Below are 144,179 nucleotides of genomic sequence, written 5' to 3'. Positions count from 1 at the left end.
GTGGCAGGAAGGTACACTTAAACCCTGTGAGACCCTTAATGATGTCATCCAGACCAGAGCAGCCCCAAACAGGCAATCGCCGTGAAAGGGCAGATCGATGAGAGATTTCTTGGAGGCTTGGTCTGCAGACCAATTCTTAAGCCACAGCACACACCTACTCACTACATCTGAAAGGGAGAGCTTGAACAGAATGGGAGCCGCATCCAAAGATGCATCACCATCACAATTGAACTGCAGCCCTTGGATCAATTGGTCCGCCAGATTAACGTAAGCAGAAGAAACCTGCTCCAATGCCGAACCTGCCATAGTAAAGGCTATGCTGCGCGCAACAGACTCTGCTTTCCTATCGACCAGGTCTTTAAAGGATGCGGATTCCTCTACTGGGACCATGGTTGCTTTATTCAACCCGGAAACAGAAGGGTCTACCACCGGTGGACCGGTCCACTTTTTTTAAAAGTGATTCCTCAAAAGCGTAACGTACAGCAAAACATTTGGGGGACCATAAAGGATTGCTTTGGTTGCCCCCACTCCTTATAGACAAATTTGTCAAACTAGGGAAGATAAGGAAATACCTTAGCTGTACGATGTATCTTGTGTGTACCAAAAGGGTCAGCCATGTTTGTGGCCACATCATCCATTTTTGAAGTCCCACGCACTGCAGGAACAAGTGCATCCATCAGCGTTTTCTCATGCGCTGCTGTTACAGTGGAGGAGTCATCCTCACTATCGGCTAGATCAGGGAGAGTGGTATCAAGTTCCACTGGACAGGCCACGTTCACAGTGGCACCAGACTCAAGGCGGAGGACACTTCCTGCTAGGCCTTTGCCCACACGCCACCTCCACCCGGGATACCAAGGACTGTAGGACCGCCATCAGTACACTAATGGGGTGCTGGGTTTCTGAGGAACCTGACACCTCCATGAGAGGGTCAGTGGGGGAGATGTGATCCTGAGACTCAATAAGGTAAAGGGAGACCCTGCAGCAACAAAAATGTTTTGGCACCGCCATGGACCCCCCACACTCAGGACAATAGACCCTTGCTAGCAGAGAGAGGGACCCTCAAGTTCTCCCCACTACCAGCCGGAGGAGCGCCATATGTTCAAACCGTCATGTGTGGACAAATAGTCCACTATATCTGGGAGAGGAGGAAGAGGAGGGCCCGGAAGCCCAGACACAGTGGCTCTGCTTGCCTCGAGCATCATGCCAGACCAACATAAAATGGCCGCTGTGACGTCACAGACTACAAAAACATTGTCACCAGTCGGAGACCGAACTAAGGGAAAATGGCTCCCCCGGAGACAAAAACCACAACACCATGCGCCCCTGAGTCTCCCTGGGGGAAAAAAACGAGCAGCCGAGAAGCCAGCAGCAGGGGACAGCCAAACACAGCTGCGCTCTCTGCACTGGGACTACACCCTCCAATGGTCCCAGACCAAGGTACTACACCCCACACCCATGACCCCCCCAGTTAGCATCTACAGAGAGGGGGTGAATAAGGGGGGACCACAGCTTAAATTAGAGATCTAGGATGGGAGGAGGAAAACCTATAGGCAGGTCCGACCATCCCTGGAGGTTACTCACGTCCACCCCACCCCGCACAAAGGAGGAGGGTGGGACTGTACTTACCACTCCATGGATGCAGGTGTCGCTCCAGATAGAACCCCTCGCCCCCAAAGTGGGGGGCTGTCAGCTATGGGGGTGCTGCTACTCGGACCAGAGCCCAGTCGTATGCGAAAATGCAAGCCGTTTTTACTCGTGGACCAGCCTCTGTCCGTGTTGCGGTCGACCTAGCGCGTAGATTCGGTCTGCACGCACTCGCTGGTCAGACTGGGAGGACCACTGAATCTAGCTTATCCAGCCCGTCACCAAGCCTGGCAGTTGTTTGAAGATCTCCCAGGAAAAAAGGCAAAAAGCTGCATGGAAGGAGAAAAAAATTGCTAGGATCAAAATATCCCAACAGGGAGCCTTGGTCCTTACTCCTGACTAGGCAGAAAAAAACTGAATGGCTATAGTCGGGAGGGGGTTATATACCAGCTGAGGACGGCCCATTTTTTTGTTCTGCCTAGTCCTACTCCTGCAGAGGGCAATATAACCCTATAGTCAAAATTAATAGAGCACTGTGTCCATCGATGAACTAAAGAGTAATCCAGTTAAGAATATTTATCTTGCCTTAGCCAATGCCTGTAAGGGAGCATCCAGAAAGTGGCTGGGGAGGTGATAAATGTTTGGGAGGCCTGAGCAGAGGGGTGTTTTCCTCTTCAAGGAGGTTTACAGTGCTCCTGCGGCTATTTCCTTTTGGAGGGAACCAGCGTAGAGTAGAATTGCAGTTTGGCCCTCAGTAGCTGCTGGGCTGAGGACATGGAAAAGAGTTGCTAAGGAAATTTTACCTCCCTTACAGAAAAGCATGGAGTGGCCAAGGGATACTGAATGGAGGGGGACTGCTCTTATATGGTTCTAGCTATATTGGCATTCCCTATTACCTTCAGCAAAAGCTATTTAGAGAAGATATGTGAGAAGTTGTCCTATTATCTACTTCTATTTTTTTTTTGGAGTATCCCTGAATATCTCTCCTGTTTCAAGTTATGCCGCTTACACATGATCGGACTTTTCGTGTGTGGGCTCCAGCGGACTTTTCCTTCCCAAAAGTCCGGCGGACTTAGAAAGAAGTCTTAACTCAGCAGTCCGGCGGACAATCCACCCGTCTATCTGCTAGTCCGCCGGACTTTTGAAATAAACGGACTTGCCCACACACGGAGTAAAGTCCGTTCATTTTGAACGTGGCTCCAGGTAGATGGGATGGGACTAGCGAAGGAAGTCAATGTTGCTGCCTCCATCGGCGAGATTGACATCTCGCGAACCCCGTCACCTGGTATGGATTTAAAGGTGAAACCCTATGCCAAAAAAAACGGCGTGAGGAAAAGGGCCTCTTCCTGACAACCCTGGCCATTGGTTGTCAGGGTTTGCCGGCGGGGGGCTTATCGGATTTCGGGAGATAATAAGGTGGCCCCCAGATTCCGGCCCCCCACCCTATGTTAATGAGTATGGGGTACGATGTACCCCTACCCATTCACCTGGGAGAAAAAAGTGTTAATAAAAAACACACAACACAGGTTTTTAAAGTACTTTATTAGACAGCTCCGGGGGTCTTCTTCCGACTTCAGGGGTCTTCTCACCGGGCTGCTCTTTTGCTAGTGGAGGAGCCCAGCTTTATTCTTCGTTGTCGCCCCTGCCCGGGGGTCTTCTTTCGACTTCGGGGGTCTTGTCCTGCTCTTCGATTCTTCTTGCCGGGCCTCCGCTAGCTTCTTAAAGCTCTTTTACTAGCATTGGCCCGGTCTTGTCGCTGTCGCCTTCTTCTTTCTTCTTCCTTCCGATGTTGACACAACGCTCTCTCCGGCCATAATGGCAGGGATGCATTGTGCGGCGACTTATATAGGCATAAGGGGCGGGGTTACGGGTGATGTCACGTGTGACCCCGCCCCCTTATGTCAGTCCCAGCATCCTCCGGGACTGTAAAATCATAAGGGGAGGGGCCACGTGACATCACCCTGTGACCCCGCCCCTTATGCCTATATAAGTCACTGCACAATGCCTCCCTGCCATTACGGCTCCCGGATTCCGATAAGTCCCCCGCCGGTAAACCCCGACAACCAATGGCCAGGGTTGTCGGGAAGAGGCCCTTGCCCTCATCAACATAGGACAAGGTGCTTTGGGATTCCCCTTCCCCAAAGTACCCCACCACGTTAAGGGCACGTGGCCTGGTACGGCTCAGGAGGGGGGGGCACTCGCTCGTCCCCATCCGATTTCCTGACTGGCCGGGCTGCGTGCTCGGATAAGGGTCTGGTATGGACTGTGGGGGGACCTTCACACCGTTTTTTCGGCGTAGGGATTCCCCTATAAATCCATACCAGGTGACGAGGCTCGCGAGGTGTCAATCTCGCCGATGGAGGCAGCGACATTGACTTCCTTCGCTAGTCCCGTCTACCTGGAGCCATAGCCATAGACTGAGTATAGCCTCAAATACAAAATATACATAATACATATAACAGTACCATCATCCCAATTGATAATTGTCAAGAATTGGGAATTCTAAGGGTATCGGGGCAGTTGCTGAGGCTGCTCCCTTGATATCCACGCCCAAAAATGTTTGTTAAGGGGACTATTGCGGTACTAAATAAATAATTCATAGAAGACTTTGTTATAAAAAATTACAAATAATTTAATAAGGGCAAAAAAATTAAATCCATCAAAACTTCCATATTGCAATATGGAAGTTTTGATGGATTTAATTTTTTTGCCCTTATTAAATTATTTGTAATTTTTTATAACAAAGTCTCCTACCTGGAGCCATGTTCAAAATGAACGGACTTTACTCCGTGTGTGTGCAAGTCCGTTCATTTCAAAAGTCCAGCGGATTGTCCGCCGGACCAAGTCCACCAGAAAAGTCCGGTCGTGTGTGGGCAAGTCCGCTCGTTCGGAAAGTCTGGCGGACCTCCGCTGCAAAGTCCGGCGGATTGTCTGATGATGTGTATGCGGCATTATTCAGCAATAAATCCCAAAATGACATCTCTTATACTGAGCCTGTATAGCATGGAATGGTGCTTGTGACTGACAGCCTCTGTACTACCACCAAGAGAGAACCTTTCTTACCAAGCAACTCCTTCACGGGTAATCGCTACACATGTAAGTGCATGGTTTTGTATCAATAAAACCCTTACTGCAGTCAGCACTATGTATATGTTTTCCTTTGTATTTGGAGCATTTTCTGACAAGTTTTTGAAGGTGTCCTCAACTTACATCCACCAGTGGAAATAGTCTGATCCCGGCTTTAAATAGTTATGTGCTACTGACCTTTTTATTGTAAGGTCTTATTAAAAAAGTGAGAGAGTGACCAGGAAGGTGTGGTGAAGGTTTTCTCATCATTTATTATGAAGTGGAAAGTGGGTGGAAGATCACAACAGTGTTTAGATGGACAATTGTGTTGTAATCACACTTAATGTGTCACAATCATTGTTAAATTGCAGTTTATAACCAGATATGCGCTATTGCACTTTATTGTTGGATATTATTAGCACTTTATGTGTGTATATACTGTATATGTCATATAGTTTAACGTTGATTAATTTGTTTTACTAATGTGGTACACTAATCACTTTAGTGCAGCATTTATTCTATAAGGGACTTGTAGTTTACTCATTCACAGATCCCTGTGAATAAATAATGCAGCTATGTGGGCAGAGCCCCGCACAGCTAGGCCGATTTTATAGTTAATCTCCTTTTAGAAACTTTTTCAAATATTGAGGTACAATAGGACAATGTCCATGACAGACCAAAAGGTCTGTCATGGACAAACTTATGCATATCTGTATATATATATATATATATATATATATATATATATATATATGTTGTACACATTAAAGCCAGTAAGACACACAATATGTTGGTCAAAGCACATAGAAGAAAAGGGAAAGGCAGAATCCTTGTTGCCATTGCAAAAACAAACAAAATGCACACTGGATACGGTAATATAAACTAGATAGACAGAAAACAATAGTGTTCCCAGGTATAATATAGAGGAGGTAGGGTCTAATGTGCCCAGTAGTCAAACCACCTCTACGCCCAGGATCATGTCCCTACACGGTGGGCCCAAAACCAAGGGACAACCTTTGGAGAAAATAATATTGAGAAAAAAAAGAGAGAAAGAAGGAAAAGGGGAGAGAGGGGAAAATAAGGGGGGGGGGGGAGAAAAAGGAGGGGAGAGGGTAAAAAGGATCAAAGAAGGGCAACAAAAAGGCACGTCCTCAGAACAGGATCCTGGAAGTACACACTTAAACCATAGTAGAAATAAAGGAAGCAAAATTAGAATACTGGGATTAAGTCAAGACCGTCCACACAAGGCTGTGATATTCGGATTTGTCCTCATCCTTGGCAATCATGCTTTCTAGATCTTCAGTGTTGTTCATTTCACAAGCCCAGGTCACCCAGAGGAAGTGTCTAATCAGACTTTTCTTTGTAAGATCCAGAGGCATAGAGAGTACCATGATTTGGGGCCGATTCCGGTACTTATCATACAGGCATAGCACTTTACCCAAAAAATGCACAGACAAGTGCCCCATATATGGAGCATTGCGCAAGGAGCCTGCAAACAATGCCAGCATATAACGGAGACGGAAGGGTCAATTATATGAAGAATTGTAGGACAGCGATACCATAGAGAGAGAATAATTGTGTTCTTGAGCATAGGAAGAGACAGAATTTTTGTATTATAATGCAAATATTTTGTCCCACTCCAGTTCATCTGCCGGTATACCCAGTTTCTGTTCCCCCATGGAAAAATGTGGGGATCAGATTAGGTAGGATTCCCACAACAAAATTTGATATATCTGAGTACATCCGAGTGGATGATCTGGTGTACCAGACCTGGAGAGTGATGACTCAAAATCTGTGGGTAATCTCGTCATCGGGTCAAAGGAGGGGTACTGTCTGAGTTAATGCGGCAACTGTTTATATTCAAGTCATGCCCTTTGCAGATTGTTAGCTAGAAAAAATCTGGGAGAGAGATAGTAAATGCCCCACACTTAATGTGTAACATAATCATGGATTATCGCTCTTCTAGCAAGAGAAGAATTTAGCAGTAGTGAACATTGGTGCGAAGGAGGCATTGCCAAACAGAGGGGTCAGAGGGCTTGGCCTTGAAGACAGCATCCGCTTACCCAAGTAATCCTGGATACGTAATGTGGCATTAACAAGTGTAGACAAGAGGTCCTTCAAGGGCCTATGAGTGGGGTCTGTGCAAAGTAAAGAAATAAGGTCTGGGGAGATCAGCTTCAAAGTGAGTCCATAATTTAGTTTACCTTTTTTTTTTTCTTTTTAAATTAATTTCTCTTTATTAAATTTTTTAATAAAAATTTACAATGACTTTAACAATTCACAAAGACTGTGATCTCATACATGTATAATAAAGGCAAATCCATATACAACACTCAAGTTACCACAGGCTTGCCTACATACCGTATTTTTCGGACTATAAGGCGCACGTAAAAGCCTAAATTTTCTCCCAAAAACGACCGTGCGCCTTATAGTCCGGTGCGCCTTATATATGACCTGTTGACATCGCTGGAGTTCTTTGTTAACAGTATCTGTCATCTTGACGTAAACCTTCGGACTATAAGGCGCACGTAAAAGCCTAAATTTTCTCACAAAATCGACCGTGCGCCTTATAGTCCGATGCGCCTTATATATATATGGAAATATCCGGTCGTTGCTAGTGCGCCTTATAATCCGGTGCGCCTTATAGTCTGATGCGCCTTATATATATGGAAATATCCATTTTATCAGCCGGTCGTTGCTAGTGCGCCTTATAATCCGGTGCGCCTTATAGTCCGAAAAATACGGTAAATATCCTCCAACCCCCCACCCAACCCACGCTGCTAGCCCCAGCCACCTCAATCATGGTTGGCTGGTTGGAAGATGGTGGACGCCGTTGGAGTCAAGGGAGAGGAAGAGGGTGGTGCACCCAGAGGGCAGTCCACCGAGGGGGGTGCAAGAGAAAAAGGCCCCCCTACCCCCCCACGACCGCAGACCAGACTGACGGATACTAAATCTATCCCTCGGCAATCCCACTCAGGGGGTAACCCATATCACTCAACCAGGGGTCCCAAAGCGCCCTCAATTTCTTTAAGTTATTTTGTCTTATAAACATCGCTCATTCACACCAAATTATGGAGTTAATTGCGTTTGCCCATGATTCTAGTACAGGGGGGTTTTTATTTTGCCAGTTTATTGCTATTAGCCGCCTAGCTTGGTACAGGCACCTTAATATAGACGTCCTTGTTAGGGAGGGAATTCTACCCTCCTCTAAAATCCCCAGTAAGCAGATCTTGGCTTCTGGTTTCAAAGTAGTCTTAAAGGTCCTGTTAATTCTGTGTACAATTTCTATCCAGTACCTGTACAGTTTTGGGCTCTTCCACACCGTGTGGAGAAGGTCGCTGGGTGCCCCATATCTGGGGCAATCGTCCCTGGGTTTCCTACCCATTTTCCACATTTTTTGGGGGGTATAGTATGCCCTTTGTATAAGAAACAAATGGGACATTCGCTGTGATGGAGATATAGATACCAGACTCCCCTGATCAAGTGTCTCATCCCATTGCTTCTGAGTTATCGGCCCTACATCCCCCACCCATCCCCGCCTGCTCTTATCAGGTCCCCCCCCCCCTTCAGGATTTTGTCCCTGAGTTTTATATATAGCCTAGAAATCTGGCCTTTTACTTGCCTTCGGGTCAATAAGTCCCTGGAGGAAGGGAGTTTCAGTCCTTTTGATAACTAGTGACCCGTACTGTGCTTGAATTCCATGCCTCAATTGCAGATATTTGTAAAACGTCTTATTAGAAATATTAAATTCCTGCCTAAGGTCTTCAAAGGATTTTATAAGATTCCCTTCATATAATTGCACTAGTCTACTAATCCCCTGCCTCTCCCATTCCAAAGATCTATCTATGCTAATTAGTTCAGCCAGGTTTCCATTGTACCATAAAGGGGTATAATCGGTCACTCCCACATATCCCATAAGTTGCTTTACTATCCGCCACACCTTCCTCGCTAGTACATTGGTAGGGCACCTATGGGCAAACGAGTTGGCTTCCAAAACTTCAACCAATGATTTATGCAGTGCATTGTCAGTCATTAGTTTATGATTTGGGCACCCTCCACTTTGGAGCCCAGCCCCAGCTAAGTGCTGGAGTTGGGCTGACAAAAAATATGATCTCGGGTGTGGTATCGCCATTCCTTCCTCTCCCGACGGGGAGCTGGAGTGTCTGTAGCCTAATCCGAGCTTGCCCCTTCTTCCAAATTAGATCACGAAATAGCGATTCCAATTTCTTGAACCACTTCTGATTGATCCAAATTGGAGAATTGTGCAAGATATATAAAATTTGTGGCTGCCAGATCATTTTAATTAAGTTGCAGCGCCCCGCAACGGAGAGAGGGAGACAACACCAATTGTTAACCTTCTGTTTCAGTTTCATCAGCAGTGGTACTAAATTCTCCTTGACATACTGATTTACTTCTCCAGTGATCCAGACACCCAGGTACTTCAGCTTAGACACCACCTCTAGACACATAATTATAGGCGGTAATAAATCCCCGGGTTTGGTCAACGGCAGGAGGGCTGATTTGTTCCAGTTGATTACTAGGCCCAATTGTTGCCCAAAATCCCCCATCTTCTGCACTACATTATTCAAGGTAGAGTTCATGTCCCCAATGAAGAACAGATCATCATCCGCAAACAAGGCAATTTTATCTTCCCCAATCCACGGAATCCCTGAATGTCCGGACACGATCTCGTCAGGACAGCCAGGGGTTCCATAGCCAGTACGAACAGGAGGGGGGACAGCGGACATCCCTGTCTCGTCCCCCTCTCCAACTGGAACGCTTCAGAGAATACAGTTCCCATCTTAATTTTTGCCCTAGGTCTATTATATAATAGCTTTACCCACTGAATGAATAAAGGGCCGAAACCAAAACGCTCCAACACTCCCCATAGATAACCCCATTCCAGGCTATCAAAGGCCTTAGTGGCATTTAGAGCTAATATAGCTCCAGGTCCATCATTGTCCCTGGGTGTTTGTATATTAAGAAAGTCTCTCCTAATATTAGTGCTGGTTGACCTGCCCGGGATGAACCCAGACTGGTCGGGGTGTATTAGTTTATGGATACAATTATTTAGACGGGTCGCTAGGGCCTTAGCTAGTATTTTTACATCGGAGCATAACAAAGATATTGGTCGATATGATGAAACTTCCTGATGGTCCTTCCCCTCCTTGAGTATTAAAGTGATATTTGCCTCCAGCATGGAAGTGGGGAGTTCACCCACTTCCAATGCATGGTTTAGCGTTTCCAGGAGTTCCGGCAACAGCACTTCGCCATAACGTTTATAAATTTCTATTGGTAGCCCGTCTGGGCCTGGGGATTTATAGTTGGGCATTTCAGCCACTGAATTTTTTAACTCTTCCAGCGTTAGTGGTAATTCAAGACTCATTTTATCATGTTCTGACAGAGTTGGAATTGCTGTTTGATATAAAAAATCAATAGGATAGCCCTGAGTAGCTGATTTATATAAATTTTTATAATAGTCACCGAGTACCTTCATAATCGCAGAGGGACTGGAGACAAGATCACCATTCAACGTTTTAATCGCTTGTATCGCTGTAGAGGAGCTGTTAGTTTGGACCAAAAGGGAGAGGGCACGACCCACCCTCTCTCCTTCGCCAAAATAATATTGGCGTTGGAATATGCGTCTATTCTCTGCCTTCTTCAAAAGTGCCATTTTATATACCTGTTGGCTATCCAGCCATACCTTCTGCCTATCTAGCGATGGATCCTCTATATACGCTCTCTCTGCCTAAGTAACATAATTTCTTATTATACTCTCCTGATCTCGGGTTTCCCTCTTGATTGTAGCAATTTTCTGTATTAATATACCTCTAATATAGGCTTTTAAGGAGTCCCAAACTATTCCAGATGCCGCTGAGCCCCTATTATTTTGGAGGAATTCCCTAATCCTATCCACTAGGTAACTAGATCTACCAATCAGTTCCAGCCAGCCAGGGTTTACCCTCCACTCCCCAGGGCCCATTCTATCTCCCATGCTCACAGTGATAGATAAGGGGGAATGATCTGAAATTCCCCTTACACCATACTCTATATCCTGTACCAGCCCCGATGCCTCCTTGTTCCCAAGGACCATATCTATTCTTGATAGAGTGTGATGAGTATTAGAGAAGCAGGAATACTGCTTCTCCTGGGGGTGTCGCATTCGCCAAAGGTCACTCAGACCTATTTCTGATAAGAACCCCTGCAATTGACCTATTCTATTCCCATCCGGACAAGGGAATCTATCCAAACTCCTATCTAGTGATCCATTAAAATCCCCTAATATTACCCACGGGACACCTAGTTTATCCAGGCTAAACGCAAATAATTTATACATAACCTCCAGCTTGAAAGGGGGAGGTATGTAGATATTAGCTAGGATGTAGTGCTGCCTACCAATCAAGCAGTACAGGAAGACAAACCTACCTTCCTCATCAATAGAGGACTCCTTACAAAGAAAATCCGTTCCCCTCCTTACTAAGACACTCACTCCCCTGGAGTAAGAAGAGTGGAAGGAATGGTAATATGCCTGAAATTTCCGATTGTTTAGCAGCGAAGGTGTGTTTGGAGTTAGATGCATCTCCTGAAGAAAAAGCAGGCCAGGTCCCCTTCCCTCTGTTTCTAACATGACCGCCGCTCTCTTGTTTGGATCTCCCAAACCCCTCACGTTCCATGAGATAATACTCACTCTACTCATTGATGTCAATAATTATTAGATCAAAAATGATAAAGGGCTGGAGAAAGGGGTCAACCCCCCCTCCCCCCCCCACATCCACCATTCCCCCAATACATACAGCGCGTGTTCGAAGACCCACCCATCCCCACCCCTCAAAACATCAGTGAGAATATACTGTTTCACGCTATACAAATACCATTGCTTTATACTTCTCATCCCCTAAATCATGTACGTGTGCTAGTCTAGTTACTCTATTATTCAATTCACCCCAATATAGTGAAAAAAATAAATAAAAAATAAAAAAAGGGGGGGGGTATTCCCCCCCCCCCCCCCATTTGTAGTAAAATTTGTGCTATATAGGTTCACACCTAGCATAACCCCCACCCTCCCAATAAATATCACATTAGTGTCCCATTAATTACATAACACTCCATATCTAAACTGTAATTCAGTTTGTGCATACAATGTGCTAAATAGTTTTTCTTCGTGCAAATCTCATATTGACAATACATGTTACAAGTTAACCACTTCCCGACCGCCGCACGACGATGTACGTCGACAGAATGGCACGGGCAGGCATAAGGGCTTACATGTACGTCCTTGCCTGCCCGCGGGTCGGGGGCCCGATCGGCCCCCGCCCGGTGCCTTGCGGCGGTCGGTATTCGTTCGGGAGCGATCCCGGACGAGGGGACGGCCATTCATTCATGGCCACCCCCTCGCGATCGCTCCCGACGAATGAAAATGCTCCGTGACATCACTTCCTCTCCTGTAATGTAAACACAGGAGAGGAAGTGATGTAATCTCTCCTCCGTGTCGGTATTTTTCGTTCCGACACCGAGGAGAGAGGATCGGTGAGTTGCACCAACACGACACTACACAGTAGAACATGCCAGGCACACTCACCCCCCCCCGATCACCCCCCCAATTACCCCTGCCCCCCAGTCACAGTGACACCAATGTCATTTTTTTAAATTTTTTTTTGCATTGGTGTCATTTGTGACTGTAATAACTGTTAGGGCAGTTAGGGTTAGCCCCCTTTAGTTCTAATGTACCCCCCTAACCCCCCAATAAAGGTTTAACCCCGTGATCACCCCCCGTCGCCAGTGTCACTAAGGCTGGGTTCACATTGCAGCGGTTTATGAGAACGGATGTGATTCGCACCGCACTGCAGTGCAAATCACATCCGATCTCTGTGCGATTCGAGTTCAGCCATACAGATAGTATGGCTGAATTCGCATCGCACCCGCCGCAAATTCGCACGGGACCCTTTTTTTGGCCCGCAGCAGAATCGGATCGCATGGGTGTTCACACCATGCGATCCGAGTTTGCAGATCGCACTGCGATATGCGAACTGATCTGGCGGTGTCATTAACATTTCACTGACACTCCCAGCAGTTCGCATAGGGCAGTGTGAACTGCCGCCGGGAGGCATGCGATGCGGGAACCCGCCGCGGATTCGTGGCGTTCCCGCATCGCTCCAGTGTGAACCCAGCCTAATAAGCGATCGTTTTTCTGATCGCTGTATTAGTGTCACAGGTGATGCTAGTTAGGCAGGTAGGTATTTAGGTTCGCCGCAGCTTTTTATAGCGCCAGGGACCCCCATATACTACCGCATAAAGCCCCCTGATTGCCCCCTAGTTAACCCTTTCACCAGTGATCACCATATAACTGTTACAGGTGACGCTGGTTGGTTAGTTATTTTTTTATAGTTTCAGGGCACCCGCCATTTATTACCTAATAAAGGTTTAACCCCCTGATCACCCGGCGGGTGTCATTTGTGACTGTAATAACTGTTAGGGTTAGCCCCCTTTAGTTCTAAGGTACCCCCCTAACCCCCCCAATAAAGGTTTAACCCCGTGATCACCCCCCGTCGCCAGTGTCACTAAGGCTGGGTTCACATTGCAGCGGTTTATGAGAACGGATGTGATTCGCACCGCACTGCAGTGCAAATCACATCCGATCTCTGTGCGATTCGAGTTCAGCCATACAGATAGTATGGCTGAATTCGTGTCGCACCCGCCGCAAACTCGCACGGGACCCTTTTTTTGGTCCGCAGCAGAATCGGATCGCATGGGTGTTCACACCATGCGATCCGAGTTTGCAGATCGCACTGCGATATGCGAACTGATCTGGGGGTGTCATTAACATTTCACTGACACTCCCAGCAGTTCGCATAGGGCAGTGTGAACTGCCGCCGGGAGGCATGCGATGCGGGAACCCGCCGCGGATTCGTGGCGTTCCCGCATCGCTCCAGTGTGAACCCAGCCTAATAAGCGATCGTTTTTCTGATCGCTGTATTAGTGTCACAGGTGACGCTAGTTAGGCAGGTAGGTATTTAGGTTCGCCGCAGCTTTTTATAGCGCCAGGGACCCCCATATACTACCGCATAAAGCCCCCTAGTTAACCCTTTCACCAGTGATCACCATATAACTGTTACAGGTGACGCTGGTTGGTTAGTTATTTTTTTTATAGTTTCAGGGCACCCGCCATTTATTACCTAGTCTCACTAGTGTACCCCTAAATTTAGGGGTGTCTACTTTCCAAAATGGGGTCATTTGGGGGGGGGGTTTGTGCCATCTTGGCATTTTATGGCCTTCAAAACTGTAACGCCCTTAGAAAGCCTGAAGGCGGTGCTTGGTTTTCGGGGCCCCGTACGCGGCTAGGCTCCCAAAAAGTCCCACATATGTGGTATCCCCGTACTCAGGAGAAGCAGCAGAATTTATTTTGGGGTGTCATTTCACATATGCCCATGGCATGCGTGAGCAATATATCATTTAGTGACAACTTTGTGAAAAAAAAAAAAAAAAAAAAGTTTGTAATTTTCCCGCAACTTGTGGCAAAATATAAAATATTCCATGGACTCAACATGCCTCTCAGCAAATAGCTTGGGGTGTCTACTTTCTAAAATGGGGTCATTTGTGGGGGTTTTGTGCCATCTTGGCATTTTATGGCCTTCAAAACTGTAATAGGTAGTGAGAAGTGAAATCAAAAATTTACGCCCTTAGAAAGCCTGAAGGCGGTGCTTGGTTTTCGGGGCCCCGTACGCGGCTAGGCTCCCAAAAAGTCCCACATATGTGGTATCCCCGTACTCAGGAGAAGCAGCAGAATTTATTTTGGGGTGTCATTTCACATATGCCCATAGCATGTGTGAGCAATATATCATTTAGTGACAACTTTGTGTAAAAAAAAAAAAAAAAATTTTTTTTTGTCATTATTCAATCGCTTGAGGCAACAAAATAAAATATTCAATGGGCTCAACATGCCACTTATCAATTTCCTTAGGGTGTCTACTTTCCAAAATGGGGTCATTTGGGGGGGTTTTGTACTGCCCTGCCATTTTAGCACCTCAAGAAATGAGATAGGCAGTCGTAAACTAAAAGCTGCGTAAATTCCAGAAAACGTACCTTAGGTTGTAGATGTGACAACTTTTGCGCAAACCAATAAATATACAATTATTGACTTTTTTTTTACCAAAGACATGTGGCTGAATACATTTTGGCCTAAATGTATGACTAAAATTGAGTTTATTGGATTTTTCTAATAACAAAAAGTAGAAAATATCATTTTTTTTCAAAATTTTCGGTCTTTTTACGTTTATATCGCAAAAAATAAAAATCGCAGAGGCAATCAAATACCATCAAAAGAAAGCTCTATTTGTGGGAAGAAAAGGACGCAAATTTTGTTTGGGTACAACATTGCATGACCGCGCAATTACCAGTTAAAGCAGCGCAGTGCCAAATTGTAAAAAGACCTCTGGTCATTTACCAGCAAAATGGTCCGGTCTGAAAGTGGTTAATATCCCATTAATTACATAGCACTCCATATCTAAACTATAATTCTATTTGTGCATACAATGTTGTTAATTAATGATTGATTTCTTCTTCGTGCAGGTCTCCTGTTAATTCAACATGTTAACAAAAAAAAAGGGGAGGGGGGGAGAGGAATCTTTAGTTGTTTAAACATAATAGCCCTGGGCAATACTACAGGTCTCCTTTATGTTCCTCCAACCACCTTTTAACCTCATTTGGGGTGCTAAAAAAGAGGGTTGAGCCCAAGGCGGTCATTCGTAGTCGGGCAGGGTATAACAATGCATAAGCTATGTTGTGTTCTTGGAGAATACGCTTAATGGGGATAAATTCAGTTCTCTGCTTCTGCAAGTCTGGTGAAAAATCCGGGTAAAATGACACTCTAGTCCCCTTGTAGAAGATGTCCCTTAGTTCTCTGACCCTTCGCATCAGGATAACTCGGTCATTGTAATTCACAAGTTTCAATATCAATGGCCTAGTGCGTCCCTCTAGTGGCCCAAGTCTAGATGGCACTCTTTGGGCCCTTTCTATAGCGAAGAGTGCTGTAAAAGAGTCATCCCCAAAAGTTCTCTAAACCAGTTTTCCAAGAAGACTATAGGGTTAGGGCCCTCACTCCCCTCTGGCAATCCAATCAGACGCACATTGTTCCTACGATTTCTGTTCTCCATTTCGTCTAATTTTGATGTCTGCATAGAGATCTGCTTCTGTAGCCCAGTTATTTTTTGCTGCAGTGGGAGGAGCTCGTCCTCAACTGTGCTTAGTCTTTCCTCAAGTACAGTGGTTCTTTCCACGGTATTGCTCAGCAATTGGCCCATGGAATGTAATTCGGTTTTAATGCTACTTAGCTGGTTATCTAAGCCAAGGATAGAATCTTTGCATTCATTAACTGCTAGCAGTATGTCTCGCAGCGTGGGTTCACCTTCCCCTGTCATTGGGCGTATTGCTGGTTCTGTTGTATTTTATATTACCGTGCCCTCTGCTAGCACCAGATTATTCACCTTACTTCCGATAGGTGAGGCAGCGGGGTTTGATGCTAGTTGACTTGTACTTCTCCTATCCAAAGTTGCCCCTTGTGGCCTTGTTTGCCCAGCTGTCTGATGGTTTCCTCTCCTAATTGGTGAGGTTGCATGAGCAAAGCGTTCAAGTTTTGCGGCTGCTGCCGCAGAAGCCTGACTTGCTTTTTCTTTGCCTGCTCTGTTTTTTTGGTTCCCATCGCTGTACAACATATCCTCCGTAGCCCTTTTACTAAGCATGGTCTTCACCTAGGGTCGACTTAGCTGATAATATGACAGTAATGCGGCGATAATATAACAGTAGTAGGCAGGGCCCTCTCACCCCTCCGCGTTCTAAGTAATTTCAATGCGGTGCGGTACAGCTAGTACAGCATTCTTGATCCAAATGCCTAACAGTCCTTGCTTACCCTCACCGGGATCAGTGTAATTATAGTACAAAGCTGTGCAGTTTATGTTATGCAGTGCCTTTGGTCTCTTAGTCCCTTAGTCCACAGTTCAACAATCAAGCCGAATGATTACAGTTCCTCCAGTCAAAAAAATAGAGAAGTGGAGGGGGGTGTCAGCTACACATAAATCTGCTTGTTGCTAGCAGTCGTGTTAATAGATCTTATCACTTGCATTCCTTCCTCCTCACTCCCCCCTGCTCTCCCCGTGTTACCACTTAGCCCAGGCCGTTGCCATAGGCTACTAAGAAGCTCCACTTTCACTGATTCGTCTTCCAAGATCGAGCCAACTGAGAGCCAAGTCCTCCGTTCTGCTTGCAGCATTCAAAAAGCCCTCCACTGCACTGTACCGCGTGTGTGGTCTCGCGATAGCCCGGACCGGTGGCATAACTTCCCTCGGCTTCCTTCGAGTGCGCCGCTCGCTCTGCTCTGCTCCACGGGAACACTACAAGGGGATCTCGCGATAGTTCGACCACACGCGAGATCTCCCTCGGCCGGCTTCAGTCACACAGGCGCTGCTTCTCCCAGGCCACTTCCGCAGGCTTGGTAAGGGAGGAGGTAGGGCGGTCACGGTATAGGTTGCATACTATTAAAGCATTGCATCCAGGCTTCCATCGGGGGAACGAGGGGAGATAAGGACAGGGCGCCCAGCATCTCCACTCTCACTCTCTCATGCAAATTTTTAGTTGACCTCTAACTAAAGATGTCATCTGGGAATATAGGGCAATCTGAGGTAAGGCAACCCCTCTCCAACCTTAGGCAGGGAGAGAATGGATTGTCTAATCCTGGGGGTTTATTTTATTATGCCATACAAAAAAACGGACAGCTTTATTGACAGACAGAAAAACCCAGAAGAGAGGGGGTAATGGGATAGACTGAAAAGTTTATAAAAGTTTCATTAAAATATCCATTTGCACAGCATTCATCTGGCCAAACTACAAAATGTGTGGCAGGCATGAATGGTATATAGTAAAGGGGTATAATTAAGATTTGCCAGAGTAGATAATGCCATCAGGATATGTATGCTGAGATATTTAATGGCCCTCGTTTGGCCAGGCAGATTTTAAATGAGACGGTGGCTGTGGGGGAGAAGAACCCCCTGTCAAAAGTGTAGTGACTTGGCGGTGAGGAGGGCAGGTGCTGGCACATTTATATCCTAAATACAGGTGTAACATGTTCCTTAACATGAATCTATCCTTTTAACAAGGTTGTATGCAGAAAGAGAAAAAATATGTATAAAGGCAGGGAGAAAAATAACTGAGTGAAAGCAAGACAAAGAGCCAGACTTGGCTTAGGGCAATGACTCTATCTCAGGTGTCAATTTATGTATTTTGGAAAAAAAAAAAACTCCTGTATACCCGATAAAATATTAACTTTAAATATTACTCATTCATGTAATAAATTATCTGCCAGTTTAGCAGTCCCCCAGGTAATTTCCAGCAGTGTAACTCTTGGCCTCTGAGTAGCTGTAATCAGAATCATCTCATCTTCAGAACACCTGCAGAGAGGTTCTCATGCGTACAGCTTAGCGTCTTTTCTAAACTGGACAAGTTCAGTCTGGCGTCTGTTGTTAACAAACATGATCAACCATGTTTCCCTTGAAGAAATATCATCTGCCTCAATAACCATGTTCAATAACACAAATGCTTATTTGAATCCTTTACATCAATCAGCAATAATTTCTGTCAATACCAGATCAAGTAACCGAGTATATTCATCTAAGGATGTCTCTGTGCAAAAATTGTTATTGGCACTCCTAAAATAACCCTTCTCAAAGCTCAAATGTAACATAACTACTGTTAAGGATGGAGTTGTTACAACAGAACTTATCTGCTATACTTACCTCTGATTTTACGATGCAACACCAATGCCTGGTTTTCTTTCATATTCTTTGACTTCAGCCATCTTGATTGGTCAGTCCAGGGAGATATAAATCTCACACCTACGCAGAGTTAATTCCTCTGAGCATCAAGATAGAGTGTACAATACTAAGAAGATTGCTGGCAGGCAGAAAAAGGAGCTCTTTATTCTAGAAGAGGCAAGTATATTTCTTCTACAATAAAATACTTTATCTAAAATACTAAATTCTGAAACATACTGATAATTTACTTGGGAGTAGAAATAGAGCTAGCCCTGTCAAATACATTGAAAAGAATTTAACTCCCGTTATCGTAGCATTCAAAACATAAAACTGCAGTTTGGACAGGACTCCTGTTACTCTCCTCTGAAGAATCAATTTATGTAAAATGGATTTTCTCCTAAAATTTCTGTACATAATATTCTCTAACTTCCCTGTTTATATCCCTAAAGGCAGGTTTAGTTTCCAAGAACTTAACTCATTGATATCTTAATTTTTCCAGCAGCCCAAGGCTCCCAGATTCTCCTTATCAACTTTAGAGCCCCCTTTCATCCAAGAGGGCCTAGCATTGCCCGACCTACAGAGATATTACTATTCCTCCCAGCTGGTGTACATACTGTACATTGGTGGTTATTTCTCCAACGAAATAATGAAGCCAGTCATGGAGGCTGCTGTGTTCTCTTCATGTGAAAAACACGTATTTTCTAATGATATCCGTAGACATACATACTCTACATTTATGTAACATATTATAATACATAATATATTAACAGTGTCTCGTACAGATATCTTCAAGTGCTCCCACATACCACCCAAATCAACTCTCCTAATAAATTCTAGTTGGTATAACCCAGAACTAGTACACTTCCTAAATGTTCCCAGTGGCCTTCAATTTTCCTTACTTAAAAAGGAACTATTGATGGCTGATACTTTGTATTTGAGGCCCCATTCACACCAAGTAGATTGGAATAGCGGGCAGAATCATTCTTAATGGCACCCCAAACACAGTGTGATTTTAACACACACTTAAAAATTGCACAAAGCTGATCGCCTAAAAAGGTGCACAAGCTTCTTTTGCGTAACACGTATATGGCAGCCCATTCAAATGAACAGGCTGCCCTATGCGTGACACATGGAAACAAGTGAAAATCACGCTAACAAAAATCACGTACGGGAACGTGCATTCCTTCTACACAAGATGTGAAAAGGGCCTTAGAGATCTTTACTTTAGGAATACAACAGAGGCCCAGTTAGGGTTACAAAATATTTTCGAGGAATTCATTATAGAAGCAGATACTACTTCAACCTCAGCATATGCAACTCATTTCCAAATGAAATGATACCATTATACAGAAAAAAGCCCTGTAACGCACCCTATATTGAGGAACAATGAAGTAAAGCTATCACTGACAGAGCAGGGTTGGGAAGAATTCTCTAATTCCAGTTTTTGCACAGTCATATCTGTCCCAGATATTAACCACTTCAGCCCCGGAAGGATTTGCCCCCTTCCTGACCAGGCCATCTTTTGGGATACGGTACTGCATCACTTTAACTCACAATTGCGTAGCCGTGCGACGTCGTACCCAAACAAAGTTTATGTCCTTTTTTATTTTTTGTGCTATAAACAAAAAAGAGCATATTTTGTACTTTTTGCTATGCTGGAATAGCGTCTTAAAGAGACAACGTATACTTATGGTGGTTTTCGCAGCCGTGCCAACTCGGCTAGCGGTTAAACAAAGAATCGTGCTAGTATCAAAAATGGAAAAAAAAAAATAGTATTTTTGTACTCACCGTAAAATCCTTTTCTCTGAAGTTCATTGACGGACACAGCTCCATTAATCTTGACTGTAGGGTTATTACACCACCTTCAGGAAAGGACTAGCCAGAACATGTAATACATGTGAAAAACAACAGAACTGTACAGTTCCGCCCAGGGGGCGGCCCCTCTGGCAATAACCCCTCAGCTTGCTTCCTGCAGCTCAGTACGTCAACAAGCAGTATAATGTATAATGTAAAATAATAGGAGGGGAGGGTGCTGTGTCCGTCAATGAACTTCTGAGAAAGTATTTTACAGTGAGTACAAAAACTGGAGTTAGTACTTACCGGTAACTCCTTTTCCGGTGGTCTTCCAGGACAGCCCTTGAGAGATGGAGCTCCTCCCATCGACACAGGAAACACATTGCCACAGTTCAAAAGGCGGTCCCTCAGGTTCCTGGTCAGTCATTCACCAAGAACCAAAGGATGGAACTGCAAAACATATAAACCATAACAGGTAATAACATTAGTACATCACTATAATCAAATAAAGGGTGGGATCGTGCTGTCCTGGAAGACCACCGGAAAAGGAGTTACCGGTAAGTACTCACTCCAGTTTTCCCAAGTGTTCTTCCAGGACAGCCCTTGAGAGGATCCCCAAGTACTTACCAGATTAGGGGGGGGACCACGGCCTGGAGGACTTTCCTCCCAAAGGCCTGATCCTGACTAGACATTAGGTCCAGTCGGTAATGCCTTGTAAAGGTGGAAAAGCTTGACCATGTGGCTGCTTTACATACCTGCTCCGGGGTGGCACCAGCTCTTTCTGCCCAGGATGCAGACAATGCTCTTGTGGAGTGAGCTTTCACACCCTCAGGAGGATCTCTATTCAAGGCCTTATACCCCTCTGCTATAGCTAGCCTAATCCATCTAGCTATGGTTACTTTTGAAGCTTTTTGCCCCCTACGCTGCCCAGAAAAAAGGACAAAAAGGGAGTCAGAGATTCTGAATGGATTTGTTACTTTTAGATATTCTAGAATACACCTCCTCACATTCAATAAATGAAAACGTTCTTCTTTCTCATTTGCTGCATTTTGACAAAATGAGGAGAGGACAATATCTTGTGACCTATGGAAGCTAGATGCTACCTTTGGTAAGAACCCAGGGTCTGTCTTTAGAATGACTGTCTTCTAGGATCTGTAAAAAAAAAGCGGTTCCCTGATGGAAAGGGCTTGGATTTCACTGACCCTACGGGCTGAAGTGATTGCCACCAGGAGTACTGTCTTAAATGTAATAAGCCTTAGGGAGGCCTCTGAGATAGGTTCAAAGGGTGACCCCAAGAAAGCTTTTAGCACAACTGCTAAATCCCAGGATGGGACTCTGTTGACTCTGACCGGCTTACATCTAGCAACTGCCTTACAGAACCTAGCGACAAAAGGATTTTCCTGTAAGCGTTCATCTAGGTATACTTAAGGCAGCTATCTGTACCTTAATAGTACTTAGAGTTAACCCTTTGTTTATCCCTTCCTGTAAAAACTGTAGAATATTAGCCGTATTCATGTTTATCTCCTTACGGCTATTCAGCCAGCTATTACATTTTCTCCAGACTTTTTTGTAAATAGCCCTCGTGACTGGTTTGCGACTCTGTAGTAAGGTCGCAATTACCTCATCTGTCAGGCCCTTACTCCTTAAAATTTCTTCCTCAGTAACCATGCTGAAAGCTTCAGCGTGGCCACCTGCGGATGATAAAGAGGTCCCTGTGACAGGAGGTCCCGTCTGCAGGGAAGCCTTAGAGGAGGACAGTCTGTCAATTGTAGTAACGTTGTGAACCAAGGTCTCCTGGGCCAGAACGGTGCTACTAGGATCAAACAGGTTTTCTCTGTGAGGAATCTTGCTAGGACCCTCTGAATGAGATGAAGAGGGGGAAATGCATACGCCAGACTGAAAGTCCACGGAGTCTGCAAGGCATCTACAGCCAGGGGCTGATCTCCTGGGAAAAAAGGTCCACTACTGGTTTTCCCCAGTGAGTTGTTATAAGATTAAATACCTCTGGGTGCTAGGACCATTCTTGGTTCGAAACTCTTTGTCGACTCAAGAAGTCCGCCGTGCTGTTCAGCTCCCCTTTCAGGTGTACAGCAGAAATGGATTCCAGATTGGCTTCTGCCCACTGGAAAATGCGTCTGGCTACCAACATCAAATGAGGACTTCTGGTATCTCCTTGTTTTTTTATATATGCTACAGCTGTCATGTTGTCTGAATGGACTTGTAGATGGTGACCCTGTATTGTGGGCTGAAAAGCTAAAATAGCTCTCGGGATTGCTGTTAGCTCCTTCCAATTGGAGGAGAAACATTTCTCTTCCGGGGTCCGCTTGTCCTGGACCCAGCTCGAGCCGAGGTGGGCTCCCCAGCCCCAGCTGCTTGCATCCGTTGTCAGTGTTTAAGTGATAGGAAGGACCCAATGAACCCCTTTGTTTAGGTTCTCCCTGTCCTTCCACCACTAGAGGGAGCGTTTTATTTTTGAGGGGATCGATACCTCCTCCTCCAGATCTCTGCCCTTTAATTGTTCCAACAGAAATCCCTGAAGGTTTCTTTGGTGGAACCTGGCCCATTGTACGGCTGGAATGGCTGCCGTCCTAAGACCTAAGACAGACATTACTTCCCTCACCGTACATTTGGGACTGCATTGAAGAAAAGATGTTCTCTGCCACAGATTCAAAATCTTTTCTTCCGGCAGTACAATTTTCTGATCTACAGACTTGATCCAGTAACCTAAATACAGGATCTCCTGTGTTGGGGTTGTCTTGGATTTCTCCTGACTGACAATCCACCCTAATCGACTCCAACTCAACTCCAGATCCTGAGAAAGACGACTCTCCGAGTGTGCTGTTAGAAGCAGGTCGTCTAGATAGGGAATAATCGAGACCGACTGAAGCCTCAATGGAACTAGTGCCTCTCCGAGAAAGAACCTTGGTAAAGATCCTCGGGGGGGGGGGGGGATGATAGACTGAAGGGGAGCGCTCTGCACTGTAAGTGGTAAACTTTTGTGTCTATCTGCACTGCCATCCGAAGGAATTTTTGGCATTCTTCCCTTATTGGGATATGCAAATAAGCATCCCTTAGATCCAGGGTAGCCATAAATATCTTTCTGGAGGAGATTTTTTTATGGAATAAATGGACTCCATCCGAAATCTCTTGTAACGGATGGAGCGATTCAGTGGTCAGAGGTTCATAATTAGTCTGAACCTCCCTGACGGCTTTTTTACCACAAAAATGTGCGAGTAAAAACCGTCCCCTTGTTCCTGAATAGGGACTGGTGTCAATACTTCTTGATCCACCATTTCCCCTATCAGTAAAGGTAAGGCCCTGGCCTTTTCCGAGTGACTTGGGAGTTCTGTCACCAAAAACTTTGAGGGAGGGCTGCTGTGGAATTCCAGCGCGTGACCCCTTTTTATAATATTTAAGACAAACTCGTTCGAGGTTGTCTCTCCCCACTGTGGAAGAAATTTGCTTAATCTTCCTCCCACAGGAACCCTGACGTCACTGGGGTTTGGGGTCCTGATTGAGGCGGTTAAAAAGTATGCCCCCTTTCCCCTTATGTCCCGACCAATGCTTTTTGGGGGTTGAACTCTTCTCCGATTTAGAGGGTTCCTTAGAGGGACGAAAAAATGTTCTTTAAAAACTTTTCTTTTTTGCGGGAAAGGTTTTCTGTTTATCCGCCGTCCTAAGGCGGAATTTAACTCAAGCCCGAAAACCAAGTCTCCTGTAAAAGGGACGCTGTACAGGCGGGTTTTAGACGCCGTGTCTCCCCCCCAAGTTTTCATCCATACTGACCTCCTTGCTGCCACTGAAAGTGCTGCAGACTTAGCCGTAAACTTTACAGAGTCTGTGGAGGTGTCAGAGATGAAACTAGTGGCCTTGAAAAGTATAGGGAAGGTTTTCAAAAGCTCCCCCCTAGGAGTGCCTGCTTTTAGATGTTCCTGCAGTTGTGACAACCAGAACTCCAGGTTTCTAGCTACACAAGAAGTGGCTAGAGCTGGTTTTAAGCCTGCCATAGAGGCATCCCAGGCCCTCTTTAAGACTATGTCTATTGGATCTTTCAAATGGCCCATATCCTCAAAGGCCAGATCAGCCTGCTTTGAGAATTTGGACAGAGGGGAATCTAGTTTAGGATTTTTATTCCAGACCGCCTCTGGGCTCTCATCAAAAGGGAACCTTCTCTTAAGGGAATTAGGAAAGAAAACCTTTTTATCTGGTTCAGACCACTCCTTAAAGCGGGATTCCACCCTAAAGTGGAACCTCCGCTGATCGGATCCCTCCCCCCCCTCCGGTGTCACAATTGACACCTTTGAGGGGGGAGGAGGGTGGAGATACCTGTCAAAGACAGGTATTTACACCCACTTCCGGGCATAGACTCCCGTGGGAGTCTACGCCATTTCCTGCCCTGCCACGCTGTCTGCTGGGACACACACGGGTCCCAGTGACAGCGCGGAGATTTCCTATTGCGCGGCACAACTCGTGCATGCGCAGTAGGGAACCGGGAAGTGAAGCCGATTCGCTTCACTTCCTGATTCCCTCACCTAGATCGGCCTCGGCTGCCGGCATCGCTGGAACCCGGGACAGGTGAGTGTCCATTTATTAAAAGTCAGCAGCTGTAGTATTTATAGCTGCTGGCTTTTAATATTTTTTTTTTTGGTGGAATCCCTCTTTAAGTATAAGGTCAGAAAGCACTTTATGTATCAGAAAAACCCTTCCACCAACCTTTCGGTTAACAGCCGAACGCGCTAACCGATTGCTTTCCCCAGAGCCTCATACATCTTATGTCTGGATAACTGAGTTCCTTCCTCCTCAATTTCCAGCGTATCATAGATAGCGCCCATTAGCTCATCTACTTGCTCAAGAGACAGCTTATACTTTGAGGCTTTAGATGTTGCTTGATCCTCTTCCTGATCAGAATCTGTATCAGAGGAATCAGGGCTAATCAATGTGGGGCTAGGCTCCCTGACCATACGGGGCACCCTTGAGCTGGGTGTTGTAAAGCATGGTGAGGAGGAAATTGCAGTTGTTCTATTAGTGGAGGCAGCTGAGCCTACATCGGTGATTAACTCCCGGAGGGACTTAAAAGTCGACGCCCTTTGCTCTTTAAAGGAGCCCAAAATTTAGCCAAAATAAGAAAACATTTTTAGCGTCAGCTCCATGTCCCTCCTTAGAATCACCAACTGCATACATCCTTAACTGTGAGTTAACCACCACTGTGGGGCACTATAAATCTCAGCCTACAAACACCACAACTCCTTAGACCACCAGAGTAATAGCATGCCCAGCAGCCTACCTGGGATTGGCTGGTGCCTGCCTCCGCCGGAGTGTCCTGGGGAATAGCCTCCATGGTCCCCCTCTGCCGCTCCGGATCCCGCCGCTAGTCCAGTATCGCTGGACGCTGGTCGGGACTGCACAGGCAAAGTGCTGGCTCTCCCTCTCCTCCCTGTGCCCTAGCGACCCGGAACCGGAAGTCTCGGCACGCAGTGATGACGTGGTTCCGCCGGAAATGACGCTCGGCGTCTCCGACCCCACCGCAACAAGGAGCAGAGATGGAAGGTTCCACTCGCCGCTCCTGGGGGAAACCAGCGTCATTCTGCCCCTGGCCAGCTTGGCACTGGAAGGAGGAGGGTAACGGGTCTGCTCCGGTTCAGCTGGACGATACCCGAGCCAAACAAACAAGGTATGGGCCCCACTGTAGCCAAAAAACAGGACCCGGTCCCTTATGGCTTACAGATTCTTCAGGCAGCCCCTGAGAGGGGCCTCCAGGTTCCTGGCAACATGTTCCTCCGACGGAGGAAACACAAATGACTGACCAGGGACCGCCTTTTGAACTGTGGCAATGTGTTTCCTGTGTCGATGGGAGGAGCTCCATCTCTCAAGGGCTGTCCTGGAAGAACACTTGGGAAAATCCTATTTTCTCTTTCGTTCATTGACGGACACAGGTCCATTAATCTTGACCGTAGGGACATCCCCAAGCAGTGTCATAACGAGGGGTGGGAACAGCAAACATAACTTTAACCACAACCAGAGGTGCTCCCCAACGCAGGAGTCACCACCTGAACCAACCACATCAGAACTTACAGTCAACATATGCATCAGAATGCATTGACAATCAAAATGTAACTTCCTCTAACAGAAGAAAGAGTGTAAATTGCAAAGATTACACGGTCTCCTGCAAAACTTTGCGTCTTGCGTTTGCGTCTTACTCTGAGGTGCAGATGTATGGGACGCACGTGCTCCAGTGACGTCACGGAGTGGAACGCCGCTCCGTCCCTTTGGGCAGGCCGCCACCGATTCGTCTGAGAACACCACAACATACAGCCACTCCTACTTCATGGCGCAGCGTGTGTTGATTCCGGCCCCAGCTGACTCTGGTTGCTTATCAGTAATCCATTTTGATTTATATTATTACTTTTTTTTGTACTAATCTCTATTATATTTATTATTTTAGATTGTTCTAAGTGACACTAAGCCTCTGAGGAAGGACGTCATCGTCCGAAACATGTCAGTCGTCATTTACAGCATGGATTCCTGCTAGCCCAAAATCTCTGTATTTGCCAGCTAAATTTCATGCCTATTTATGCCAATACTTTTAAATATTAATCTTTATTGATATTGAAATTACATATTGTGCATAATAAATACTTTATCTAACATTTGGTCTGTCATTTAAAATCCTGAGGGGTTACACCGTGCCTTGTGCACTGGGCTTTCTTCAAAAAAATAGGCCAAGGTCAGTACAGGCAGCAGGCAGAGGCAACACTGTTGCTGGTTTACACTGAGACTTGTGTAGTGGAAATTACAATCACTGTTGCTGGCTTACATTGGCTTTGGTCACACAATTGGGTGGGATCAGGGCGCACTCTCTTCCTCTCTCTTCCTCTTCTCTCCCTTGTTTGAAGCCTGTTAGAGCCTCTGGCTCTAATCAGGTACTTAAAAAAAAACACACCCCCTCCTGCCCCCGCCATAGGAGTCCAGGTGTCCAGCATCCTGAAAGGGGCCGGGCTCATGGATAGGGAGGCGGCAGCAGGGATAATGGGGGGGGGGGCACCCACAATGCATGGGCCTTGTGACACTGGGACTTGTGCGGTGACACTGGGACTTGTGCGGCGGCAATCAGGTTCATGGTTGCTGGCTTAGACTGCTGTGGCAACACTGGAGACTAATTTAGCAGCAATCAGGAACACTTTTGCTGGCCTATACTGGCGCGGTGGTGATCAAGTACACTGTTGCTGGCATACTCTAGTCTGCTGAGACTGGTGTAGAAGCAATCTAGAACACGGTTGCTGGCTTACACTGGTCAGGTGACAATGGGACTTGTGTAGCGACAATTAGGTACACTGTTGTTGGCATACTCTGGTCTGGTGACACTTGAGACTGGTTTTGCAGTGAGCAGGGACACCGTTGCTGGCAATCAGGAACACAGTTTCTAGCTACAAAGGTCTGGTTGCATTGTTGGGGAATACACCCTCCAAACCACATGTGAGCTGTGATTTTACTGCCCCCAAACCACTACCCATTTTAGCTGCAGAGGCAGTGGTCAAGGGGGGGGTAAACATTCCACTGCTGCAATGCTTTGCAGCCATGGCAGGAATTATACACCTGTAGCCCACCAATTTCAAGTGGATGAGTGCGCTAGTACAGGGTCCAAGAGGATAAAGCAGGTGGTAAGGAGGCAATACAACAGACCATTAGTGAAGTGCTGCCAAAGACAATAATGCACTTACATTGATATCCATGATGGCACCTACAGTCCCAACACTGATCTTAAATGAGGGCTGAAATTCTTTAATCATTCCTTTGATATCCTGTGGAAGTTAAAATAAATTTCAAGGATTATTGCACTTAAACTTAGGCAATTATACAAATACTAGACAAGCCATATTGCAATTTAATGCCATTAAAGTTACCCTTTCTTTTCAATCTGCAGCCGCTGTCATTTTCTGCACAATTTAGTGCAATATTGCAACCTGCAGGCATTCTACATGCCACTTCGTAATCAACAAAAGTGAAATTACACTTTAAGTTTGCTTCAATCAGTTAGAAAGCTAGAGAAGCATTAGTGACAGGATAGTGCTATTCAAAGCATAAACTTACCTGTTGTAACACAACAAATTGGGATCTTCCCCTTCCAGGTCAAGTGACCTAAAGCCATGCAATGGGATGCTACTGTATTGTCAGTTTTAAAAGGTAATGAAAACTCTGTTGACAATGGCACTTACAATGCAGAGCTGCTGCAGGACATGTGACCCAAAGGCAGATTTAAATAACGTTACCCAAAACCAGAGTATTGCAGGATAAAGTATTGCAGACCAGTGGCGGCCCATGCATTGTGGGTGCCCCCCCCCCCCATTATCCCTGCTGCCGCCTCCCTATCCATGAGCCCGGCCCCTTTCAGGATGCTGGACACCTGGACTCCTATGGCGGGGGCAGGAGGGGGTGTGTTTTTTTTTAAGTACCTGATTAGAGCCAGAGGCTCTAACAGGCTTCAAACAAGGGATAGAAGAGGAAGAGAGAGGAAGAGAGTGCGCCCTGATCCCACCCAATTGTGTGACCAAAGCGAATGAATACTCGCTATTTTCACACTGCATTGCCTCCCCACCAATCTGGAGGCAGTTCAGTGAGACCTGTTTCCTGATTGGCCAAAGCTTCCAGCTTCCCTACTGGATGCTCAGCGCTTTGGCGGGAAGTGGGACAGAGTGAAGGAAGCTGACTGGAGACGCCGGAGAAGAGGACACCTCTGGCATTTGATGGGCACACTGGCAGCATTTAATGGGTACAGTGGCTGCAATTGAGGGCGCAGTGGCAGTTTATAGCCAGCAAATACTGTATATGCTTATTACCTCTGCTCATCCACCCCCAATGCCTCTAGCTTTACTTTGGTGGCAGACATTTTTAGAATGTACCACATTTAAATGTTTGCAAGCTCATGTCACAGCTTTTGCAATGGCATTTCACCAGGAAGACAGGTGTTACACACAGGCTCACTTCTCATTAAAAGACAAAAGGACTAGGTATTTTTCACACTTTTTTTCACACTTAAGACTACTATATATATATATATATATATATATATATACATATACATATACATATACACACACATATAAAAAAAAAAAAAAAACATCCATTGCTGCGGTACTTTACATCTCTTTTGTTGTTTTAAACACATTTCTAGTATTCCTTTAGCCAGCCCTTTTCCTGTTTAGTCAGCAAACTACAGGCCCTTCAGTTGTGGTGTTCCTCCTCCTGTTTTCTAGTATAGCGACAATTACAACACAAGATCGGCCTTGCTCAGACACTTGTGACAAAGTAAACACAAGTGCCTGTAGCAACTTGTAGTAGTGACTTCTTCAGGGAATTCCCCTGAAGAAGTCACGTGATTGACGCAACGCGTAGGGAGTGGCCGTATGACGTACCGGAAGTGAAGTAGGACTGGCGGAAGACGCCATACCACCATTTTTACTTCTTGTGCTGTTGTTTACTTGTTTTAATGTGAGAGTCCGATTTTGCTTTTCTTTTATTAAACCATCATTTATTCTAATTACTACACTATTGGAGCCTCCCTTCTCTCTCCTTATCTTTTATTCTCATTTGAGCCGCATATTACGGAGAATATCTTCCTGGTTACCACAGTAGTGTGTACATGCAGTATATGGCCCCCTAGTGGCCCAGTATGGAGATCATCGCCATGTAGTCTGCCACAGTAAAGGACCCCCCTGGTGGTTAGAGACGAGGAGTGGAGTGGGATAGCTTTTTCTGATGTGCTCGTTTTTCTTCTTTTTGAGGTGAGAGTTCTGAGAGCCCTGAATCCTGGGATTTAACACCACTGTTTTCATCCACTTATTTTCACCATTGGTGCTCGTGATCTATATTATATGGACTTTTAATATAGTTTTTTGTTTTATCTATATATATTTATTCGTTTATTAACCACTTGCCGACCGCCGCACGACGATGTACGTCGACAGAATGGCACGGGCAGGCATAAGGGCTTACATGTACGTCCTTGCCTGCCCGCGGGTCGGGGGCCCGATCGGGCCCCCGCCCGGTGCCTGCGGCGGTCGGTATTCGTTCGGGAGCGATCCCGGACGAGGGGACGGCCATTCATTCATGGCCACCCCCTCGCGATCGCTCCCGACGAATGAAAATGTCCGGTGACATCACTTCCTCTCCTGTAATGTAAACACAGGAGAGGAAGTGATGTATTCTCTCCTCCGTGTTGGTATTTTTCGTTCCGGCACCGAGGAGAGAGCATCGGTGAGTTGCACAAGCACTACACTACACAGTAGAACATGCCAGGCACACTCACACCCCCCCTTTACCCCCCGATCACCCCCCAATTACCCCTGCCCCCCCAGTCACAGTGACACCAATTGCTTTTTTTTTTTTTTTTTGCATTGGTGTCATTTGTGACTGTAATAACTGTTAGGGCAGTTAGGGTTAGCCCCCCTTTAGTTCTAATGTGCCCCCCTAACCCCCCCAATAAAGGTTTAACCCCGTGATCACCCCCCCTCGCCAGTGTCACTAAGGCTAGGTTCACATTGCAGCGGTTTATGAGAACGAATGTGATTCGCACCGCACTGCAGTGCAAATCACATCCGATCTCTGTGCGATTCGAGTTCAGCCATACAGATAGTATGGCTGAATTCGTGTCGCACCCGCCGCAAATTCGCACGGGACCCTTTTTTTGGCCCGCAGCAGAATCGGATCGCATGGGTGTTCACACCATGCGATCCGAGTTTGCAGATCGCACTGCGATATGCGAACTGATCTGGGGGTGTCATTAACATTTCACTGACACTCCCAGCAGTTCGCATAGGGCAGTGTGAACTGCCGCCGGGAGGCATGCGATGCGGGAACCCGCCGCGGATTCATGGCGTTCCCGCATCGCTCCAGTGTGAACCCAGCCTAATAAGCGATCATTTTTCTGATCGCTGTATTAGTGTCACAGGTGACGCTAGTTAGGCAGGTAGGTATTTAGGTTCGCCGCAGCTTTTTATAGCGCCAGGGACCCCCATATACTACCGCATAAAGCCCCCTGATTGCCCCCTAGTTAACCCTTTCACCAGTGATCACCATATAACTGTTACAGGTGACACTGGTTGGTTAGTTATTTTTTTATAGTTTCAGGGCACCCGCCATTTATTACCTAATAAAGGTTTAACCCCCTGATCACCCGGCGGGTGTCATTTGTGACTGTAATAACTGTTAGGGCAGTTAGGGTTAGCCCCCTTTAGTTCTAAGGTACCCCCCTAACCCCCCCAATAAAGGTTTAACCCCGTGATCACCCCCGTCGCCAGTGTCACTAAGGCTGGGTTCACATTGCAGCGGTTTATGAGAACGGATGTGATTCGCACCGCACTGCAGTGCAAATCACATTCGATCTCTGTGCGATTCGAGTTCAGCCATACAGATAGTATGGCTGAATTCGTGTCGCACCCGCCGCAAACTCACATGGGACCCTTTTTTTGGTCCGCAGCAGAATCGGATCGCATGGGTGTTCACACCATGCGATCCGAGTTTGCAGATCGCACTGCGATATGCGAACTGATCTGGGGGTGTCATTAACATTTCACTGACACTCCCAGCAGTTCGCATAGGGCAGTGTGAACTGCCGCCGGGAGGCATGTGATGCGGGAACCCGCCGCGCATTCGTGGCGTTCCCACATCGCTCCAGTGTGAACCCAGCCTAATAAGCAATCGTTTTTCTGATCACTGTATTAGTGTCACAGGTGACGCTAGTTAGGCAGGTAGGTATTTAGGTTTAGGTATTTAGGTTCGCCGCAGCTTTTTATAGCACCAGGGACCCCCATATACTACCACATAAAGCCCCCTGATTGCCCCCTAGTTAACCCTTTCACCAGTGATCACCATATAACTGTTACAGGTGACGCTGGTTGGTTAGTTATTTTTTTTATAGTTTCAGGGCACCCGCCATTTATTACCTAGTCTCACTAGTGTACCCCTAAATTTAGGGGTGTCTACTTTCCAAAATGGGGTCATTTGGGGGGGTTTGTGCCATTATGGCCTTCAAAACTGTAACGCCCTTAGAAAGCCTGAAGGCGGTGCTTGGTTTTCGGGGCCCCGTACGCGGCTAGGCTCCCAAAAAGTCCCACATATGTGGTATCCCCGTACTCAGGAGAAGCAGCAGAATTTATTTTGGGGTGTCATTTCACATATGCCCATGGCATGCGTGAGCAATATATCATTTAGTGACAACTTTGTGGAAAAAAAAAAAAAAAAAAGTTTGTAATTTTCCCGCAACTTGTGGCAAAATATAAAATATTCCATGGACTCAACATGCCTCTCAGCAAATAGCTTGGGGTGTCTACTTTCTAAAATGGGGTCATTTGTGGGGGTTTTGTGCCATCTTGGCATTTTATGGCCTTCAAAACTGTAATAGGTAGTGAGGAGTGAAGTCAAATATTTACGCCCTTAGAAAACCTGAAGGCGGTTCTTGGTTTTCGGGGCCCCGTACGTGGCTAGGCTCCCAAAAAGTCCCACATATGTGGTATCCCCGTACTCAGGAGAAGCAGCAGAATTTATTTTGGGGTGTCATTTCACATATGCCCATAGCATGTGTGAGCAATATATCATTTAGTGACAACTTTGTGAAAAAAAAATAAAAAAAAATTAAAGTTTGTAATTTTCCCGCAACTTGTGGCAAAATATAAAATATTCCATGGACTCAAAATGCCTCTCAGCAAATAGCTTGGGGTGTCTACTTTCTAAAATGGGGTCATTTGTGGGGGTTTTGTGCCATCTTGGCATTTTATGGCCTTCAAAACTGTAATAGGTAGTGAGAAGTGAAATCAAAAATTTACGCCCTTAGAAAGCCTGAAGGCGGTGCTTGGTTTTCGGGGCCCCGTACGCGGCTAGGCTCCCAAAAAGTCCCACATATGTGTTATCCCCGTACTCAGGAGAAGCAGCAGAATTTATTTTGGGGTGTCATTTCACATATGCCCATAGCATGTGTGAGCAATATATCATTTAGTGACAACTTTGTGTAAAAAAAAAAAAAAAATTATTTTTTGTCATTATTCAATCGCTTGAGGCAAAAAAATAAAATATTCAATGGGCTCAACATGCCACTTATCAATTTCCTTAGGGTGTCTACTTTCCAAAATGGGGTCATTTGGGGGGGTTTTGTACTGCCCTGCCATTTTAGCACCTCAAGAAATGAGATAGGCAGTCGTAAACTAAAAGCTGCGTAAATTCCAGAAAACGTACCTTAGTTTGTAGATGTGACAACTTTTGCGCAAACCAATAAATATACAATTATTGACTTTTTTTTTACCAAAGACATGTGGCTGAATACATTTTGGCCTAAATGTATGACTAAAATTGAGTTTATTGGATTTTTCTAATAACAAAAAGTAAAAAATATCATTTTTTTTCAAAATTTGCGGTCTTTTTACGTTTATATCGCAAAAAATAAAAATCGCAGAGGCAATCAAATACCATCAAAAGAAAGCTCTATTTGTGGGAAGAAAAGGACGCAAATTTTGTTTGGGTACAACATTGCATGACCGCGCAATTACCAGTTAAAGCAGCGCAGTGCCAAATTGTAAAAAGACCTCTGGTCATTTACCAGCAAAATGGTCCGGTCTGAAGGTGGTTAATTTTGCACTTAGCTGTTCCAAGGACTATTTTTTGGCATATTTGCGCAGGACCTTCTTACTTTTGTCACTTTATTGGGGAGTTTGTGTATACTATCAGGTTTTGCTGCAATTTTTGCACCTTATATTTGCACGTGCACTTTTTGATTATTTATTCATATTTTCTACATTTACTCACACTGATTAGCTGGAGAGGTATTTTTACTCAGTTTTTATCTATATTTTTTATATAATAGCGCGAAGGCCCTTTTTCATTATTTCACCATTTGTTTATGTGACCTTAGCCGGAAGGTGCAGTGTGTGCAATTCTTTTAGGATGCAGCGGCTTGTCCTACTGTGTCATGTGAATGGATATAGGTCAGCAGCTATGAACGTAGACAGTGTGCACCCACATGCCTGTCACATTAGGATGAGAGGCCTGTTCATGGTGTACAGGCATCAGTGTCAGTGTAAATGAGACCTAACAGCCAGCAAAATTTTTATATGGTAACAATGAATATGCAGGGTTTAGAATTTTAAGCCAACATACTATTGCTATTAATTGATCTAGTGCGACGAATAGTAAAAGAGCAATAGAACAAAAGCTCCCAAGGTGTAAACTACACAAGTAGCCTTTAGTAGCATGCATCAGAAATCAAGCACACACACAATTGGAGCATTGTGTGACCATATCAGATCCCTTGCCATACAGCTGTGCTCATAAGTTTACAAACCCTGGCAAAATTTATGATTTCTTGGCCATTTTTCAGAGAATATGAATGAGAACACAAAGACTTTGCTTTCACGCATGGTTAGTGTTTGGCTGAAGCCATTTATTGTCAGTCAACTGTGTTTACCTTTTTTATATCATAATCACAACAGAAACTATCCAAATTACCCTGATCAAAAGTTTACATACCCCAGTTCTTCATACCGTGTATTGTACCCATTAACATCAATGACGGCTTGAAGTCTTTTGTGGTATTTGTGGATGAGGCTCTTTATCTTCTCAGATGGTAAAGCTGCCCATTCCTCTTGGCAAAAAGCCTCCAGTTCCTATAAATTCTTGGGCTGTCTTGCATAAACTTGCCTGTTTGAGGTCTCCCCAGAGTGGTCAGGAGACTGAGATGGCCACTCCAGAACCTTCACTTTATTCTGCTGTAGCAAATGACAGGTCGACTTGGCCTTGTGTTTTGGATCATTGTTATGTTGGAATGTCCAAGTACGTCCCATGTGCAGCTTTCTGGCTGATGAAAAGGCAAATGTTCCTCCAGTATTTTTTGATAACATACTGCATTCATCTTGCCATAAATTTTGACCAAAATTTCCTGTGCCTTTATAGCTCACATATCCCCAAAATATTAGTGATCCACCTCCATGTTTCACAGTAGGAATGGTGTACCTTTCATCATAGGCTTTGTTGACGTCTCTCCAAATGTAGTATTTATGGTTGTGGCCAAAAAGCTAAATTTTGGTCTCATCATTCCAAATGACTTTGTGCCAGGTGGTTTGAGGCTTGTCTCTGTGCTGCTTGGTGTATTGTAAGTGGGATAATTTGTGGCATTTGCTTAGTAATGGTTTTCTTCTGGCGACTCGACCATGCAGCCCATCTTTCTTCAAGTGCCTCCTTATTGTGCATCTTGGAAACAGCCACACCACATGTTTTCAGAGAGTCCTGCATTTCACCTGAAGTTATTTGTGAGGTTTTTCTTTGCATCCCGAACAATTTTCCTGGCACTTGTGGCTGAAATTTTAGTTGGTCTACCTGACCGTGGTTTGGTTTCAACAGAACCCTCTTTTTCCACTTCCTGATTAGATCAAGCAGAACACTGCTAATTGGCATTCTCAATTCCTTGGATATCTTTTTATATCCCTTTCCTGTTTTGGACAGTTCAACTACCTTTTCCCACAGCTCCTTTGACAATTTTTTTGCTTTCCCCACTCAGAAACCAGAAACGTCAGTGCGGTACTGGATGAAAGATGTAAGGGTCTGGCAGGAGTCCAGAAACTGATTGACCTTTTATACACACACACTAATTACAAGCAAACCGATCACAGGTGAGGAGAGTTACCCAGGGCCGATCCTAGGGTCAGACGCCTGAGTGCAGAAATGTTTCTGGCGCCCCCACATGGGCGTGGTCATCTTACTAATTCCTCCCCTTTACAAATGTTTCTATGGCTACAAATCAAACACATAGATGCTCCCCTAAAAAGTCTTTATTACCCTGGGATCCTCCCATGATCTTTTGACAAAGAAAATGAGTACATTAATGGGACCTGGAGGGGGGTCCCTCTAATGCACACAGAGAGGGCTTCCGTTAAAGAGTCTGTTAGAAAGAGCCCCCAGACAAACTGCAGACATGATACAGGAGATGGTCAGAGACTGCAGACATGATGCAAGAGATGGTCAGAGACTGCAGACATGATGCAAGAGATGGTCAGAGACTGCAGACATGATACAAGAGATGGTCAGAGACTGCAGACATACTACAGGATATGGTCATAGGCTGCAGACATACTACAGGAGATGGTCATAGACTGCAGACATACTACAGGAGATGACCAGAGACTGCAGTTCCTAAGGATGGAAGTAGATAATGGCCTCTCACCAGATCTGGCGATACAGCAACATCAATTCTTCTGATCAGGAGTCAGCTCACTCTAGGTTGCCCGTGGTGACTCCGCTAGGTGGTGCTCAGATCAGGGGATGGTGCTAGGCTGTGCGGCTTTCCCTCTGGTGTCACAGGGCAGCGGGGTTCTCTTTCTGATGGCGTCCCTTCAGCACTGTGCTCTCCCTGGAATCCTGGGTGCAGTTCCCCGGGCTCCTGTCTCTCTTTCTCTCCCCCCCCCCTCTTATTCAGCTGAGCATGCTGTGTGGGTTGCATTTTCCGGGTCACAATGGGGCCACCAGTCCTCTGGACTACATGTCCCACAATCTTCTTCTCTGCTCCCTTTTTATTGCATTTCTTCCCTGGCCAATATGAAGGAGGGAGAAGAAAAATAGCAGGCAGCTGACCTGGCAAGTGCCGCTCACTAGTACGTACAGCAGTGCGAAGAGGAGAGGGAGGGGGGGCTTTTAGAGCCTGCATCTGCTCTCTCTCCACTCAGACACGGGCGCTCCAATCTCCGGCTGCTTTGCTCTCCTCCTCTGACAGGAGGGAGGGAGATGGGCAGTAAACACAGAGAGCCCTCTTCTCATTGATAACAGGGACAGTGGTGGCACAGTTTCTCCTCCCCTGATCCGCTCCTTCATACCTCCCAACTTTTAAAGTTGAGAATGAGGGACATTCTGGGGAGAGAGTGACCTGTGGCACGCACAGCTTATATCAAAGTGCCCATCAGAGTCCCCCGCACAGCAAGTGTCCCCCATCAGAGCCCCCCCTCCACAGCAGGTGTCCCCCATCAGAGCCCCCTCCACAGCAGGTGTCCCCCATCAGAGCCCCCCCCCCTCCACAGCAGGTGTCCCCCATCAGAGCCCCCCCCCCTCCACAGCAGGTGTCCCCATAGATCAGTACCTGTCCAATAGATCCCTGTAGCTTGGGCGTGCTGGGAGCAGAAGCACCGTGCATGTTGCAGGGGGGCGGGGCATCCGTGGCAACTTTGGTTACTAGGAGGGCAGCACTTGAAAAGCATTTCTGGGAGTGCACTGGATGATTGGCAGCAGCTCTGGCCAACCCAGAAGAGAAGAGCCGACACACACAGAGGGGGCGGGGCAGACAGTAGACTGCTCCATGTGCACCGGACATAAAGATTAGTGGAGTCTAATACTGGAATGTGTTCCGGTACTAGACTCCACAACGGTACTCAGACAGCATGGATTCCGGGGACAGTGGGAGCGGTATGTGCTCTTGTCAGTTGCCGGCGGGATGGGGAACCGCAGCAGCTGCTACATGCGCTCCACCTCCAGACACAGACGAGGAGGGAGGGGAGCAGCACTCTGGAGCTTCGGCACTCTCCCACCTCTGCGGCGCCCGGGTGCAGAGCACCCCGCGCACCCTGCCTAGGATCGGCCCTGGGGTTATCTTTAATAGCCAATCAAACCCCTTTGTGTCAATTTGTGTGCATGTTATCAGGCCAAAATCATTAGGTTATGTAAACTTTTGATCAGGGTCATTTGGGTAGTTTCTCTTGTGATTATGATTTAAAAAGTGTAAACACAGTTGATTGATAATAAATGGCTTCAGCCAAACACTAACCACGAGTGAAGGAAATGTTTTTGCGTTATCATTCAGATAGGGGAGAAGATTGCGCTCTTGTGTTTCTGCTTAAGCAGGAACACGGGTCCCTGTCTTCACCCAGTAAGCGCATTCCTCACACAGTTAGCAAGCACTGCCAGGGAACACATTTAACCCTTTGATCGCCCCTGCTCCTCAAAAAAAGAGTCACTTAGTGTCAAGATTTGTCCACTGCAATGTCACAGTCCAGCAAAAAAAAAAAAAAAGTTACATAAAAATATATCCCATAGTTTGGAGACGCAAAAACTTTTGCACATACCAATCAATATATGCTTTCAAAATCAAAATATTTAGCAGAATACATATTGGCCTAAATTGATGAAGAAACTAGATTTTTTACATTTTTATTGTATGTGTTATATAGCAGAAAGTAATAAAAAAAATATATAATAATTATATATATATATATATATATATAAAAATTATACAATTTTCCAAATTGTCACCCTTGTTTATAGCGTAAAAAATAAAAACCGCCAGGGTTGATCAAATGCCACCAAAAGAAAGCTCTATTTGTGGGGAAAAGGACATCAATTTTATTCGGGTACAGTGTCGCACAACTGCACAATTGTCAGTTAAAGCAACGCAGTGCTGTATTGCAAAAAAATGGCCTGGTCATTAACTACTTAAAGGACCGCCTCCTGTACATATACGTCGGTACTTTGAAGAGGGATATCTCGGTAATGGCAGCAGAAGCTGCCACAACCGAGATATCCCTCTTTACAGGAGGAGGTCCTGTTTACGATAATGGTGGTCTCCGCAGCCGGTTTGCCGCGAGATCACCATTATCGGCCACTGGAGAGGTGCCACCCCCCCTCCCGCCGCTCTCCCGCGCCCTCCGCCGCTTAACGGAGCCGTCGGTAGCAGCAGAGGCGATCAGTTCCTTCTTGTTGCTGGGTATGGAGACACGTGAGGCTAAGATGGCCCCCACTCGTCTATACCATAGGAGGGCTGAAGCAACGTCAAAACATCTCTTCCGCCCATACCTCTTAAAGGAACATTTTTTCAATGTCATTTTTTCAAATGACACTTTTTTTTTAATTTATTTTTTTATTGCATTTAAGTCCAAATATGAGATCTGAGGACTTTTTGACCCCCAGATCTCATATTTAAGAGGACCTGTCATGCTTTTTTCTATTACAAGGATTTTACATGCCTTGTAATAGGAATAAAAGTGATCCATTTGTTTGTTTTTTTTACAAACAGTGTAAAAATAAATAAAATCAAGTAAAATAAATAAGAAAAATATATGTATATATTTTTAAAACACCCCGTCCCGACGAGCTCACGCGTAGAAGCGAACGCATACGTGAGTAGCGCCCGCATATGAAAACGGTAGTCAAACCACACATGTGAGGTATCGCCGCGATCAGTAGAGCAAGAACAATAATTCTAGCCATAGACCTCCTCTGTAATGCAAAACATGCAACCTGTAAAAAAATTTAAATGTCGCTTATGGAGATTTTTGTGGGTAAAAGTTTGATGCCATTCCACAAGCGAGCGCAATTTTGACTTGTGACATGTTGGGTATCAATTTACTCAATTATCTTTCACAATATAAAAAAAATTGGGCTAATTTTACTGTTGTCTTATTGTTTTATTCAAAAAAGTGATTTTTTTTTCCAAACAAAGTGCGCTTTTCAGACTGCTGCGCAAATACGGTGTGAAAAAAAGTATTGCAATGACCGCCATTTTATTCTCTAGGGTGTTACAAAAAAAAACAATATATAATGTTTGGGGGTTCTAAGTAATTTTCTAGCAAAAAAAACTAAGTGGTTAAAACCTTCCAGGGCAGAAGTAGTTAAAGGGAATCTTCTTACTAAAACGTGGACACTATTGAACATCTCAGAAGAAATCTCTCAACTGTGAGTCATGCTAGCTGTTAGACACAAGTGTCCCTCTCGCTTTGGAGATTGGCATCTTCCCAAACTCTCTAAAACATGCACTTGTTAGCCCCAAACTTAACCTCTTCCCGACCGGCGCACAACGATGTACTTTGGCAGAATGGCACGGACAGGCAAATGGGTGTACAGCTACGTCCCTTTGAATTTGCCGCTGTGCCATCGTGTGGTCGGGACCCCCACGAGTCCGACCACGGGTCATAGTTAGTAAGGTTGAATAAAGACACCAGTCCATCCAGTTCAACCTGAGTGAGTGTCTACAATTGTTCCTATCGCTGTACATTGCACACTCACATCGGTCCCTACCCTCAAGAAGCCCACAATCCAAAGTCCCCATTCATATACTAGGGCCAATTTTTGGACAGAAGCCAATTACCTACCTGCATGTCTTTGGAGTCCTGGACTCGATTGCCGCGGGGATACACGCGATAGTCTCACGGGGAGAAAGAACGGGGAGATGCCGATGTAAACAGCATCTCCCCATTCTGCCTAGTAACAAGTGACACTGATCTCTGCTCCTTGTGATTGGAGAAGAGATCAGTGATCTGTAAAACACAGGCATACCCCCCCAGTTAGAAACACTCCCCTAGGACACACTTAACCCCTACACTGCCACCTCCTGGTTAACCCCTTCACTGCCAGTGTCATTTACACAGGAATCAGTGCATTTGTATAGAACTGATTGCTGTATAAATGACAAGGGTCCCAAAAAATGTGTTGACTAGTATTTATGATTATGTGCATACACCTCAATCATTGTAGTAGTATGGACATATATATATCTAGATCTGAGAGATCTTGTACAAAAGAGGTAGTTCAATCAGCAATACACATTTATTTATAGGGTTACATAATATATACAAATTACACATCAGAGAGTATTTACAACACAATGTACAGTGTAGGTCCCCTGGCTTACATGATATTTACAAATTACTCACAGAACCATATTTACAATACAATATAAGGTGCAAGTTTAGAGTTAGATTACCTGTTAACTTCAGGTCAGCCCATGGTGACTGCCGTATGCTCCCACACCAGAGTGAGTTGGCTTGCTCACAAAGCATTATATCCCCCCCTACTTTCTGTAGTGTGGCTAATCTAATTCTCCCTAATTGGTCACTGTACCTAGTAAATGTATATTGGGAACAGCCTGATTGGATGAGTCAAAGAAAGCTGTTGTTTACTTCCCAGGTGAGATGTTATCAGGGAAAACAAAAGGCCAAGCTTTGAAGTTGAACTAATTACAGTAACACCAACACAACACTCAATACTTTAAATATATATTTAAATCTAACGGAAATATATTTCTAATTACAATATTGTACAGGTATTAATGGAGATTTGACATAAACTCATAAGGCTACAAATGTGTCAAAAATAGTTCCGATTGATTGAACAAAAATGCCATAAAACTATCCCCTATTTTGTACCAGCAAAAGAAAGCTCTATTTGTGTGAAAAAAAGGAAGTCAATTTTGTTTGGGAGCGACGTTGCACGACTGCGCAATTGTCAGTTAAAGCAACGCAATGCCGAATCGCAAAAAGTGCTCTGGTCTTAAGCCAGTAAAATGGTCCAGGGCTTAAGTTTTTAAAAAGCCCTCACTGGACCCATCCAATCTTAACAACCTACGCCTCATCTCCTTGCTCCCCTTCATATCCAAACTCCTTTAACGTCTGGTCTACAAACAACTGAGCGACCACCTTGCTGATAATAGCCTTCTTGATCGCCTTCGGTCTGGATTTCGTCCTTAACACACCACAGAAACTGCTCTCCTAAAATTAACAACCTACTAATGGCCAAAACCAATAGACACTATTCTGTACTCCTACTCCGTGACCTCTCTGCTGCCTTTGATACGGTTGACCATCCCCCACCTCCTCAAAATACTCCATGCCTTTGGTCTCCGTGACTGCACCTTTAGCGTCGCTTACAATTCTACTTTCTCCTCTCCTCTTCCTTTCTTTCTTTGTTGGGGTCCCCCAAGGTTCTGTTCTTGGACCTCTGCTATTTTCAATCTACACCTCCTCCCTGGGTCAGCTGACAGCCTCCCATGGCTTCCAATACCACCTCTACGCTGACGACACCCAAATCTAATTTCTCTACCCCTCAACTCACTCCTCCTTTCTCCTTGTGTATCACTAATTTACCATCAGATATATCAGTCTGGACGTCACTCCAATCCTATGGAACTCCTTACCCAAATCTGTCAGATTAGCTCCTACTCCATTAGCTTTCAGATGATCCCTAAAAGCCCTGCTCTTCAGAGAAGCCTATCCAACCCACACCCAACAACTGTATTTTTATTTTCTCTATCTGATCATCTCCCACAGCTGTTAGCTTTTGCTCCACTTGACCCTCCCTTCTAGATTGTAAGCTCTAACGAGCAGGGTCCTCCTGTATTGAATTGTATAAAAATAAAATTTTTTTTGAAGATTAACACTCACTATTTGTTATCACAACACTGGGTAATGATCAAAGATGCCCGTGTGGTGTCCCTAAAAATTGCAGACTCACCAGTATACGGTCCAGTCTCTGTGCCTAAATACAATAACTGTAAAAAAAGGATTGCAGGGGAAAAGATCCGAATGAGAAGAGACACAGGCGGACCAAGCTGCTTAATAAGGGAACACATTTATTACAAAAATGTGTTTAATACAAAAACAAAAAAAAGAACAGTGTATCTGGTGAAACATGTCAGATATTGCATCACGGATGATGTACCACATCACTCTTGCACATACACAGTTAATTGATTGAAGCCAATGGCAACCATTTTGGCTGAGGTGAGCAGACGGTGGCCCAGAGGACTACAGCCGTATACAGCAGTACAGAGCTGAAGAAAATTACTTGCTGGAGCTCCACGGACCCCGCTCTGAAACAAAACATACAGGACAGCATATATAGCTCCCCGACCGGACAATACATCCATCTGGACTGTAACCATATCGTTCCAGACATGGTTGTGTGAGCAGACCTTTGGTCCTCCAATTTGCTCCTGGTATTTTGCTATGCCTCAGCCTGTGTTAGCCTGCTTCACTATAGTGTCATCTTGCTACTGTTATCCAATGATGGAACTTTCAGTGAAAGTATCTAATCCAATCTAGGATTATTATATACTTGTACTTCTGGATTAGCCACAAATTGTGGATCCTTTCCACACCTCTACACTGGCAGCTTTACCTAGCTACAACTTCAATCAATATCTTTTCTGTGGGACTAGCAATTTGACTCAACTGTTAACCTAAGCTATCCCTCTGAAGGAGATTTAACTAATTAAACTTATTAACAGGATGAACTTTTTCTCCTATGGTGCATGGCACTGGGATTTCTAGTCTAGCCCAACGAATACTATTCACTTTAACTACTTCTTGGGTTATAGGTTTGTGCATGCATAGTGAAAGCATGATGCAGCTGCTCTTAGACAACATTGTCTAATTTTAACGTGGTGTTGGTGATGGGTACCTGTATTGAATTGTAACTGTACTGTCTACTCCCATGTTGTAAAGCACTGTCCAAACTGCCGGGGCTATATAAATCCTGAATAATAATCCATTTTATCCCCCCCCCCCCTTTTTTTTTTTGGAAACTGTCTTATAAATACAATTAAAAAAAAAAAAGCAAAATTTCAATTGAGAAGCACAAACCATGTACAATTCTTGTGACGCATTTTGCCCATTACTGGCTCCACTAAGGCCACGTACACACGGGCGGACTGTATGGCCTACTTAGTCCGTCATACAATCCGACGGACAGTCCGTCATACTTTCGAATGAACGGACTTGACCACACACGGATGCACAAACAGTCCGTCGAAAGCTTGCGCGATGACGTGTACAGCACGTACGACGGGACTAGAAATAGGAAGTCCAATACACAGCAATGCACCCTTCCGCCGTGTAAATCCTTTCTGAGCATGCGCCATTCTTAGTGGGTCGTACTAGCCTACTGACGAGCGGATTGTCCGCTGAAACCAAAGTATGACGGACAGAATTTCGAAAAATCCGAAATACTTAGTACGCCAGACTGCACGCTGAAAAAGTCTGCTGAAGCCCACACACGAGCGGACTGTCCGCTGAAATGTGTTTCGACGGACTAAGTAGGCCATACAGTCCGCCCGTGTGTACGCGGCCTAAGTTTTGGCTACCCAGAACCTTTAGCACCTGTCATCTAGAAGTGGTTAACACTGGAAATTTAAACTAGCCAGTATGCGGCACTGGGGTATTTTTATGGGAGTTGGACAGCTTTTGAAATATGTCCACCAGAATAAAAAAAATGTATAAAACCGTAAATAAAAACAAGAGTCCACAGAAATTTTGCTGTACAGCTATATTTTATTGTAAAAAAAAAAAAAAATCATATAAATCATGATAGACTAATTTATTTGGTTAAATAATATTTTGTACTGCAGCAAAAAGCACACATTCTGTGGTCAGTACTTGGCAATACTGTGTGAAAAACATGGACATAAATCGTTGTGTAGCTCCACATCATAATATGGTATTCCTATGTCAAACATGCAAAACTGCTTTCATCAGACAGTGGAGGTTCTACACCGAGACATTGGGGGGGATTCAGGACATGATGTATGGTGAATTCATGATCTATGCTGCAACAGTTGTTTCTACTGAGGCTTTTGGGCAGTGTGTGTGTATATACATATATTGCATTACACACACACACTATATGGAAGGAAAGGTGAGGGATGAAACTTCAGCTGTCAATTCAATTCTAAATGAACTTTTCTGATGCAGACAAGTTACAAAAAGCAAGTACTTGAGTGGTTCCTGCTGGAACCCCTCTATTTCCTAAGGCAATTTCTGTGTCCTAAACATCCGAAACAAGCAGCTATTCAATAAAATGTCTCAAGGTCCCAAAGTTATAGAATACTTAATTGGCAGAATCCCCATTTCAAGGACCCCGACATGATAAAACCTTAAAAAAAAAATCTGCTGAACATAAATAATAATCACTTTGTTTTTCTTTAACAACAGGAGTCTAGGACCAGATCAGACCAAAATGGTTTGTGCCTATCCCTCTTACTATGCATACAGTTGTGTTAAAACGTACACCACTTGGGATTTTTTTTACATTTTTCATAATTTGAACAAGCAAATATTAGATCTTCATCACAGTGGATGCAGATAAAGATGATATTTAAAAAAACAAAACAAAAAAAAACTGACATGCTGAAAAAATTCTCATAATCTAATTGAAATGACGAAAACTCGATTTGGTACATGGTAAAATTTGGGTAGACCCCTACATTTATCAACCTTCAAAATTCCATGTTGTAGATTAGACACCAATATTTAGAACCTCCTTAGGGACACAGTATTTAGGTGGAACCCATCTTATTTACTCTTTGCTGTTGGTGTGTGGTGTCGTTTTGCCAAGATCAAAAGAGCTCTCTGAAGCCCTCAAAAGATAATTGATGCCCAGGTCTGGCAAAGGATTTAACAATTTGCCAAATTATTTGAAATCAATCATTCCACTGTAAAGACCTTATTCTACAAATTGTGCAGATTTCAAATGACTGGTAATCCATCCGGCACTGGCTGACCGGCACATTTTGTTAAAAAACTGAGTGGCAAGAATGCCAAAATGTCATTGTGGGATGTGTAGGCAACTCTTGCAATAGGTGTTGTCAAAGTGCACGCATCTACAATCGGAAAGAGATTGAACCAATTCAACCAGCATGGGGGGAAAAGGTTTCTGCTGCTCAAAAAGAACATTAGAGCAAGACTACAGCTTGTAATGTTGAACATATAAGCAAAGACCAGATGTACTGGATAGATGTGTTATGGACTCGTGGATGCATAAAATTAAAGATAAGAGCTTCTAGCCACTATGAATTCTGCATCATAATAAAATGTTTTTGATGAGAAAGGCTGAAGTTGAACCAGAAATGGACCTTTCAACACAATAATTTTCTAAAACACTACCAAATCCAACAAAAAATGGCTCAAACAAGATAAAATGGTGGATTGTATAGTCAAAGCCCTGATTTGAATCCCATTCAAATGTTGTGCAAGATTTGAAAGGGACAGTTCATTCAAGAAAATCCACAGCCAAGGGTGTACTTGCTTTTACCACAGTACACCAATAATATATTGATATGGTTGATGAATAATTGAAAAGCAAGTTCCCTTGATATGTAAGCATATCATCATATAAGCACTGTTTGAATTAAGATCTAATATTTGCCTTTTCAAATAGGTTCAAAAAGTCTGAATTGCTTACCATTTCACTTGACTATAGACCACGTTTCTATCAATCTTGATTTTCCTGGGCAATTTTTTTTTTTAATTGTATCAAGATTGCCATATAGGGAGAAAAGTGGCAATAGAGCCAAGATTATTTTATAGCTTTCACAGCACTCACCCATCATTACAGTTTCTCTGCAGACTCCAGGTCATTGTGTATTCTCCGACTGAATAAACTAGTAATACTGACGGTACAAATAGATAACTGAATTCAATGTGCATCACACAGGACAAATGTTGTAGTCAAAAAAACTAAATTTCTTAACAAGTCATTACTTTACCAAGGTTATGCTATTTTTCTAATGAAAGTAATTACTTTAAACAAATCATGAAATTATCAGTCTTATTCAATTCATTTTCGTAATTGCAAATAGTTAAGCACAGCAACCAATCAGTATTCAAAGTCAGACTGATACAGGTTTCCGATTGTCTGCTATTGGTCACTGCATAATTAGCACTTAAAAGTTACAAGGGCCAACATTTTTTTCATCAGCGTACAGGAAAAGTGGTTGAATGTTCTTTTAGAATACGGTGTTACTAACCAAAAACATTTTGATCCAATTACTCCAGTACAAAAGAAGCTCACTTGGTTAATACATGGCTTAGAATAAGAGCTATGATTCTTCAACTTAACATGATGTAGCTGTATATCAGTCACTGCTGAGATGGTGAAGGTGGTTTGAACTCTTTTCACATTTCTTGGCTTTCCAGGCTTCATGGAGCTGCTGGAGATGTTTATAAGTTTTTAAGCTTACATTCAGTGCTGGGTGGATTTCATTAATGCCAGACTCTCCCATCAGCGAAAGGCCACAGATCCCAAAATATGCATGCAAGGCATCTAGAATGATGTAAAGTATACAGGTTATTCTTTTTCAACAAGGTAATCCAATACGTTGGTGGGTACACCTACTATAATTTGTTCAGTTTGGGCTGCCATGTATAGATATTTCAAGGGTGCAAGGCGGCTGCATTAGTAACATGTTATACCCTGAATATGGTGTACTTACAGTGCCTTGCGAAAGTATTCGGCCCCCTTGAACTTTTCAACCTTTTGCCACATTTCAGGCTTCAAACAAAGATATAAAAAAAAAAATTTTTTTGTGAAGAATCACCAACAAGTGGGACACAATTGTGAAGTGGAACAAAATCTATTGGATATTTTAAACTTTATTAGCAAATAAAAAACTTTACTTTCAGTGCAGGAAACTCACTCCAGAAGTTCAGCGAGGATCTTTGAATGATCCAATGTTGTCCTAAATGACTGATGGTGATAAATAGAATCCACCTGTGTGTAATCAAGTCTCTGTATAAATGCACCTGCTCTCTGTCTCAGGGTTCTGTTGAAAGCGCAGAGAGCATCATGAAGACCAAGGAACACACCAGGCAGGTCCGTAATACTGTTGTGGAGAAGTTTAAAGCCGGATTTGGATACAAAAAGATTTCTCAAGCTTTAAACATCCCAAGGAGCACTGTGCAAGCGATCATTTTGAAATGGAAGGAGTACCAGACCACTGCAAATCTACCAAGACCTGGCCGTCCCTCTAAACTTTCAGCTCAGACAAGGAGAAGACTGATCAGAGATGCAGCCAAGAGGCCCATGATCACTCTGGATGAACTGCAGAGAACTACAGCTGAGGTGGGAGAGTCTGTCCATAGGACAACAATCAGTCGTACACTGCACAAATCTGGCCTTTATGGAAGAGTGGCAAGAAGAAAGCCATTTCTCAAAGATATCCATAAAAAGTCTCGTCTAAAGTTTGCCACAAGCCACCTGGGAGACACACCAAACATGTGGAAGAAGGTGCTCTGGTCAGATGAAACCAAAATCGAACTTTTTGCCCACAATGCAAAACGATATGTTTGGCATAAAAGCAACACAGCTCATCACCCTCAACACACCATCCCCACTGTCAAACATGGTGGTGGCAGCATCATGGTTTGGGCCTGCTTTTCTTCAGCAGGGACAGGGAAGATGGTTAAAATTGAGGGGAAGATGGATGCAGCCAAATACAGGACCATTCTGGATGAAAACCTGTTGGAGTCTGCAAAAGACCTGAAACTGGGACGGAGATTTATCTTCCAACAAGACAATGATCCCAAACATACAGCAAAATCTACAAAGGAATGGTTCACAAATAAAACGTATCCAGGTGTTAGAATGGCCAAGTCAAAGTCCAGACCTGAATCCAATCGAGAATCTGTGGAAAGAGCTGAAAACTGCTGTTCACAAACGCTCTCCATCCAACCTCACTGAGCTCGAGCTGTTTTGCAAGGAAGAATGGGCAAGAATTTCAGTCTCTCGATGTGCAAAACTGATAGAGACATACCCCAAGCGACTTGCAGCTGTAATCGCAGCAAAAGGTGGCTCTACAAAGTATTAACGCAAGGGGGCCGAATAATTTTGCACGCCCCACTTTTCATTTTTTTATTAGTTAAAAAAGTTTCAAAAATCCAATATATTTTGTTCCACTTCACAATTGTGTCCCACTTGTTGGTGATTCTTCACAAAAAATAAAAAATGTATATCTTTATGTTTGAAGCCTGAAATGTGGCAAAAGATTGAAAAGTTCAAGGGGGCCGAAAACTTTCGCAAGGCACTGTATTCTTTAAAAGTCATCAACCAATGATACATACTATTACATTGTTCCCATGCTTTATACACCCCATGGTCCATTTCATACAAGTGTCATCTATTCAGTCATGTTTTTTTTTTCAATGAAAACAATCAGTTTACACTTTGTTTTTACATCCACCCACTGTTGTCCTTATTGACCATGATTCATCCCTGCCGTCAGTGGGAGTTCCCTGCTGACAGCAGAATGAAAACAAAAAAAGCTAAAGGCTGTAAATGGATGATGTTTATTTTTTGCTTCTGCCCACCAACAAACCACCATGACTCTGGGCCAAAGTTGTGGGGAAGATTCCCTTAACATGGGAACAAGGTGCTTTTCTGGGGGGGAAAAAAATCACAGGGGAGGGGAGTTTACCATCAGTTGACATTTGTGTCCCCCTTGTTTTTAATTAGGGGTTGCATCTGCTTCATTTTTTTAGGTTTAGAAGAGTGGTACAAGTTTGTGCTTGCACCACACTTTGCAATCCCACCCCCATTATGCATTAAATTACGATTAATGGCAAGAAATAAATGTTTACCTGGGTGACTATCTGGCCATTTAGCAAAACCTCCAACAAGACGGTCCTGGGTAGAAAGGATAAAATTTCTGTTTTTCTCAAAATTTGTGTAGTTGAAGATATTCAAAAGCTGAAATAATTGAAAATAGGAAAGAATGTCAGCAACTTAAATAGATAAAACTACCTTCAAAGATGGTTTAAAGTTTTACAATTAATACGGTTTCAGTTGTACAAAAATTTACCCTTAAAGTTGCTCCCACCCAAAAGGAGTAACAGGTATCAACTGGTTTATTGGGTCTCCCATGGAAACCATTTTGTTGCCTCAAGATACACCATCTTCGTATTCTGTTTAATTCTCTCTCAGAAAATACATCTTCAAGTTTTCCCATGAGACAAAGAGAAGCAATTCCGCAAAATGTGGAACCACCTGATCAAAAAAGAATGAAAAACACAAATCATTCAGCACAAGTTACAAATGCATTCTTAAAAAATATCACTGTGCCTATATTTTTTTTGTGTGTTTTATAAATCGTTCCTGTTTAGAAGTTTGAACCTCCAGCAACTCCAGTTACCATACCCTATAGTTATTGCTATAACATAGGTGGCTCAAATTTTTGCACAAATCACACTATGTTCAGAATCAGCATAGATATTAGAGGGTGATCAAACTTGAAAACTTACCTCAGAACAGGAAATTTAAGACGGCATATACAGACTATTTTTTAGTAGCTACATTATGCTACTAAAAAGACTAGTAATTAATTGTAGAACAAAGGGCTCCTCATGGTATAAGATACAAAAGAGCAGCATACAGAAGCCAGTGACACTTTTAGAGCATTGGATTAATCACTACTGCATACCCCCCCCACCCCTTGTGGTTTTTGAAATCGGTTCTCCATTAGGTGATGCAAAAAACTGATAGTATTTTAGTAGCTCAGCTACAAAAATAACTTGTATAGGTCTAGCCTAAATGGGTACAAGGTGGGCTTTCATAAATAAACAAGTCACTGACAGCAAAAATATTCAAACTGGAAAACTTTCCACTCGTATTTATGAGTTAACATTAAAGTTTGTTAAAAATCATATTTGAATTACTTGGCCTTCTGATCCTCCTCCTCGGAAAACTTTACTGTGAGAATAAAAAGGATGATCATAAGGCTGCGCCATGAGGAAAATGAAGATCAAGAGGATCTGGAGGCCAGGTCATGAGGGCTGTAAAGAGCAGAATCAGGCGGCAGGGCCCCGAGGAGGGGGGAGGATCAGAAGGCTGGGCCCCAAGGAGGGGGAAGACGGCTGCGCCCCAAGGAGGGGGAAGACGGCTGGGATCCTTGAGACGGCTGGGCCCCAAGAAGAAGGAGGATCACAAGGCTGGAACCCAAGGAGGAGGAGGAGGATGATCACAAGGCTGGAACCCAAGGAGGAGGAGGAGGAGGAGGAGGATCACAAGGCTGGAACCCAAGGAGGAGGAGGAGGAGGATCACAAGGCTGGAACCCAAGGAGGAGGAGGAGGAGGAGGATCACAAGGCTGGAACCCAAAGAGGAGGAGGAGGAGGAGGAGGATCACAAGGCTGGAACCCAAGGAGGAGGAGGATCACAAGGCTGGAACCCAAGGAGGAGGAGGAGGATCACAAGGCTGGAACCCAAGGAGGAGGAGGAGGAGGAGGATCACAAGGCTGGAACCCAAGGAGGAGGAGGAGGAGGAGGAGGATCACAAGGCTGGAACCCAAGGAGGAGGAGGAGGAGGATCACAAGGCTGGAACCCAAGGAGGAGGAGGAGGAGGATCACAAGGCTGGAACCCAAGGAGGAGGAGGAGGAGGATCACAAGGCTGGAACCCAAGGAGGAGGAGGAGGAGGATCACAAGGCTGGAACCCAAGGAGGAGGAGGAGGAGGATCACAAGGCTGGAACCCAAGGAGGAGGAGGAGGAGGATCACAAGGCTGGAACCCAAGGAGGAGGAGGATCACAAGGCTGGAACCCAAGGAGGAGGAGGAGGAGGATCATAAGGCTGGAACCCAAGGAGGAGGAGCAGGAGGAGGAGGAGGATCACAAGGCTGGAACCCAAGGAGGAGGAGGAGGAGGAGGATCACAAGGCTGGAACCCAAGGAGGAGGAGGAGGAGGAGGATCACAAGGCTGGAACCCAAGGAGGAGGAGGAGGAGGATCACAAGGCTGGAACCCAAGGAGGAGGAGGAGGAGGATCACAAGGCTGGAACCCAAGGAGGAGGAGGAGGAGGATCACAAGGCTGGAACCCAAGGAGGAGGAGGCTCACAAGGCTGGAACCCAAGGAGGAGGAGAAGGAGGCTCACAAGGCTGGAACCCAAGGAGGAGGAGAAGGAGGATCACAAGGCTGGAACCCAAAGAGGAGGAGGAGGATCACAAGGCTGGAACCCAAGGAGGAGGAGGAGGATCACAAGGCTGGAACCCAAGGAGGAGGAGGAGGAGGATCACAAGGCTGGAACCCAAGGAGGAGGAGGAGGAGGATCACAAGGCTGGAACCCAAGGAGGAGGAGGAGGAGGAGGATCACAAGGCTGGAACCCAAGGAGGAGGAGGATCACAAGGCTGGAACCCAAGGAGGAGGAGGAGGATCAGCAGGCTGGGCCCTGAGGAGATCAGCAGGCTGGGCCCCGAGGAGGAGGAGGATCAGCAGGCTGGGCCCCGAGGAGGAGGAGGATCAGCAGGCTGGGCCCCGAGGAGGAGGAGGATCAGCAAGCTGGGCCCCGAGGAGGAGGATCAGCAAGCTGGGCCCCGAGGAGGAGGATCAGCAAGCTGGGCCCCGAGGAGGAGGAGGAGGAGGAGGATCAGCAAGCTGGGCCCCGAGGAGGAGGAGGAGGAGGAGGATCAGCAAGCTGGGCCCCGAGGAGGAGGAGGAGGATCAGCAAGCTGGGCCCCGAGGAGGAGGAGGAGGATCAGCAAGCTGGGCCCCGAGGAGGAGGAGGAGGATCAGCAAGCTGGGCCCCGAGGAGGAGGAGGAGGATCAGCAAGCTGGGCCCCGAGGAGGAGGAGGAGGATCAGCAAGCTGGGCCCCGAGGAGGAGGAGGAGGATCAGCAAGCTGGGCCCCGAGGAGGAGGAGGAGGATCAGCAAGCTGGGCCCCGAGGAGGAGGAGGATCAGCAAGCTGGGCCCCGAGGAGGAGGAGGATCAGCAAGCTGGGCCCCGAGGAGGAGGATCAGCAGGCTGGAAATAGCAGAAGACTAGGCTCAGAGGAGAGGAAGAGATCCGACTGTGACTTTAGATGGACAGTGAGCAGTCTGTTTGACAGCATGAAGTTGAATAGTTCATCTGTTCCACTCATGTGTTTGACCTCCCTCTTTCAATCAGGGTGCTTCAGGTTTCTTTAGGGGTGCCTTGGCAAAATGCCTAAAAATTGTCCATAAACTGTATGCAGGCCAACGTGTAGATCAAGCCTGCATTTTAGTTACACGTAGTAAAAGGTTTTCACTGTGCACCATTACAGCCTTCTAGCCGCCGAGACAGTTAGGCCTAGGCCCCAACATGATGATCAGAAGAACGTTGAGCATCTGCACAGCATCCTTGTTTGTCCCTCCTTGCCCCTCTGTCAGTACTGGGGTCACATTAACTGAGTGAGATAGAGCCCCCCCCACCCGCAGCCTTCTATCACACATCACAAGTCCCAGAACGCTGCAGGACCATTTACAAAGTGCAGCGGGGCTTGTGCATGCGTAGTAAGCAGCTGGCTGTGAAGCCACAAGGAATCACTGCCCACATTTAAGATGCCAGACCAAAGACCGGTAAAGAAACTGGCTTTGGTGAGCATGGTGCTGGATCCCTGAGCAGGTGAGTATTTGTTTATTAAAAGTCAGCAGCTACAGCTGCTGCTGACTTTGAATTTTCACATATCCAACTGAAGCTCCTCTTTACGGCCTCATGTACACTGCTACTACTAAACAGACGCTTAGGAGCAGTTGGGCCTTTTTTTTCAACTGCTCCTAACCTCTCCTCTATGTCATCTTATCATTATATGTACACAGGGTCGTTTACAGTCATTTCTAGGCAGTTGGGTTTAGAGGCTTTTTTTGGGAATGCAAAAAAATGGATTCAGAAGCTGAGTTTAGAGGCATTTCAAGTGTCAAATGCTTCTAAACACAGCTAAACGTTGTACTCATGTTTAGCCGCGTTTCGTTTACAGGCGATCATTTTTTTTTTCCAAAATAGGCAAAAATGAAAAAAACTTTATTTTTTTTAAACGCTTCTAAAACGCAAACGCGGCATGTAAACGTGGCAAAACTGACATTTTAAATGTGGATTACCATCTGTCAAGTTACATCGTTCAGGAGAGGTTGTAAAAATGTCCCGTGTAGATGAAGCCTAAATCATAATCTGTTGGGGGTACTTTAAAACTGGAGTTGAAAAACCCTGCAGTAAAATATATATAAGCCAAATTTATAGGTTAGTTAGTCCATTGGTGAGTGCACATTCTGCCGTTTGTAGTACCAAAAGGCAGTGGTCTGATGTCAGGACATATTTAATACTATTTAAAATGGTCAATTTGATTCTTTCCTTTGAAAGCACAAATGGGCAGCTTTTCAAAACTAAGGTACTTTGTCTCATTTTATACATTTGTTCACATAAAATGCATTTCCAATTTTGGACAGATAAAATGACTTGCCATCTTGGCAGGGCAGTAAAAAGTAACATTCCCACATTTCACTTGCTCTGCTAGAATTCCTGAGAAAAATGGCCCAAGACCAATGACAATATTATTGAATCTAAAAAGGGAGGAATTGAAAAGAAAGGAATAGGAGTTTTTTTTTCCCCCTCTTTGCAGAAGTAAAATATTTCAGCATAGAGCAGGGATAGGCAACCTTAAAGAGGTGGAGATCTACCTGAACAGCATGGGAGAAGTCAAAGATTACCAGGCACAGTGTCTCCGCCTCACTTACGATTTAAACCTCTAATTGGCGTACTACCATGTAGCAATCATGGGTTTAAATCAGGGGGGGAGGAGGCAACATATCGCCTCCTTAGCACCTGTCAAACACACTCGGATCACTTTTCAGGGGAGAAGCACTGCCTGCTGCACATTTGAATAAATAACTTACTGTTCTGAGGCCTCTTTAAGGCTGCTTTCACACTGATGTGCTGCAATTTACCCACACTGCAGGTGAAACGCAATGCATCTGCAACTTTCCTGGGTTAGGGTTTTGCCATAGACTTCTATTAGATCCTACAGGTGTGGTGCACTTTCTGAAAGTGCACCACACCTGCAGGATATAATAGAAGTCTATGGCTAAGTGCAGCAAACCCGCAGGATAGCTGCAGGTACACTGCACTGCACACGCGGTGTGGGTAAAGTGCAGCACATCAGTGTGAAACCAGCCCTATACGACCAGTGTATTGCTTTTGTTGGAGACATGCTGGAAAACCAGCATCCAATCAGGAAAGATCACAGCACTAACATTTCTAAGTTAGTACTGACCGCTACGGGCATGATCATAGATCGATAGTCCAAGACTCCAAGACAAAATTTATACAAAAAACTTAATGAGTCATAGAAGCGACCAGGGCCAGATTAAGAACATCATGGGTCTGGTGTTGAGGATTTTGGTGGGGCCTTTTATAAACAATAAATAAATAAAATTGCAAACTATTTTTTGTTATAACAAATTAAATTAAAGAGAGAGAGAAAGAGAGAGAGAGAGAGAAGAGAGAGAGAGAGAAAGAGAGAGAGAAAGAGAGAAAGAGAGAGAGAGAGAGAGAGAGAGAGAGAGAGAGAGAGAGAGAGAGAGAGAGAGAGAGAGAGAAAGAGAGAGAGAAAGAGAGAGAGAGAGAAAGAGAGAGAGAAAGAGAGAGAGAGAAAGAGAGAGAGAAAGAGAGAGAGAGAAAGAGAGAGAGAAAGAGAGAGAGAAAGAGAGAGAGAAAGAGAGAGCGAAAGAGAGCGAGAGCGAGAGCGAGAGAGAGAGAGAATAAATCAAGGTGTGAGGGGTAAGGGAGGGAGGATGAGAGAGAAAGGGGGGGATGAGAGAAAGAGGATGCACATGAGTTTGTGTGGGAATGACATCAATGCAGCCTGGCCAAGGCAAGTGACCGAAAGCACAGAACCCAGTAGGAAGACCGGGTGAAGATGGAAGTGCCCGGGCCCCGCCGGATTGATCACAGCACAGCACTGGAGGGCTCAGTCTGACAATTTAAGTGTGCCCTAATGTGCTAATATGCTGGGCATACTTGTACATTATGGCATAACATACCCCAGGGCCTCTAAAAAGCAGTAATGTTAGAAAAGTTTACTACCACTTTAATATCACAGGAGCCTCTCATGGGGCCCCCCTACTGACCCCGTGGCCCTTGGGCAGTGCTTAAGTGCATGGTTGTCAATATTTCAAAAATAATTTCAGGGCCGCTTTTTTTACAAGTGCTATATTTAGAGTAGCTGACATCCCCTATGTTCCTCTATACATCACAATAGTAATTACAAAATTAAATAAGTACTAATAATGGGGCAGAACGGGGCGTGTCCAAGATGGCGACCTGAGAGGTAGTGGAAGCCAGAGCTCTGCTGCCTTTTTATCCTGAACCTAACTACCTGCTGTTCCTTTTACTGCACAACCTACCCACAGGTGCTCCGGATGTCCTGCAAAACTCGGCACAGGGGTAAGAAGCTTCGTTTCCCGGACTCCCCCTCGGTACCGGCCCTGCAAGCGGCGACCCCCCCTGCAAGGGCGCGCAATATGGCGTCCCAGACGGAGATGGATGACCAGGAAGGTGCTGAGGAGATCGGGCTCAGGGACGTGATGGCGGCTATAGCCACGTGTCAAGCTACCCTGACTAACAAAATCGAAGCGGTACAGCTAGATGTCGGCCTGGTCCGTCAGGATCTTGACAAACTCCGGTCCAGAGTTACAGAGGCTGAACAGCGGGTCGGGCGGGTTGAGGACCTCGCGGCTGACCATGCGGAGTCCATCCCCATACTATTCTGTGGAGCGGGCGCATCGTGTCCCTCCTACCCCGGGGCCTCCTGGAGCGAGGCCGCGCACCCTGATATTCCGGCTCCTGCATTTTCGGGACAGGGATGAAGCGTTGCGAGCTGCCCGAAGGGTGGGTGATTTGCGTTTCCAGAATGCCACGGTGATGATGTTCCCGGACTACTCCATGGAAACACAGAAGCTCCGCAGATCCTTCGACCAGGTGAAGGTAGGCCTGAGGGCTCGAAACATCAAATATAGTGTCCTTTTCCCTGCAAAGCTACGGGTGCAGGATGGTGAGACCACTAAATTTTTTACCAACCCGCGGGAGGCTGCCGCCTGGCTGGAGTCGCTACCGGTCCGTCACTAGAACTGTGGGAATGACTGTGCCTTCTAGCTGGCTGCTATGGATGCCTTCGGTTCTGGCTCATATTTTTTCCCCTGTTTTCTTTTATGCTGCTGTCCCCCTGGATGTTGTGTGATGGTGGATCGGAGGGGGTTCTCTGGTGTATCAGACTTGTGTACTCATCCAGCCCGGACAAACCCATGTTTGGGTATGATACCCCTCTAAACACGGACGAATTTTTGGGGTACTGTGTTCCAGGGGGCAGCGGTAGGGGGTACTTTCTTGACTTGATACCGTTTCTCTATTTTTTGCCATGGACTCCTTTCTGTTATCCACTCTCAAGGGGGGGGGGGGGGGGGTCGGCGGGGGATGTTATGTTACTTGGCTGTTCTGACTGGACCCGGGTGGGCTGTATGTTACTTGCACCTGTGTGTACTCACTGACTGCGGCCCTGGCAGGAGCTGGGAGACAAGATGACGTCTTATCCTCATCTGCACTGGATGTCAGCATCTCTGTGGCTCTCTAATGCCGTTAGGCATCACCTCTTGCTATGTTTACACGCTCTAGTTAAGCAATGTACTTTTTGGTTATTTGGGGGATCTATGCACCCTCAGGTTTGGGGGGGGGTGTGGGGTGGGGGGGGCGGGGGGTTGTATCCGCAGTTGCGGATGGGGAAAAAAGTTTAGTTTCATGTTGTTTTTTTGTTTTTGACTGTTTAATGGAGTTGCTTGCCATTTACACGGGATACGGTCCACTACATATATGGTGTCATTCAACTGATCTTTTCTTGATTCTAGGTCTGGGGTGTCTGTGCTGGGAAACGACGGCTGGGAGGGACCTGTGGATCTGGTTAGGTGGTGTGTGTGAAGTGCGTTATGGCTGATATATCCATTATCTCTTGGAATGTCAGGGGCCTTAATTCCGCTATCAAGAGATCTCTGGTGTTTAAATATCTGCAAAAGTATAACCCCCATATATGTATATTGCAAGAAACGCACCTGATTGGCTCCCGGGTTTTGGGGGTTAGGAGGGCGTGGGTAGGCACCCACTATCACGCTACTTACTCTTCATATGCTCGGGGGGTTAGTGTTTTGATCCACAGGTCCCTTCCGCTGCGAGTTCACGAGGTGCGCACGGATCCTGGGGGTAGATTTGTAATACTGTGTGTTACCTTACATGATAGGGATATGGTACTGGTGGGGTTGTATCTTCCCCCGCCAGCTAATGGGCAACTTCTGTACGATATTATGCACACTGTTCTCGGTTTTCAGATACCTGAGGTTTTTGTCTTTGGGGATTTTAATTTAGTTCCTCAGCACGATGTGGATAGGCTCCGCCCCACGTCCCGTCCAAGTGGTGAGCTGCAGCGCTGGGCGGACACTTTTGCCCTGGCGGATGTGTGGCGCCACTATCACCCGCAGGAGAGAGGGTATACCCGTCACTCTGCCTCCCACCGGGCACTGTCGCGCATTGACCTGGCGTTTGCCTCCCCCGGGGCTCTGGGGTGGTCGAGGACGGCGCGGCATTTGCCCCGTGGGATCTCGGACCATGCACCTCTTATGCTCACTATCTCTTTGGCGCCCCCCCCTGGGGTGAGGCTGTGGCGCCTATCCAGATACTGGGCTGTGGATGACAGGCTACAGGAGGGGACATCGGAAGCTATTTGCAATTTCTGGCAACTTAACGAAGGCTCGACTGAGGGTGGGGTGGCTTGGGACGCTTTTAAGGCTGCCATCCGGGGTCATTTTATCTCTCACATCGCGTCCCTACGTAAAGAGACGTCTAGGTCCCTTGAAGCCTTGGAGGAGGAAAGTGGGAGGAGGGAGGCGGAGTACGTTCGGACGGGGGATGGGGATGTGTACAGGAAGTGGCAGGAGGTCCTTCGGGAAGTATCCCTGCTTAATGTAACGCAGACGCAGCAGTCTATGTTGTATTCCAAACAAAGACTATTTGAATATGGCAATAAGAATGGTAGGTTGCTGGCGTGGCTGGCACGCACCCAGAGGCCCTCTACTCATATTGCTAGTATCCGGGATGTACAGGGCCGGGAGCTTACCTCTCCGGCGGAGATCAACCGTAGATTCTATGACTTTTTCCAAGGTATATATACCTCCAGGTCCCAATGTACGGCTGCGGAACTGCAGGACTATCTGGGAGGGATTCCCTTTCCCCAACTTTCAGGGGACGACAGGGAATTACTGGACAGGGACGTGTCGCTGGAGGAGGTCCAGCTGGCCATCGGTAGTCTTCAAGGTGGTAAGACTCCGGGGGCTGACGGACTACCCTCTGAGTTTTACTCACAGCACGCTGACCTGTTAGCCCCTAGGTTTCGGGCCCTTCTTGCTGGAATCGGGGAGACTGATAGTCTTCCTGAGTCCATGGGAGAGGCGACTATTGTCCTGATCCCCAAACCGGGTAAGGATCCGGGGGAGTGTGGGTCTTACCGCCCTATCTCCCTACTGAACGTGGATGCCAAGCTGTTGGCTAAGATCCTAGCCACCCGCTTGAACTCCGTAATATCCTCCCTGGTGCATGCTGACCAAACGGGCTTCATGCCTGGGAAGGGCACAGACATTAACATCAGACGCCTCTTTCTAAATCTCTCCTCTGTCCATGATGAGGTGGGCAGCAGAGCAATTGCCTCCTTAGATGCTGAGAAGGCATTTGATTCTGTGGAGTGGGAGTTCCTTTGGGGGGTGCTTCGGAGTTTTGGGTTTGGTCCTAAATTTTTACGGTGGGTGCGATTGCTCTACGCGGCTCCTAGGGCCAGGGTGCGCACCAATGGTTGGATGTCGGAACCCTTCTCATTGCAAAGGGGCACGCGACAGGGGTGCCCTCTCTCGCCTGGGTTGTTCACCCTGGCCCTGGAGCCTCTCGCCATATTAATTAGAGCGTCGTCTATACGGGGACTGCGAAAGGGATGTACGGAGGAGAAGATCTCACTATACGCGGACGACGCCTTGTTGTATTTAAACGATACCGGTCCTTCCCTTTCGGAAGCTCTTGCGATTTTTGACAAATTTGGGTCCTTTTCTGGCGTTCGCATTAACTGGTCAAAATCTCTCCTCTTTCCCTTGGATGCGGGTGTGCCCTCGTCCCCTGGTGGGTCGTTACTACAGTGGTCCTCTGAATTTACCTATCTCGGGGTACGGGTGGCCAGAGATCCCAATAAGTATTACATGTTAAATGTACTCTCCCTTCTCCGACTACTGCGAGAGAAGTGCCGGGCCTGGTCTGGACTTCCGTTGAACTTGGTAGGACGTATAAACATTCTAAAAATGGTGCTTCTCCCTAAGTTCAACTACATATTTCGGAACTGTCCGGGGTGGGTTCCGGGCTCCTTTTTCCGGGAGGCGGATAAGTGTATTAGCTCCTTTTTGTGGAATGGTGCTGCCCCTAGGTTGGCTAAGTCCACGCTTCAGTCCCCGGTGAGGGTGGGAGGTCTAGCCCTTCCCAACTTGCGATTTTACTACTGGGCCGCTATGCTGGTCACTGTTTCATGGTGGTTCGCGGCGCGGGATTCGAACGTGGCGGTGCGCTTGGAGGCAGCGCTGGTGGGCTCCGTGTCTGACCTGCAGGGCCTAGTATACAGGGGGGCTGGGGCGTACGCGGCTCTTCCTGGGCCGACGAAGGCTTCTCTTCGGGTATGGAAGATGGCGGGGCGCAGATTTGTTCGGCCGGGTGACTGGTCCCCGGCCCAGCCCCTCTGGAATAACCCTAACCTTCCCCACTTTAGGACAATTCCAGACCCGCAGATCTGGGTGCGATTTGGGATTACAACTCTGCGGGATGTTATGCCGGCAGGTACCCTGCTGACGTTTGGCCAGCTGACTCGTTCCCATGGCCTGCCTGGCTGGATGTTCTTTCGGTATGCTCAGCTGCGTCATGCGGCTAGGGCACAGTTTCCTGAATCCCCAACCCTGCGGACTACTCCGCTGGAGGAGCTGTTTGAGGGTGAGGGCCCCCAAAAACCCCTATCAGATGTGTACCGGATTGTACTCCCGATTGACTCTCATAAGCTGGACTCTCTTTGGGACAAATGGAAGGAGGATATCCCATCTCTGGAGCGGGAGGATTGGGAGGAATGTTTGGAAAAAGGTCCTCAACTGGTCATTTCTGCGGGTGATAAACTTATTCAAACGAAGTTTGTGTATAGGGTATATCACACTCCTACGCGCCTGGCGAGAATATACCCTAATAGAGATCCACACTGCCCTAGGTGCAGGGTGGAACTTGGTACCTACCTTCACATGTTCTGGGACTGCTGCAGACTGCATACGTATTGGTCCGAGGTGTTTGATCACCTCAACACTCGGTTGGGGCTGGAGGTCCCTAGGACTCCTGAGATGGCCCTACTAGGCATTCACGCGGATGAAAGTAGACCCTATTACTCTAAGTTGTTGATTTCCTATTTACTTTTTTACGCTAAGAAAGAAATCATCTGTAAATGGTTCTCGTCCACTCCTCCCAGTGTGATTCAGTGGGAGAAAAGTGTGAATAGTGTTTTGCCTTTGTATAAAATAACCTACCTAAATCGCGGTTGTCCATGGAAGTTTGACAGAATCTGGCTCCCGTGGACATCGGGAGGCTGAGGTGGTCTCTGGGTCTTTGGGGAAGCCCTCGTCCTCTTAGTTTGAACTTTAGTTTGTATTTTAGTCTGTATTTTTTTGTATCACCGAATGACATATGCTGATGTATGTAACACGTTTCGTATCCTACTGTGCTCCGGCTGCGCCGGTAGTTTGACCCATTATACTCTTGGTCATTTTGTACTGTGTATGTATGTTGGATAATAAAGCACTCCTGTTTAAAAAAAAAAATAATGGGGCAGAACAAATATGAGGACTGTGAGATTCCCTTTAGTTGAACTGACAAAAGTGTGCCCATTCTAGAGCTGGTAACATTGAGGATATTCAGTATAATTTTAAAGAACAGTTTTTGTGGGTAAGAGGCATAGGGGAGGGGTATGGATAGTATAAAAGTGGGAAGTATGTGAAGGTGAGGGAGAGGAATGTGGAGGGTCGAACAGTAGGCACTATGTACATGAGAGGAGTGCAGAGGGTATGGCAGAAGGCACTATGTACAGGAGAGGAGTGTGAAGGGTATGACAGTGGGCAGTATGCTCAGCAGAGGAGTGTAGAGGGTATGACATTGGGCACTATGTATAAGAGAAGAGTGTGGAGGGTATGATAGTGGGCACTATGTACAGGAGAGAAGTGTGGAGAGTAGGACAGTAAGCAGTAATTACAGGAGAGGAGTGTGGAGGGAGGGTATGACAGTGGGCACTATGTATAGGAGAGGAGTGTGGAGGGTACGAAGGTGGGCACTATGTACAGGAGAGAAGTGTATGACAGCGGGCACTATGTACAAGAGAGGAGTGTGTAGGATATGGCAGCAGGTGTTATGTATAGGAGAGAAGTGTGTATGGCATGACAGTGAGCAGTATGTACAGGAGAGAAGTGTGGAAAGTATGACAGTGGGCACTATGTATAGGAGAGGAGGATGAAGTAATCTGGGAAGGAAAAATTTAAAGGTTTGTGGAAGGATGTTTAGGGACTGCGTAGTGGTTAAGCGGGCCATACATGGATTGAAATTACACCAATTAAGCAGAGACCAGCCATAGTCGGTCTATGTATGGGCTAGCTGGTTTTACACAAGTCAACCTATTAACTGACTTGAGTACAACCAGCCTGTCAGGTTTTCCTCAAAACAATCAGTGCTGCCAGCTATAGTTAGCAACACTAATCATTGTATTCACTGGCAGAACACAATAACACTGCGGGAGTGATTGCCCCATTCACAGGTCAGCAGGTGAGAGGGTGTGTGGGGACAGGCTGGGGGAGATACTAGTCAGTCCCTGGGTAGGCACTGGTTAGTATTAGAGCCAGATACACACAGGTTACATACGCAACGATCGTTAGAGCGAGAGCAATAATTCTAGCACTAGACCTCCTCTGTAACTCTAAACATGTAACCTGTAAAAAAATGTAAAGCATCACTTAGTACACAACAAAAAATCGTGCTAACTTTAGTGGGGGGTTTTTTATGAATGAAACAGTTTCTTTCCAAAAAAAATTTATTTTATTTTTTTTGGGCAAATGGGCCTATCTTGAGAAAGGGGCCTGGAGCTGCAGCTCCAATAGCCCCTATGTTAATCCGGCCCTGGAAGCGACTCATCCCTCATCACCCCGCTCAATTGAAATCAGATGGGGCATACTGCATTAGAAGCTCTAGCAATACGTTGTTCAATTAAAAATATTAAAACTGGCCCAAAACCCATTTGTTTACCTTCAAAAGTTGGAGTTGGACTTAAATTGGTTTTAAACTCCTAAATGAGTGGTACATTAGCAGCCAATGATTACAATAAAAAAATGCTTTTTGAATTTATTGTTAAAAGGCCAAGTTTACTTTTTGTTAAATAAATGCACATGATTTTGCAAATCAAAAAATGTGCATTTTTTTTTGCACCAGTGATCAGTAGAGTTCAGGTGCAATGTCAGGCTCCTGAAGACACTTCTGACAGCGGTCTTCTCATACCTCCATATTTGCAGACAGTTACTCAGCTACAGGAAGCGCCAGTGAACTACAAGGAGGCTGATGAGCGCCCGTCTAGTTCACCGAGAGCTACAAGCCCTGTACCCGAGTGACTTGTAGTTCCTTCGTTCACAGATCACTGTGCATGAATGACACAGCTATGTGGCAGGAGACCCGCACAGCCATATTGTTTTTAAAATGTGATAGCGGTGCAGGAGGATCCCCTCCCGTTGTCACAGTGGGTGATTGAGGGGAGGGGGTGTGAGTGGGGCTGCTGCATTAGTAACATGTTACACCCTGGATTGGATACAGGTGTAATATGGAACACGTTACTAAAAGTGAACTTATCTAAATAACTTTCTCACTCAACAATGGAGGTCATGTCTTTGTTGTTGCTCTCCCCTGCAGCACAGCCGGGCTGGAAGACATTGTTCATCCAGAGCAGTTCACATGCCCCGTAATGTTGCCCCAGCTTTTTTTTTATACCCTCCTCCACCCAGGCTGGGGGGGGGGGGGGGGGGGGAGTGGAGCTATCAGTCAAGAATTTGAATTTGATCCACCCCCCCAACATTTTGGGTGGACCAGATTCTTGACTGACAACTCCAATCCACTTTGCAGGGTCTTGGAGGAGGGTCTAAAAAAGCTGTGGCAACATCATAAAGGCATGTGACCCTCTCTGGTTTAACCCCAGCCATAGTAAGTTAGAGAATATTCTACACAGCTTACTTACACAAAAGAAGGAGAGCATGGGCAGTGTGGCTGCAACGATGCAGAGGCTCTATGAGCTGCTTAGAGCTAAATAATGGGCACATACACATTATAATAATTATTTGGAAGGTTTGACTTTATTTTTATAACTTGATTTTAATGACTTGACTTTGATTTTTTTTATGGTTATGTCTACACCCTCTGGTTGGTCAGGAGGTCTCATCTGAGATGCAGAGTCTAAGCTTCAGCCAGGTTTCACCAGAGCACCTAATAGTGGGGATGCGTTTTCACTGCATGCTGCTGCCAAGACACTGCCCTAAGAGTTGTTCAGTCTCTCCCAGGGGATTTGGGTTTGGGATGATGGTAGCTTGGATCTGAATCCACTATAATGGATAAACTGTCTGGCTTCTATCTGTGGCTTTTTTTTGTGACTCAAGGATCTTCTTTGATTTGATCAACATGGTCCATGGCATACTCCATCTCCCATCTAATATCCCCTTGTTCAATAAGGTTTTGATGATCAGCTCACAGGTGGCCTCTATGTATTTCGGCTATATTGAGCTGTGTTGCCCCTGAGTTTGTCTGTATGTTTTTCTTTATTGGAAACCATTTTTTGTTTAATCACTGATTAATACATATTTTACGTGACCCTCTTGCAAGATAGTGAGATTTTTCACTTCTTTGCAACTACTGAACTCTAAATGTGTCCTGAAGAAGTACAACCGAACACGTAGACACATTAGGGCTCAAATCATGTATCGATTCTTCTCTGTATATGTGATTTTTTATCTTTTTCATGTCTCTGGTCTTTATACTATATGTATTTTTCAATAAATGTTAAAATAATTTTTTGTACTTTCAGTGTCTGTTGTGCCTTTAAAGTCCAACCACGGGTTTTCTTTGAATTCCTTTTTTTTCTTCTTTATTCCCAATACTTGCGGATGAGGCAACGCGAGTGCTTTTTTTCTCCGTTTATGCCCTCAGAATCATCCTGCTGCTGTACAAATGTGCCCCTTGTGCTTATTCATCCAGAGTGGAAGCACACTAACAGGAGGCATTACTGGCCTGATCAGCAGGTGCAAAAAGAGGGAAAACTAAAGAAAACAAATGTAGACACCACGTCTAATAATTGGTGAGCTGCAATATATTAAAAAAAATGGTTTTGGGTTTAATAAAGTTTTAAAATGATGTGCACCTTGGAATACCAGGACTGAACTATAAGAAGAGTCACAGGAAAATTCTGGGCTGTAACAGGGCAGAAATAGATGGCCCAAGGCTGCAAATGAATCATGCCTAAGCATAGGTTAAAGAGGAAGTAAACCCTGATGGGTTTACTTCCTCTTTTTTTCCCTGCAAAGGTAAAGCATAATGGACTACTATGCATCGCATAGTAGCTCATTATGTGTCACTTACCTGACACAGGAGCCAGCGAAGTCGCCGCTGATCCCTGTAGTCCGCTGCGTCCATCTTGCTGGTGGCGTCTCGCAGCTCCGACCAATGACAGCGGCGCAACCGCGATGACGTCACTCCCGCGCATGCGCACGGGAGTCGCGCCTCGCAGCTCCGTTGCTGTCATACGGCGAAGCCGCGATGACGTCACTCCCGCGCATGCGCACGGGAGTCGACAAATTTGGCAAATCAATTCTTGGATTTGCCGCATTTAGTGCGCCTGCGCGCCGCTGTCTACGGCGCATGCGCCGTAGACAGCGGTGCCCATTTTCGGGCAAATATCTCCTAAACCATATAGGTTTAGGAGATATTGCTTGGACCTACAGGTAAGCCTTAATCTAGGCTTACCTATAGGTCCAAGTTGTTTGGAAGGGTTTACTTCCCTTTTAACAGAGCTGTAATGAGCAAAGACTACTACACAAAGCTCCAAAAAAAACCCTTGCCTGTACCAAGATGGCTGCCCCCATACAGAGAGAAAATGCAAAACAAGGTATTGTAAGCCAGTAATGGGCAAAGATCAGCTCCATGGAGACCACAGGCAATAAAAATTCTGGCATCAGAGTTTAAAAAAAAAAAAAAGTTTAAAAAGGTCTCCATGGCAGTTCCAAATGAACAGGCCACATGAGACAGAAAGCGCAACATGAGATCACAAATAAAACATGGAATAAATCAGTACAGACATCTTACCATGAGCTTCCAGACCAGCTCCTTGACCCAGTGCATTTTCATATGACTGGAAAAAAAACAAAAAAAAAAAAAAAACACTTTTAGCAAAAGGTCAAAATGATTTTAGCTCCAGGTTGGACTAGGGACTATGAGAATTGTAGTGCGCACAGAGCAGTGCACATGGCCACAACATGTACTGTTCAATCCAATCAAACAAGAGGGAAGTGATGGGGGAAAGGGGGTCTTGGGGGCTCACAGAGGCTGTTACAAGGTAGCAGAAAAACACAAACAATTGAATGAAAAAATAGATTACAGATCAATAGATAGACAGAGAGATCCATTAAGTAGTGGATGTGTATGGATTATATTTGAAGAATAAGGATATTGTTCCATGTCATTATAATGCATTATTCTGTAACTATGTACTAACATTCCATTTGCATTTTCCTAAAGCACACCCGTTGTGCTGTTACAGAATGCAAAGTGCCCCCAAATTTGCATAGCACGAAACCTCTGGTTCCACAAAATACCTTTTACCATGTCTGACTACTACCCCAATCTGCCACGTCAACCCTGAAGGTAATATGCAAATACTGACTTTTCTGAAACCCAGTGTTTGCATACAGCTTGGCACAGCTCAAAGTGCAGGGCTCAACAATAGGCTGCTCAGGCACAGAGCACGTCATTGTGCTATGGATAAAAGGCTGTGTGTGGTTTCCATAACCACTAGTTCAGGTTGTTACATTAGTGGATTGAAGTCTTGAAAAGCACATTGAAGCTGCTATGCAGACAAGGGTCTCGTTGCTTTAAATGACCCCATGGAAAGTATGCTTTAAAACACAAGATCCTGATACTCAAAGAACACATTTGCAGAAGTATAATAAAAATTTATTTATACTAAAAATGGTGCCACTGGTAAAATCCTAAAAGAAATTTAATACTTACCGGAGCCCCAGCAATGTCCACAAGTGTCTCAGCCATCTGACTGGCTGAAACACAGCAGTCATCGGCTCACGCTGCTGTCAAAGTCAGTGAATCAGGAAAGAGAGGGACTTAGTCTGAATGGACACAGGGAGTTGTGTGGGTGTCCCCATAGCAAGCTGCTTGCTGTGGGGGAACTGAACAGGAGGGAGGGATACAGGGACAGGGATCACAGAAGAAGGACCCCAGAAGAGGGGGACTCGGGCTGCTCTGTGCAAATCCACTGCACAGAGCAGGTAAATAACATGTTTGTTATTTTTATAGAAAGAAAATAACAAGACTTTACAATCACTTAAAAAGGAACAGGCTGGTGTGTCTAATAAATTCATTTTTAAATACCTTTTAATGCTCCATGCTGTGCAAGCCCAACTTGGGTTGCTGGGGGTAGACCTGTCTACTCCCCTTTGGAACATCTCATGGCAGACCCCAATATTGTCAAATTGGTGACTACCTTTTATAATGCATTGCAATTTGCAGGTTCACACCCCTTTGCTTCCTCCTACTGGAAATGGCATGCTTATCTTCCTGTCTTTACAGATGAGGATTGGGAGGTGGTTACAGAAACCTTCTTACAGGATGTTATCAGTAAGGCTGACAAGTTTATACGTTTCAAATTTATTAACCAACTTCATTATATGCCTGCTAAGCTGAATCACATGGGGTTGATGGAACAAGCCTGCTGTCCTTGATGTGAGGAAGTTTCTGCTAATGTTTTGGTCTTGTCAAAGATGAATCTATTTTTGGGCTGAATTGTTTGATATGCCAACAACTCATCTTAGTCTACAAGCTGAGAACACTCTGGAGGTTTGCTTTCTTGGTGTACTAGATTACCATGCTCCATTTAAAGTGTTTGTTAACCCCAAAAAAATAAAAAATTATTCAGATTTTGGTCCCTTAAAGCAGATTACACAGCACAGCAGATGTGCTGTGAAATCTGCCCCCTCTAAACTGTAAAAAACAAAAAAACAAAACAAAAAAAAAACCCTTGAAGATTGCACTTCTGTATGCCCTCCCAAAATAGACCACGATAAGGAGGGCTGCTCCACCCTGATCACCGTGGTCTAATTGCAGCCCTCCGTCATACAATGTCCCCTCCTTCCTCCCTGTCATCTGCCTCTGTGTCTGTCTCCAGCCTGCAATAGAGGCTGGCATAGCACACTGTCATTAGTTTTACAAAACGAGTGTTGTAAATACCCAATTTGAGCTGTCTTCAGGCCAGTCACGGGACTCGCGGCCACTTTCCATCTCCGATGGATGGCTTCGGCGGAGGAGACGAGCAGCCACATGATCTCCCCGGCTGACGTCAGAGGGAGATCACGGCCCCTCCCTCAGAAGCCATCCATCAGAGCTGGAAAGCAGCAGTGAGTAATGCCACAGGCCTGAAGACAGCCCTAATTAGGTATTTACACTGCTCGTTTTGTAAAACTACTGACACAGTATGCTATGCCAGCCTCTAATAGATGGACTGCCATAGTTTTATATATATATGGGTTAACAAACCCTTTAAATTTCAAATTGTATTATGGTTCGTTTGATATTTTTCTATGCAAAAAAAAAAAACACTTTTGCTGTATTGGAAGGATCCAGCTCCGCCCATACTGCCAAACATTTATCAACTGATAAACCAGGAATTGCCTTTGTATAAACTCATATACAAGGGAGGTACTTGTTCTAAGAAAAAAATAAAAATGTACAGTATAGCAACCTTGGGTAGATATTTTGGCTTCTCAAATGGCAGCTCTGACTTATTCTTTTTTGTTTATTGGCTAATTCGGATTGCCCATGTTTACTGTACAGCCGATTCCAATAATTCCTGCTAACGGGTATGATACTTTCTGGATAGTTTAATTTGTACTATTCTGCTGCTTATTGTTGTTGGGCTATGTGTAGCTGACTTTACTGCCATCAAACTGGTTTAGATGGCAATTGTTTTGTATTATAATAAAATGGTACTCCCACACAATCACTTTAAATGTAGTATAACAAACTGCTGTAGGCATCTGTTAGCAAATCTGTGGCTAATGGGGTGTAATATCTGTAATATACTGGTGCATGTTAGGGCCCTTTCACACATTTTGATCTCTTTTTGTTTTGTTTTTTTAACTGAAAAACTGACCAAAAACTATTAGGCCCCTTTTACACGGACGATCCGTTCAGGGGGTCTATGGAGCGTCGGATGTCAGCGGTGACATGTCCGCCGACATCCGACCCGAAAAAGTGTGACGGAGGAAAAAGCTATTTTTCCATCCGTCATCGGATCAGGTGACGACAGACACTGCGGTCCGTCACCCGATCTCCCATAGGGGAGAGCAGCGCTGTGACAGGTCCGTCCCTGCGCAGTGTGCAGAGACAGACCTGTCATCTTCCTGCTCAGCGGAGATCGCTCCGGCGATCCCCTCTGAGCAAGCGGATATCCACGGGGCAGATCAGGACTGATCCGCCCCGTGTGAAAGGACCCTTATGCATTTTTGCAACAGAGCAGTGTTAAAGCAGCCTAAATCACAACGGACCAGTGTGAAGAATTCCATAGGATTTAAAAAGGTATGCATTTTTCGTCTTTTTTTTAACGGAAAAAGTGTGAAAGGATTGAAGTTTACAAATACATCTGCTCCTGTTCTTGGGACAGTTCACAAGTGCTGTAATAACCAGAGATAAGCAATGCTTGACCCAGATTTAAAGTGGTTGTAAACCCTCCCCCACAACTTTGTCCCATGTAAATTAGCATAAAAACCCTAATGAACACTGCTTGTAGATATCGCCTTACTTGCTTAGTATTGTTGTAATCCTTTTTGTTCTTTAGAATGAAGTCACTGAGCATGCCCAGATCTCCCCTGATTTACGACACACTCTCTATGTCTTAGCTATCTGTTATCAGGACTTCCTACAGCACAACACTTAACTCCCAGGAGTCTTCAGACTCATTCAGAACTTCCTCCTACACACCACGTGACTATGTGACATGACATACAATAAACAGTAAACCTGGTCATTACTGCAATCTTATCAGCTGAAGCTGATAAGACCAACAAAGGGAAACATTAGACATCTGCACAAGTAAATACTATGAAATAAAACAAGTCAGCTATGAACAGGGAAGCAGGGTTGCCATAGAAACATTGGATTGAGAAGGAGGCTTGGTTAACAGTACAGGAAGTGCTCAATGTAAGGGCCAAAATACACTCCACTGTGGACTCAGAAAACAATACTTAAGATGGCGGTGCCCAACCCCTGGAAACAAGTTTTTTAAAGTTTCTTTAAACGGTAGGTAATATGTCATTTGGGTTGGATTACAGTGGCTATAGTCTGATAATTACTTATTATAATGGACTAAATGAAGAGAAGCATCAGAGAGGGAGAGTTTACTTCCTCTTTAAGTGTTGGTTGATCCTTGTGTCATCTGTCTTTGCCTTTTTGCCATGCTTGAACTAGCACAGCTGTAGACACATGCATTTAAGTGTGATCAGTGATCCATATTTCTTTTCTAGAGTAGCTGATTACTTTTGGAAAATATGTTTCTGGTAATCTGCTCTCTAATGTCATGGCACACCTATTTTTTTGTAATTTTTTTTAAAAGGCGTTTTAATTTTTTTCTGTAACATACAAAACAATTTTGGATACAGTGATGGTGCGGTTTATCAAGTGCCAATATTGAGATTTAGTGCTCATGCACAAGGACGTTTTAAAAAACTGGCTGCAAAGCTAGCTCTGACACCTGGAAAAATCGGCGTTAAAAACACGATTTTTACAGCGTTTTGCATTGGCGTTTTTGTGCGTTAGAAAGAAAGAAACACATCTCTTGGCTATAGCACTCCCAAATTTCCCACAATGCCATAGAAAACAAAGAAAATATGTTACGCGTTTATGCGCGATTCACGTTTTTCCAGCTCTAGCTCCGCGCCACGGAACGCACTGGTCCTGGGTTTTTTTTTACAGCTTAAAAACGCCTATGCCATTTGCAGCTCAAAAACTCCTAGGTGGGCATGAAGCCATAGACTAACATGGATAGCCGTTTTTAAGCTGCAAAAAAAGCGGCTGTAAAAACGTCCGTGTGCATGAGGCCTTATATATATATGTAAAATGGTGAAGTTTAAACATAGAATGTGTTCTTCTGAAGAGAGAAAAAAAATCTTGTGACAGGTGTAAATAAAACAAAAAATAAATAAATGTATAAGTCAGGGGTGTGGCTTGCGGCGCATGGAGTAGGACGCACTGAAAGCTCTCTCCACCAAGACTCCAGACACTCATCCTGTTATCCCCTCTCATCCGCATCGCATCCACAGCTGCAGCTGCAGCCCAGCCCTGTACTCAGCGTCCCCTGGGCTATTGATTGATACACGACTGATTTAGACATGTCTAAAAGGGGTAAAGACCTCCTGACTGACCCGGACCATGTGGCCCAAGATGGCAGCCATTCGTCACGGTCAGTAAAGGAAGCTGCTCAGAAGCCATTTGCTAAATCATACCTAATGATAACACTGCAAATTTGACTAAAGAATTGATACAGACTACTTTAATCCCTTCTGCAGAGACTGAACCACCGTGGATAGAGGACACAGCAGAAGTCTTATGGGACGATGAGTACACATACTGTCTTGCAATCTGACAATGATCCTAATGCTCATGAGACTTAGGACCCAGAATCTACTCTCACAGAGATTTTTACTGCCGTCTCTTCCTGTAATACTAATCTCACATACCTAACTACTGAAATTTAAGGTGTGAAGCTGGAAGTTGCATTGATCCGGCAGGATATGCAAACCTGAGAGACCGCAAGACAGCATTGGAGGGTCACATGAGCAACACTGAAGATGATGTGGCGCCGCTGCAGCATGAGGTGTGCCAACTAACTTCTAGCTACACAGCTCACCTGGAAGATCTGGAAAATAGGCTCCAGAGGAATAACGTGAGGGCTGTGGGTATCCCAGAGAGCCGAGGGTAAAAACCTGTTGCCTTTATAGAACATTGGCGCAAATAAACTTTTGGCAAAGACGCATTTTCCTCTCGGTTTACAGTTGACCGTGCCCACGGGGTGTCGGCTAGGCCTCCTTGCCCAGGAGAACCCCCTTGTCCATTCTTGTTCAAATTCCCGAACTTTAAAGATTTTAACGCTGCCCTGCACCTAGCTAGAACCAGGGGGGAGGCAATCAAGATGGCTAATGCCCGTATTTCTTTCTATCCTGACTTTTCAAAACTGCAACGTGAAACGTACAAAGTTCAGAGGTGAAAAAAGAGGCTCAGGCGCTTTGATGTCACCTATGCCTTGTTGTACCCTGCTGGGCTGCGGGTGGAAACCGCTGCCGATACCCACTTTTTTGCCAAACCTATCAGGTGCAGTTTCCCTCCATCCACTCATCCTACTCCAGGAGGAGTCAGTATTTTGATTTCTAATGATATATATCGTTGAATCTGGTCCGCTCTCATATTGATGAGCAAGGCAAATTTATTTTCCTATTATGTAAACTGGCTGGTATGCTATGCATTATAGCAAATGTCTATGTCCCTCCCCCATTCTCTTCTGAGAGTCTGAGCTATTTAGCTAAGTTTATAGCCCCTTATGCTAATGTACCCATGTGTGTTTTGGGTGACTTTATTAACCTTTTAGATAAAACATAGTGGATAGTTGGTCACCACACAGTGGACATCCTGCTGATTCTAGAGGTCACACTCCATTTGCTAGGCTGATTATGGAGCTAGGCCTGGGGGATGTGTGGAGAACCAGGTACCCTGACAAGAAATGTTACTCATGTTACTCCTCCATGCATAGAGCACTATCCTACATTGATAAATGCTTATGTAATGCACAGGCTATGAGTAGAGTTTCTATGATTATGTCCCACGTAGTATCTCTAACCACTCCATTCTTAGAGCACTGATCTCTGGCCTGCGTACTACTGGGGAGAGACTCTGGAAGCCAAATCCCTTTTGGTTTTAATTACCCCCCCCCCCTCCATTAACCCTATACCAAAAGTGATTGTTGACTTTCTGCACTGTAATAAGGGTTCAGCAGCAATAGGAGTTGTCTGGGATGCTCTCAAAGCGCATCTTAGGGGTCTTCTTATCCGGCAAATCTCCTCTATCAAAAGTAGCACTAAAGAATGGGAGTTCACAGTGTTGGAATCGGTCACGAAAGCTGAGGAACATGAACAAAATCTGAACGAAGCTGGCTGGTAGCCCAGAATATATACCAAAAAGTTGTGTTCACTGCGGCAGAGAAAGCGTTTTTTCTTGCAGCAGCGATATTTTGAAGAGGAGAGAATGGGTCACTTGCTGGCTATGCTCTCTTCCAACAGGACAAGTCGCATATAGACGCCATTCGAGATTCCACAAGGGAACTTTTTCAAGATATGGCGCACATACCATCTATATTTTGTGAATTCTTTAAGAATGTATATTCATCCAAAGTTGCTCCTACGGAGGAGGAGTTAGTGCAATTCTTGGACCAATGCCCTCTTCCTACCCTATCCCTCAAGGCTCTTAGTACGCTAAATGGCCCTATAACAATAGAGGAACTGGCTGAAGCTGTGATGGTTATGGCCAATAGTAAATCCCTGGGCATTGATTGTCTCCCTGTGAAGTTATACAAGAGATATAGTGAACCTCTTCTTCCCTTTCTTTTGGATATTTTTAATGCAACTCTCAAAAGTAGATGTCTCCAGCATTCAAGGAATGAAGCAGTCATAGTAGTGATCCCAAAACCGGGGAAAGGATGTGCCGATACCTGGTTCTTATAGACCCATTTCTCGTCTCAATACCAATGTCAAGCTGCTGGCTTGGGTACTAGCAACCAAACTTGCTAGTATAGTGTCTGGCTTGGTCCATTAAGACTAGTCAGGCTTTATACCTGCTAGATCCTTGGCCTTAAATATTCGCAGGCTGTTCCTGAATATCCAGCTTCCAGTGGATAATCCAGGTAACAGAGTGGTATTCTCCCTCGACAATGCTAAGGCTTTTGATAACGTTGAGTCGAGATACCGTTGGGCAGTTGGGAAGTCCTTTATCTCCTGGGTACAGCTGTTCTATGCAGCTCCTAAAGTGAGGGTTTGAATTAATGGAGCTCTCAAACACTTTTTCACTGTTCAAAGGAACCAGGCAGGAATTCTTCCTGTCTTTGTAATTCTAGGGTGCGCAAGCAGATTCTTGCCGGACCACCCTTCCAGATTAATTCTCTAAAGATGACATCAAACTTTTGGAACCACTTTTTGTACACCCACACTGGAGAATTATGTAATGCATACAAAAGCTGTATCATTTTAATCAAGTTACAGCATCCTAGACTACTGATAATGGGAGACGTTTCCATATTTAAATTTTTCCAAAAGTGGAGCGATATTATTTAGGACATATTGTTTGGGGTCTCTTGTAATATTAATTCCCAAATATTTCATTTTGTCCACTATCTGAAACTGAGCAACCTCTTCGGGCAAGGGACCTTCCAGGGAGTCTACTGGTAACAGTGCAGATTTTTCCCAGTTTATTGTAAAACCAGAGTATCCCCTAGAAATAACAGAAGGTCATCCGCATGTAGTGCCACTTTTTCTTCCACTACTCCCCTGCTAAATCCTCTTACCCCCAAGGAGGACCTGAGAGTCACTGCCAGAGGTTTGATTGCGAATGCAAAGAGCGGGGATGGGGGGGGGGGGTTGTGTTTGGAGCGGGGTGGCAGACAGGGGTGCCCTGTCCTTCCTCTTTAGCAATCAAAATGTGTCTGAATATTCACTCTCACTTTTGCTTCAGCACTTTATATAGCAACTTTAACCAATTAATAAACCCTCTCTCCAGCCACCCTTTCCCAGTCCTTGGTCCATTTATTTTTTTTTGACACTTGCTGTAGCATTATACCCCAAAGAAAGGTCTTCAAAGTGTCCCATCTTACCCCCACAGGGGTGGTTCCTCTATTCAAGTCTACAAACTCTCTTAATGCTGTCAGCACCTCATCTGGGTTGCCCCTTAATTCCATCCAAAAGGAACTTATTTTCCACTCCCCGATGCAGTAATTCTCCCTTGCCTCTATTGACATTGTCATCGGGATTGATCCGAAAGGCCTCTTGGCATGTATCTTACATTTTTTATCACCTGTAATGGGTCCTCATTCCCCAATACCAGATGGAAAGAGTGGAGTGTGTCCTGAAAAAACACGAGTACTGCCCGATTTCGCATTCTCCATATATCCATTAGTCTGGCCTCTACCAGAAACAGGGACAGTCGGTCAACTATAGCACCCGTCTGCATTCCCAAAGGGAACCAATCTACCTTCCGGTCCATGACCATTTTAAAGTCTCCCATAACAATAACCGGCACACCCGGTTTATCCAGAACAAACTCCACTAATTTGTACAAAAGTAAAGAATTAAAAAGAATTAAAAAGGAGGCGCGATATACAAATTGGCCAGCACATTCTATTTTCTATTTCTAGGTTCTATTCTCTATTGTACAATATACAGTGCCTTGAGAAAGTATTCAGCCCCCTAGAACTTTTCAACCTTTTGCCACATTTCAGGCTTCAAACATGAAGATAAAATTTTAATTTTTTGTGAAGAATCACCAACAAGTCGGACACAGTTGTGAAGTGGAACGAAATCTATTGGATATTTTAAACTTTTTTTATCAAATAAAAAACTGAAAAGTGGTGTGTGCAAAAATTATTCGGCCCCTTTACTTTCAGTGCAGCAAACTCACTTCAGAAGTTCAGCGAGGATCTCTGAATGATCCAATGTTGTCCTAAATGACTGATGGTGATAAATAGAATCCACCTGTGTGCAATCAAGTCTCTGTATAAATGCACCTGCTCTGTGATAGTCTCAGGGTTCTGTTGAAAGCGCAGAGAGCATCATGAAGACCAAGGAACACACCAGGCAGGTCCGTAATACTGTTGTGGAGAAGTTTAAAGCTGGATTTGGATAAAAAAAGATTTCCCAAGCTTTAAACATCCCAAGGAGCACTGTGCAAGCGATCATTTTGAAATGGAAGGAGTATCAGACCACTGCAAATCTACCAAGACCTGGCCGTCCCTCTAAACTTTCAGCTCAGACAAGGGGAAGACTGATCAGAGATGCAGCCAAGAGGCCCATGATCACTCTGGATGAACTGCAGAGAACTACAGCTGAGGTGGGAGAGTCTGTCCATAGGACAACAATCAGTCGTACACTGCACAAATCTGGCCTTTATGGAAGAGTGGCAAGAAGAAAGCCATTTCTCAAAGATATCCATAAAAAGTCTCGTCTAAAGTTTGCCACAAGCCACCTGGGAGACACACCAAACATGTGGAAGAAGGTGCTCTGGTCAGATGAAACCAAAATCAAACTATTTGCCCACAATGCAAAACGATATGTTTGGCATAAAAGCAACACAGCTCATCACCCTCAACACACCATCCCCACTGTCAAACATGGTGGTGGCAGCATCATGGTTTAAGCCTGCTTTTCTTCAGCAGGGACAGGGAAGATGGTTAAAATTGAGGGGAAGATGGATGCAGCCAAATACAGGACCATTCTGGATGAAAACCTGTTGGAGACTGCAAAAGACCTGAAACTGGGACGGAGATTTATCTTCCAACAAGACAATGATGCCAAACATACAGCAAAATCTACAAAGGAATGGTTCACAAATAAACGTATCCAAGTGTTAGAATGGCCAAGTCAAAGTCCAGACCTGAATCCAATCGAGAATCTGTGCAAAGAGCTGAAAACTGCTGTTCACAAATGCTCTCCATGCAACCTCACTGAGCTCGAGCTGTTTTGCAAGGAAGAATGGGCAAGAATTTTAGTCTCTCGATTTGCAAAACTGACAGAGACATACCCCAAGCAACTTGCAGCTGTAATCACAGCAAAAGGTGGCTCTACAAAGTATTAACGCAAGGGGGCCGAATAATTTTGCATGCCCCACTTTTCATTTTTTTTATTAGTTAAAAAAGTTTCAAAAATCCAATACATTTCGTTCCACTTCACAATTGTGTCCCACTTGTTGGTGATTCTTCACAAAAAATTTAAATTTTATCTTTATGTTTGAAGCCTGAAATGGGGCAAAAGGTTGAAAAGTTCAAGGGGGCTGAATACTTTCGCAAGGCACTGTAGAAAGATGTAACACCCCAGTTCATCAGTCCTGATCTGCCTATAGGTGAACATCACCCCAGTAGTATAATCAGAATACTCACCCTCTAGAATAGGTGGTGTGGACTGAATGATATTGGGTTTGAAAATCCCTCCAACCCAGCTGTGGGATAGAGACATTGGTGAGATGCGTCTCCTGGAGGGAGAGCATTCCCACCCCTTACAGGTTTTTTTTGTGGGGTCTCCCAACACCCGGACATTCAGAACATATAGTTAACTTTTTTGCCTGCATAAAATTAACCATTTAGTGTTCAACAAATGCATACAATTCAAAAATTCCCAATCCCAATTGTGCGATTTGCATATACTTTGTGTAATCTTTAGGTAACCAATCCCCATTCGTCTCATTATATTTCTACTATGATAGTTTTGTGTCACAAAACTATTTCCTATTTAAAGTGAGTTTATTCTTCATACGTCCCCACATACACCTGTCATACCTTTCACATCATCTGTGTCTAATTCCCACTCCCCTCCCCACCCCATTGAGTCCTCAGAGTTTCAAAGAAGAAAAAAGAAGGGAAAAAAAAAAAAAAAAAAAAGAGTTCTCTCAAATCCCTTTGAGAAAGGGAGCCGCATACACATTACTTCCCCCAACCTAAATGCAATGCAGGCGTTATACTTCTATCTTTCCGGTTCCTCTAATTTTGCCTTATGGGATGCCAATCACCCCTTCAGGGAAATCAAAAAACAAAGTCTTCCCCAAGGCGGTCACCCTCAGTCTCGCTGGATATAACAGGGCATAGGATAATTTCAGTTGTTGTAGTTTACATTTCATTTCCAGAAACATATTGTTTTTGCAGTTCTGGTGAGAAATCTGGTAGATGGATACCCTTCCACCTTCATAGAAAAATATTACCCATTTTCCTGGCCTTCTGTAGTATGGTTACTCTGTCCTTATAAAAGAGCATTTTTACCAGGAGGGATCTTGGGCGACCCCCCTGGTGTAGGAGGTCTAGAGGGCACCCTATGAGCTCTCTCCATTGCAAAAAAAGGGTGAAAAGGTGTCCTTTCCAAATAGATCCTGAAACCATTTTTCAAGAAATACCACAGCTTCGGGGCCCTCACTGTGCTTAGGAAGCACCACGATCCTTAAAATTTTTTCCTTTGCATCCCGTTTTCCGTCTATTTTAATCTCATAGTCAGCCATTTGTTCTCTTAGCCCTTGTACACAAGGTCAGACATTCCGACGGAAAATGTCCGATCGGACCGTGTTGTCGGATAATCCGACAGTGTGCGGGCTCCATCTGACTTTTTCCCGTCGGAATGTCCGACCAACAAAGTTTGAGAGCTGGATATAAAAAAATTTCTGACATTATCATCCGATCGTTTGTAGAGAATTCCGATTGGACAAACTGCCACGCATGCTCAGATCAAATTACGAGACCAAAGCTATTGGCTACTAGCCTGAACGTAGTCCCCATCGTAACGAGCGAACGTCATTACGTTCCGAACGATCGGATTTTCTGACAACTTTGTCCGACCGTGTGTATGCAATGCCTGTTTCGGACAAAATCAGTCAGAAAAAAAAAATCAGACGGATTTTGTGGTCGGAATGTCCCACCGTGTGTACAAGGGCTTACAGTTCTTATCTCCTACTTAAGGGAATTCAGGTCATCCTCCACTAGACTTACTCTCCCTTCAAGCGCGGTAGTCCTTTCTTGTGCTTTTTGTAGGTCGTACCTAACAAAGGATAGCTCTTGCCTGATGGTTTTTAGCTGGTCAGACAATTCACCCAAATAGATTTATTACAGGAATTGCCTGAAGGACTTTTAGTGTTGGTTCTCCCTCTGCAGTCGAGGGTTCTGGGGCATCTTGGGTGTTCTGGATATCACCTGCAGTTTTCAGTCCTGCGTGATTTACTTATGGCGCTGCTATGGCTTGCCTTTTGCTTTTCCTCGTAGCTGCAGCCCCGGGATGCACCTTAGATTGTGCTTGCAGGCTCCGTTGCCCTCCTTTTGTGGGGGTCTGACCCGGGGTATGGACAAACTTTTCTAATTTGGCAGCCGCCTAGTTCCCTTTCACACTTTGTTGTGAGTGGGTACTGGAGCTGGCACTGTCCTGTTGCGCTGGGTCTTCCCCTCTTCCTCATCATAAATGTGTTTTATAGTAACTCAGCATGAATCTCCACCTTGGGGCAGGGTGATGCTTACTCCAGGGAGAGAAAGGGGAGGTAAGACAATGAGGCCGGAGAAGTAGCGCCACCAAAGTCCAAAGGGGACCTCTTTAAATTTTCCCTTTCCCTCAGCTGCAGAAAACTGGGCATCCAAAATACAGGGTGCAAAGTACTAAATGTCCACCGTGTGTCACTAGAGACAAAGCCTAGTCTCCTCCAATAGCTGTATTGCAAATGCTCGACTCACTTGGTTTCAGCATTGAAGTTTCTCTCCTCCACGGTCGGCATCCCAGCAGTACAATCTCTCCCCTTGTGTCAGGCCATCCACACACAGAGACATCAAAAGGACGGCAGCAGACGACACTGCAAACACACCAGCAGCTTTCCTCTCCAGTCCCTGATCCCTTTGTAGAGAACCAGGCTCCCCTAATGGGGCGGCACAGCGAGGCAGCAAAACAGCAGAGCAGCTGGATCCAGGGCAAGCCGTGCCCATGCTACTGCATTGGCTCCAGCTTGCAGGATTTCTTCTGAAGCTGCGGCAGAGCTAGATCACACACACCCGCACTTTAGAACATCTGGTCAAGTCCCCCTACAAAGCCTCTCACTAACTTTCTCTTCTGATAAAAAAAAAAAAAAAATATTACAAGTTCATATAAAGACAGTAGTAGTCTGATGTGATATGTTCAACTGGGTGATCTAGCCTTTCCCCATTCCAAACAGTGAATTAGGAGACTGGTGTCTTTTCTTTCAATTGCTGCAACACCTCAGCTCTCTCAAGCCTCTCACCTTACTACAGCATTGAGTGGATGGCTCTCTTTGGGGGTCCATGTATTTCCACCTGCCTCTAGGGGTCCTTCTATGGTTAGCCTGGCTTGTGGAACTCTGGGGTGGATCCTGCCTCTTCTATGGTGGTCCCGCCCGATATCCTCCGTGGTGGTGGTGTGTAAGAAAGAAATCCCAGATAGTGCAATATTTTTTTTTCAAGTTTTATTATTAAAATCGGCTAGTTTTACTCACTTTTTACAATGTTATTACAAACAAACATACTCCACGACCGGCCAGTTTGTACTCCTGCGTCAATTCCAATATGCTTGTCACTCAATCCTTCCCTATTTTACTCTATATATCATTATTGGCACTTGACAGCGCAGCACCATCACTGTATCAGAAATTGCTTTGTATGTTAGAAAAAACGCTTTAAAATAAATAAATAAATGTGTGCCATGACACTAGAGAGCAAATTACCAGAAGCATATGTTCCAAAATAAGCAGCTACTCTGGAAAATAAATGCGGATCACTGATCACACTTAAATGCATGTGTGTCTACAGCTGTGCTAGTTCAAGCATGGCAAAAAGGCAGATGTAACAATGATCAACTAATGCAGGCCATACACGGTCGAATTTCGAACGAATTTTCTTTTCAAAATCAGAAAATCCTTTTTTTTTTGTGATCCGATGATGCCACCATTGATTTTCGAAATTCGGCCGACCAAGCCTTCAATTTCACCTCATGTTGCTACAGAAAAGAATTTTCTTGGCTGGGAATCTTCTTTTCTCTCCGTAAATTTTTGTTTATCTCCGTACATTTTATTTTCTTATTACGTTTCTCGCACGATTCTCCCATCATTGATTAGAAAATCGTTCGTTTTTCTAAAAATTTCCAACATGTCCGATTCCTCAAATTTTATTTCTGCACGAAAATCGGCTGTTGCTGCAGCCCACTAATGGTGCAAAATTCATACGAAAATTCTTAGATATGATTTTCGAAAGAAAATTCTTTCGAAATTCGAACCGTGTATGGCCGTCATAACACTTTAAGCTGGGTCAATCACTGCTTATCTCTGGCTATTACAGCACTTGTGAACTCTCCCAAAAACAGGTGCAGACATATTTGTAAACTTCAATCCTTTCACACTTTTTTCATAAAAAATAAAGAAAGAACGCAGAAGAAAAATGCATCCATTTAAATCCTATGGAACTCTTCACACTGGTCAATTGCATTTTAAGCTGCTTTCACACTGCTCTGTTGCAAAAATGCACAATCATTTTTTTTTTTTTTTTTTTTTTAAACTGAAAAACAGACCAAAAACTGATCAAAAATGTGTGAAAGGGCCCTAATATGCACCAAACACACAAAAATGCAGTAAGCAGGACTTTTAAAAATGCAACTGAAACGCAACTGAACAGTGTGAAGACTTACATAGGATTTAACGGGATGCTTTTTTTTCTTCTGATTTTTATTTTTAACTGAAAAACTGATCAAAAGCTGATCAGTGTTATACATCTTACCCTAAATATGGGACTAACATGTAACAGGTTATGAAAAACGGAGCTGAGTAGGTAGAGACCCGCACAGCCACGTCTTTTTTTTTTTATTAATTGTGGCAGCAGACACGGGGAGAAGATCCCCAGAATGCTGTCACAGTGAGGATGGGAGGGGAGGATGTCATGGGCATTCGGTGCATTCATAAAATGTTATACACCTTACCCTAAATATGGGACTAACATGCAACATGTTATGAAACGTGAACTTAACCTTTAAGAAACCATCAGGTTCCCCTTCCACCGGGCTACATACAATGCTAAACAAAACAATACTCATTGTTCTGTGGAAGTATTTCCATACAGTACAGAGTGGCTTGCAAATGACTTCTTTACAGTATCTTGCAAAACACAGAACCATGTAACAAAAATGTAATCTATGAAAATACTAAACAACCACACTCTAGCCTCTGTATACATGAAATGAAACAATGCAACACTGCAAGCATTTAAAAGACGTATAAATTTCAACCATTCATTTCGAAAATACAATGCAAAATACAAAGAACCAGCAACATACGCAAAAAGGGGAACAATCTATTTGCATACTTGAGTTTAATAAGCAGAACCTCAATACAATACTAATGGTATTAAAAATATTTGTTTATCACATGACTATGGATTACTGACTTTCGAAATCGTAGTCTGTAAAAGTTACACATAATTTATAACTCACCTATAACAACAGTTGCTTCCTGGTGTTTGCAGGTTGTTTTTTTTTTTAAATGTTTTTACAATCCTAATGATATAAAATCCATTTAAATATGACTACATACCAATGTGCCTACAATCCAATGCCAGAGGGTGGTTGCAAAAGCAAATAAAATCTTGAAAAATTATAAAATATGAGGAGAAAACCATGTGAAGCAAATATTGCATTACCCTGTATAGATTCCATACAAGTGCACGTGTTATATTAACACATAAAGCTATGTTTTAGGGCAACGAATCAGTAATTATAAAAAGGATGGAAAAAAAAAAACATTTAAAAAAATGACACTTGTTTAGTTTGGGAGGGGGAAGGATGCTTTAGCAGTATTCTAGCAAATAGGATTTTTGACACAATAAAATGAGTTTCTTGGAGTGCTGAAGTGGACACAAGATCTTTGTTTTTTACCATGAGAGAGGGCAAAACAGCAACAATGCCAAATGGCCCACATCAAGAAGGGCTTAACAAATCAAGACAAGCAGCCTGTAGCACCTTATGCCCAAAGTGGCATCAGAAGAAGTCTCAGTATCCAAGCATCCACCTTGTAGAACTTAAATATGCAAACAGAAATAGCAGTCTTGCAAATCTGAGAAAGATACCCATTCATGAAAAGCTCCTGAAACACTAACAGATATGGTAGAGTGCGCTTTAACAAGGAAGGGAGAAACCCCATCCTTGAGTCTATAAGCTTGAATGATGACTTGTCTAATTCATGTTGTAGCGAAAAGAAAAGTGGGGAGCACCTGGAACTCTGGAAAAAACAAAGAGGAAATCTGATAGGATAAAAGATATATACTCTAAACAGCGCACACCACATCAAGACAGTGAAGAGAAACATCCATTGGATGTTCGGAGCAGGAGGTAGGAAGTGAGGAACAATTTTCTGTTTAGGGTGGAATGAAGAGACCACCTTAGGGAGGAAAGAGGCTTTAGGCTTCAGACGAACGGTGTCCTTGTGAAACCCTAGAAAAGGCTCCTTAGAGACCCATCACACAGATATGATGGCAAAAAAAAAAAAAAAAAAGCAACCTTGCTATTAAGGAAATACCACTAATAGGTTCAAAAAGTGTCTTTAAAAAGCTGAAAGAACCAGGTTAAGATCTCACAGAGACACAGGGAGATATGTGCACATTAACTAAGGGTCAGCAGTCTCTGAAAATTAATGGCCAAGGTGGAGATTTGCCCCTCGATGGAATTTAAAGCCAGATGCTGATCTAGACCAGATTGGAGGAACATAATGCACCCCAGAGAGAAATTCCTTGGATGAAATTTCCTCATCTCGCCCCAAGCAAAATGTGGCTTCCATGTTCAATAGTAGGCTTTCTAAGCAGCTGACTTCCTAATCCTTAAGTGGGTAGGGTTGACCAAAATTTGACAGGCACCATCCCTTAGGACTTGGGCTTCATAAGCCATTGTTGTTCCATAAAAAGCAATGACCAAGAGACATGACGGTGTAGTAGCCCTTGCTGCAGTAGTTCCCGATGATTCAAGAGGGCCCACTGAGAGTCCTTCATATGTCCGTTAGAGTACCTTGTTCTCCTAAGCCAATTAGGTGTGTTGAGAATCACTAAAATACTAAAATCTTCTTCATCTCAATTTTGCAGAGAAGAAAAGGAAAAGAGTGATTCCATAGGGTCACTGGAGGGTCCACTAAGAACTAAAGCTTTTTTTTTTCCCCCCAGCAAATTCAGGAACCCAAAAAAGTAGATCACACCCAAACAAACTTTTCCCCAAAAAGTGTGACATTTACCAACATTTACCAAGATATCCTTACTCCAACCTAAACTTCCAACTTTTTCCAAGCTAAACTAAATGAACAAAAACAAACAAACACAAACTTATATACTCCCCTCCATGCTGCAGCCCTCGTCTACTTTAAGACCAAGAACCAAGTGATCATGTGACTGCAGATAGCTCTGCTCCAAGACTGTCAGTCAACGCTCTGTGATCCACAAGAGAAATACAGCCAAAAAAGCTTTGACCGTACTTCTCATTTAATGTTCAATATTAAAATGGTTCTAAAGACTCAAGGTTTTTTCTACCTTAATGCATTCGAAAGAGGGACTATTGAAGTTTAGAAAATATGAGCACCTTTTTGCACCTTATATATCCAGTTAGGGTCCAGAGCAATTTTTTTTTACTTTTTCGCATACATGTAAAAATCTTAATTTTTGGCAATAAAATTACATCAACCCCCAGAACATTATATATTTTCTGAAAGCAGAGGCCCTATAGAATAAAAAGGTGATCGTTGCAAACTTTTGTTTCACATATTTGCGCAACTGTTTATTAAAATGCACATTTTCTGGAGAAACTATAATAAAATAAATTTTAGTGCAAAACCACACCATATAATACTCATTTTTGGTTAAAACATAAAAGATGAATTTGCAACAAGTAAATAGATACCAAAACATTACATGTCTTAAAATTGTGTGCGCCCGCAATATCGTCAAAAATGATGGTGCCACAAAAATCCCCATAGGTGATGCTTTAACCCCTTCTCGACCAGCCGCTGTTGTACTGCAGCAGGTTGTCTCCCCTGGGCGAACCGACATAACTGTACGCCGGTCCGCCTTTTGACCACTAGGAGGCGCATGCACCCACAGCGCCGAAGCCGATGCGCGTACCCAGCAGACGCAATGACAGCCGGGCACCCTCGATCGCGCCACACAGACAGAACAGAGATCTGTCAATGTAAACAGACAGATCTCCGTGCTGTCAGGGGTGAGAAGAGCAATCTGTTGTTCATACTTAGTATGAACAACGATCGCTCCCCTCACCCAGTCAGTCCCCTTCCCCAACAGTTAGAATCACTCCCTAGGGAACACAGTTAACCCCCTTCCCTGCCAGTGACATTTACACAGTAATCCGTGCATTTTTATAGCACTGATTGCTGTATAAATGCCAGTGGTCCCAATGGTGTCAAAAGTGTCCCATCTGTCTGCCATAATGTCCCAGTCCCCATAAAAATTGCTGATCACCGCCATTACTAGTAAAAAAATATATATATATAATCACTTTAATAAAGTCATATGTGATAGCATTGGGCAGGCGACAGGTAATCTTTATGAAAACATAAGAGGTCTAATAAACCCCAGTGTCTCCCCTTCCCACCATCTAAGCAAGCACAGATCAGCTTGGTTAGAAGTGTCCCCCGGCTGTGCTGGCCAGGAAAGGGTGCATCTGAAACCCACACTCCCGACTTTACTGTTTGCAAGTAAGATCAAGGCATGGATTTACCTAGGTTTCACTGCAATCTCCCTGCACCAGCTGGCAAATGTGTGCTTGGGCTCCGGTTAGTGCAGAACAGCCTGTGAACCACAGAAGGAGAGAGCCGCCGGCGGGAGGGGGAGGCACCGTGCTGCCGGCTGTGTGAATGTGATGTGGCAGTGGTCGCTGGCTGAACAAAACTCACACAGGCTGATGGCTGAAGCTTGTGATTAAGGCCTCATACACACTGGACATTATAACGTTCTCAAACTGCCAGTAGCTTTGCAGTGAGTTTTTCAACGTTTCTGCAATAGCGTTTTTCAGCGCAAACGTTTTTTTATTTTTTTCTTCCAATGTATGAAAAACAATACAAAAATGCTTGTGAGTCGAGTTTTTGAGCATTTATCTGCGTTTTTTTGACGTTATAGCACATTTACAGCTGAAAAACCTCTCAGAACCCACTAGTTTGGGTTTTTGTTTTTTGTTTTTTTTTACAGCCAAAAACAGTTGATAACAGCCTATGTGTGCATGGACACAGGATAACATGCTGGAGAGTTTATTGACTGTAGCAAAAAAAAACATCTGAAGCCAAAAACAGCTGCTGTAAAAACATCCAGTGTGCATGAGGCCTAAGGTTTCCTTTTTTTGGACATACATATCACGTCCAAAGAGCTCAATTTAGGATGAGTTCATCATATGTTTAATACACTTTTATCGCGTCTCTTATGTGATTAACTTATACCTAGCACAAGGATAGCGCACTTTATATTGATTGGTTGGAGCTCGTTATATATCCTACTCGGTTTGGTGATTTAGATGCTGCTGTCCGTTCGATCCAATTCAGTTTTTATTTTACTTAGTTTTTTTTGTCACTAAGGTTTACAGTTTTTTTTTTTGCAAGTGCACAAATATTACCTTGGGTTTACCAAGTTATTATAAGGCTAATAACAATGTTGAAATGATCCCAATAAATTCCAGTGTTATAATGCAAAACACTGAATCCTCAAAGCACTGTGTAAAGCATCACACATACGGATCCCAGCCACCTCTTCTTGCTTGAATGGCAAGATGGCAAATGGAAGGTGGACTAATTTGTTGCTGGATGTCCATGTCTGCCTTAACCACTTCCCCCAAACCGCTGTAGCTGTACGTTGGTAGGAGGAGGTGAATGCAGCTGCAGGCTATACCCGGTACCGTTTTTTTTTTTTTTTTTTAGAGCGGGCGGTCGGCTATATGGTTATGGCTGATCCGGCTTGGCAGACGGTCGTCCGTTATCTCAGGCAGCGGGAGGGGCCACCGCACTTTCTGGGCCTTTCTTACCCCACCAAGAGATCCGAGCTACCATCCAGCATGTCAGTTGACTAGGCGGTGACCCGAACAAAGCCAAAATCCCAGAAGCGGAGTCATGACTTCACTTCTGGTTTATGTAGCTGCAAATGGTGCAGATTTTTTAAAAATTACAGTATTCACAAACGCATATTTCGGCGATCTGAATACTTTTAAGTGCAAAAAGGAGGAATTTTGGGTCTTTTAGACCCCCAATCCCTCCATAAAGAGTACCCGTCACCACCTATTACTGTCACAAGGAAGGTTTATATATCTTGTGACAGCAATAAAAGTGATCTGATTTATTTTTATTTTTTTAAAAGGGATCGTGTTAAAAAAATAAACAAATATATATTTTTTAAAAGCACAGCAAAGAAAACGCATACGTAAGTTGCGCCCGCAACTGTAAACAGTGTTCAAAGCACACGTGAGGTATTGCCGCAATCGTCAGTGTGAGCAATAATTCTAGCAAAAAACCCCCTCTGTAACTTTAACCTGGTAACTGTTAAAAATGTTTTAAACCGTCGCCCATGGAGATTTTTAAGAACCATCGTTTGTCGCCATTCCACGAGTGTGTGCAATTTTCAACCGTAGCAGGTTTGGTATCTATTTACTCGGCGCAACATCCTCATTCACAATATACAAATCAGGTTAATTTTACCATTTAGTTTTTTATTTTTTGATGTCAGTGAAGTGCATTTTTCCAAACGTTTGAAAGTGTGTGTGTGTGTGTGTGTATATATATATATATATATATATTTATTTTGGGGGGGCTCTAATATTTGTGCGCTGTTTGTAATTCGCTTTAGCCACCCTAATGATTTACTCATGCCAAAATTTTTAGACAAAGTCACAGGGGTAAAAGGATGAAAGAATGAGCAGCAAAGAGAAAACTGTAAGGACAATGCCATGTGAGAATTTGCTTTGATTACAGATTTTGCCTCTTCCTTTAGTTTTTCCTTTTGCATGTTTTCTCTTCCTTCCAACTTCTAAAGAGTTTTGCCAAAGTCACTCACTATTTAACATATCATTCATAAAAAAATAAAATAAAACAAACAATACCGTATTTTTCGTACCATAAGACGCACTATTTCCCCCCCAAAAATATGGGGGAAAATGCCTCTGCATCTTTTGGTCTAAATGTACATCAGGCCCCCCCCCCCCCCCCCCGCCAGCGCTGCCCCTTGCCACCACGTTAGTGTGGGCGATCTCCCGGCTTGTCGAGATAGAAGACAGAGCAGCCTGAGCGATGGCAAAAGTAAGGCTGCAATAACGGCACAGGCCAGGCTGCATTTTATCGGCAATGGTCAGGCTGCATTTTATCGGCAATGGTAAATATTTTGGTACACCATTTGGTTCGGAATATTTTTTTTTATTGAGTCTTATGGTCAGGTGCATCTTATGGAGTGAAAAATACGGTAATAGAGTGCATCACTGTAGGTAAATAAAAAGAAAACCATAGACAACACCACCTGACAGCTGCAATCTCACCATGCACCTTACTTTATACAAAGCCACTCTTACGGTTTATCTTAGGTTTTAAAATGATGAATATAAAACAGCTATGCTGTATGCTAAAAAAAAAAAAAAAAAAAAAAAACACACATACACACACCCCAAATAAATGGTACATACCATGCTTCTTCTAATGTACTCAATTGATTTCTCCATATCCATTCCTGACCAGTCATTAAGTATGTAGCAAATGCAGGAAGCACAGTACACAAACCTCATGTCATTCTCACTGCCCTCCGGTACTGCACAGAAACTGTTGCGGGGGAAAAAATTTTTACATTTTTACACAGCAAGATGACAATGGTGTAAGCCATCTGAAGTGAAGAAAGTTACATGAAAAGTACAGTAACCTAACCTTACAATCAGATTGTACAGCAAGTTTAGCTGCATGAGATTTCTAGTATGTAAGCTGAATGATGAAAAAATTATGTTCAGTGGGAAAATATTACTGAAAATGTGTAATAATCTCTGTGTGTGGAGAATGAAGGATGAACACATTCTCTCCATTGTTCAGCCTCATGGGTGTAGAATGTGTATGTCAGGTGAAGAAAAGCTCTTATAGCTTAGTACCTTCCTGTCTATACTGCTACAGCAGCTACAGGTACAGTACACAGGATTACAAAATATCATATGTTAAGAGATGTCCTAAAATTAGACCCTGGGGGAGCGCATAGATTATAATATTCAAGTGTTAATAGTCTTGCAGAACCGATCCTCCCCTGCAGCAGAGACCAAATACTAGGCGGGGTAGGCTGGACTCACATCTATGCACTGTAGTAACAAACGTCACTGCAGCCCTGCAATCTACCACCCTAACCTCCCTGGATTTCTATGGGTATATGTTCATTAGGTCTAAGAGGATTTGAACAGGCTATATTTGTTAACCCCCCACTCTAGCACTCTCAACTCTGACACTCTAGTCTGAAGGCAATATCACGCCATCATCAGGAGGCTGGAGTGCAACCTCAGTTGGAAGCAGTAGTGCTAAACCAATCCCACATATCAAGGAATGAAGTGTTACTTATTTCTGTACCCTTGGACATAATGAGCAGGTAACCCTGGCAATGCAGGAGGTCCTAATGTAAAAAAGCATTTCTTTAATTGCACATCACGGGACACAGAGCCATAGTAATTACTATGTGGGTTATAGTCCACCTTCAGGTGCTGGACACTGGCACACCCTAAACAGGAGGTTGCCTCCCTATACAACCCTTCCCATACTGGGAGCATCTCAGTTTTTTTCGCCAGTGTCTAAGGTGTTGGTCATGAGTGACTATGTGCTGTGCTGAGCTCCACTGGAGCAATCCTTGCTGGGGCTAGCTATGCAGCCGGATCCATTCAAAGTGTCTTTTAGGCCAAATTGAATGGTGCCTGGGCCTCATATCCAAAGAAACAAGGTTTTGCTTGTAAAAACACCACTTTTTTTTATAGAGCTGGACCCCGGGATCCAGTAATTTTGGTATTAAGGCCATAAGGTTTTACTGGCGGAGTCCTATTACAGGTCCAGGATTGTGGGTTCCCAGAGGGTCCCCAGTTCCTGAAGGTATGTTAATGGAACCCACTGTGAAGGGTGAAGAATAGGTCTGTTGGTTTTACCACAGAAAACCCTGCGGCGGGAAAGGTAAGTGGAGTTTTCTTATGAAATGTCTCCTTTAATGTAAATATTGTCAAGCTTAAGTGTCACCACTGGGGGCTGTATGGAGCACACACCTTCTCATGCTTTGCTCAGAGATCACGTTGTGTCACAGAAGTAGCACTTTTTTTCCCTCCGTCTAGCAGGCAGAGCTCCGGTACGTTTGGGGGATTTTGCTTCCTCCAGACACCCCCACCTGGGCTGAACTCTTCCCTTCTTCATGAGGCTGAGTATAAGGGAGAACTGAAAACGTTCAGCAATGCCGTTTTTTTCACCGCCCCTACTCAGCGCCGGCTTCTAGGTCTCCTCCACGTCATTCCTCCCTCAGCAGATCCCGTCAGATCAGAGGCCCGTGCTTGCGTGGGAAAACTTTTTTTCAAAGAGAAGGGGGGGGGGGTCGATGCAAGGTGGGGGCGGAACTTAGCATGGCATTGGCGTCCTCCAATGCGGGAGTGTGTTTTAAAAAAAAAAAAAAAAAAAACTCCATTTGTGCTGCCTGCAAAATTGGCAGCGAGACATGAGATCAAAGAGGAGCATGAAAGAGGTTTTGGCATTTCCTATTTGACACATTTACTATTTGCATCAGGCTGTGCATTAATAGCAGCAGCTATTGCTCAAGCAGTGGATGTGATTTCTTCTGGTAGTACCTCTGCTTTGTGCATCGGGCTAAGGTCAGAAGGTGGGGTTTAAACAACCCCCCCCCCCCCCCAAAAAATAAATAAAAAGAGCTAACGGCCATCTCCTGCAAGCTCTGGAAAGCCTACTCATCTCTACAAATGGCATCCTCCCCTGAGAGAGGGTGGCTGGTCAGAGTGAGCATCAGGGCCATGAAATATTTGCAACCGGTTTCAACACTGCAGCCCCTGTTTATGTTACTATAAAGATCTTTTTCCTCAGCCATGATTAAAAATAAATAAATAAAAGAAGTTTAGCAACTTTAATAGCATCCCAGTATGGGTCAAAATGCGACAGGTTCGCTTCCATTGCCCGGGACCCTTAAACTGAGGAACTAGGGGCGGGAGAAGACGAATTCTGTCAGGGGACCGTGGTGAAGCTGATGACTCCTCTTCTGTGGTGTCAAATGAGGGAGAATCAGCTGTTTCAATCTTAAGATTGATGGTGCAATTTTTTACTGAAAGGTTCGCTCTACATTTATGTACCCTTAACTGAGTGTTTGGGTTCGCTAAAGCTTCAGCAAGCTGTGCATGCCATTCCTGTCCACTCATTGCTGGAAAATCTTTTTTGTATCTGAGAGGATCACCCACAGCTGTTCAAGGTTATCCTGCTCAGCAGGCCCAGGATCTGCCAGCTTTATGTTTGCAATAGTTGCTATGAGAGATTCTATCCTTCAGGCCTTGCGTCCTTCACTAAGCACTATGCAGAAGCTCCTGGCTAGTCTTCCTTTTTCATGTGAAACAGCTATTTGGAGATGTTTTGGATAATACAGCCAAATAAATTCTTGTGGAAAAAGTACCCCTTTTGCCATTTAAGAAAAGTAGTAAATGTATTTTCCTTTTTAAAGCTCCTTCTGTGCCAGGGTCATCAGCTTCCAGGCAGTCACAGCGGCTTCCGCCGTCAGGTTCAAAAGGTTATCATCAGGGTTAACCCCAGGGACAAAAGAGGTCTTGGGGGAGGAAACCTACAAGATACTGAAGCCTCCTTATGAGGAGGTGCCCCCGCTCGCTCAATAGGGGGAATTCTTCAGCAGTTCTCAAGGATCTGGCAGGAAGTGTGTCAAGACGAATGGGGCGACTTCCTCAATAGCTCCAAGGTACAAACTGGAGTTCCAAGAGTTCCTGTCTCCTCATTTTCTCAGATCAAATGTCCCTAAGGATAGAGAGAAAAATAACTCTCTCTCTCTCTCTCTCTCTCTCAAGCATTGGACTATCTTTTGTAAAAAGTGATCATGGTGGCCTCCATGTAAGAACAGAGGTTGGGGTTTGGTTAAATCCAAATGGACATTCTGGACCTCAAAAATCTAAATTCAATTCCTGAATATAACCACTTTTTTTATCGCATGGAGTCAATCCAATCAGTTATCTCCATCCTACAAGGAGCAGAACTTCTGGCATCAATCGACGTCAAAGATGCATACCTCCATATGCCCATTTCCTAGCTCACTAGTAATATCTACCTTTCAAGGTGGAAAAATCTTAAATTTTCAGTGTGTAGCTCGGTTTCCGGTCTAGCTACTGCAGCCTGAGTGTTTACTACGGTTCTGGCCCCTCTTCTAGCCAGATTAAGGGCCCAAGGTATAATGATTATGATTTACCTGGACGATCTGTTCTTGATAGTCTAGTCACTTATACCAAACTATGCTCACCACATTCAACTACCTGGAATATCTAGGTCAGTTTCTCAGCCTAGGAGAAATCTTCTTTAAAACCATGAAAAGGGCTAAGATACTTGGGTCTGATCATAGGTACACCCAGAAAAGGGTATTCTTGCCCCAGGCAAAGATCAGCCATAAAAAGGAACAGACTGAGATGGTCAAAGCAAGATGAATTCTTCTATTCAACTTTGCATGAGATTGTTGGGAAAGATGTTGGCTTCATTCAAGGCCGTTCCTTATGCTCAGTTTCATTTGAGACTGCTGCAAAACATTATCCTATTGGCTTGGAACAAAGGATTCAAGCATTAGCTTCTCAGCGTGACTGATTACAAAGCCTACAGCCACGCCACCCTGAAAGCGCCCTATCTCGTCTGATCTTAGAGGCCAAGCAGGGTCGGGCCTGGTTAGCACCCAGATGGAACACCTGGAAATACCAGCTACTGTAGGCTGGATACGCCGGAGCAACAGTTTAAGGTTAATATCCAAAAATCTGCAAAGAGGAAAATCCTTCCTTCATTTACCATAAAAGTGGCCCAGATCAGAAATTACCTTTTCCATTATCATTCTAGAAATTCAGGCAAGGCAATTGGTTCTGAGGGCTTGAACGTTCAGTTTACAGTATTGTCCTGCCAGGAATCAATCCGACTATGCCACAGCAATGGCCTATATTAATCACCAAGGGGGCACAAGAAGTTGTGCGGCCCAGAGAAAAGTGAATCATATCCTACCTTGGGCAGAAAACAATGTACTTTGCCTATCGGCAGTCTTCATTCTAGGAATAGAAAACTGGCAGGTGGACTACTTGAGTCGCCAGCAGTTGTTCCCAGGAAAATTGTTCCTATACTCCGATATCTTCCTGTCAATATGTCAAAGATGGGGGATCCCAGACATAGATCTGTTTATGTCCAGGTTCAACACAAAGAAAATCATCACCTTTGTGTCAAAAACAAAGGATCCACTAGGATTCGGAACAGATGCCTTGCTATTCCCATGGAATCGGTTCTCAATGATTTATGCATTCTCTCCTATTCTGCCTGCGTCCACGACATCTTCACTGGATCAAGCAGGATGGGAAGTCGTGATTCTTGTGGCCTCCAGTGGGGCACAGGAAATCTTGGTATGCAGGGATCAAAAAGATGACAGTAGGGGACCTACATGAGGCCCGGTATTCCATCCTACTTTACAAACGCTAAAATGCAACAGTTTGGCTATTCTCTGAAGAAATGTGGGCTGTCAGGTTCCGTGGTTTCTATCTTGGTTAATGCAAGGGAGCCAGCCTCCATAATGATATATTATGGAGTCTGGGAAGCATATGTATCCTGGTGTGAAACCAGGGGGTGCACCCCAGGAAATAGGTCAAAAGGTAGAATTCTTGACTTTCTGCAGATGGGTGAGAAATAAAATTGGCCTTGAGTGCTTTTTAAGTACAGGTCTCGGCCTTATTCGTATTATTTCAATGACCACTTGCTCCTCTTTCTTTGGTTCGTAACTTTATTCAGGGGGTAACACGGCTTAATCCCCAGTTAGGTCACACGTGAACCCTTGGGACTTTAATTTCGTTTTTGCCGGTATTAAAAAAAAAAAACAGCCTTTTTCTGGACCGATACGACATATTCCCTTTTTTGACAAGTAAACTATTTTTTCTGGTAACCATATCTGCTGCAAGAAGGGTATCAGAACTGGCTGCTTTTTCTTGTAAAGAGCCATATTATTATTATTCACAAGGATAAGGTAGTATGGCGTCCTCATCCTAACTTTTTACCGAAGGTAGTATCAGGTTTTTATTTAAACCAGGATATTGTTCTATCTTTATTTTTTCCAGAACCCTGTACTATGGAAGAAAAATCACTACATTCTCTTGATGTGGTGAGTGCGGTCTACTTAAAGATGACTGCTCAGATTCGGAAAACTGATGTTTTGTTCGTATTGTCTGAAGGTCCTAAAAGAGGACAGGCAGCATGGAAAGCTACTATTCTAAATGGATACGACAAGTAATCGTTCTAGCTTATTTTTTAAAGAGGTAGTTTCTACCCTCTCAAATCAAAACGCACTCCTCTAGGGCTGTTAGAACTTCGTGGGCAGTGCATCACCAAGCCTCCATGGCCCAAATCTGCAAGGCCGCAACTTGGTCTTCAATCCATACATTTACCAGATTATATCAGGTGGATGTAAAAAGACATTAGGATGTCGCCTTTGGGTGCAGTATACTGCAGGCAGCAGTATAAGTCCTCTGATCTCATGGTGCCCTACTTGCGTCTCCCTCCCCTCAGTTGGCATTGCTCTGGGACATCCCACATAGTAATTACTATGGCTCTGTGTCCCGTGATGTACGATTAAAGAAAATAGTATTTTTTATAACAGCTTACCTGTAAAATCCTTTTCTTTTGAAGTACATCACAGGACACAGAGGTATTCGCCCCTCTTTCTAGTATACATGTGTATTGCTTTGCTACAAAACTGAGATGCTCCCGGTATGGGAGGGGTTATATGGGGAGGCAACTTCCTGTTTAGGGTGTGCCAGTGTCCAGCATCTGAAGGTGGACTATAACCCACATAGTAATTATTATGGCTCGGTGTCCCGTGATGTACTTAAAAAAGAAAAGGATTTTACAGGTAAGCCGTTATAAAAATCTTTTTTTTTCCTTATTCCTGTAGTTGGGTCTATAGAGAATATGCATCCATCTCAGGGAAACTAAGAAACAGCTTTATGCCAACACTTGACTCTAGGTCCATTTTAGGGAGCAAGAAATAAAAACATCATACCTTCCATCTGGAAGCTGAAGGGCCCTCAGCCCTGCAAGACATGCTTCTTTAGTCACCAGGCTCAAGTCATCTCCTAGTATCAGCAAGCTACATAGAGCTGTATATGTCATTGCTATGTGTCCGCTATCATAAGGGTGATAGATTCCATGGCCCTGAGAAAAGAAATACAAAACCAAACTGTAAACTGTAAGGTCCTATGTACACAAGAGTGTCTATCTGCTGTGCATTCATCCTGGCATTTAGTTCATACAGGAGGGACAGGTGGTGCAGCATCCAGCCCAGCTGCCCGAAGCCTGTCAAAGGCTACGGCAAGCTGTGACTGCATGCGGCTGAACGCTGTACCAAGTGGTACTTGTTCTTGGGGCCCTGTGTGTTCTAGGATTAATAATGCCCAAAATGTGAGTACGACAACGCAGTACAGCAATCATCCCAGTCCAGCCATATCACGCTACAACAGTAGGACTGGGTGCTACATCTGTCCCGCCTGTGAGCACCAAAACTCTGGGTTGGGTGCACAGCGCCTCATGGTAATAAAACAGCGCACACACACACACACACACACACTATGCTCTAGAATGGGAAGAAAGTGTTATGTGGTATCCATGAACAGAAGAGTGAAGAACAAGAATTCCCAGGTACTAAAGTGGGGAAATTATTTGATTCCCTGCAAATTTTGTAAGCTTGCCCACTTACAAAGAAAGTAAAAGGTCTATAATTTGTATCATAGGTATATTTTAAAAAGAGAGACAAAATATCAACCAAACATCCATAAAAAAAAAAAAAAAAAACAGACAATACAAATGTTATAAATTGAGTTGGGGTTCAGTGAGCAAAATAAGTATTTGATCCCCAAGCAAAACATGGTGGGGAAACCCTTGTTGGTAAGCACAAAAGGCAAGACGTTTCCTAAAGTTGGTTACCAGGTTTGCACACGTCAGGAGGGATTTTGGTCCACCCTTTACAGATCTTCTCTAAATCCTTAAGGTTTCTTGGCTGTCTCTTGGCAACTTGAAGTTTCAGCTCTCTCCATACATTTTCTATAGAACTGAGGTCTGGAGACTGGCTAGGCCACTCCATGTCCTTAACCACTTCAATACAGGGCACTTTCACCCCCTTCCTTCCCAGCCCAATTTTCAGCTTTCAGCGCTCTAGCGCTTTCAGTGACAATTGCGCGGTCATGCTACACTGTACCCAAATGAAATTGTTATCATTTTGTTCGCACAAATAGAGCTTTATTTTGGTGTTATTTATTCACGACTCCGTTTTTTTTTTTTTGCGATATAAGCGCAAAAAAAGCGGAAATTTGGGAAAAAAACAATATTTTCTTTTTTCTATTTGAAAAGAAATCCAATAAAATCAAATTTTGTCATAAATTTAAGCCAAAATGTATTCTGCTACATGTTTTTGGTAAAAAAAATTCCGTTAAGTGTATAATAATTGGTTTGTGTGATCACGGACATATGTACGCAAATGATCATGTACATATGTGTGCAGGTGATCACGTACATATGTGTGCAGATAATCATTGGGACATGTGATTTTAGTGGGACATATGTGGGGGACATGTTTTTATTATTAGGGACATGTGTTTTTATTATTTGGGGACATGTATGTTTTGGGGACATGTGTGTTTTGGGGACATATGTGGGGACTGTGTTTTCACTGTGTGGTGTGTTGTGTGTTTACACTACACTGATGATCAGTGAGTAAAAAGCTGTGAAAAGCAGCCCATACTCACTGATCATCAGCCGGCTGCAGCGTTCTGCTCTCCTCTTCTCAGCGGTGACTTCCGTGTGAGGAGAGGAGAGCCGATTGCCTAGCAACCGGCTGTTTGTTTACATCACATGACGGCCGTGATTGGACACGGCCGTCATGTGATCAGGAGGGCCAATCACAGAGCCCTCCTGCCGATCTGAGATGTGCCGTGTCCGGGTGACACGAGCACATCGGGATCGCGCCGCTGCGCGGGCGCGCGCGCGATCCCGCTGCTCCTGAATGACGTTCCTGAACGTCCTATCAGGAGCAGGCGGCTCCCACCCGCCGTATATATACATTGGCCGGGTGGGAAGTGGTTAATATGCTTCTTCTTGATACACTCCTTTGTTGCCTTGGTAGTAGAGCTGCACAATTAATCGTTAAAAGGTCGCAATCTTGATTCACACCCTCTGACGATCTGTATTGCAGTGGTTCCCGATTCTTTCATGTAACAAGTATAGAGAGTTCTCTGCTCACTCTGGCAGTCTGCCAAGTTTTTAACAACATTGTAACTATTCCGCTTAGATCAAAGGGATAAAACTTTGGTGTGAATATGCAGGAAGTTTAACCATTTAATGTCTAAACCTTTTTCTGACACTTGTTTCTTAGTTAAAATCAGATTTTTGCTAGAAAATTACTTGAAACCCCCAAACATATACATACATATACATATATATATATATATATATATATGTGTGTGTGTGTGTGTGTGTGTGTGTGTGTGTGTGTGTGTGTGTGTGTGTGTGTGTGTGTGTGTGTGTGTGTGTGTGTATATATATATTTTTTTTTTTAGCAGAGGCCCTAGGAAATAAAATGGCGATTGTTGCAATATTTTGTCACACTGTATTTGCACAGCGGTCTTTCAAACACAATTTTTTGGGCAAAAATACACTTCAAAGAATTAAAAAAAAAAATAAAAAAAAACACACCCCAGTAAAGTTAGCCCAATTATTTTGTTGAATGCGAAAGATGATATTACGCCGGGAGAATCGTAAGAGAATTGTGACCCATCTTCTAAGCAAAAAAATTGCGCTTCTCATTATAGCCATAATCGTGTAGCTCTACTTGGCGGTATGTTTTGGGTCATTGCCATGCTGGAAGACCAATCCACGACCCATCTTCAGTATTCTGGCTGAGGGAAGAAGATTCTCATCCAAGATATCACAATACATGGCCCCGTTCATTGGCCCTCAATGCGACAAATTCGGCTTGTACCCTTAGCAGAGAAACAGCCCCAAAGCATAAAGGTTTCCACCTCCGTGCTTGACTATAGGGATGGTGTTCTTAGGGTCATAGTTAACAATTTTCTTCTTCCAAACACAGTCAGTTAATGCCAAAGAGCTTAATTTTCATCTCATTTGACCACAACACATTCTCCCAATCCTTCTTTGATTCATTTAGATGTTCATTGGAAAACTTCAGACAGGGCTGTACATGTGCCTTCTTGAGGAGGGGGACCTTGTCGTCGCTGCAGGATTTCAATCCATGGCAGCGTATTGGCTTACCAATGGTTTGTTTGGTGACTGTTGTTCCAACTGTCTAGAGATCATTCATAAGATCCTCCCATGTTGTTCTGAGTCGATCTCAGACTCTTCTCCATGAGGCAAAATCTCACATTGAGCTCCAGACCGAGGGCAATTGATGGTTATTTTGTATTTCTTCTATTTGCGAATAATCGCTCCAAAAACAGTTGTCTCCTTCTTACCAAACTTCTTGTGCAGGTCTACAATCTTGTCCCTTGTGTCCTTTGACAGCTCTTTGGTCAATGATGGTGAGGTTTGAATGGAAGAAAAATTCTGTGGACAGGTATCTTTTATACACACACAATGAGTTGTCATTAGGAGCACCTTCCTAAAATTGACAGAACTAATCTGTGTACCACATGAACACATACTGTAGCCAGTCTAAGGGCGGCAGAATTATTGTTGGTTGGTAGGGGATCAAATACTTATTTTACTCACTGAACTACAACTCAGTTTATAACATTTTTATCATGTTTTTTAAGGATTTTTGGTTAATATTCTGTCTCTATCATTTAATATGAACCTATGATAAAAATCATCATTTTATTATTTTGTAAGTGGGCAAACTTAAAAATCTGCAAAGGATCAAATCATTTTCCCCACTGTACATTATTCCAATAGGAGAGTTCATTAAAGATTACACCAGAGAATGCTTCTTTAACATTGTAAAAATAGGATTTTTTTTGTACTCGCTGTAAAATCCTTTTCTCTGTAAATTCACCGACTGAAACAGCTCCTATCTTTAGACCATTGGGTTGTTACGCCACATTTAGGAGAGGACTAGGCATGACATGTTAACATGTAATATAAAAAAAACAGAACTTTCTAGTTCCGCCCAAGGGGCGGTCCCTTAGGTAACAACCCCTCAGCCTGCCTTGCAGCTTCAGTACGTCAACAAGCAGTATAACGTAAAGAAAAATAGGAGGGGCGGGTGCTGGGTCAGTCGGTGAGTTACAGAGAAAAGGATTTTACGGTGAGTACAAAAAATCCTATTTATTTTCTCTTACATTCACCGACTGACACAGCTCCTCTCTAGACCATTGGGACATCCCCAAAAGTACTGCGTTTTTACCAAAACAAAACAAAAACAAACAAAAAAAAGGAAAAAAAAAAAATGTATGTGCAATTGCAATTATACAGCCGCCTGCAAAACTTTGCGGCAAAAACAGGCATCAGCCAATGCACTAACATCTACCTTGCAGAATTTTGTAAAAGTGTGAACAGACGACCAAGTCGGCGTTTTGCACACTTGAGCGACAGACGCTTGATGTTGGAAGGCCCAAGACGTTCCGATTTCCCTTGTGGAGTGGGCCGTGACCGGAAAGGGGGCTACCCGCACATTCAAGGCGTAGGCCTGTACTACAATCTGTCTGATCCACCTGGAAATGGTGGCGGACGAGACCGCCATGCCTTCATTGATGTGATGTTACACAGAGATGGTAACACAATGTCAGATAGGGCGATTTGCAAGACAAGGCTGCCAGTTCCGAAACCCTCCTGGCCGATGTAATGGCCACTAGAAAGACCACTTTGTGGGAAAGAGTCAACAGGGGAATCTTTGATATTTTCAAATGGCGGTTTTTTGAAGCTCCGATAACACCAGGTTCAGATTCCACGGGGGTAACGGTGGACGCGCCGGAGGAACTACATGTCGGACCCCTTGAACAAAAGTGCTCACTAGAGAGTGAGACGCCAGGGGTCGCTGAAAAAAAAAAAAAGGACAGCCAAAGGCTGATATTTGTCCTTTAATGGTGTTTAAAGCCAATTTCTGGTCTACTCCTTGCTGTAGAAACAGCAGGATCCTGGATATAGAAAAGGCGCGTGGACGCCATCCTTTCTCCTCACACATGGAGATATAGGCCTTCCAGGTACAATGATATATCTTCCGAGAAGAAGATTTCCATGCTCTTAGCATAGTTGGGATCACTGAGTCCGAAAGATCCCGGTTCCTCAACACCTGGCTCTCAATAGCCATGCCGTTAAAACCAGCGGTGGTAAAGCAGGATGGAGAATTGGACCTTGAGACAGAAGTTCTTCTCGTAACGGCAGTCGCCAAGGGGCGTCTGCCACCAGGCAGACTAGGTCTGCATACCAGGGATGCTGGGGCCAATCTGGAGTAATCAGTATTACTGGAATCCCCTCGGCCTCCATTCTGCGGAGCAGACATGGTTACCGTTTCAGCGGAGGAAAGGCATAGATCAGCTCGTACTGATCCCACAGAGCCACCAGTGCGTCTGCCCAAGGATCCCTTGTCCTGGACATGAATCTCGGCACCTTCCGATTGAGACGGGAAGCCAGAAGATTCACGTCTGGTGTGCCCCATCACAGGCACAGTAGCCTGAACACCTCCGGATGAAACGCCCATTCTCCTGGGTCCAGCATCTGGTGACTTAGGTAGTCCACCTGCCAGTGCTCCACTCCTAGGATGTAAATGGCCGACAGGGCCGGTACATGACGCTCTGCCCACTGAAGGATGTGAGCGACCTCCCGTGCAGAGGCCGAGCTTCTTGTCCCTCCTTGGCGATTGACATATGCCATCGCCGTGGTGTTGTCTGACTGGATCCTAATCGGATGTCCTCAAAGTCTTAATCGACCATGTGGAGAGGCATAGCCTGATCGCTCTCAGTTTGAGCAGATTGGTCGGCAACTTGGATTCCTCCACCGACTAGAGGCCCTCGATCGACTGAACTCCCATTACTCCACCCCAGCCAGATAGGCTGGCGTCCGTTGTGATCACTGTCCACTTCAGAAGTAGGGACAACTTCCCGGACCGAAGTGCCGGGGACCTCAGCCACCAGATCAGGGAATCCCTGACTAACTGGCTTACCTGAATCTGCCGATTCAGGGACAAAGGAGATTTGTCCCATTTCGCCAAAATCTCCTTCTGCAGGACTCTGGTGTGAAACTGGGCATATGGTACTGCCTCGAAGGAGGCCACCATGAGTCCCAGGACTCGCATGCAGAAGCGTAGTGATGACCACCTGCAGTTCATCAACAGTTTTACCGTGGCTCTGAGAGTCTGCAGCTTGTCTGAAGGGAGAAACACTCTCGCTTCCATGGAGTCCAGCAGTAAATCTAGGTACTCCAAAGGCTGAGTCGGTACGATCACCGACTTTTTTAGGTTCAACAGCCACCCAAATTCCTGCAGGTTCTGCATGGTGATCGCCACATCTTCCTCTAACTCTGAGGCAGAAGATGCTCTCAGGAGATAGTGTAGGCATCCCACGATTGCGAACCCGCAGCAACGTCAAAACAGGAGCCAACCCCTTGGTAAAAACTCGGGGGGGCTGATGCCAAACCAAAAGGGAGAGCCACAAACTGGTAGTGGGCTTCCCCAACTGCAAATCGCAGAAACTTCTGATGCCAAAGGCATATGGGTATGTGCAGGTACGCATCCTGGATGTCTAAGGACGCCAGGGAGTCCCCTTGATGGAGTGCAGCGACTACTGAGCGAACCGATTCCATTCTGAAGCTCTGCACTTTCACAAAGTAATTGAGGGCTTTCAGGTCCAAGATTGGACATACCCCTTCCTTTTTGGGGACAATAAACAGGTTTAAATAGAACCCCTGGAAACATTTCGAGTCCGGAATTAGTACTATCACCCCGCAACTTAGCAGGTCCCTTACCGCCCCCAAAAGGGCCTCCCGGCGAGCCGGGAGGAGTACGGGTATGCTGGAGGGGAAGAATCTGATTTGTGGCCAAGAGAGGAACTCTATCTTGTAGCCAGAGAAAATCAGATCTCAGACTCATTGGTCAGACAGCCGAGAGGCCCACCGGGCTGCAAACTCCCGAAGGCGACCCCCCACCCGTGTTGCGGGCGGGGCCAAACCTTCATGCGGTAGCACTTTTGCTCGCAGGCTTGCGGTTCCAGAGATCCTTCAGAGGTCATCCTGTCAGGCTGGGGACTCTTGGTTGAAGCTCTGAGCGGACAAAAAAGCCGTTTGTGAGCAGTGAAAGAGGGCCCTTGCCTACGGCGTGGCTCCTTAGCCTTCCTGGCCTGTGGGACTGGTGTACTTACCACCTGTGGCATTTATAATAATGTCATCCAAAGAGGCTCCAAAGAGCCGGTCGCCAAGGAAGGGAAGATTAGTCAGGGCTTTTTTGGATGCCTGGTCAGCAGACCATCATTTTAGCCAAATCAGGCGCCTCAGCACCACTGCTGACACTGAAGCCCTGGATAACAGAGGAAGGGTATCCAGGGCTGCGTCACAAATGTACTTCAGGACTTGCACTAGTTGGTCTGCTAGTTCCAAGCAGACAGGAGAAGCCTGTTGATCTCCCAATTCACGGTGCAAAAGTTTTCCCCACTCGGTTAGCGTCTGAGACACAAGTGCGGGTGCCAGTACTGGTCGCATGGTTAACCCCACAACCATAAACAAGGAACGAGCCACTGCCTGGCCTTCCTGTCCGTGGGGTCCTTAAAGTGGAAGTAAACTCCCCTATCGTTTTCAGCCAAGGAAGCTGCCATCTTTGCCTCTGTTTAATCTTCAACTGCTATGGTGCTGCATATGCGATTCGTTATGACACCAGCCATTGGATGGTTTGATAGTTTGGCCGAGAGCACAGCCAATGTGCAGTTAGCATTCCCGGCCTGCCTTTTTTTTTTTTTTAACTGTTTAAAATCGATGGGTTTACTTCCACTTTAAATGCAGGAGTCCCCCCTACCAGGATCGTGGTTACTTTGTTTAACCTGGATACTGGGGGGTCCACGACTGGAGGAGACGGCCACTTTTTGAGAAGGCTCACACCGCCATGTATTTGGGGACCGAAAATGTCCATTGCGGTCAACCCCATTCCTTGTAAATTAACTTATCAAAATAAGTCAAATGCGGGAAAACCTTAGGTGAACGGGCAGGCTTACGGGATCCAAAAGGGACTGCTACATCAGCAGAGGGATCTGCTGGCTCCTGAATCTTCAGGGAATCACGCACAGCTGTGATAAGTGCTCCCACAAGCGCCGTGCCATGCACAGACCCGGACGGGGACTAATTCTCACTGTCCGATCAGTCCTGGTCAGTGCCATCTGAAACGACAGAGCAGGGGTCACCAGCTTCAGCAGGGCCCGAGTCTGCATCAGAGCTCTCCCCGGAGGAGGGGGGGGGGGGTGTCAGGGGCCATTTTTTTACCACCTTTGTGCCCACGCACCGCCTCCATCTTGGCAACGAACGAATTGAGGACCACCGACAAAGCGTCCAGAGGCACTGCAGTCGAACCGGTTGCAATTGCCTGGATTTTGGGGGAAGAAACATCAGTTTCTGAAGCCATGCTGATCCTATCCTGTCTGCCACCTGATGGGGACTTAGGAGGGTGGGACCATCACTGTCCTAACTGCTGCTGGCTGAGGGGCCTCTTTCCTGCAGGACTCACCACCCTGACTGGTTCTGCGCTGTCCAGCTAGTAGTGCCTGTGTCAGCTCTCAGGTGCATAAGAGAACACACTGCGCTGTGCAGAGCTGCTGGAAATGGTGCTGAAACTGATCAAAAACGCGTTCAGGCTATAAGAAAATGGCCGCCAAGCATCCAGTATAAAGGACATAATCACAGGGAAAATGGCCGCCGAACTACAGGGAAGCATGCTGCTCCTTGCCCTACCAAAATATGGCCGCCGAGCACTGTATTCCATGAGGGACAGTGAAAAACAGGCAGATAAATGGCACTGAACAGCGCTACAGAGATCAACAGACACAGCCTCCAGGGAGAGACCTACACACATCCATGGCACAACCAACCAGTGCAGTCCCCCCAGGTGAGAGCCCCCTGTCTGTGGCACATGCAGCATCTCCCACAGGAAAGGGGGGGAGGGAAGAAAGGGACAGGGAGAGAAGAGAGGGAGGTGAGGGATCCCCAAATTGACCTCCCAGAGAATGCCCAGCTGCTCAGCCCCACCAAGGCAGGGAGAGCTGTACTTATCAGTCCTGCAGAGCTGGGAGACATTCCATCACAGACCCACTCTCCAATTATTACGGGGTGGCTGCTGGCCCGGCACACTTTGACACAGACAGCCCGGTCATATGTGTGCCCCGGAGCATTAACGCTCACCGACTGCCTCTGGAGCTGAGGCATGTCGTGACTGAGCCAGCGTGGAGCTCTGGTCTGCACACGCTCGCTGGCCAGGCTGGGGAGACTACAAGGATTAGATTATCCAGCCTGTCACCCAGCCGGCTGTTGATAGCAGATCACAGGATCTTTAATTCTGCGCAAAAAGTAAAGCTTCTGCAGAAAAAAAAAAAAACATGGACCGATGGGCCCGCAGGGTTCCTAGGTCCTTCTTCACTAGGCAGAAAAAAAACTGAAGCTGCAAGGCAGGCTGAGGGGTTGTTACCTAAGGGGCCGCCCCTTGGGCGGAACTAGAAAGTTCTGGTTTTTATATTACATGTTTACATGTCATGTCTCCTAAAGGTGGCGTAACAACCCAATGGTCTAAAGAAAGAGGAGCTGTGTCAGTCGGTGAATGTAAGAGAAAGCAGCATTTTCCTCAATTCAGACTTTATCAGTACAGAAATGATGGAGAGGTTTAGTGGACATGGTCATGAACAAAGACACAAATGTCTGCACTTGCTATACAAAAACAGTAAAAAAAAAAAAAAAAAAAAATTTCATGCAGTGTTCTGGAACATGCACTCTTTTACAATGTGAAAAGGAGCATTCCATGGTCTAATGTAAAAAAAAAAAAAAAAAAAAAAAAAAAACACAAACTGAATAGGGCCTGCAGTGAAGCAACAAGCAGGGGGGACCATTTACTGCAAAAAAGTAATAAAAAAAAAAAATGGTGTGATGGCCTTCATGTTGTTGCTTATTTAGGCGACTATAGTCGAACTACTGAAACACGGGACACCCCCACGTTAAAAGACTGTATATTAGGACAGTAAAGCGGTACCGTACTTTACTGGGAGTTGGTGCTGCATGCGACGTCTATAAAGCTAGCTATTTCTACCTACTCTGACAGTACCTAAAAATTATACATAAATAAACCAGAGATCTCTTAACCGATACAGGAGCTTATGAGCCCACATTGTCATTTTTCAGGTGGTGGACATTACAGGGTTGCTACTACTCATCCACACTGATATCATGTTCCAAATGTGAAATTAAACATACCTTTGATGGGTTGAAAGGTAATCCCAAACATGAGGAGCCCCGAAATCCACATCGACTTAAATTTGATTCTGCAAAAAAACAGGAATTGTTCATTTGTAATGTATACAGGAAACACACGTCAAGCTAGAAGCAGATTAAAATATACATTTTAATAAAGTATGTTAAAAGAAATATGCATTGCTACCCCACTTACTCGTACACTACAATATTGAATAAAATAAAATATGAAAAAAAATATATAGATTAAACCTATGTGCAAATCAACAAAATGGTATATAAAAAAACACAAATAAAATATTCCTGTACAATAAAATGCAATATATTGTGACCTAAATTAAAGTGCAAAAAAGTCCATAGACCACACAAATGATCAATAACGTGCAATCTCCAATTAGCAGCAGTGTTCATAAAAAATGCAAAAAAGTGCAAACAGCTCATAGATCACACAGCCGAACGGTGCAGTGCAGGCTCCAATATATATATAAATGTGATCCTATGGTAAATCCATGCAGTGAAATACAGGCTTTAGCAGCTCCAGATAATGTGACAGTCCACCATTGATTCAGTGCTAAACTTGTGCACCACCTGTTTCCCCCAGCCTCTCACCTCTAATGGAGACCATCAGTGGCCAAATCAAACGTAATACAGGTGACCCACTGACTTTTCCTTCTCTCCTCGTATTACCAGCCCGGTAATTCGCCAACCATAAACCGGATGATAAAAAAGACAAGAGGGGGGGCTCCCATGTGTAGAACGTAATATACAGTACTTTATTAAAAAAAAGACCCTTTGAAAAAGTCACGTGGATGTGACGCAACGCGTCAGAGAGGAGCCAGGTGTCACGATCGTCACTTCCGGTCGCGGCCGAGACCGGAAGTTCCTTTGTTTATCTATTTGAAAGTGCTACTACGACCTGTAAGTGTGGATGTTGTTTTAATAAAGTACTGTATATTACATTCTACACATGGGAGTCCCCCTCTTGTCTCTTTTATCATCCGGTTTATGGTTGGCAAATTACCGGGCTGGTAATACGAGGAGAGAAGGAAAAGTCAGCGGGTCACCTGTATTACGTTTGATTTGGCCACTGATGGTCTCCATTAGAGGTGAGAGGCTGGGGGAAACAGGTGGTTCACAAGTTTAGCACTGAATCAATGGTGGACTGTCACATTATCGGGAGCTGCTAAAGCCTGTATTTCACTGCATGGATTTACCATAGGATCACATTATATATATTGGAGCCTGCACTGCACAGTTTGGCTGTGTGATCTATGAACTGTTTGCACTTTTTTGCATTTTTTATGAACACTGCTGCTAATTGGAGATTGCACGTTATTGATCATTTGTGTGGTCTATGAACTTTTCTGCACTTTAACTTAGGTCACAATATATTGCATTTTGCACTTTATCGATTGCATTTTATTGCACATGAATATTTTATTTGTGTTTTTTTTATATACCATTTTGTCGATTTGCACATTCATTTTTTGCACATAGGTTTAATCTATATATATTTTTTCATATTTTATTTTATTCAATATTGTAGTGTACGAGTAAGTGGGGTAGCGCTGCATATTTCTTTCAACATATTCCTTTCAGGTGTAGAGATCACTTTCTATGCTGGCAGCTTCCAGATATATATATATATTTATTTCATTAGGGTTTAGTACTCTTTGTTTACATTTTAACCACTTGCTTACTGGGCACTTAAACCCCCCTCCTGCCCAGACCAATTTTCAGCTTTCAGCGCTGATGCACTTTGAATGACAATTGCGCGGCCATATAACACTGTACCCAAATGAAATTTTTATCATTTTTCCCCACAAATAGAGCTTTCTTTTGGTGGTATTTAATTACAGCTGGGAGTTTTATTTTTTGCTAAGCAAAAAAAGATGCAAAATAAAAAAATAAAAAAATCATGTTTAATAGTTTGTTATAAAATTTTGCAAACAGGTCATTTTTCTCCTTCATTGAAATGCGCTGATGAGGTGGCACTGGTGGGCACTGATAGGCTGCACTGGTGGGCACTGATAAGGTGGCACGGATGGGTGCCACCGATAGATGGGACTGATGGGCACTTATAGGTGGCACTGATAGGTGGCTCTGATAGGCGGCACTGCTGGGCACGGATATGTGGCACTGGGGTGCAGCACTGTTGAGGCAGATTGTGGGCACTGATAGGTGGCACTGTGGGCACTTTTTTATTATTTGGGTGGCACTGGCAGGGGGCAGATGGGCACTGATAAGCTGGCCGTGATCGGGACTGATGTTGCTTTTTTATTTCTCCTCGCGAGGAAAAATAGCCGATTACCGGCTCTGTTGTGTCACATGATCAGCTGTCATTGGCTGACAGCTGATCACGTGGTAAGGGGGTCGGGATCGACCCCTTGCTCCGATCCGTGATCAGGCGAGCCTCATAGGGGGCGCGCAGGCCGCTTGTGCATGGGACAACGTCAATAGAGGTAGTCCCGTCAAAGCAGGTCCGCGCTGTAGCCGTCATTCAGCTATAGCGCAGATCTCAAGCGGTTAATAAAGTAGAATTCAAAGCTAAACCTAACTAGTTTAACTAAAAATGCTCCTTCCCATCTCATAACACCTATGCTGACTAACATGTACAATAAAGATGTATATACGTAACTATTTTTAGGCTGCTCGGGTCTGGTCATGTGTTTTCCGGCTCCCCTGTGTCAGTCACCGACCCTCTCCTCTCCCCTGCAGCTGCTGTTGGCTGACACAGGGCATCGCACGATGAGACCAGAGCAGCCCGAAATAGGTAAGTATATACATCTTTCTTAATCATAGGTGTCAAGTGGGGTACACATGTACAGTTTTTTTTTTCTTAACGCAGCACGCTGTACAAAAAAAAAAAAAACCCCACAGAGATTGCCGTACCAACACAAGCAATTATACAGATATTCCAATTAGTGACCGGGCTGGACAGGACAGGAATGGGGCTAGGCGGGACCAATTGAAACTCATATGCAATACATTCAGCAGATTTTTGCAATAAAATCTAAACACACTAATTATATATATATATATTTATTTATTTTTTTAATTATGTGTTCAGACTCCCTTCACTTTTTTCAATTTTGTTATGATGCAGCCTGATACTACAGTTGCTTAAATTTATATTTTTCTCATAAATTTACACTCCGTGCCCCATAATGGCAAAGTGAATATAGAATTTTAGAAAGGTCTGAGTTTATTAAAAAAAAAAAAAAAAAAAAAAAAACTGCTCAAATGTTTCTACACCTTGATTGTAGTCCACCTGTATTAAATTGAAATTGATTGGACATGATTTGGAAAGGCACGGACCTCTCTATAAAAGAACACAGGCCGGGTTCACACTGGTGCAACAAATGCCCCAACATTGGGAGCTCAAGTCGCATTTCGGAGTGTGAAAATCATTGTTTCCCCATGGGAGCCGTCTTAACTGGTCCGACTTTGAAAATGCTCCCTGCACTACTTTGGTCTGACTGATCCTACTTCAGCCCACTGAATATCATTGAAGTTGGATCAAAGTTGGATCGCAATCTTGTCTGATCCGACTTTGGCATGCGACTTGTGCTCTGATGATCTTGAGGGGGAACACCACACCAAATTTTGAACAACAAACTGGCATGGCTTCCGCCTCCAAGGAGCATACCAGGCCCTTTGCTCTGATATGGATTTGAAGGGGAACCCCCTACGCCAAAAAAATGGCGTGGGGATCCCCAAAAATCCATACCATACCCTTATCCGAGCATGCAGCCTGGCCGGTCAGGAAAGGGGGTGGGGAAGAGTGAGCGACCTCCCCCTCTCCTGAACCATACCAGGCCGCATGCCCTCAACATGGGGGGTGGGTGCTTTGGGGCGCACTGCAGCCCCCCACCCCAAAGCACCTAGTCCCCATGTTGATGAGGACAAGGGCCTCTTCCCGACAACTATGGCCATTGGTTGTCGGGGCTGGCGGTGGGGCTTATCAGAATCCGGGAGCCCCAGATCCCAGCCCCCGCCCTATGTGAATGAGTATGGGGTATACCATACCCCTACCCATTCACCTGGGGGGGGGGGAGGGGAAGTGTCAAAAAACACAACACACTAGACCCGGAGACCGGACGAAGAGGCCGGAGAAAGCGGAGAAGTTTTAAGAAACCCCCCAAGTCGGAAGAGACCCCAGGAGCTGTCTAATAAATGACTGTAAAAACCGGTCTAGTGTGTTTTTTTATTGACACTTTTTTTCCCCATTGGTGAATGGGTAGGGGTACGATGTACCCCATACTCATTCTCATAGGGTGGGGGGGGCGGGATCTGGGGGCTTCTGGATTCCGACAAGCCATGTTGAGCACCCATCCCCATGTTGAGGGCATGTGGCCTGGTACGGTACGGGGGGGGGGGGGGGCACTCGCTCGTCCCTACCCCCTTTCCTGACCAGCCGGGCTGCATGCTCCGATGAGGGTCCGGTATGGATTTTGGTAGGACCGCCTTTTTTTGGCTTAGGGGGTTCCCCTTAAAATACATACCAGACTGAAGGACCTGCTTTGCTCTTGGAAGAGGAACCCATGCTGGTTTATTTCAAATTTGGCGTGGAGTTCCCCCTCAAGATTCATAACAAATACAGTGCCTGGTATTGTAAAGTCGGACCCCCATTCACTGAAGTCGGACACGTCTCTGACTTCAAGGCGCAGGGCAAAGTCGCATCCAAAATTGGACGAGTGTCGTGTCGCACCAGTGTGAACCCAGCCTCACAGCTGACAATGCATACTGTAGCAGAACAAAAGCCATGGATGAGGTCAAAAGGAACTGCCTGCAAAAATCAGAAACACGATTAGTTCAAAGGCACACATCAGGGGAAGGCTACAAAAAAAGAAAAAGAAAAAATGTCTGCTGCCCTGAAGGTTCCCAAGAGCATAGTGGTCTCCATAGTTCTCAAATGGAAAAAGTTTGGCACAACCAGGACTGAAGAGCTGGTCACCTTGCCAAACTGCGCAACCTTGGAAGAAGGGTCTTGACAAGAGCGATGACCAAGAACTTTCATCTTAGAAATGTCAACACGAACAAAATTAGTCTTCAGAAGATACAAAATTAGGAACTCCAGAAGTAGCTATTAGATCTCAACTAACCCCTGAAAAATGGATGGGGCTTTTGGTTATGTGTGGTATCACTGAAAAATAAAAAAAAAAGCTATTTTTGACTATCCAATATAATCTTGCTTGAAAATAAATCTTTCATTTTTGATTGCTACCATCTCCTTCAAACATTTCCAGGATTTTCTTCATGTTTTGTGGCTTCTCCTCTGCTCATTCTTTTGGTTTACTTTTGATTTCTCACTACATATAGATCATGGCACCCTGCTGTCAGCAAACAGTGATGCTGTCACATGTTCTATGTTTCCTGTACTGTCTCCACCTCCTGAAACTGCATCTATGTAGTCCTCTGTAGTGCAGAAGGCACACAGCAGCACATACGTATGAACAGGGCAAAGAAATTGTGTCATTGCATTCTAGAAAGTAATTGTATAGAATTCCCTACTGGGGATCAGGATGTTCCTCCGCCTTCACAGACGCCTCACATCAGGTCATTTTCTCTTGCCATGTTCTACACCAATCACTCATACTTTCAGGCTCCAGTCACACCTGAGCGTATCAATTTACTGTCTTTTTCCGAGCTTAACTTTTTTTACAAGCTTTTTTTAAAGTATTTTAGATGTATATTATAAAAGGCTACTTTTAAACTGAAAGCACCGACCATTAGCACTAAACAGCCAATCGTTTTAACGGCCTTTTGGGCCGCTAGCGGGTGCTTTTTATCTCCCCCAAAAAAAGGTTAAAAAATAAAAAAAGTCACAATTTGCAGCGCTTTCAGACCCATTTTTAAAGGCCATTCATTTCGAAGGCCAGGACATTTCGAAAGTACTAAATACAGCGCTCCCAACCCACCCCAAAGATGATGCTGGCAGGACATTTCGGAATCTCCTGCAAACGCACCACCCTAGTGCGAAAAGACACACTGGAATGAATGGAAGGCGGTTTTCAGGCGCTTAGCAGAGGCTATATCTAGCACTAAAGCGCCTGAAAACCGCCCCAGTGTGAAGCTAGTCTAAGTATTTTACAGTTTCTGCCATTTTTGTTTAGCCAATAGAAAGCATTGGGGGGGGGGGGGGGCATTGAGGGGGGAGAGCTACTATTTGAGCGTTTTACGAGCGTTTTTATGCTCAAGTCAGGTGTCTATTGAATTCTATGGGGCTAAAAATGCTTGTAATCTGCCAAAAAGAAGCTCATGTACTTTTTTGAGCTTCTGCATTTTTGCTTCAGGTAACAAAATGCTCATATGTGAACAGGGGCCATTGAAATGCCATCTGAAAGTCAGTGGGATATATTTTAAACAGCAAGTAAACATGTTATGCCTGAAGTTGGTGTAATGCAAGCAGAAAAATTGGGCATTGTAGTTTGTTGTTTATGGGGCTGTGTAGCAGGTCAGGGTGTCCATGCTGACCCGTGTCCACAGCCATAAGCACCTACAATGGCCATGTCCGTATCAGAACTGGACTACAGAGTAATGGAAAAGGAAATTTGCGAACAAGATTTCAGCAAAAACAATTATCTCTGCTCTTTGTGCACCAATACACATCAAAAACAATCCTGGAAGTAGATCTCACAAGGTGATCAAGTGATGATATCACAGTATAAACAGGTTTTTATTGGTGACAGTGAAAACTGTATAACGCATGAAAGCATGCGAAGGTGGAAAGAACAAATGTGAACCTAGTCCTAATGAGACACCTGGGCAATCTTCATGTTCTCACAGAGAAAATGAAAGCCGCGTTGCACAATGGATAGACAAGTACATTCTATCAGTATCCACAGTTCAGGCGATACAGCTGTTCATCTATGGTCACCAAACATGCTGGCTGCTAGCCAAGGATTCATACCTTTAGGTCTACATGATTACAATCATACACGTGAGCAGACACAAGAAAGAAACTACAAGTGTTAGTTAATGCATTATGAAGTTGCACATTTCACTGACTACTGCTCCCAAAGCTCTTGTTGTGATCCTTTAAATAATATGTTACCCCAACATTTCATATTCCTGATATGTGCCCATTCTACCATGTATTTGTGTTTTCTTTGCATTTCTCCCTTTGTGTAAAATACCCGGTGATCCTGCCAGTCCTTTTGCTTTCCTATTTCAATCTGACCATACTAGGCATAGAAGCACATCTATCCCAGTGTGGTCAGTTTTCTGGCTGTGCTGGAAGAACAGGATGCCTGTCCTCCAATGGTCAGACTTGTGCTGACACCCCCCCCCCCCCCAGTCATTTACTGAGAAGATCAGTGTCCTGCTGTTTCTCTACCCCCACCTCCCTAAGCACGCTGTGAAGCCGAGAGCAGAGGTCATGTAATCTCCTATAGAAAAAAGGGGAAAAATGTGCATCAGGCATACACTCATACAAAGTACACACACACATTTTGCCTTGCATTTCTATTTTAAACTGAGTGGGTTTTTACAAGGTAAGAGTTCTCATATACTTTAACATTCCATTCACTTTATATTGCACCCTACTACCAAAAAGACCCATCTGCTTCTTCTACATCCTGCTTGTAATCTAAAGCCTTTAAACCTTTTGATGGCTTATGAGTAGGAGGTTAATCAATGACCCCTATGTACAATATAAAGGCAGTCTGAGTTATGAACTGCCGGTTTGTTCTTAAAGCGGAGTTCCACCCAAAAATGAAACTTCCGCTTTATGCACTCCTCGCCCCTTACATGCCGCATTTGGCATGTCATATTTTTGGGGAGGGGGGAGTGGGGTCTTCATTAAGAGGGGGACTTCCTGTCCCACTTCCTCCCGCCCAGAGAACGCCAAGGCAACTCCTCCTTTTTCCTTAGATGGCCCCTCCCTCTAGGCGATCTCCTGGGACACGTGACAGGTCCCAGGAGATCGCCTGTCCACTCTGGGAGCGCAGCGCGACTCTCACATGCTGCCGTGAAGCCAAAAGCTGTCACAGCCGGGTGCCCAGAGTGGCGGAGAGGAGCGACACCCCCTTCGGCCGCATCTCTGGACCGTGGAACAGGTGAGTGTCTGTTTATTAAAAGTCAGCAACTACACTTTTTGTAGCTATTGACTTTTAATAAGCATAAAAAGCCTGGAACTCTCCTTTAAGTCAGATTTGTTTGAAAGTCGGAAGCGCATGCGCTGAATGGCAGAGACAATGTTTTCCGATGTTCTGTTAAGTAGCCGCACATGCGCAAACGCCATTTTCCAATGTGCCCGCCGCCGTTCGTAAGTAGGAGTCATTCGTAAGTCGGAAGTTCGTAACTCGGGGACCTCTTGTATAAAAGATGTGCTGGTCTCCAAAAAACCCTCAAAACTATCCTTATAAAATAGGAGGCATAGTCACAGCGCCGCCCAATTCCAAAAAGTTGACATCCTGTTTAAAATCTGCATAAAAACAATGCAGCGATTTGCAAAACTGAAACCCATATTTTATTCACAATATAAAATAAAAACCATATGAAATGTTTAACCCCTTCAGCCCTGGAAGGATTTACCCCCTTCCTGACCAGAGCACATTTTGAGATTCGGCACTGCATCGCTTTAACTGACAATTGCGCAGTTGTGCGATGTTGTACCCAAACAAAATTGATGTCCTTTTTTTTCTCACAAACAGAGCTTTCTTTTGGTGGTATTTGATCACCTCTGCGGTTTTTATTTTTTGCGCCATAAACAAAAAAGAGCGACAATTTTGAAAAAAAAAAAAAAAAGCATTATTTTTTACTTTTTGCTATAATATCCCCCAAAAATATATATAAAAATTTTTTCTTCCACATATTTTTGGTAAAAAAAAAAAAAGATCGCAATAAGCGTTTATTGATTGGTTTGCGCAAAAGTTATAGCGTCTACAAAATAGGGAATAGATTTATGGCATTTTTATTAATAATTTTTTTTTATTCTAGTAATGGCGGCGATCAGCAATTTTTATCGTGACTGCGACATTATGGCAGACACAGACAATTTTTACACATTTTTGGGACAATTGCCAATAATACAGCAATCAATGCTATAAAATTGCATTGATTACTGTAAAAATGTCACTGGCACTAGGGGGCTAGGAAGGGGTTAAGTGTGTCCTGGGGCGTGTTTCTAACTGTCTGGGGGATGCGCTAGCAGTGACACGACACTGATCACTGCTCCCAATGACAGGGAGCAGACGATCAGTGTGCTGTCACTAGGCAGAACAGGGAGATGCTGTGTTTACATTGGCATCTCCCCGATCTTCAGTTCCGTGACAAAATGGCGGGTATCCCCGCGGACATAGAGTCACGGGGGCATGGTGGGAAATTCAAAGTGATGTACGGGTGCGTTACTTTGCCCAGCTGTGCCATTCTGCTGACGTATGTGGTGGCAGTTGGCAAACAGTTAAAATTCTCAAAAAAGTTGGAACAGGGTTATGTTTACTATGGTCTGGTTTTGGGAGAGGAATGTTGTCCCATTTTAGCTTGATAATATAGGCTTCTAATTGCTCAACAGCCTGGGTCTTTGTCATATTTTTCGTTTCAAGATGCACCAAATATATTTAACTGGTGAACGGTCTGGACGGGAGATAGGCCAGTTAAAGCGATACTAAAGTCTTGTTTTATATGTTATACTTACCTGCTCTGTGTAAGGGTTTTGCACAGAGCAGCCTGGATCCTCCTCCTTCTCAGGCCCCCTCTTTGGCGCTCCTTGCCCCTCCCTCCTGAGTGCCCCCACAGCAAGCAGCTTGTTATGGGGGCACCTGAGCCGAGTCGCAGCTCTGTGTGTCCATTCAGCCATAACCCAAGTAAACTATATATATGTATACGTATGTATTGCAGCCAGCAAGAAGATAAACATTTGATACGTTTTCTATTGTAAATAAAATATGGGATTTGCAAATCATTGGGAAATGATTGCAAAACAAAGGGAACCCGACACAGGAGGCGAGTCCGGTCATCCCTTTGTGCCGAGTCAGAATCTGCAGTCTGTGCTGTGTGCTCAGAGCACAATATGCCTTCCACACTTCCAGATATTGGGCTCGAGTGTCGAGTCAGCTCTTTTTCTGTGCCCACCTATTCATTTTGTCTGAGCGGCTACATTCTGCAGCCTCATCAGAATTCACCACAGTACATTATGCCAGCAGCAGTACAAGATGTAATTATATTTAGGTTACCAAAAGAACTACAGATCCACATTTAAAGCTCTAATCTCTAAATTCAGCCCTGACACATATTGCTTTCAAGTGCAATTTCAGGTAACAAGTAGAATTAATTCAACAAACTGCTAATGCAGTCCTTTGTGACTTAAGTCAAATGTCTACGCTAAAGACTCCCTTCTGCTAGATTGAAATGGGCTTTTCAGAAACCTTTTAGCAGGATCACATCAGGAGTTTAGAATTCATTTGCACATTGTAATCCGCATACTTCTTCCAGGTCTGAACCTAGAACGAACCAAGCATTTAACATTCTAGGAAGAAGTAGGAATGTTCCATTCCTGTGGGATCTCCCTGGGAGCTGGAAATCGCTGTATTAGGCACTGATACTAAAGTAATCTTCACATGCTTCCAGGTCCAATGCCGATAGACTTCCCTACTGCATTGTGAACACAGGAAGGTGCTCGTTCGGCATGGGTGCCACTCACTTAACATTGCATTTTCTCAATCAATGATTGGTGGAGGTAGAGGTGGAAGGTGGAGAGGCTGGGTTGGTGAAATCCAACCAGAAGACACTTTGCTTTCCTTGGGAAAATATAATGTTTTCCCTGAATGGTGGCTGTGCCAAGTCAGTGACTTTCTGTGTTCAGTAAGCAGCAGGTAGCCGATGGACAATAGAGCAGAAAGCTAGTGGAGATCACTGTAGTAGTGCTGCCTACTACAGCAGTTTCCAGCTTTTACAGGGATCCCACAGGCAGGGTTAATTCTGATATCAAATTTTGATTTAGTTTTTTTTTTTTCGGTGTCTTTTGACTAAAATACATTTTAATTTTAGAAGTATTTTAGTCTACTAAAATCTCCTGTACATTTTAGTTTCCTGAAATAATTTTAGTCGACTAAAATCGAATGGGTTTAGTTAAATTATAATGCATTTCTCTAGATTTTCCAAACTCATTATATACTCCTGGAGTATTAAACACTTAAGGACCGGCCTCTTTTTCAAAGTCGATGTTTATAAGTTAAAACACTTTTTTTGCTAGAATATTACTTAGAACCCCCAATAAGGTTTTAAATTTTTTTTTCTAACACCCTAGAGACACTGTACCCAAATAAAATTTATATAATTTTTTTTCCCTACAAATAGAGCTTTCTTTTGGTGGCATTTGATCGCCTCTGCTTTTTTATTTTTTGCTATAAAGCAAACAAAAAAATATATATATATATATATATATATATATATATATATATATATATATTTTTTTTTTTTTTTCCCTTTCTGCTATAAAACATGTAAAAAAAATAAAAAAATAAAATAAAATAAAAAACCTTCATAAAATTTAGGCCAAGATACATTCTGCTGCATGTTTGTGGTAAAAAAAAAAATAAAAAATCCCAATAAGTGTATATTAATTGGTTTTATGCTAACAATATAGCGTCTAAAACCATGGGATATATTTATGGAATTTTTATTAAGATTTTTATACTAGTAATGACAGAGATCAGCGCCTTATAGCAGGATATTACGGTGGCCAGACACCGACTGACGCTTTGCACAAATATAGTGATCAGTGCTAAAAATATGCACTGCCACTATACTAATGACACTGGCTGGGAAGGGATTAAACATCCAGAGCGACCAAAGGGTTAACTGTGTTTCTAGCCAGTGTTTTGTGTTTACTACGTGTGCTGCTTTCACCAGGTGAAAAGATGGATTCAGATTCCCGTTTTTGTGTAGTTAAACAATGATCGGCAAGGTGCCCGGCACCCGCAGATCAGCTTCTGCTGTGAATTATCACAGTAAAACGGCACATGCACCTCCCCTGCAGGCAGAAGTGCAGGAATATAATATAATATTATATATATATATATATATATATATATATATATATATATATATATATATATATATTTATTTATTACACACACATATATACAGTTAGGGCCATAAATATTTGGACAGTGACAATTTTCGCAAGTTGGGCTCTGCATGCCACCGCATTGGATTTGAAATGAAACCTCTACAACAGAATTCAACTGCAGATTGTAACGTTTAATTTGAAGGGTTGAACAAAAATACCTGATAGAAAATGTAGGAATTGTACACATTTCTTTACAAACACTCCACATTTTAGGAGCTCAAAAGTAATTGGACAAATAAACATAACCCAAACAAAATATTTATTTATTCAATATTTTGTTGCAAATCCTTTGGAGGCAATCACTGCCTTAAGTCTGGAACCCATGGACATCACCAAACGCTGGGTTTCCTCCTTCTTAATGCTTTGCCAGGCCTTTCCAGCCGCAGCCTTCAGGTCTTGCTTGTTTGTGGGTCTTTCCGTCTTAAGTCTGTATTTGAGCAAGTGAAATGCATGCTCGATTGGGTTAAGATCTGGTGATTGACTTGGCCATTGCAGAATGTTCCACTTTTTTGCACTCATGAACTCCTGGGTAGCTTTGGCTGTATGCTTGGGGTCATTGTCCATCTGTACTATGAAGCGCCGTCCGATCAACTTTGCACCATTTGGCTGAATCTGGGCTGAAAGTATATCCCGGTACACTTCAGAATTCATCCGGCTACTCTTGTCTGCTGTTATGTCATCAATAAACACAAGTGACCCAGTGCCATTGAAAGCCATGCATGCCCATGCCATCACGTTGCCTCCACCATGTTTTTCAGAGGATGTGGTGTGCCTTGGATCATGTGCCGTTCCCTTTCTTCTCCAAACTTTTTTTCTTCCCATCATTTTGGTACAGGTTGATCTTGGTCTCATCTGTCCATAGAATACTTTTCCAGAACTGAGCTGGCTTCTTGAGGTGTTTTTGGGCAAATTTAACTCTGGCCTGTCTATTTTTGGAATTGATGAATGGTTTGCATCTACATGTGAACCCTTTGTATTTACTTTCATGGAGTCTTCTCTTTACTGTTGACTTAGAGACAGATACACCTATTTCCCTGAGAGTGTTCTGGACTTCAGTTGATGTTGTGAACGGGTTCTTCTTCACCAAAGAAAGTATGCGGCGATCATCCACCACTGTTGTCTTCCGTGGACGCCCAGCCCTTTTTGAGTTCCCAAGCTCACCAGTCAATTCCTTTTTTCTCAGAATGTACCCGACTGTTGATTTTGCTACTCCAAGCATGTCTGCTATCTCTCTGATGGATTTTTTCTTTTTTTTCAGCCTCAGGATGTTCTGCTTCACCTCAATTGAGTTCCTTTGACCGCATGTTGTCTGGTCACAGCAACAGCTTCCAAATGCAAAACCACACACCTGGAATCAACCCCAGACCTTTTAACTACTTCATTGATTACAGGTTAACGAGGGAGACACCTTCAGAGTTAATTGCAGCCCTTAGAGTCCATTGTCCAATTACTTTTGGTCCCTTGAAAAAGAGGAGGCTATGCATTACAGAGCTATGATTCCTAAACCCTTTCTCCGATTTGGATGTGGAAACTCTCAGATTGCAGCTGGGAGTGTGCACTTTCAGCCCATATTATATATATAATTGTATTTCTGAACATGTTTTTGTAAACAGCTAAAATAACAAAACTTGTGTCACTGTCCAAATATTTATGGCCCTAACTGTATATATATATATATATATATATATATATATATATATATATATACACACACACACACACACACACACATATACACACACACACATACAGTATACGTGATCCTCATCCTCAGCAAGTGGTTGAGGTTTGAACAAACTACACAAAGATTTAGTTGGCCTATAACATCTTTATAAGTAAAACGTCCTTCCCTCACATTTACGAAAATTGGAATCGATTTTCTTTTTTTTTGCCACTTCAGCGAACTCTTTGGAGACACTTGAACCAACTCTACCGTTCATCTTTGTCCCTTCTCAATTCCACATCATTGTAGCATTTATCTTATTACTCTTATAATTTTTTTATTGATGTGTAATATTTTATTTCAATTATTTTTGGTTCCTTTAAGCTTCGTACAAAACAGTTTGCATTATACATATATTCACAAAATATTATCGCCCTCATCCCCATACACCCACCCTTAGGTCTCTCCGAATATCTATAGTCCTGTTCCCTCAACCTACACTCGTACTACCTTCCTTCTGCCATCCTTTCGGCGTATCTCATTGATTGCTTATATTTCACCCAGTCTTTCCATCTCTTTTCAAACCCCACTTCTCCTGTTTCACCTAAAAACTTTAGGAGCTCCAGGTTGTAAATTTTATCAATTTGACATAACCAGCTCTTCAGAGAGGGGCCATCACGGTCCTTCCACTGGAGGGGAATTAAACTTTTTGCTGTATTTATTAGACGAGGAAGCAATAATCTCTTACATTTTTTTATTTTCTTAATAGTTTTCGTCAATTGAAAAAAGTTCAGAGTAATTTTTGTTTTGTTTGCATCACTGGAAAAATATATATTGAATTCTATGTACAGTGCCTTGTGAAAGTATTCGGCCCCCTTGAACTTTTCAACCTTTTGCCACATTTCAGGCTTCAAACATAAAGATATAACATTTTTATTTTTTTGTGAAGAATCACCAACAAGTGGGACACAATTGTGAAGTGGAACGAAATCTATTGGATTTTTGAAACTTTTTTAACTTATAAAAAAAATGAAAAGTGGGGCGTGCAAAATTATTCGGCCCCCTTGCGTTAATACTTTGTAGAGCCACCTTTTGCTGCGATTAAAGCTGCAAGTCGCTTGGGGTATGTCTCTATCAGTTTTGCACATCGAGAGACTGAAATTATTGCCCATTCTTCCTTGCAAAACAGCTCGAGCTCAGTGAGGTTGGATGGAGAGCATTTGTGAACAGCAGTTTTCAGCTCTTTCCACAGATTCTCGATTGGATTCAGGTTTGGACTTTGGCTTGGCCATTCTAACACCTGGATACGTTTTATTTGTGAACCATTCCTTTGTAGATTTTGCTGTATGTTTGGGATCATTGTCTTGTTGGAAGATAAATCTCCGTCCCAGTTTCAGGTCTTTTGCAGACTCCAACAGGTTTTCATCCAGAATGGTCCTGTATTTGGCTGCATCCATCTTCCTCTCAATTTTAACCATCTTCCCTGTGCCTGCTGAAGAAAAGCAGGCCCAAACCATGATGCTGCCACCACCATGTTTGACAGTGGGGATGGTGTGTTGAGGGCGATGAGCTGTGTTGCTTTTACGCCAAACATTTCGTTTTGCATTGTGGGCAAAAAGTTTGATTTTGGTTTCATCTGACCAGAGCACCTTCTTCCACATGTTTGGTGTGTCTCCCAGGTGGCTTGTGGCAAACTTTAGAAGAGACTTTTTATGGATATCTTTGAGAAATGGCTTTCTTCTTGCCACTCTTCCATAAAGACCAGATTTGTGCAGTGTACGACTGATTGTTGTCCTATGGACAGACTCTCCCACCTCAGCTGTAGTTCTCTGCAGTTCATCCAGAGTGATCATGGGCCTCTTGGCTGCATCTCTGATCAGTCTTCTCTTTGTCTGAGCTGAAAGTTTAGAGGGACGGCCAGGTCTTGGTAGATTTGCAGTGGTCCAATACTCCTTCCATTTCAAAATGATCGCTTGCACAGTACTCCTTGGGATGTTTAAAGCTTGGGAAATCTTTTTGTATCCACATCCGGCTTTAAACTTCTCCACAACAGTATTACGGACCTGCCTGGTGTGTTCCTTGGTCTTCATGATGCTCTCTGCGCTTTCAACAGAACCCTGAGACTATCACAGAGCAGGTGCATTTATACAGAGACTTGATTACACACAGGTGGATTCTATTTATCACCATCAGTCATTTAGGACAACATTGGATCATTCAGAGAACGTCTGAACTTCTGGAGTGAGTTTGCTGCATTGAAAGTAAAGGGGCCGAATAATTTTGCACGCACCACTTTTCAGTTTTTTATTTGCTAAAAAAGTTTAAAATATCCAATAGATTTCGTTCCACTTCACAATTGTGTCCCACTTGTTGGTGATTCTTCACAAAAAATTAAAATTTTATATCTTTATGTTTAAAGCCTGAAATGTGGCAAAAGGTTGAAAAGTTCTAGGGGGCCGAATACTTTCGCAAGGCACTGTACACTGGTCTGTTGGGCTTTCCTTGTGGTGTTAAAAATGCTGCTTGCAAAAAAACACATCTCCCAGTTCAAATGCATCAATAATGCACCCATGTTAATTTTTTAATGCGTGACATGAAAAACACCACATAAGCAGAGTAAAAATCGGCACAATCACAGTGAATTTGCGGCAAAAATCGGCACAATATCTGGGCAGATAGGGAGATGAGGCATTTTGCCTGGAAATATGGTGGGACTGTTCTGGTGCAACTGTCCAACGCAATACCACTGCATCTGATGTGACAGCATCTCTCTTAGGTAATAAGTTGGCCATACACCAGCAAGATCAGCAAATAGTACAAATAACTCTGTACTACAAAGGCCTGCCTCCCTGGATATAAATGAAATGGATTGTATAGGGAGACCACTAATACAGAATTATTGGAAATGTTCTTCATTGCATACAAGGATATCTAAAAATCCATCTAATATGTCTTCAGTTCTAATATCTGAAAGTTACCATATGGTCACTTTTTAGTCCTATGAAAAAAAATAAAAAATTCTTATCAGAATTGGTTTTTCTCTTTAATCCATATAGGCAGAGAAAAAACAGCCTAAGGCAGCAGGCAGACAGATGGAATTAAAGAACAAGAAATACATGAACGGCTTCATTTTACCAGATACTGCCACCTAGTGCAAATTAATGAACACAGCCAAACATATAATTTTATATACAAAACTATATGTCCTATATTGTATTTACAATCAAAATATACTACCAAGGTGAACATTTGAGATGTAAGGAGCTTAAAAAAGAAAATATAATTTATTTTTTGTTAGGGTTTGTGTATACAGGCAATTAATCACTTCAGCCTCGAAAGGATTTGCCCACTTCCCGACCAGGCCGTTTATTGCGATACGGCACTGCTTGGCTTTAACTGACAAGTGCGCAGTTGGGCAATGCTGTCCTTTATTTGCCCGCAAATAGAGCTTTCTTTTGCTGGTATTTGATCACCTCTGCGTTTTTGCACTAAAAGAGCTGGCAAATTTGAAAAAACACACGCAATAAAAAAAAAAAAAAATAAATAAAAATAAAAAAAAAGTCAAATGTCTTCATTAATTTAGGCCAATATGTACTCTGCTACATATTTTTGGTAAAAAGCAATAAGCGTATATTGATTGGTTTGCGCAAAAAGAGTCTACAAAATAGGGGATAGATTTATGGCATTTTTCTTTACTAGTAATGGCGGTGATCTGGGATTTTTAATGGGACTGCAACACTGCAGCGGACAGATAGGACACCTAACTGACATTTGACACTTTTTTTGGGAACCAATGACATTATTACAGTCATCATTGCTAAAAAATATGCACTGACATTGTACTAATGGCACTGGCAGGGAAGGGGTTCACATCAGGGGCAATCAAAGGGTTAAATGTGTTCCCCCACTGTATGTTATAACAGTATGGGGGGGGGGGGGCCTGGAACAACACACAGACTTCCTGCATAGCAGAAAGATAGGATCTGTGTGTCATCCCCTGTCAGCCCTTGTACACACGGTCGGAGATTCCGACGGAATGTGTCCTATCGGACTGTTTTGTCGGATATTCCGACTGTGTGTGGTCTCCATCGAACTGTTTCCGAGTTTTCCAACTTGTCCGTAAAATTTTCCGACAAAATGCTCCGATCGGACATACTCCGATCACGTGTAGCCTACTCCGACGGACAAAGCGCCACGCATGCTCAGATCGAATTCCTAGACCAAAGCTATTGGCTACTAGCCTGAACGTAGTCCCATCGTAACGAAATAACGTCATCACGTTATGTACATTTTCCGACAACTTTGTCCGACCGTGTGTATGCAACAGTTTCGGACAAAATCCAACGGATTTGGTTGTCAGAATGTCCGACCGTGTGTACAAGGGCTCAGAACGGAGAACTGCTTTACTCAATGTAAATTTGAAAAGACTTTAAATATATCATCATCTACAGTACATAATATCAAAAAGTTTCAGAGAACCTGTGTGCAAGGGACAAGGCAGAAATACATTTTTGTATACCGTATATACTCGAGTATAGGCCGACCCGAATATAAGCCGAGGCCCCCAATTTACCCCCAAAAAACTGGAAAACTTATTGACTCGTGTATAAGCCGAGGGTGAGACATGGCTGTCCATCCCTGTGTGTCCGTCCATCCCTGTGTGTGTGTCCGTCCATCCATCCCTGTGTGTGTGTCCATCCATCAATCCATCCATCCATCCCTGTGTGTCCGTCCATCCATCCCTGTGTGTGTATCCATCCATCCCTGTGTGTGTGTGTGTGTGTGTGTGTGTGTGTGTGTGTATTCATCCATCCATCCATCCCTGTGTGTGTGTGTGTGTGTGTGTGTGTATCCATCCGTGTGTGTGTGTGTGTGTGTGTGTGTGTATCCATCCGTGTGTGTGTGTGTGTGTGTGTGTGTGTGTGTGTGTGTGTGTGTGTGTGTGTGTCCGTGCAGCCTTGTGTGTGTGTCCAGCCTACCTGTGTCCCGAGCCGCCGTCGTCCCGAGCCTCCTCTGTCCCGTGCCTTCCGGTGTCCCGTGCCTTCCGGTGTCCCGTGCCTTCCGGTGTCCCGTGCCTCCTCTGTCCCGTGCCTCCTCTGTCCCGTGCCTCCTCTGTCCCGTGCCTCCTCTGTCCCGTGCCTCCTCTGTCCCGTGCCTCCTCTGTCCCGTGCCTCCTCTGTCCCGTGCCTCCTCTGTCCCGTGCCTCCTCTGTCCCGTGCCTCCTCCGTCCCGTGTCGTGCCGATGGATCGCCGCTCTTCTCGGCGGCCATTCTACGATTCAAAAGCTGCGCCTCCGTCCTCCGCCTGTGATAGGCGGAACACTCAATTTCCCAGCAGCCTGTGTTCCGCCTATCACGGACATCCTCTCATACTCGTCCGTAGTATGAGAATGAACGGATGTCCGTGATAGGCGGAACACTGACTGCTGGGAAATTCAGTGTTCCGCCTATCACAGGCGGAGGCGGAGAAGGAGGCGCGGCTTTTGAATTTTAATGTCCGCCGTCTGTCTGCTCGATACGCTGATCGAGCAGTCAGACAGCGGTGACTCGAGTATAAGCCGAGGGGGCACTTTCAGCCTCAAAAAAGAGGCTGAAAATCTCGGCTTATACTCGAGTATATACGGTACCCATGATCTCCTAGCCCTCAAATGGCACTACATTGAAAACAGAAATTAATCTGATGGACATCACTACATGGGCTCAGGAATACTTCCAAAAATCACTGTCTGCGAACATTGTTTGCTGTGCCATACAAAAACAAAAAAGTAAAAAAAATATCATGCAAAGAAGAAGCAATGAATGAATCCATCAGCGGTTTACAATAAAGCTGGCCGGGATGACATGTTTGGTATCACTTTACATGGAACAGCATCATCTTTCACATTATACAAAAAAATTGTGGTAAATATAAATTTATTTTTTAATTCACAAACGTTTTCCACAAAAAAAAAAAAAAAAAAAAAAAAAAAAATAAAATCACATTTGAAAAAATGCTGTGACAGAAAAAAATTGCAACAACCGCTATTATATGCATGTATGTATATATATATATATATATATATATATATTATAATACTATTATATATACACTATTATTCCTTAATATGATGTTTGGGGGCTGTGAGTAATTTTCTAGCAAAGAAATTATGATTTTTACATGTAGGAGAGAAATGCCAGAATTGGCTTGGGTGGCTAAAATGATCTGTTGCAAAGTGGAATACTGTTCTGTAGTCAGACAAATCAACATTTGGCATGCTTTTTTTCAACCATAAGTGCCATATCTTCCAGACTAAAGAGCAGAGGGACCTTCCAGCTTATCAGTGCTCAGTTTAAAAGCCTGCATCTCTGATATGATGTCATCTCTGGTATGGGGGTGCATTAGACTGTATGAAGTAGGCAGCTTGCACATCTGGAAAGGCACCATCAATGCTGAAATATATATCCAGGTCTTCGAGCAGCATATGCTCCATTCAGGCAACATCTTTTTCAGGAAAGCCCTTTCATATTTCAGCAGGACAATGCTAAACCACACACTGCATCTAGGACAACAGCATTGCTTCATAGTAGAAGAGTGCAGGTGCTTAACTGGCCTGCTTGCAGTCCAGACCTTTGAGCAACTGAAAATATTTGCTGCGTCTTTAAATGAAAATTACAACAAAAGGTGACCCAGTACTGCTGAGCAGTAAGAATCCTATATCAGGCAAGGATGGGACAACATCCCTCTCCTAAAACTCCAGCAATTGGTCTCCTGTTACCAGACAACATTTCCAGTGTTAAAAAAAGAAAAAAAAGGGGGGATGCTACATCATGGTGAACATGGCCCTGTCCAAACTTTTTTGAGATGTGTTGCTGCCATCAAATTTCAAGGTGACCTTTTTTCTTTTTCCTTAAAATGGCACATATGAATTTATGAAATTTGCAAATCATTGCATTATTTATTTATTTTTTGGTAGCTTTTACACAGTGCCCCAACCTTTTTGGAATTTGGGTTTTACACTTTTGCTGCTATAGCATTTTACATGTAAACAAAGGGCTGGAAGACAGATGGGTGAATAGAGCAGAAGAAATAAGGACAGACTGGAGTGAACTAGTGGTGTCATGGACCAAGGGGCGGGTGAAGGATACATTTTCAAAGTAATAAAAAATCCTAATTAAAAACAAAAAAAACAAACACACACACACACAGACCAAGGGGACGGAGACCCAAGCATTTATCTAGTTTGCAGGTCTATTTTCTTTAAATGCCGTGGCTGCTTTTCAATCCTCTGTAGAAAATTGCGCCCCCCCCCCACTCCTACTGTCAGGTGGCTTCATCCCCTTACAGGAACCCATGGAGTCATCTTTGCATGCACGCTCCCAGATCGCTCTGTGGACTAGTCTCCTTACAGCACCAGCGACAAGCTATGTCCCTACACCTCCCTCCAGCTGCTGACAGCACCCAAAGCCTGCTCTGTTCCTTCTGGTACTGTGTCTGTAAAGGGCACAGGGCAAGCAACTTTGATAGCCTAGGTCTGGCAGTGATGAGCAGGAAGAGTACTTTCTATACCCATGTTATATGGATATAAAAAGAATGTACTTGGTAATGTTTCACTGCTTCCTATTACCAAGAACATAAAAAAAAAAAAAAAACTGTTAAATCCTACTTTAATGAGGAGACCAGAGGAAGTAATGAATGAATAAATATGATGGGAGAAAAGAAAGATGAGAATTGAGAAATGAAAAAAAAGGAAGGCATAGAATCAAGTGAACAGGTGTGAAGATGACAATAATCAAGAAAAGAAAACACCTGTTCATCAATGGAGTAGAGACTTTGTAACCCTTGGTTTACACCATGTGTTTTTAGTGCGTTTTACAGAAACGCACTACAGTCCATTTAAGATGGCTTCTTATGGATCTAGTTCACATCTGTGCATTTTGAGTCAGTGCCTCTTTGGAAAGGATCAGGGGATTACGGTTTGTGTAATAGACTTTAATGGACTCGCACAAAAAGCGCAAGTGTTGCATTTTTGATGCGTTTTTGCTTTTGGGGAGTTTTTTGGGCTAATTAAAAAGTATGACATGGTGTTAGGGTTAAGGGCTAGGGACTAGGGTTAGGGTTAAAGACTAAAGGCTAAATGTTAAGTTTAAAGTTGAGGGTTAGGGTTAACCCTAAAATTTAAAGGGGTTGTAAAGGTGTTTTTTCACCTTAATGCATCCTATGCATTAAGGTAAAAAACACCTGTCAGTGACTGGACCCCCAGCCCCCCCGTTCTACTTACCTGAACCCTCGAACTTGTCCCATGGGGATGGGCTCCCACTCTCTCTCTGCCTGGGGTTCTTGGCTCTTTATTGGATAGATTGATAGCAGCACAGCCATTGGCTCCCATTGCTCTCAATCAAATCCAATGGCGGGGGGGTCCGTCCCTGGACACATACCACCTACATATGTTAGGACCACTCCATAATGCTTGAGGTCTTCATGAAAATGGCACTTGCCATTCATAAAATGTCACCAAGAACAAATATGCAGATCAAGAGTTGCATCTACCCAATTAATTCTTGTTTCTGTTTAGTGATGCAAGGTTTTCAAGCCAGAGGATTTGTATAACATCAGCCTCAGTGATGGCATTTATAAATTGTCTAAGCATGGGATTCCAGGGGTGTGGCCTAGCACGGGATGTGAGCAGACGTGTTCCTGTGCAGCTCTCTCCTTCTACCATCCTGCACCATACCGATCGACCATAGGTGAAAATTGACTAATTCACGTCTAGCCGGGTAGGAAAATTTTCTGCATTCTAGGGAGGCATTTTAGTTGATGGGAAATGGGCAGGGGAAGAATAAACCTCCGACCATAATGAGCATCATACCCGCTCCTGCCAAGATGGACCATGGGCCTAAAGCATCACCAGCCTCCAATCCTGATCCCTTTGGGGACAGGCAGGATGCTTTCCCGCCACCGTCTCCCGAGATCTCGGGCCCCCCAGCCATGTCTCTGCAAGCGACCCTGGGTGAGGATGTCATGGATGATGGTAAGGCGCTTACACTGTCTGAGGTCCTCGCTATCATTAAGGTAAACCCCACAGACCTTATGGGGAAGGTGGACGACCTAAAGATCGATTTAACGAGCATGCGGCAGGACATGCAAAAAATATGTGGCCAGGTTACTGAGACTGAGCAACATATTAGTGACCTAGAGTCACCATTAACCCCATCCTGCCCAAACTTAATACCTATGGGGGGGAAGATTGCAACCCTAGAAGATAAGGTGGACAACCTCGAGCACTGGCTCTGCAAGAACCACCTGCGCCTGGTTGGTCTCCTGGAGCAGGTGGAGGGATCTGACCCTGTAGCCTTCCTGGAAAGCTGGCTTGAACAAGAATTTGGCCCCAACAACTCTCTCCCTGTTTTGTGATTGAAAGGGCCCACCGAGTGCCTGGGCGTTCCCTCCCTGAGGGACACCCTCCACGTAAGATGGCGCTTCGCCTCCTTAATTACAGGGATCGTGAAAGTCCTCAACCGAAGAGCCAGTTATCAGCATGTCAAGCAGAAACTAAGGATGTCCAATACTCCCCTGTCCGTCAGTGGTTGCAGGAAAGAAATTTTCTCTGTGTATGGCCGACCTAATCATTGCTGATGACACAAAAAAATGCCAATGGAAATCCTCAGGACTACAGATGCAGAACAGAAGAGGGGTCATTTTACAAATATGCTACCAATTCACATTAAAAAGTATACTCACTTTCTTCAGTGGGAAGGACTTGGAGGGAATAAATCCATTCAATGATCTCATCCTTGTCCAACACATGCAACGAATCCAACATGTCCAGCCCAGACAGTGCAAAAAATGCAATAGTTAACCTAGAGAAAAACAAGGCACATTTTACAAGTGTGCATACATTTCTGCTACAAGCCTAACTGCGCTAGCTCTCTAGCCATTGTTTCCATGACATTAAAAATATGCTCACTTGAAAAACATACAGCGCATCCAGCTAACCAATACACTATGGGGCCAACATTCAGAATGCAACTTCAGATCTGTGCTCTTTCCCCATTTACGCAAAAAATAAAAAATAAAAGCTTTAACCGTATACATTAAACCAATGTTTTCCAACCTTTTTTCAGTGAAGGCACTAGAGCTGCACGATTAAGGCCCCTTTCACACTGGGGCGGTTTTCAGGCGCTACAGCGCTAAAAATAGCGCCTGTATGGCGCCTGAAAAAAATCTGGCCCCTTTCACTCCAGTGTGAAAGCCGGAGGGCTTTCACACTGGAGCGGTGCACTAGCAGGACGGTGAAAAAAGTCCTGCTAGCCGCATCTGTGGAGCGGTGAAGGAGCGGTGTATTCACCGCTCCTACCCATTGAAATCAATGGGGCAGCGCAGCTATACCGGCGGCAAAGCGTTGCAGCGACACTTTTCCGCCGATGCACGCACCGCCCCAGTGTGAAAGGGGCCTAATCGTTAAAGAATAATTGCGATCTCGATTCAATCCCCCCCTCACAATCTTAAAGTGTTACTAAACACAGTAATATAATAAAGAGCAAAATACTCCAGCGCTGGTGTGGTAAATAAATAAAATAAAAATTATAATAGTGATAAAAAATAATAAAAAGCTTCACCGATTTTAGTGAACCCTCACTTTTACAATGCAAATGACTATATAAATTATTAGTGCGCTAATATCAATACTTAATATAATAATTCCGTGCTATAGAGATAAATAAATAAATTAATAAAAAAAAAATCAGTGTATATAGAATAAAAAATAAAAAGGTGAATTAAACATGAATACTCCATAATTTGTGTAAATTATATATATATATATATATATATATATATATATATATATATATATATATATATATAAAGTTTTTTTTAAATATTACAATCCTTGCATATACAAGTCTGCTCCTGATGGGAGGGATGGATGGATAGATCAAAGATCTGATCAGTTACATGCACTCATACCACTTCCGTACAGTGATGTTAAAATTCAAATTAGGTTAAAAACTTCAAAAAGGACCTATCCTGCAGTCCGCAAACACCATACCCAAACAGACTTTAATCGCTGTTCCACATATATCTCTTATCTTTTGTTCTCTTATCTCTTGCTTTTCTTAATTCCCATAATAGAAGGGGGCTCACAATGGGTCAAACAATTTGGCGAGGTGGTCGCATCCCTGATAGATTAGAAGAGAAGAACAACCCCCTGATTGGGTGGGATTTTTAAATGACCACCAACGCCAAACAAAAATTAAAACATCCAGACATGCCAAGACATCCATTTGCTCTGCACAGAGGAACGCTCATCAGACAAGGAAATAGGTTGAGGGGCTTTATTTTCAGCCCCCCCCCCCCCCTCTGATTTACCCCTCGTGGACAGGACGAGGCACTCTGGGGTGCAGTAAAGATATTCGCTATTGTAGCTCCAATTTATCACGAAAGTAAACTGACACCTCTGTGTCTTATCCTCACTCCCCTTTACGGATATTGTTTTGGGCACAATGTTCCTGGATGATAGATGCAGGATAATACAGACTTTTACTGCACTTCCTATATATTGAAACATCAGCCCAGATACACATCTACCCGTACTCTGAGTTGTTCCTCAAGCAGACATTCCATCAATACAAGATTCCAGAAATATCAATGTCATCGAATTTGTGCTCTTCACCCCTGATGAAAGTTCTGTGATACCAGCAACTAGAAACGCGTCGGTGTTGGTGATATAAGAAGAGTATTTTAATTATCCATTCTTTGGCTTGTCTTATTGATTTATGTGTTTGTGTATCTATATAGTAACCACGTAGACACTAGCGGTCTGTTTGGTTATATGGTGTATTTTATATTCATGTTGTAACCACTAATAAAAGTATGTATATGTTTTAATTGTTTGGCGTTGGTGGTCATTTAAAAATCCCACCCAATCAGGGGGTCCGTCTTAATTCCCATTTAACATGAAAGAGAAAGATGGCAAGGCATAGTGTACTACTGCAATCACAAATAGACTAATATAATTTAAAATAAATAATTAAAATAAAATACACGTCGATCCACTCACAAAACCTCTCTAGAGCATGGAACGACATTATGGAACGTGACATTCTCAAGGGGGAAAAAAAAAAATGAGAATGTCATGTGACCTGTGACGCAACGTGTCGGGAGGAGGAGCCAGTGACGTCAAGCCCATAGTGTCCAGAAGCACGGGGAGGCTGAGAGGAGGAGTACAATCTGATATTTGCCGTCATTCCATGCTCTGAGAGGTTTTGTGAGTGGATTGACGTGTATTTATTAGTCTATTTGTGATTGCAGTAGTACACTATGCCTTGTCCTCTTTCATGGTAAATGGGAATTAAGAAGAGCAAGATAAGAGAGCAAAAGATATATGTGGAACAGCGATTAAAGTCTGTTTGGGTATGGTGTTTGCGGATGTGATATAGGAGACTGAAGTATAGGTCCTTTTGAAGTTTTTATCCTGAGTCTTAACATCACCGTACGGAAGTGTTATGACTGCATGTAACTGATCAGATCCTTGATCGATCCCATCAGGAGCAGACTTGTACAGTGCCTTGCGAAAGTATTCGGCCCCCTTGAACTTTTTAACCTTTTGCCACATTTCAGGCTTCAAACATAAAAGATATAAAAATTTTATTTTTTGTGAAGAATCACCAACAAGTGGGACACAATTGTGAAGTGGAACGAAATCTATTGGATTTATGAAACTTTTTTAACTAATAAAAAAAAATGAAAAGTGGGGCGTGCAAAATGATTCGGCCCCCTTGCGTTAATACTTTGTAGAGCCACCTTTTGCTGCGATTACAGCTGCAAGTCGCTTGGGGTATGTCTCTATCAGTTTTGCACATCAAGACTGAAATTCTTGCCCATTCTTCCTTGCAAAACAGCTTGAGCTCAGTGAGGTTGGATGGAGAGCGTTTGTGAACAGCAGTTTTCAGCTCTTTCCACAGATTCTCGATTGGATTCAGGTCTGGACTTTGACCAACTCCACCCACTTTCCCTGCCCATGTACACAGTGGAGGTGGCGGGGTGGAGATTTTTGTGGCACCTCGTTACTATTTTTTTTTAAGCCGTGGTCTGCAGGCCCACACCTACGCCTTTGGACCTGGCCTGAAGACAAATAGTGGTGACACCAGCCTTGGTCCACAGGTGTATGGACAGGCCAGGGTGGTATATGGACAGGCCAGGGTGGTGCATAGCAAGGATGGTACATAGCCAGGGTGGTATATGGACAGGCTAGGCCCTAGCCTAGTGGGGGAGAGGGGGAGATAATGAGGGAGAAGGGTGAGGGAGGGGGAGGAAGAGAGGTGTAAGGAAAAGAGGGAGGGGTTAGAGAGAGAAAAAGAAAGGGGGAGGGAGGAAGAAGGTGCAGAGCACAAAGTGGTGGGAATAGAGAGGGGGGGGGGGGGGGGGGGGTTGTTCTGGGGATGGGAATCACACTCACCAATTATGTCTCCCCCATTCAGTTTGGTGTCCCTCAGTTCCGCTCAGCTATTCACAGAACTCCTCTTGCAGCACAGAGCAAGTGCATGGCATGCATGTGGATGGAGTGTGGGCGAGGTTGGGCAGGCACAAATGGGAGGAGTTAGATTGGAGAAGCAGCGTGAGGGCGGGGTTAGGAGGACAGCAGAGACAGAACACAGCCCGACTCCTGTGTAAGCTGGCTTTCCCCATTCTCACTGTGTGACTATGACAGGATGCCAGAGGCTGTGAAGCACCGGAGATAGAGATATACCTGCTCTCCGTCTCCACACTACAAGTCATGGTGCCTGGGGGAGAAGACGCTCCTCCCACAGCTGCCCACATAGACTCTGCCCCCTGCTCCGCTTGCTTGATCATCCTTATCACTTCCCGGCTCATCCTGTGGCTTGTCACCCCACATACCGCAATGGAGCGCCACTATGCTCAGTGCTGCAGGTGTGCAATAGCAGGGAGCGGTGCGGAGTCACTTTGTCAGCAAGGGTTTACCACCCCTCCTATCCTGCCGCCCTAGGCGGCTGCCTGTTCCGCCTAATGGTTACGCCGGCCCTGTATGCAGTTTGCTTTTGATCTGTTTCTGCTGTGCATTTTAATTTTTTGCGCACATGATTTTGTGGCAATTTACGTATTTTTTTGGCCAATTTGTTGTTGTGCAGATTTAAAAAAAAAAAAAAACAAACACAAATTGTTGCAAAAATACATTACATGCTTTTCTGCAGCTTCTCCATTAAAGTATATTGAACCAAAAAAAGCACCGTTTTGCATTGAAAAAAAGTCCTTGGCCCTTTCCAAATACACAGCAGCTGAAAAAAAGCATAGATTTGAACTTTAAAATGAACTGTAGTGTGTTTCTGCAAAAAGCACCAAAAAACACATGGGTGTGAACCAGGCCTAAGACGTTTAGCAACATAATAGGGTTTAAAAAATATATAATAATTAAAAATTAGCCCTCCATAGTACAAAAAGAGCAAATCTCTACTGTAAGGGGTTAATTTTTTTACTGTGCAACAATGAAAGTAAAATTTACAGTAGCGATTATTTACTCTTTTTGTTCTCTAAAGAGCTTGTTTCAGTTTTTTAACCCCATTATGTTATTAGCCGATTAACCGATTATGAAAATAGGAATCAATTTCATAATCGATTAGCTGTTTTGGTGCTAAACCTGTCCCATGCCTATTGCTGTCACAAGGATTTTTACATTCCTTGTGACAGCAATAAAAGTGATACTTTATTTTTTTAAAGCAACAGTGTAAAAAAAAAGATTAAATAAAAAATAATTGTAAAAAATAAAGAAGTCGTTTTTTATATTTTACAAAAACAAGTATTGTGTTTTGTGTCCAGATCACTGGACCAAACCTCTGAGGGGTACTGCTGTGTGAATAGGACATACAGAAAACAATTGTTTAAAGCGGGAGTCCGCCGGGACTCCGCGTTTTTTTTTTTTTTTAAAGTCAGCAGCTACAAATACTGCAGCTGCTGACTTTTAAAATAGTGACACTTACCTGTCCAGCGCGCCCGCGATGTCGGCACCCGAAGCCGATCTCTAGATCGACACTCGAGTGCTGCCGCCGCCATCTTGGGTATGGAAACCAGGAAATGGAGCCTTTCGGCTTCATTTCCTGGTTCCCTCCTGCGCATGCGCGAGCCGTGCTGCGCAATGAGGACGGTCCCGCTGCCTCTGGGATCTGTGTGTTTCCCAGCAGGCAGCGGGGCACTTGCGGAAGGGGGCGGGCACTTGCGGAAAGGGGCGTAATGTACGCCCCTTTCCGCAGAGAGCTAGCCCGGAAGTGGGTGCAGTTACCTGGATTATCCAGGTAACTGCACCCCCCTCCCCCCTGAAAGGTGCCAATTGTGGAGGAATCCGAGGAGCGGAAGGTCCATTTTAGGGTGGACCTCCGCTTTAATGTGCATCCTAGTGACAACCTATGTTCATCCATTGCAGTGCAGCGCAGGTCACCGCACTATATGTGAGCAGGGTCTCAGTGTACCCTCAGACTGCCCTGTAGCCAGGGCTGATGCAAGGATTTTTGATACCCTAGGCAAAACCTAATTTTGCCACCCCCGTTTGCACTGCCCACATATACCCCACCTTTTTAAAAAAGCACCCATCACAAGGACGCCTCACCGGCGGCCCAGCACATGCACGCCTCACCGGCGGCCCATCACATGCATCTTTGCTTGCTTTCATTCATTTTCATTCTTTCATTCATTTGGGACCCAGGACACACACAGCGAACCGTAAAGTCATCGTACAGCTTTTTTATTGAAGAAGTGGAGGGCAGCCCCATTCTCCTGTCTCAGGGTGGCTCCTCGTCTTCAGGTTTCTATGGGGTCACCCTCCAGAACCAGGTAGAGCTGGTGTTACCACCAGGCAAACTGGGCACTCTCCCTCACTGGTATTCCTACACTCTTCTCTCTGCAACTAAGTCTCAGCATCAGCAGGCAGCCGCCGCTTCGTTCGCACATAGTGTTAGAGGCGTAGGTACGCTGCACTTCTAACACTATGTGCGAACGAAGCGGCGGCTGCCTGCTGATGCTGAGACTTAGTTGCAGAGAGAAGAGTGTAGGAATACCAGTGAGGGAGAGTGCCCAGTTTGCCTGGTGGTAACACCAGCTCTACCTGGTTCTGGAGGGTGACCCCATAGAAACCTGAAGGCGAGGAGCCACCCTGAGACAGGAGAATGGGGCTGCTCTCCACTCCTTCAATAAAAAAGCTGTACGATGACTTTACGGATGGCTATTCCGAGTCTTCTCACACAAATAAGCCCCACCAGTCGGCCCTGTACAGACAGCACTGTATACAAAGCAGCCTGGCTGCTACTATGCTCCCCATTACCTGCTGGTCTCCAGGGACGCACACTGCTCGGGGAGAGCCTGCAGACTCCGCTGGAAATAGCGCACATGGCGATCCGGCAGGAAAAGTAACCGCTCCCCGAGCAACTCATCTTCCTCCTCCGCCATCTCCCCTCCTGCCTTGTCCCTCACCACTTCCGGGACAGGCGGAAATCACACTCAGCGCCATAGAAACCATCCGGCCGGTGTTCTGCCTAATAGAGTCCGGCCATCGATATGTGTCCGTTCCGTACTGCGCATGCGCAGTACGGAGCAGACGAAGCTTCGGAAAATCTCCGAAGCTGAACGGCGCCTGCGCCGTGAGTGGAGGAGGTAGCCCCACTATCCAAGCGGACATAGGGTTTAGAATTTTAGAGGGCCCCTCGCGGGCGAGCTTCGCTCGCCACGCTTCGGGCTCGGCCTCGCTGCGCTCGGCTCTTTTTTATTCTAACTCTATGTCCACTTGGATAGTGGGGATAGAACCTGGACTCACGGCGCAGGCGCCGTTCGTCCTCGGCAATTTTCGGAATCTGTGCTCCTGTGTACTGCGCATGCGCAGTACGCAGAGGACAGCATCTGATGGAGGACCCTAATTGACAAGACACCGGCGTCTGTCATGTGATGAGCAGTAACTAAGGAGGAGTGGAGGAAGTCTGTGTGGGTGTGTGATCCCAGTGATGCTCCTCTCTTCTATACTCCTCTCCGCTCTGTTAGGTGTACCAATGGAAGCGGGTTACTATGTCTGACACTGGAATACAGCATGAGGGGATGCTGTATATACAGAGCAGGAGTTGTGTGCTGGTCATATGAAGACTGCTGATGGTTCCTCCTTTTCATTCCTGTTTCATGCTTCGCTGGCCACTCACTAGCCGAGTCTTGTATACCACATAGCAGCCTAGTGGGGGGTTACTTTATGTTATTTCATTCCCCACAGAACAGTTGTATGACTGTGTGTACAAATATATATATATATATATATATATATATATATATATATACACAGAAATTAATGAGGCCCCTTTCACACAGGCGCTCCGATCAGGTCCGCCTGTCAGTTTTTCAGCCGGACCTTATCGGATGCTTCATTCAGCCCTATGGAGCGGCGGACGCCAGCAGTGACATCTGCCGATATCCGATCCTGTCCGTAAAATCCAGATGGATGGAGACCCTTTTTTCCAGCTGTCTGGTGAATCCGATGAAAAAGGACAGACGGTCTGTTTTCATCTGATCTCCCCATTAAGGTGACCAGATTTTTAAAATGAAATCCGTGGACATACTTTTTTTTTTACTAGTAATGGCAGCAATCAGCGACTCATAGCGGGACTGCGATATTACGGTGGACAAATCGGACGCTAATGCCGCGTACACACAAGCGGTTTTCCCGTCGGAATAAACTCCAAAGGTTTTTCAGACAGAGTTACGACGGAGTTCCACTGAAACTGTCTTGCCTACACACGATCACACCAAAGTTTGACCGTCTAGAACGCGGTGACGTACAACACGTACGACGGGACTAGAAAAAGGAAGTTCAGTAGCCAATAGCTTCCGTCTCATACTTGCTTCAGAGCATGCATTGTTTTTGGTCCATTGGAACAGCATACAGACGAGCGGTTTTCCCAATAGGAAATGGTTCAGTCGGCAATATTTAGAACATGTTCTATCTCTAGGTCTGTCAGAATTTTCGGGAAAAAAAGTCACATGAGGCCCACACATGATCGGAATATATGATGAAAAGATTCTGTTGGACGTTTTCTGTCAGACATTCCGCTCGTGTGTATTTATGGCATTAGTGACACTTTTGACACTTTGCAGGAACCAGTCAAACTAATACAGTGATCAGTGCTAAAAATATGTACTGTCACTGTACTAATGACACTGGCTGGGAAGGGGATAACATATAAGGCAATCAATGGATTAAATACGTGCCTAACAAGTGTTTTCTCACTGTGGGGCAGGTGTTTTTACTAAGGGAAGACATAGATCCCTGTACCTGCTTTGCAGGAACACAGGATCAATGTCTTCCACACTGACAGAATGGCGAACTTCCTTGTTTACATAGGCAGACCACTAGGCGAGTCCGCCGGATCCGCTGATTGGCTTTGATACCCAGAAATGCAGGATCACGTATATACGTGATCCTGTGCAGTGCGACCACCCTGTAGCAGTAAATCTGCTATCAGGCGATCGGAAACTGGTTAAGATCATCAGCATTATGATAACTCACTGGCAGCAGGCACTCTATCATGGCTCTTGTGGGCTCTGTCACAGTGTGTCACATAACATGGCTGCTGGGTGCTGATTTTGTTAACTTATGACCAATAAGTGCCCGCTGCATGTGAGTTCTGATACCATCCATTATGCCAGAGAGACAGACAAAGTGCAATGTAGTCTATTCACAGAAAACCCCAAAGCACACCTGTGTTGAAGCCTTGAAGGCACTGGCAGCCCCACGGTTGGATCTGCTTCCCCTCTATTCCTGCTGCTGGACATCCGCAGCTGAACTCAGCTGCCTCTCTCTGCCCATTGCTGCCTCCGCCACCTGCCTCACAGCCTCTCAGGTCTCACTCTCCGGGCCCCAGCTACTAGGTGGCGAGCGGAGGAAAATGACTCTGCCGGAGAAGGCAAGGAGATAAGCAGGCAGACGGCTGGCCGGGATTTGAGCCAAGGCAGAAGCTCCAACACGCACATCATGATCAGAAATGGACACAAATAAAGGAAAAAAATAACCCCCTAAGCTAGTAGGAGCACGGGTGTGTAATTCAGATTTTTTTTTAATTCTGCACTGACTGTCTTTGAAAATTGCCCCAGCTCCTGTTGAAGTCAAATCTGGGGACAAAACCAGAGACAGAATTGGTCCAGGGACAGTGTCCTCAATCCGGGGACTGTCCCCTGAAACTGGGGACATCTGGTCACCCTACTCCCCATAGAGGACAGCGGGACTTTGACAAGTCCATCTCAGCACAGTGAGTGGAGACGGACCTGTCATCCACCTCCTCAGCTGATCGATCCCCGCTGAGAAAAGCTGAGTCCGTACACAGACAAGTCCATGTGAAAGGACAACACTTGGAATTTAGCTCAGCTTCCTGTTTCACTTGACCATTGCTGAAATGTTTATACATCTTGATTGGAGGCCACCTGTGGTAAATTAAACTTATTGGACATGATTTGGAAAGGCACACACCTCTCTATAGAAGGCCTCACAGATGACCATGCATGCTGTGTCAGAGCAAAACCCATGAGGTCAAAGGAACTCCCTTTAGAGCTCAGAGACAGGATTATTCCAAAGCATAAATCTGGGGAAGGCTACAAGAAAATTTCTTCTGTACTGAAGGTACACAAGAGGCCCCTTTCACACATGCCTTCAGTTTGTTTCATCAGTTCAGTCATGTTTTCTTTATCACACATTACGGGACACAGAGCCACAGTATTTACTGTATGGGTTATATAGGAACCTTTAGGTGATGGACACTGGCACACCCTAGACAGTAAGTTTAGCTCACTATATAACCCCTCTCCTTACTGGGAGTATCTCAGTTTTTTCGCAAGTGACTGCTCTTCCAAGGAATCAAGTGGGGAAGGACCCTCTTCAGCTTCACAGGCTGAGAAATTGCTGGTGCAGTCTCTTACTGAAATGTTCCGCTCCACATTTAAGTTACCCGTAACTGAGTCGGCTGAAAAGCCCACTTCTTTTTTGGGTTCCCTGAAGCCTCCTCAAGCTGTGCATGCTTTTCCTGTCCATTCATTGCTTGAAAAGCTTATATGTTCTGAGTGGGATCACACAGATAAACTTTTTAGGAGGGACAAAATGCTTAACACTTTATCATATGGAGGAAAAATTTACAAAGATGTGGGGTATACTAGCAATTTAAGTTTCTATATCCTCTGTAAATAAAAGTTTGACCTGTCCCATTGACAACGCTCAAATGCTTAGCGATCCAACCAATAAAAAGTTGGAATTCCTGTTAAAAAACATTTTTTTCCCTGGCAGGTTCAGTAGCTCGACCTGCAGTGGAGGCAAATGGAGAGTGTCAGTCCTTGAGAGACCACTTGAAACAGGTGTTCAAGGTTTTCCCTGAACAGGAGACCCAGGAGTCAGCCGAGCTGCCAGCAGCTTTGCATTTTGCAATTGACGCAATCAGAGATTCTATCCTTCAGACCTCTCGCCTTACGCTTGGGTTGGTGCATATGCATAGAATTTTATGGTTGAAAAATTGGTCAGCCGAAGCGCTATGCAAAAAGCTCCTGGCTGGTTTTCCTTTCCGCGGTGTAAGGCTGTTTGGGGGTAATTTTGACAATTATATTCAAAATATTTCAAGTGGGAAAAGTACCCTTTTGCCAGTTAAGAAAAGGAGTAAACGTCCCTCATTTAAATGGACTCTTTTTCCAGTGCCAGGGGCATCAGCCTCCAGGCAGTCGCGATGGCCTCCACTGTCAGGTTCAAGAGGTAAACTCAGAGTCAACCCCAGGGACAAAATAAGTCCTGGTGGAGGAAGCCTACAAGCCAGAATGCTAAAGCTTCTTTATGAAAGGGCGCACCCGCTCGTTCGAGTGGGGGGGAAGACTGCTACAGTTCTCAAAGGTCTGGCAGGAGGATTTTCAAGACAGATGGGTGGTCTCCACAATAACTCTAGGTTACAAACTAGAGTTCCGAGAATTCCTGTCTCCTTGTTTCCTCAGATCAAATGTTCCCAAAGACCCAGAGAAAAAGAAGTCTCTCTTTCAAGTGTTAGACCGATTTTTGTCGCAAAAAGTGATCATGGTGGTTCCCATGGCACCTTTTCACGGGGCCAAAACCAAATGGAGATGTCAGAGAAGGGGGGGGTAAGGTTTGGGCTATGGGGACAGAAAATGCTACTAGAAATTTAAATAAAGAGGCAGGACATATACATATAAAAGTAAATATATAAAACCAAAAATATGAAGAAAGGAGGCTGCCACTACCAGATGTTAATAGCCTAATAGGTTGGAAGAAAATGCAAATACTGAAGTGGTAGCTGCGGCTGGAGATGTCAGACCATTCTAGATCTCAAAGATCTAAACCGGTTCCTGAAAATTCAATCTTTTCGCATGGAGTAAATCCGATGAGTAGTCTACATCCTACAAGGAGGAGAACTTCTGGCATCAATCAACATCAAGAATGCCTACCTGCATGTACCTATTTTCTCACTCATCAGAAATATCTGCATTTCCAAGTGGAAAAAAATAGGATTTTTTGTACCCGTACCGTAAAATCCTTTTCTCTGTAATTCACAGACTGACACAGCTCCTCTCTTAGCCATTGGGTTGTTATGCCACCTTTAGGAGAAGACTAGGCATAACATGTTATGAAAAACACAGAACTTTAAGTTCCGCCCAAGGGGCGGCCCCTTAGGTAACAACCCCCCAGCCTGCCATGCAGCCTCAGTATGTCAACAAGCAGTATAACGTAAAGAAAAATAGGAGGGGGGGGGGGTGCTGTGTCAGTTGGTGAATTACAGAGAAAAGGATTTTACGGTGAGTACAAAAAATCCTATTTTCTCTTATATTCACCGACTGACGCAGCTCCTCTCGTCCCCAAGCACTGCCAAAACGAGGGGTGGGAAAACAGCATAAAAACTTCATCCACAATGGCAAGTGGAAATTAGTAAAAAAACTTTACCCACAAAAAAGGACAGTGTGTGAAAAAACCATCACAAACACAGGGTGCTCCTCAACAGAGAGACACTACCCTCAAACCGCATCAAAACTAATTCAATTCTGAACCTCTATACTTTCACAAAGTAATTGAGGGCTTTTAGATCCAAGATTGGACGTACCCCTTCCTTCTTGTGGACTACAAACAGGTTTGAGTAGAACCCCTGGAAACATTCCAAGTCTGGAACCGGTACTATCACCCCCCCGACTCAGCAGATCTCTTACCTCCCCCAAAAGGGCTTCCCGGCGAGCCGGTAGTACGGGTATGCTGGAGGGGAAGAATCTGTTTTTCCGCCAAGAGAGGAACTCTATCTTGTAGCCTGTGGAAAACAGATCGCAGACCCATTGGTCAGACAGCCGAGAGGTCCACTGGGCTGCAAACTCCCGAAGGCGACCCCCCACCCGAGTTGCGGGTGGGGGCAAACCTTCATGCGGTAACAATTTTGCTCGCAGGCTTGTTAGGCTTGCAGTTCCAGGGACGCTTTGGTCCTTCAGTGGTAGTCCTGTTGGGCTGGGGACGCTTGGTCGAAGCTCCGGGCAGACGAAAAAGCCATTTGTGAGGGGAAAATGAGGGCCCTTGCCTACAGCGTGGCTCCTTAGCCTTCCTGGCCTGTGGGAGTAGAGTACTCTTACCACCAGTGGCATTTTTAATAATGTCCAATGAGGCTGCAAAGAGCCGCTCGCCAAGGAAGGGAAAATCCATCAGGGCTTTCTTGGATGCCTGGTCAGCAGACCAGCATTTTAGACAAATTAGGTGCCTCAGTACCACAGTTGACACTGAAGCCTTGGATAACAGAGGGAGAGTATCCAGGGCCGCATCACAAACGTACTTAAGGCCTTGCACTAGTTGGTCTGCTAGCTCCACGCAGACAGGGAAGGCGTTCTGTTCTCTCAATTCACGGTGCAAAAGTTTTGCCCACTCAGTCAGTGTCTGCGACACCAGTGCGGATGCCAGTACAGGTCGCACGGCTGACCCCACAACCGTAAACAAGGAACGAGCCACCGCCTCGGCCTTCCTGTCCGCGGGATCCTTGAATGCAGGAGTCCCCTCAACCTGGAGCGTGGTTACTTTATTTAACCTAGATAGAGGGGGTCCACGACCGGAGGAGAGGACCACTTTTTGAGAAGGCTTTCCTCAAAGGGGTAACGCACCACCAAATTTTTGGGGACCGAAAAGGTCCGTTGCGGGCGACCCCATTCCCTGTAGATGAATTTGTCAAAGTAAGTCAAATACCGGAACACCTTAGGTGAACGTGCTGGCTTGCGGGACCCAAAAGGGACCGGTACATCAGCAGAGGGATCCGCTGGCTCCTGGATCTTCAGGGTATCATGCACAGCTGTGATAAGTGCTCCAACTAGCGCTTTATCGCGCACAGACCCGAACGGGGACTCATCCTCACTGTCCGAACGGTCCTGGTCAGCCTCGTCTGATAGGACAGAGCAGGGGTCACCAGCCGCAGCAGGGCCCAAGTCTGCATCAGAGCTCTCCCCAGAGGACGAGGGGGGGGGGGGGGCAGGGGCCTCTTACATGCATCCTTCCTACCACGCACCGCCCCTATCTTTGCAACAAAAGCGTCAAGGACCGCCGTTAGGGTTCCCACGTGCACCGCGCTATCCACAGGTGACCCGGTTGCAATAACCTGGATTTCAGGGGAAGAAACACCAGTTTCTGAAGCCATGCTGACCCTAGCCTGTCTGCCACCTGCAAGGGGACTTAGGACAGTGAAGGTCTCACCCTCCTGCTGCCGCTGAGTGGGGGGGGAGGGGGTACTTAGCGCTAGACTCACTACCCTGGGGCCTCTGTGAATGCCACTAGCAGTGCCTGTAGTCCCTAGGAGGTTCCCAGTTGCAGAGAGGAGAAAACTGTGTCAGCAGCAGCTGCTTATAACAGCGGTGAAACGTTCTGCAGAGCTAGCTTCAGCGTTCAGCAAGGAGCCATCCAGCGTCCTGTACACACAGTGGACACAGGAAACAGCAAGTGAGAGCACATGTAATGCTGCCACAAGAGAACTGCGGCGAAAAGAGCGCTCAGGCTTTAAGAAAATGGCCGCCAATGTAACTAATAGGAGATCCTAAAGAAGATGGCTACTAAAGCTCACAAGGGGAATACAGCCTTTCCCACATCCAAGATGGCCGCCGGACAGCGCCATGCGGTGACAGAACAAACCTAGAACAGTGTTACCTGCCTACAGCCAGAACAACCTCCACAGACCCTTTTGGGACCCCCTAGACCAAGACCAGGACCAACGCCAGCCGCACAGAGCCCACACAGGTGAGAATCCAGCGAACCCACACACACACACACTGCCCGCAGCATATATAGCCACCCCCCTCATAGGGGGGAAGGAGGAGAGATAGGGACTTGGCAGAGAAGATAGGGAGGTGAGGTGGCCCCCGAATCGACCCCCCATGGAATGCCCAGCTGCTCACCCCACCGAAGCAGGGAGAGCCGTACTTACTAGTCCTGAAGAGCTGGGAGATATTCCATCACAGACCTACTCCTGCGCAGTTACAGGGTAGCTACTGGCCCGGTATACTGTGATCCAGACAGCAGTAGCTTGGTCATATGTATACCCTGGAGCATTGAAGCTCACAACCACCTCTGGAGCGGAGGCATGTCGTGGCCTGCCGAGCCTCAGCTGTGGCCTGCACACGATCGATGGCCGGACTGGGGAGGCTACAAGGATAACATTAACCAGCCTGTCACCTAGCCGGCAGTTGATAGAAGATCCCAGGATCATTCATCTTGCGCAAAAAAACAGCAAACCTGCATCAAAAGAATGGAACACAAGGGCCCACAGGGTTCCTAGGTCATTCTCCTTACTAGGCAAAATAAAAACTGAGTCTGCTGGGAGCAGTGGGGAGGGTTGCTTAGCACAGGGCCCGCCCCCTGGGGCGGGACTGAAAGTTCTGTGTATTGTGTAACAATTTTGCCTAGTTCTCCTAATGTCAGTTACAGAGAGGAGCTGTGTCGTTCGGTGAATATAAGAGAAATAAAAAATGTTTCTTTTTGCAAAAAAATTGTTCCACCCAAGCACTTAAAATCCCCCCCCTCCTCCACATATTCGCACATATGAACTTAAA

At 44.6% G+C, this 144,179-nt stretch overlaps 1 protein-coding gene across 1 annotated transcript; it reads right to left on the bottom strand.

Moving 5' to 3' along the window:
- Positions 1–44,281: 44,281 nt before the first annotated feature.
- On the bottom strand, positions 44,282–135,594 carry PGGT1B (protein geranylgeranyltransferase type I subunit beta). Its single transcript, XM_077462255.1, has 9 exons — positions 135,427–135,594; positions 128,838–128,956; positions 105,385–105,452; positions 95,009–95,160; positions 88,401–88,533; positions 66,013–66,058; positions 49,609–49,793; positions 49,388–49,496; positions 44,282–47,075 (listed from the first exon to the last, which is right to left on the bottom strand). The coding sequence occupies exons 1-9, from the start codon at positions 135,549–135,551 to the stop codon at positions 46,888–46,890; spliced, it is 1,125 nt and encodes a 374-aa protein (XP_077318381.1). The 5' UTR covers positions 135,552–135,594; the 3' UTR covers positions 44,282–46,887.
- Positions 135,595–144,179: the final 8,585 nt, after the last annotated feature.

This window comes from Lithobates pipiens, unplaced genomic scaffold, assembly GCF_037356315.1.
Source record: "Lithobates pipiens isolate NorthernLeopardFrog02 unplaced genomic scaffold, aLitPip1_a1.2 Scaffold_3, whole genome shotgun sequence".
Lineage (NCBI taxonomy): Eukaryota > Metazoa > Chordata > Amphibia > Anura > Ranidae > Lithobates > Lithobates pipiens.
This window is presented reverse-complemented; position numbering and strand designations above follow the sequence as displayed.

Excerpts from the sequence above, each read along its gene's own strand:
- PGGT1B (XM_077462255.1), bottom strand. The coding sequence starts at position 135,551 with ATGGCGGAGGAGGAAGATGAGTTGCTCGGGGAGCGGTTACTTTTCCTG. Across the intron at positions 66,059-88,400 it reads AGTACATTAGAAGAAGCATG|TCATATGAAAATGCACTGGG; the intron begins GTATGTACCATT and ends TTTTTTTTCCAG. Across the intron at positions 49,497-49,608 it reads GGGTGGGAGCAACTTTAAGG|CTTTTGAATATCTTCAACTA; the intron begins GTAAATTTTTGT and ends CAATTATTTCAG.